This window comes from Symphodus melops, assembly GCF_947650265.1.
Source record: "Symphodus melops genome assembly, chromosome: 9".
Classification (NCBI taxonomy): domain Eukaryota; kingdom Metazoa; phylum Chordata; class Actinopteri; order Labriformes; family Labridae; genus Symphodus; species Symphodus melops.
The window spans coordinates 8,198,679-8,325,452 of record NC_136699.1 but is presented as its reverse complement, the minus strand read 5'-3'; the positions used below and the strand labels follow the sequence as shown (position 1 = coordinate 8,325,452).

Below are 126,774 nucleotides of genomic sequence, written 5' to 3'. Positions count from 1 at the left end.
ATGCATGATAAATGATGGAAGTTCACACTTTTGGAGTAAGTTAATATTCTATTAGCAATTGTTAAATCTATGAAACCTGAGACAGTTTTGCAGTTTGATGTTTGCAGGATAAATGTGCATCCATCTGTTCGACCTTTAAGTCAACACAAAGGTTGTCATGGTCTTCGATGTACAGTGTTTATGTGTTTATCATTTATTATCTTTAAGACAGATTCTTTGCTTTGAAAGGCGCCTTTAAATAAAATGCATTATTATTATTATTATGGAATAATGTGTCATAGAATCTGCTTTATATCAACAATTGTTATTATAGATTAATTGACAGATTTTTTAAAATAATCCACGAATTATGTAAGCAAGGGAAAATAAGAAAACTACAAGGAACCACAGCTAGGTTCAAGGCTCAAAATAAATGTTATTAGACCCAGAGGGGCAATTTGCTTTACAGCCAGCAGTGAATAGAAGAAGCTGAAAAACTAACCAGTTATTCAACTTCTTATTCAACAGCTCTTGTTGTGATGGCCTATAGAATTACAAAGGTGTGTAGAGTTTCAACATTTTAACTATTCTGTGTGTCACTCTATTGACTGAGGCTTAGAGGAGTTAGACTGAAGCGTCTGCCAAATAAATAAATAGTAAACACTCTCCACAGAGACTCACAGCTGTCCTCATGTAAAGATAAATACCTTAAGCAAAGGGAATAACCTCTAACACCTCCACGGCAGTCAAGCTATGACAGTTTAAAGATCTGAGATGAGACCTATAAACTATCGACAGCCTCAGATATAAAGCTAATACTAAACCACAATTTATCTGTGACTCAACAGTAAGAGAGAGGAATCTGGTTTAGTACACAGCACACATAGAGTGTGACGTGTTTAAACATTTAGCAACTTCTCATTAGGAGAAAGAATTTAAGAAATGCAGGCTTCACCCAGAAACATTTGAAAAAGCTCACAGTGTTTGTCTTGCAGCGAACATGAGGTTAAAGTAAAAGGTTCATCCTGAGGTGACTCAGCTGCAGTTTCCTGCTAAGAGTTTCCTTTTTCTCACAACTTCATAGAACTATGAATTTTCATGATTATCCCAATGACCACATAGATCTTGTAAACCTGCTTTTTGTCTTCTTTAATAACAGTAGACAAAAGCGTTTAACTTGGAATGTAACACACAAAATAATTCATGCTCTCTTTATTCAGAATGTACATAATTTAAGATGGCCATAGTATAGAACAAAAAACAAAAGACTTTCTTCTTTTTCCATCTGTGGAACCAAAAGGCCTCAATCAGAGGCCAATCTTCTGGGATGATTGATTCATTTTGTTATAGTGAAAAAAACACCCTTAAATCAATAAAAAATGGTAGATGCCAACTACACTGGTGACACTGAAAGAGGATGTAAAACACGCACACACACACATACACATACACATTATGCACACACCTATGCGCTTATACTGTATTCTGAATCATCAGTCAATTCCATCAAGCCAGAGGATGGAAATTGAGAAATATGAGCTGAGTGCTGCAGGGATGACGTGTATGTGAATCTCTGGTGTCTCTGGTCTGGTGTCCTCAAATTTTAGGTGTTGTTCCTGCAGCACTCATTGCGATCCCACCTCTGCAGAGGCTGAACAAGATACACTGTGTTTGCACCAAAATCCCTTTAAAGCATTAAAGACTCTCATTCAAATCCAAAGAACGCCATCAAGTTTACATTTCCTGTTAAAATCATGACTGACAAAAATGTTTGAGGAGGTTCATAATAGTTTGTTTTATTATACCTCCTTGAATATTGTGTTATACAACTAATTTTGTTAAAAGCCTGTTTGATATGTAGATTTTCTGTCTGTGCTTCAGCCCAAATGCAATGAAACAAAATAGAATGTCCCATCAGCTACATCAATAAGTAAAACTTTAATAAGATAATACAGCTGGGTGCAGTGTTATTCCATCATTTGATAACAGACACATGACACAAGACTAATTAAGTTATATCCAGCAGTTCTTGCAGAGTTGCTGTTTCTGTCAGCACATTTAATGCGTTTCCTCAGTTTTTACACCCTGCCTCTGTACTTTCTCTGCAGCATCTGTGCTGTCTCTGACTTCATGATGAAATCTCCTCAGCAGCCCTCTCTGCACCGCTGACAGACAGAAATAGCAACACACCAATGGTGAAGAAAATCATCGACAGGGTTTCACTTATCTGAGCTGGGAAATTTGCTGAACTCCTGCAATCGATGCCCTGATTCTGGACTCCGCTATCAACCTCCTGGGACATTTATGATAAGTGCTGAGCCAGAGTTGATTCCAGAGCGGAGAATGATCACAAACTTTTCTTTTTCATCAGTATTTGGATGACTTCAAATGCAGTGAAGAGAGCTGTGCAAAGAGGGCGATCAATACAGAAAATCATGGAAGGAAAAAGGACCATGTGTAATATCAAGAACAAATAAGTTCATAAAGAAAGTTAACAACGCCACAGCAAAAGGCGATTAGGTTAAGAATTATGAAAATGTTGTGGGACTGTAAGAATTAATATCAATTATATTGAATAGAAATTTACATTGGAACAGTTGGCAGATTAATGTTGGACCTAATCTTGAGCAACCCAAGTGTTAGAAAACACATGCAAATCAGAGAGCCAGAGAGCCTTGTGGTTGTGTTACGCCCCATCTGTATAGCTATATAGTCATCGTCACAGTGGTCTTGGGTTGGAATATAAACTCATCCCTTTGCTTGCCCCACTTTGTCTTCCGAGAATCTCTGCTGTCATATCCAATAAAGACAAAAATGCCCCCAAAATATCTTTCAAAAAATAATGATGTACATCAGCTCATTACTTAGTCAAGTCAATTTCTGACATATATTCTCACATATATTTTAGAGTTATCATTTCAAAACAAATTTAGGCCCCAAGTTAAGATAAAAGTTCAATAAATCCCAGTTGTTAAAAAATATATGGCCAGTTGTCATAGTTTTAGTTTGCAAAGGTGTTTGTATTTTTTAAAGTTGATGATATCTGAGATTTTGTCTCCCTCTACTGACAGTGCAGGTAATAACATATAATGTCAATGCTTAGCGTTCCCTTTTTTTAACCTTTTAGTTCTCACCAGCTTCATCTGTGAAAGCTTCATCTGTGGGTACATTTTCTTTGACTCTTTAGAATACAAAATCATTTTAGTTGTTACTTTTCTCAGTTCTAGTTATTTTTTAAAAACAAGTTGTCTGTTTTTTGAGGGTTGTATCCTATATCTTTTTGTGAATTCTTCGAGACAAAAAAGTGTTTACAAATTTGTACTTAAACTAAAACATTTAAGAAGGGCTGTGTTGTTGTCATTCCTGAAAATGTCCTCAAAAAAGTTTGTTCTGTTTACAAGTTGATCCACGGTTGTCAACCTTGGCGCTCCAGCTGACTCATGCTCACGTTGTAGACTTGAATACGTCACTCATTCCTTACAGTGCTAGATTTGGACGTTTGTGAAGTCCAGTTTTTTAAGTTCCTTAGACACTTTATACAGCATTCCCTCAGCATGCTGCCAACTGTACTGTATGGTATTTTTATTTATTTAATTTCATTATCTTTTCAATGGGAGATTCTGGTTTTACACTCTGCTATTGAGAGACATGTTGCTCACACACATTAAACACATGCACAAACAGGACCTGTGGATATGACACTTATTATATGGCATATTGAGATTTCTTTAATCATTAATGGCTTTCTTTACATTGTCTATGAAAGTGCTATTTAATTAAAATAACAACTCTGTTTTTAAGGAGACAAAATATAGCTCCAAATAAACCCTCAAAACTCGGTCTGTTTTTCAGAGTATATCATTTTTATGTGCAAATCCCTTCTCCCTTGATGACACCTAAATGTTCCGCTCGATAAATACCAAGCTTATTTGTTTCTGTGTGGAGACTTGTTAAATCCCATTAATATTCATAAATCAGTCAGTAGCATAGCACATTTTAATTACTTGGCATTTATTAGAATTCAGGTTTCCTTTTGTTTACATCATGCCACTGAAGAGACTGGGGCACATGTTTTGGGCTAAGGGTGAGCATAAACCAGGTCTCTCACAGGGAGAGACTTCAATTAATCATGCAGGAGCTCGTGTATCTGAAACTTCAACTCATCATCTGAAATGAAGGCGATGAGGGGGACCGAAAACTACTGACTGAGGCTCTTGAGTTATTTTTATATTTTGTTCACTTCAGACAAAAACTTTACTTCAAGATTCTTGTCCCTTCCTGTTCTCCTCTCTTCCACATATCATCAGTAAATGAGTTAACGTTAAGTGTCCAATGGTTTTACTCCACGTCCATTGAAAAACAACAACTTAGGGGCCCATTTAACTTAATGGTGATTATACGTAAAAGTTGTAATCTACTGTAGAATGCATTTGTAAAAACAAGCCAACCAAGACAAGCTATGAACAAGCAACAACCTCTAATGTTAAAAGCTGCAGCCAAAAAGAAAACCTGCAGTTTCATGAGTGTTCACTTGACGCTGAAAAAACTAAATATCAATATTTAAGGAGTTAGTAAAAATACTGATGAATTTTCAATCCACTCATCGTTTTTTTTTTTGGATAAGTAACATTGAACTGAAGTTGTTTTATCACAGACACACCTGGTCTGGAAAACTAAAAATGTCCCTTCCTCACACTCAACCTCCTGCCTCATAAAACATGTATGAGTAATGCACACAGCTTGTTTCAGTGCTCTTTTTACCTTTAGACTTTCTGTCTGCAGCTTGACTGGAGGATCCACAAAATCCCTGACAGTATCTCGGGGACCAGAGCTCACAAGTTGACAATCAATCAGGTTTAATAAGAGGTCAGTCATGCATTACGTGAAGGCTTTGGGGCTGTCACTGTGGATTAGACAGAATTGTGTCCCTGAGACCCTGATCAAACTGTGCAGCAAGCAAGAAATCAAAAGATATTAAGGGAAAACAGACATCATTTTAATGATACTGACCGATTCAAATTTGTTGTTCTTCCAGGATGACTGACGCCTTTTAATATCAGGAAATGACTTTTTTTTTTTTTTTTTACTATGTTGCAAATAATTCACGTAATATCCACAGAAAAGACATTCAATCTTGTTCCTGAGTAAAGTAATAGAACCTTCTTTGCTAGTTTGCTACATATTTGTTGTGCAAAGATGAAGGTTGTTAAGGCTGTGTTGATTTATTTATTTAGTTTCCCTAAAGGTGTCAGAAGAAGCGAACATGATGAGATCCACAGGTCCAACATGAATCTTGAGGTAGCTAAACACGTGAATAAGCTAAGCCATCTTTAGCTGAGATGGACAGATTGTTTGTTAAAGCATTTTAGGTGCAATATTCATGATTATTTTCCAGTCATAGTTTTTTACAGCTAGTGAGTCCCAGTGAAGATGTTTTGAACACACTCTTGTGTATTTAATTCATACTTTCAAACCTGTGTAGATACAGTTCCACTTCATACCGTTTAAACAGCAGTCAAAGATTAATACTCGGAGCAGTCAGGTTCTCTGACCTGCAACACACTGTTAGATCAGCTTATTGCTGTCAACAATGAAAACACTGTCTGCTCTCTCCCAGCATGTTGGAGCAGATTCAGTGCACTTCACCTGTCTCCCCTTTCCCCTCCAGATGATAATCAGATTCAAATTGATAGTGACTCAGGATCCAGTGAGCTCATCTCATATTCTGCCTCATGTGTCACCTGTCAATCCAGGAAGAGTCGTCATCAGATCCCAAGTCGTCAAAGTCGCCAGGACTTCTATTTCTACATCGGCTTCAAATAAAAAATCATTATTTCTGACTCTTTTTTTGGATATAAATATTGTTCATTGAACCATTCTAAAATCAAACGCATGACAGCTTTCTCGTATGACTTTACAGATACTAACATCAGAGGCACAATGTATCCATAGTTAAAACTATGTAACAATATGCTGAAGACTTTCTCTCGACTGTCAGAGATTTCCCCACTTCATTATAACTTCATTTTTTAATTACAGTGGCCAATCGTGGATGGTGCTTTTAAGTCAGTGACCACCAATGCATTACAACGGCTGCCAGACAAAGAACACAGAACTTTTTTTTTTCTCTAGAAAGTGAGAAAGAAGCGATGCCAACACAAACTCTAATCACTACATCTAAAAATAAACTTTCTTCAAGTTTTCCTCTGAGGAGGTAATTGATGTCGGTGCAGAGCAACTCTTCTTTGAAAAAGGTCACTCGATTCATAAGAGCATGAAGAGTGGCTATCGCTCATTAGGAGAGAGTTTCAGTCCAACCTGGCATTTCAGTTCAAACACAGTTATCAGGCCCACTGGTTCCATCAACTAATGGGCCTGAAATATCACTGCTGGACCTATAGGTGGGTTGACCTTTGACACTTTGGACATTTTCTCACCAGAGAAGAGTATTGAACAGATATTTTGAAGATTTTTTTTGCACGGCACACAATGTTTGTGCCCTGTAACCTGTTTCTCATCTGTTGGTTTTGGGTATTTGATGTGGCAGAGAATCCTGAGCAGGTGCAAATACCTTACAGGCACCCACCGCTGTGCTTAACAACTTGTATGATGATCAATGCAGAGGAGAGAGCAAGGACAGAGAGAGAGACGGCGGCAGAATGATTTGGTAGAAACAGTGAGATGCATTGTGTGTCATACTCCAATGAGCCCCGCAGCTTAATATCCTGCTCTCAGACACCCCGGAGAGCAGTGTAAAGCAATTATTCCAGCACTTGCCATTCATTCAGGCTAAAAGTGCGTACAATTCTCTGGGCATACCGGGACGCAGTATACAAAAAAACATTGTTGAAAACATGATTTGCTACCTGCCAAACTAATAATCCTACTTTTAATATCTCCATAGTTTTTGGTTCCTAAGATGTCTTTCCAAATGCCTGCAGGCGAGTGTTTCTGGAGATGTGCTGCAGCACTGACACGCTGGAAATAGAGTTAATTTAAGGAGCTTTTATGCAGACATAAATTAATGAGGACTGTGGAGCTTTCACTAAGAAAGAAACCTTCACAAACATGTCCCCCAGTGCTGTGGCTGTACACCCGCTGTCAATGCAAATCATCCCCAGAGCGGAAAAAAAAGCACAAAGTGTGAGGTGTAGCTGCTGTTGTGCTCAACAGGAGGAGCTGTTGACTCACCTGTTCCTTTCAAAGGGCAATTTTAGCTTCATGTGCAGCTTGAAGATCTGAAGATATTTAGTGCTTTACATGCTCTGAATGACCAAACTCCACACCTGTTATCTTCTTCTCAGCCACATATGCTGCACACACAGCCAGCCTCTTGCCTGCTCAGGGGAGGCCATAATCATAATGAAGCAGATGAGGAGGCCTTCAGGAAGCTAAATTAGAGGAGCAGGTAATTAAGGGTGTCTCGGACGTCATGATATCACCCAGAAGAACCCGGTTATCTCCTTGTGTCCAATTACGGACGTCTCCTAAACATGATGCGAGTGTATTAATGGATTTAAATACAAAATATCCGACAAGAATCACAATAATACATTTCAAGTTAATAATTCAGACTATGTTATTAGTGGAGCTTAACATCAAAAGATGCCTCAGGACATGTTCAAACATCTTCTCAGTAGAAGTGGTCCTGTGGCGGGGTCACTGCCTGGGAGGTAAATCACACCTTTGACTAGCTTTTACTTGCACAGACCTTGAATCAGCGTAATGAGCAAGTTGCTTGCTGTCGCATCATTGAGAGGCCAACAGTGAGTGGAGATCGGCATTCAAAGGCGGACTGCTGCGTTTAATAAGTTTACCTCATCATGAGATGCCCGAAAAACTGATGCACAATCACAAGCGTGCTGATTCACACCCAAACAGCTGTGAATGAGATGAATGTGAGCGCCTCCGGTCAATCAGTGTGCAAGAGCTGGACAGTCTGGACAGAAAGCGGTGTCTGACGGAGGAGTATGCGGCGCATTAGTGTTAAGTTTATGTCAGGGAGAGTGGGTGGGAGAACGAGCGAGCGAGCGCTTCAGTTTTTTTTTTTTTCCATCAGGGCTGTTCTACTGAGATCAAGTCTGAGGCAGGAGAGGAAACGCAGCGATGCATGACTCTGAACAGGCTCACAGTCCCGTGTGTGCTATCGAGCAGGGAGGAGCAGAAAAGTTACAGGGTGTGCAGTTCTTCCTCTCTTTGCAACATCATCTTTGTACGACAAATGGGGGAGAAATGCCTCCGAAGACAGACGCAGACCTGATCTTTTGCTCTTAGCCTCTGCTGTGACTTCATATGAAAAAATAATGCACCAGCATTTATTCTCCTATTCATGCTTGACAGAAGCCAACAACCTCTGTAGGCTGGAGGTTACTGGAGGCTGCATGTAACAACTCCACTCCCACGACGGACATTTGACATTTTACACATGAAACCCTCTTTTCTAGTCAAACCAATGCTTTTAATAATGGATGCATGTGCGAGGAAGGAAAGCCTTGTAGGAGCTTGTAGGCAGAACATTCTCATTCTCCATTATTAATTAAGGTACAAGGAACGGTAGCAACGCTAATTTTTCAAACGCAGCGCCTGCAGGAGACCGATGAGGGCAAATCATGTGTTATTATAAACCTTTGTTTCTGAGAGCGACAGGAGGGAGAGCAGCCCAGTGGAGGAACATTAAGGATGCTTGACTGGGCTTCTGGGAGGAACCTTCAGTCCTCACGACAAGAGCTCTCTATCTGGAGAGGATGGAAGAGAAAACTGTCCCTCTTTTGAGTGTTGTGTAACCGCTTCATATATGGATCCAGGCAAGTGGCACACAAACACACAAACACCTTGTGTATGGAGTACGCCAGCAGCAGCACACACACAAACACACACACACGCCGACAGCCTCACCAATTAAACATCATTAACATGATCCCTGAGGTGTGTTTCAAAGTTAAGCGTGATGCTGCTTCGCTGAGCCCTCAGCCAGGCTCCGAGCCAGACTTAACTGGCTTTGGAAAGACACTCACGCTTATGTAAGGTCTGAAATAACCGCCTGTTATAATATATGCAAAGGCATGAGGTATAAAAAGTGATATATCAGCTATATAGAAATCAAGTCAAACATTTTAATATACGAAAACTTTTTATCATCAAAAATATCAACCAAGAATTTACAGTGTATTACAAGAAATGATTCTATGCAACTGTTGAAAATGAAGAAATATATCCATTTTTGATCTTTGTTACAAACCACACATAGATATGGAGGTTTTATGTGTTCAGTTAGACCCTGATTAGCCTCCTTCAGTCAGTCCTGTAGTCCTGACTCACGCTGACACCATACAGAGGCCACTGTCGATGAGGGCTACATCATGGTCCAGTGACTGAAGGAGTCGCTGCACTTCTGTGACTCCAAGACAGAAGGTCGGTCTCAAAAACGATTTGCAGGCATTGAGAAACTCACTGAGAGTCCACGCTCAAGAAGCTTCTCTCGTCATGATTGGGTGACATTATTCCAGTAGCCATGGGAATGCTGCGTCTTTCAGTCTCTGCCACCTGCACAGAGTCCCTGAAATGCTCATGTAACATCCTTTGTGCTCAGTCTTCTGTGTGCTCGAACAGCCAGGTACAGTCCTCACTCTCTGATGTCTGTGGGCTTTATACTCTGTCCTTCACATCTCCACAGTGTCCCTTATGTTGAGCCTCGTCTTCCCGTCTTCTCCTCCACGTCCTGGGAGTGTAACCAGCAGACTCTACGTGCTCTTGATGCCCTGGAAGCCGCAGAATTTCCATCTTTTCTCCAGACTGGCTCCGACTCCACTCAGCTCCTGTACAAAGGTGCAAGGCAGCCGAGAGAGAAGAGCCTCCACCTCACTGGTGTTAATCTGAAGAGACACATACCAGAGCAGGGATGGACAAGGAATCAGGAGAAGTACACATGTTCTAACAGAGAAACCCACAGTGTACATGACACCAACAATAATTAACCATCCTTCTTCAGATTGCTGATCTATCTCTTATTAAAAATCCTCATTTACTTTGTTTGTTTGCAAAATGAAAATGAAAAAAAGATGTTCTTGCCCACAGTGTTGGTCCACATTTCTGTCCTATTCATGACACAATCAAAATAAAGGCAGGAGGGAGTGACGAGAGCAGAGTGGCTGCAGTGAGGCCTGATAAAGTGCTGTCATATTTAGCACTAAATGAAACGAGACCTCTGCTGTGGCTGCTGGAGCTCACCACCTGTTGGTAAACTATTTGTTGTGGCACAAGGTTCTACATCGGCTCTAATATCATGTTCTATAGTTTTGACACCTGTTCAGTAATCACTCGTCAATCCACACAGATATCACCGTCTTTGTAACTCCTCTTCATGGCTGCAGTGTTGCTAATGATCTCATGTAAAGGACTTCTGGTGCTCCGTGATCTGTGAGTCTGTGAGCTGCAGAACTAAGGATATTGTGTTGTAACCTTTTTACTGCGACATGTTTTTCAGAACTTCTACAGCACCAAGTCGACTGGGATGAGATGTGGGTGTGTTTAAATTAAAGTTGGTGCTTTTATCATTTTTTTCTAAATATAATTTAAAGCAAAAACAAACGAGCGTATGCTGCTTTAAAGAAAGCAAAATCATTTTCTTTGGAGAAAAATGTGGCCACTGATTCTGTCAAATTTAAAGGGAGACTGTGACGGCACAGCAGCCACCCGGCGGGCTGAGGGTCACGTGTGGATTGAAGTTCTGAGATGACGATGCTAAAATCCAGCGTAAATGCTGTCGTTGACAGCGTCTCACATTTATAAGTACAACAGTGTTGATGTCCTGATGCATTATGGTCCTTCATGGAGATAAGACGTGTGTGTCGGCGCACACAATGGAGCTGTGTGTGGAGCGTGTAGATAAGCAGAGAGGATCGGTTCTTGTCATTGGGAAGTCTCGTCTGTGTTATTGAACAAAACCAAACTCTGTGGGCTGTGTGGCCGGGAGACTCGCTGTCGGAGCAACACACAATGCATTAAAACACATACAGATACACACGTGTGGGCGTTTGCTCACGTACACAAACACACACTAGACAAAACGACCAAACCAAAAGGCCCGAAAGAATACAGTCACAATCTTTTCTTTTTGTGTGTGAGGATGAGTCACAGTGCTCATGAGCATATTGAAAGAGTTTCTACTGTCAAAAGATAATTCTGGCAGAAACGTTGCGTCGAGTTTTTGCAGATGACAAATCAAATCTAACAATGAGAAACACAAATGGTTATCTTGCAGAATAAATCCGCGGTGAGACCTCTGGTGTAAAAGATATCTTCATCTCATCCTCCTCATCGAGCTCTTTGTTCTGTCAAAAGACACTTTGACATTCTGACAGGGAGATAATGAGAATATCTATTCACCCTAAAGAATGTCCAAATGTTCATTTTAAACCCTTCAGCTTTTCCTATAGCTGTCTCCTCCAGAATCATCAATTTCAATTAAAAGAGGCGGAGAAGCATAGAGCAGCACACAGGCTCAACTTCACAGCAGGAAAACATACAGTCCATCTGTGGGCTCTGTAGGGGGACTGACACGGTGTCTGTCGGGCTGCTTGTAATCTAAACTCATACTGAAGGTGACTCTGCTGATCTCTCCCACAGTGAAGGTCTGTGTCAGTTACCTTTGTGTCCAGACGCTGCAGGTAGGAACTGATGTACTCGATGCTGGCTCCAAACGGATGGACGTGCAGGAACGTGGAGATGATCCCTGAGGAGGAACAAACCAGCCATGTAAAGATAAAGTTCATGAAGAGACGCGTCACATAACTCCTGTTTCTGTCACACAAAGACTAACTGCCAGACGATTAACCCTCTCCTCTCATGTCCTCCTCTCCTCCCCCTCCCTCTCCTCTCATGTCCTCCTCTCCTCCCCCTCCCTCTCCTCTCATGTCCTCCTCTCCTCTCCTCCCCCTCCTCTCCTCTGATGTCCTCCTCTCCTCTCCTCCCTCTCATGTCCTCCTCTCCTCTCCTCCCCCTCCTCTCCTCTGATGTCCTCCTCTCCTCTCCTCCCTCTCATGTCCTCCTCTCCTCTCCTGTATTGCGCATCCTGATTAGAGGAAGTGTTTAATGACTGCTTTTGATGCCGTTGTCTCTCGTCAAAGCTCAGACAAACCATCTGCTCTCAGCTCACAGGGACAGGAGAGAGATAACCCTCCTCCTCTGTTCACTACCTTTAGAGCATCCACAGATCAACAGTTAAATAATCTCACACTGTTAAGTCATAAAGTCCTGAAACCTAGAACAAGAATACCAGAATGTATAGTTTTTTTTAAGGGTAAATTCAAAGTCAAAGACCTTTTTTTTTTTAACTGCCTGTGTGAGGCTGGTCGGACATAAACAAGATGCTCGCCTGGAGCTGCTCCGACAGCAACAAATCAGAGACGAAGTTTACTGGTGCATGGAGATACAACACCAAGCACTGGATGCTGCTGATTTATTTTCATCAAACAGCCCACTGCAGTGGTTTTGCCGTCTGTGTTTATTTGCCTTGATGGGCCAATGAACATCTCCAGCTGACGTTCACTCTGACAATGCGCCCACTCAGTGAATATGCAGATTCAAGTGACTGACAGATCTAGTATGTGAGACTTAGAGGCAGCAGAGCAAATGTTTAACAGAATGGGAATAAAAAACAAAACTCCATCCCCTCAGGTCTTAGCACTTCACATCAATGCAAAGTTGTGGCTGAAATCTTAACTCTGCATCTGATGGGAATCCAAAGTTTGTTCTTTAAACTGAGTATCTCTTCCTAAACGGTTACAGATGAGATAACATCAAACATGCACGCTTCATGCTGTAATATAAAGGCACACATGCATGTTTGCTGGAGATTTTACAGCATTCAAACCTGCTACCAGATCTGCTAGACTAAACACAAACTGAGCAGTGAGACTCTGCTGACACCACTTCAAGTTAGAGCAAATAAAAGCTTCTTTTTTTGCGATGCAGAACATTTGTGTCAGCGTACCGACGAGCAGAGCTTCTCTTTCAGAGTGGACAGGACTCGATGGAGGCTTCTCTGTTGGACCTTCTTTCTCCTGACTGCAGCTCACCACTGCAGAGACTGTGGCTTCCTGCACACACACACACACACACACACACAGTTAGCTTAGACACATCTGCTACCAGCCACTGCTACTTCTTCTAAAGTAGTTAACAAGTCAAACTTAAGCACGATCAAAAACAATGAGGATAAAAATAGAAACAAGAAATACAACACACACACACACACACACACACACACACACACACACACACACACACACACACACACACACACACACACACACACACACACACACACACACACACACACACACACACACACACACACACACACACACACACACACACACACACACACACACACACACAAAAGATGAGTGTAGGAAGAATAAATATAAAGGAGAGAAGAAATGATCAAGCAGTTAGTTTCAGATCTGTGACAGGTGATGGAACATTTGTCAGAGGAGTCACAGAGGAGTTTGTGCTGTTTGTGCTCCTCCTCCATAACAGTGTGTATACTTTTTTCACTTGTGGTGTGGGATGCCTGTTGGCCTTTTTCTGTTTTTAATCTATCCATTACTCCCTGTCAGTGTGTGTCAGTGTGTGTGGGTGTGTAGACATACACACACTTGCGAGTCATCCTGTCCTATGACTCCTTTATTTCCTAGCCTAGTTGTGTCTGTGCTGATTTTCTCAATGAGAAATGTGGTGGCAGTGAATTGGATCGGCCTGTAATGATCTGTCATGTTGGAGGAAGAGGTTAGAGAGGAGAGTCAGAGGAGGAGAAATGAGGACACAAAACAAAATGTGAAGAGGACAATCGAGGGTTAGATCTCTTTTTTTTTTCTTTTCCTCCACTTACACTGACTTGATTCTCCTCGCCGCCTCCGTCGTCCTGCTTCGACATCTCCAGCTGCGGCACATCACAAACACAGGACGAGAAGAGGCAGAGAAACAACCTGAGTGCTGATGTAGACAGACTGGAGTGTGTGGATGCACACAGCTCAGGGTGCAAAAGCAGACAGCGACAGGAGGAGTGTATTTTTAGACTTATGTCAAGATCCGTTCTGATTTAGATCATAAATCTCGATATAATTAATTCTTATTGAGCAAAGCTCAGCAAAAGTGGTCAGATAGACATTTTTTTGAGATTTTCAGTGCGTGCATAATAATATAGTTTTATGTTTTTATGTTTCTACATATGGCCCTAAACCCTGTGCAGTGGTTTCTGAGCACTCCTTGACTGTACTGCTTCTCTAAACATAACGGCTTTATGAAAGCTTGCTCGCACTTCACCTCTGAAATCCCAGTGTCTGAGTACATGAATCCATGGGAGACTTACCGATCCTGGAATAGTAAATCTTTAATGTTTCTTTTTTCAAGGTGTTTGGACAAGTTACCTTGATATAAGTATCCCTTAGAGTATCAAATTATTCATGAAATATTTCATATCCAGAACTGTTGTGCTCTCTCGATCTACAGCTTCTCGACTCACACCGAGGCTGAAACTGAAATTCAACATCCTCCATCTAATCACGGACAAATAACGATGAAGACGACCTTTCTTAGAGCTCTGATTTACCTGACACCTATCTTCTAGTGCCTGACAATGATACAGCCTCTGGGATCAGTGCATAAAGGCGTGTTAGAGCCCGAAATGTCACAGCGACCCGATTTTTAATAACTGGTCAATAATGTAACAAAACGCTGAACCCAAGATGTCATAACTTTTTGCCCAAAATGTAACAATTTGGGCTTTAGATTGTAAAACATTTGAATAAACCTGGATAGTACATAGGTTTAAAGCACTTCTGATAAAAAATGATCAACAGACCACTTAATAATAAACAATCGATAACAGCCTCAATGACTTGCACTGGTGTAAATCCAGTAATGTGTGGAGACAGCAAATCAGTGAGTGGACCAGTGAAGGAGAAGTGATGGCACAAAGAGAAGTCGTCAACATGACAAATCCCCCCTTAATGAGCGCTAATCTTCAGAGGAACCAACACCCACACATCGATTTCTCTTTAATGAGACTGCCTCTCAGGATTCATGTGTGCTCACCTGCAGGGATTTCATTAGCTCCCAGTCACACGGACACATTTCTAATCAAACCGTCGCTGTGATACTTTATTGACAACGATGTAACTTCAATAGATCTAAGTGACAACTGTCGGCTCGTACATCTCGGAGCAAACAGACGACATGCTGAGCCCCTCGGAGAGCCTTTAGTTTGTATTATTATCCTATTAAAAAACTGAGACTCCTCCTAATGGAAACCCCTCCTCTCTGATCATTGTTGCCTTCATTCTAGTAGCAAACACTTTATTCATTTGTAGAATATTACCCTTACAACTATTTGTGCAATATTAAAGGATTCAAAATTTAAATACTCTGACTTATCATTCGTTCCCCTCAACCCTGCTTTTAACTGGCTTATAGTCATTTGCGGGGTAAGCTCATGGTGATCTCACTATTACTGCTCATTCAAACTGAAAGCAGTATGATCGCTCAGTTAAAGCACTTTTAGTCCATTAAAACGAAATGACGAGATGATCTCTCCGTATGAATCAAGTGCCAATTTAGCCAGAAGGAGCAACATGTTCAGGAATGACAGGATGTGGGTTTTTATTTTTTGTTCGATTTCTCATAAAATCTCAGCAGGAAAACAAACAAGGAAACAATTTGACTGTGGTGCCACATGCTCAATATGTTTCTAGTTTGGAGAGAATTGATTTCTTCTTGCTGCTTGTTATGTGGTTTATTGGAGATCACACAGTTATTGAGGAGTGGACAAACACAATATGCAATCTAGTAGAGGAGCACAGGCGGGAGGGACAGACATTGTGCATTGTGTGGAGTCCTGGAAGACTTTTAGAGATGATTTGACTTTATTATTTTTTGAGTGCATTACACTGTTAATGTGAGTATTTAACATTGGTTGTATGTATGTAGTTTGTTCTGTAGCCTTGAAAGAGATTCATAATAACTTAGTATAATAATAACTTAAAATGAGTTGTATCATACAAGTCAGTCTCGACGTAGACGAAAATAATCAGTCACAACATGGCAGCTTCACATGTTGAAGCAGACGCTGCAGAAGAATGAAGAAGTATCAGGCAGCAACGGATGATTATCTTCTCCAGAAAAGAAAAGTACTCGCGTTTATTTTCAAGCACTCAGTGTGACATCGTCGAGGTGTTCATTTATCTAGCCGTGCTTGATCTTGTGCTTCCTGTTTTATTGTTTGATATGTGCATCCTGTGTCGTTCCTTCTGTTTGATTTGTGAGCTGGGTTTGTTTTGAAAACCAAAGCTAACTCTGTTTACGATCATTTATGATAATCTAGTCACACAGCTTCATAGATCAATGTCAATCTTAGCGCCCCCTGTGGACAAAGTGGTGCATCTTATCCATTAACTGGGCTTGTCCTGTACATGACCAAAACAGTCATAAAACATCTTCACTGAATCTTTAATGTGGAAAACGTAAACAAAGACTGTTCCTTTCGTTAACAGGCATCAGTTTTATTTTCACTCTTTACATAACCAGCTCATTTCCTGTCAGGGGAGCTCTGAACATCATATGTTAGAAGCTTGACCTATCCAATGTTTACTCTTCACTTCTTTAAAACACTAGAAAATTGATACTGACTCATTACAGTTCAAAGTCAAAGCTCGTGAAGGCTGAATGACGGGCACATCACACAGCTGATCACTGACTGAGCTGCTTTTTGGAGGAGACATTGGAAATGACAGAGTGGATTATAATGTGAAGAAAGAGAATGAATTAAACTCCTTGAGAGAAAATGTGAGCAGCAGAACGCTGACTGAAGTCAGGAATGGTCTGCGTCACTGTGCTGGGCTCTTCTCTGCAGTGTTGGTGTTATAACAGACGCACACAAACTGCTACTTTGAGACATTTGAGGAGCTGAGAAAAAAAAATCTTACCACACTTCTGTCTTTGTTTACTGAAGAATTTTTTTTCTAAAATATATTTCCCACAATGAAACTCATCTTGAACTAATCTCTTTCTTATAAAAATGCAAATTAGAAACTTAGATTGTGACTCAGAAACTAATAAATACACCACAGAAACACCGCCCTCCTCCTTCCCTCCGTCACACTAACCTGCGTTGCTTGTGTGTTCTGCAGGTTCTGCAGTCCCTCCTTCAGGGACTGGACTTGGTTCTTCAGCTGCTGTTTGTCCTCCAAACTCTTCTCCAGCTCTGCCTCACGCTGTTTGATTTCTTCTCTCATTTGCAACAGTTGCTGCACAGAAAAGGGAGAACAAAAAGCCATCAATGCTACTGGGAACAATTTAACTGTGATGATATAAACCTTTTTTTAATCAAACGAAAAACTTGGAGCAGAAAACAATCAGACATGTAATCCATGTTTAGGGTTGAAATCCTCAATGATAATAAGTACAAGTTAGAAAATGATGTCAAGTATAATTCCAATAATTCCCTTTTCATAGGAAACATTGTTGTATTATCAATTTGGCAGTCATGTTCCTGTTTTATGTGTCCAAGAGAAGTAAAGTGCCGAGGAAGAACTCACAGTGGTGACCAAAGAACAGAACACTCTGACAGCTTAAAACAGTGTTCATCTTGTATTTGTCCTCTGAAGCGTTCTGCTGACACAGATAAAAAGATTTCCCTCCTGCTGTTTGAATTGGAACAAATTAAGGGTCCACTTCTAGTCTTCAAATGTGATCTGCAGAGCTGCACATTAAGCTCTTCCCTTCCTCCAGGCACTTCAATTCAAACCTCAGGAACACGGTAGATGCTTCATGCTGAGAATATTTCATTGTAATTTGTGGTTTTGCATGATACAACACTTGGACCTTTGCGGGGGTGGGGGGTGTTATCTAATTTCAGGGTCTTTTTATTGGTTTAATCCATCCACCTCATCTTTTCATAAACACATCATGAGACGTAAGCTGCAGAGGTAATTGGTGTCTGCAGGAATAAATGGACAGCAGGGACTTAATGGATTCATAATTTCACATTACCTATGACAGGCACCAGAGTGAGGACACTTTTCAAACACATGATGAGTCACTTCAGTCATTCTAAGATATTTATGGGGTATTACATTTATATTTGTTTGAGGTAAAATTCCTCCTGTAGCCTAAAGGTAAGGTGGGTAAGAAAACAATGTCACTCAAATCACATGACTCTGGTCAGCAGTTTGGGATCCTTTTGTTTAAGGTTTTTATTCATAAAAAATGACGCGTCCATCCATGTGCCTGCACACTGTCTTTCCACAGTAAATTTCCTTTACATTAAAATATCTAACTTTAATAAAAATGCACTAAACCCATGTTATATACATTCTCTACATAAGTACTTCCATTACCTCAAATATTTCCAAAAGTTATCAAAGCCAGAGAAATCTGTAACTTTATAGTTGTGTCTTTTAGGCAGCCGCCATGACGAGCCGCCACGTCATGTTAGTGACAATGCTGTTAGTGCTAGCTGCGACTGAAAGCTGCTGTACTGTCGCTATATGAGCTGCTGTGATACAAACATCATGTCAATTATACTCAGGTACATCGTGAGTACACATACTGTCTTTCTCAGGTCGGTTTCCCCGACAGAGAATCACTCCATGACACCCTGCAATGTCACCTTTTGTCATTGTTTTGATTGAGAGCCCTCGAGCTGTGGATTTTACGAACTGTACGTTTAACAAGAGAAAACATGCAAATCTATATTTCTGCATCTCTTCAGAAAAAAGCTGCTGCAGACACCTGCACTTGTACTTGTTGGCTCTCTTTAAGAGTAGTGAATCATGAATAAAAGACAGTCTAAGTGGAAAATGGAGTGTTTCAACCTGAACAACCGTGTTCTTAAAAAGAACCTTGAGCAGTACGGTAACAAAACAGGAGAGTCAACTTTTTGCTGTATGCAGGACAGGAAAAGAGTGACTGTATCATTCTTTGTTTGTGTGTGTGTGTGTGTGTGTGTGTGTGTGTGTGTGTAGGTGTGTGTGTGTGTGTGTGTAGTAAGTGTTACCTTCTGCATGCCCTGCAGAGCCTGCTGCAGGAAGCTCAGCTGCTGAGCGTGTGTGTTGTCCTCCTCACTCCTCATTGGTTGGTTCTTGCCCTGCTCCTGTTTGAGCAGCTCCACCTCGTTCCTGTAGGCGTCCAGCTGACAGCGCAGGGAGTCGTTCTCCTCCTTTAAGGCTTCCACTTGAGAAACACCTGCAGTGAACAACGATGCTTTTTAAACTGCTTTGACACAAGACTTTCTCTTCATGGTAGTTTGTCTCTGTCAAAATGATGAAAACAAAAAAACATTGATCAGAAGCAGTTGAACTATATCAGGCTTGTAATTACACAATAAACAGTAATCAGACGGTGTCCTCGAACACTCTTTGGCGAAGCATTAAAGAAATAATTCAAGTGGAAGTATGCGTCTTAATGAGAAAAGAGCTCTGTACTGGAGGGAGGCTCTCTTCTATTACTATTATTACTATTACTTCTATTACTGCACAAGCAGCAACATCAGCAAACAATCCCACACAGTCAGGTTTTGATTAAAATGTTTCTCAGGTTAACCAAAATCATCCTTTCTGGAGAGATCATGCTCAGAATCAGAATGACTGAAAACAGTTCATACACCTACTTAAAAAAATGGATGAAAAGGAACGGTGTTGTTAACTATCTACTTAACCCACATCCAATAATCTGGCACCTTCAGTTTAACAACAGAGAAGGCTTTGATAATCTCAAAGTGTTTCATCCATTAGCTTTCTTCTGGACATCTGAGCTGACCTATCGAGCACAGAGCGGAGACAGAGGGAGTTATTACTGTATGAGACGTATCCTCTGTTATCAGCTCTGTTCTCCCCCTGTGGGCCTCGAGGGGAAGCTCTTTGGGGAAAGTTCAACACACTGACTGGACGGCCAAGATAAGCTCCATCCTCTGCAGGTCTGTGTATCTGGCTCCTTTTTGTGTGTGTGTTCTCCAGGGCTGCCTGCAGTCTATCACAGAGGACCACTGGTTGTGTTAACGAACTCTTGCAGTGTGTGTGTGGTTGTGTGTGTGTGTTACATGCTGTGTTTGTGATGAGACGAATATTGATCTGAGGGCCTCATCAGCTCGGTGTGAGGACATGTCAACGACTTGGTCAGATTCTGAGTAACTCGCCCTCTCTTACATAACAGGTATCGACCTGCAGACATCCTTGAGCCTGCACACACACACACACACACACACACACACACACACAAACACACAAACACACACACACACACACACACACACACACACACACACACACACACACACACACACACACACACACACACACCTACAGGCATACAGTCATGCACACAGGCAGTTCTTTTGCTATTCTGTACATGAGTCAGATGCAGAGCATTGATTTACTTTTCTAAGAGGCTGCAGTCATAAAACGGGTTTTCAAGAGGAAAAGTTGATGTGTGAATATACTCGATTGTTTATAAGTTAGTGAGTAAAGATTGTGTTACAGTTAGTCTTTTAACACAAATACCAACAAGTATCTCATGAACACCTGTCGCCTGGGTCGACGATGCGGCATGGAGCGAAAAAAGACAGATCAATGACAGCCGTGCTAATAACTGATAGCTAAATAACAAGGGTGCCAAAGAGAAGGAGGCTGAGCTGACATACATCTGCATGCTGATGAGAGAAGCCGTCATATGAGCGAGAGGCAGAGATCAGAATACACTAAAGTAAAACAACATAACACAAGGATGACCCGACATGTGGTGGTCACGGTAACAGCGTGTTGCCCTGACAACCACTCAAGATGAATGCTTTATTGTGGTGGGGGTGAGGAGATTATCAGCTGTGAGTTTTTGTTGCTCGACAAACAAAACGATTGTCCTTCAGGGGACAAACAGGAGATCATGGTGCGAAGATATGAAATTATCTGGCAGCTCGGAGGTGTGGACACATTCACACATGCTCACACACAATTATGGAGTATTGTGTTCATCCAGTAGGGAGTGGGCCTGATGTCTTTTAGTAGTTATGTTGATCATTTACTCAGTGAAGCATGGATGTTGTCAGCATGTTGATGTGTTGTGCATGTGTTTCTCATTCATGTGGAGCTGTCGGGTGGTTGTCAGATCCTTAGAGGAAGATTACTGTCACTTCAGCTTTCTCCCTCTGTGATTTCAACGCTCTCGGAGTTCATCCTCTGGAGGCTCTGATCACTGAATCTCCTGTCATGTTGACAGAAGTGCTGATCTGTGAATACATGCATGTATATGAATACCTGAGTCCATTGAGTCAGCCATGTCCTCCATGTCGTCGTCCGACATCTCCATCTCCTCCTCTCGCCTGATGCCCATCAGCTGCTCGTTGTGCATGTTTCTGATCTCCTGAAAAATGCAAGGAGAGAGAGAGAGAGAGAGAGAGAGAGAGAGAGAGAGAGAGAGAGAGAGAGAGAGAGAGAGAGAGAGAGAGAGACAGAGACAGAGACAGAGAGAGAGAGAGAGAGAGAGAGAGAGAGGAGGGTCAGGAGAGCAGAGACTCATGGAAGCATGTTTTAGTTGGTGGTATCAGGAGGAAGAACAAGCTCGATGCACGTCTTTGATTAGCTGTAAGGAACCCTCAGAAGAGAACAGAATAAAGGTGGAGATGAATAAAGACGTAATCAAGGCTAAATTTGAACAGTAGAAGTCGTAGCTGCAGCCTAAATGAATAAAGCCCAAATAAAAACTTGTCTAAGACAGGTAGGGAAATGATCAGCATTGAAACATATTTTGACATGTTTTAATGCTTAATTTAGAATAAATTATTAACCACTCCATTAACCACTGCTGAAATCATCAAATGTGTGTTTTATAGTGTAATAAAAGAGCAATGAAAAATGTCACTTTACTTACCTTCTGCCACAATTAAATTGAACACAATTGGTTCTTTAGCAGGTGTTACAAACCTGCACCCACACGCAGCATGTACACAGAAGCTTCCAGAGCTTTAACTTAATGACTGAGGGCTGAAGTTAACAAGTCATAACAAAATCGAACCATCCAAGAAAACTAAATCTTCACCCAGTAGTTGTCTGTGATCAAAGCAAAGTTTTCTGGAAACTTCAGCAATAATTTACCAGGAACGTGACCCAATCAGGGAGCTCGTGTTATTCTACTATGTTTGGGTTGTGAACCGTTTGCCTTAAAATGAATAGTAAGTCAATAAAGCCTACAATATGATTTCAGGTCTTTTTCAGGTCATAAAGCTGAGCAAGTGAGCACCTAGGAGCGAGAACGAAAAAACGTTTTTTTGTTTGTTTGTTTTTTAAATTTTTAAGAGAAAAACCTACAAAGAATATGAAATGAACTCCTCATCCATTGAAAGGAAGGAGGATATATTCTGCAGATCAGTCCATCCACAGTGGTTTCTTTAACTCAATTAAAATCTATCCTCATGTTGTACTCTTTGGTGTATTTAGTGTCAGCAAAACAGTATAAAAGGAAGCATTGTGATGAACTGAAATGGCCCTGAGGCCTTTTGAAAACACTTAGTTATCCTTGTAATAGACACTACTGCTTGGGAGTGAAGCAAGTCGAGTGTTTCCCCAATAACAAGATCCTTAAGAGAGCATGGATCGTCTGGGTGAAGGAGACATCTAATCAAAAGTGGTCTTCACTTAAGTCACATGTAACCAAGCATCATCCTGCCTCCAATTACTCATGAATATGTGTTAAAACACTGATAGGATCCTGAATACCTGAAAGGATTGGAAAGATTCAGATGATTCACCTGTTATCAGTATTTTCATGTTTCTGCAGCATTTACTAAAATGAAAGCATACAGTTTTACTTTCCAACACCTACCTTTAACTAGAAGTTTTGGACAAGTTGATTGCTGCATTTGCTGTGAGATTTTAAGAGTATACGTGTGTGTGTGTGTGTGTGTGCGTGTCTCCATTAGAATTGACGTCATGCCTTAAACCCGTTTCATTTTGCACCGAGGTACAAAGAAACTTACCTATCATATCCCATCTCAGGACTGCAACACGCTCCAGACCCTCCATTATAAACAACCCATCATCATGTTAATTAATGCTAATCACTTGGTGAAAAGAGAACATTGTGAGCTAATAGTGGAGGATCTTGGTTTTTAAAAAAAAGAAGAAGAAAGGAATCTGCAACTACATGTCTCAACGGGTTCTCCTTCACTCAGAACGTAAAGATTCCTGAAATGTGTTTGAGCAGAGGGAGAAGGCATACATAGATTAAGATGCGTCTTGGATATCATTAGAAATGCAAAACTCACCCAGCAGCTTAAATCCAATTCACAGGGAAGAGCAGTAAGGGAGGGGGTGTGGGGGGTAAAGGTTTGGACCTGTGTGTGAGCGTGTGTGTGTGTCTCACACTGTCTGGAGAGAGAAGGCCTGTCTAATGTGTAAGTACTTACTGTACTGCGGCTTCTTGCTTTTACTCGTGATTACGACATTTTTTCTTCACTTGGTCACATTAGATTCCATGAGGTAATCATTACAACCAACAGTCAAAATAGAGATAAGAATTTAAAAAGATAAAAAAATGTTGGCAGGCGCTGAATAAAATTGGACAAAGTCTAATTCTTCAGAAATCACGTTGACATCAGACTGAAATCGAAGTGGACTAACCTCGACTTGTTTTCGCCACATGTCCAGGTTCTTGCGCTGAGCTTTGGAGAAATGGTCCCATGCCTTTTGTTTGGAAGCAGCTTGGAATACAGACACAATCTGTTCAACTGTGGTGGGATGCAGGGAGGGAGCAGAGACCATCCAGAGACAGAGAGAGAGAGAAAGACAGAGGGCAGGTGGGAGGGAGCAGAGCAGTAAGAAAGTCCAGTCAACTCGGGCTGTTATGAACTGTGTGTGCGTTTCATTGAGGATGTGTTTGGTGTGTGTGCGTGTGATTATAAAAGCATGTGCAACCAGGAGATGGACTTACCTGCTCATGCCAGAGCATCATACCTCGGATGTTTGGTCAGAGAGTTCTCACACGTAAAAATGTAATTAATCAAATAATTTCCCAACATCCATGATCTAAAGATCAAATCTTTGTTCATACAGAAAGGCTTTATTCTTTGTCTTTCACCAGATAGGGGAGCCCCTTACGACACAACAATAAAAGATACAATAAAAATTAAGCAGGGCTTAAAATGAAAAAAAAATCCTGAGTCTGAAAAATTTTGCTTCAAGGGCAATTGGCAAAAACAACTCTGAAATTCTTGTTTGGGTGATTTCCTTATATCATAGAACAAATCAGAGGATAATTCTTCAATTTCTGCCTTAAATGGGTGCAAAAGAACCGTGGCAGGATTTGACACCATGTGGACTGAGATGTCGAGGAGGTGAGGGTTTGTGTCTCTTGTCTTCTCGCCCCTCATCACAGCACAGTTATCCATTTAAACGCTGACTACCTGCTGCCACTCAAGCCCACAGGATAGCAGGACATCTTTCATTTCTTGAATGAGTACTGCAGCATTGGCAATATTTATAGATAGAAATAATGGGTTCTTTCCTGTTTATTGGGTTAATTATTTAATTATTTCGCGCCACATGCCTCACCCCTTCATGCCTGAGTTCAGACGCGGCGCCTGAAAAATGTAAGCCCTGATTAAGTATAAAAATATTGGCTGATATTCTGATTTGTCAAGTTGTTTTGTCTGTCACTGTAGGATCACACAAACTGCCAGCGTGGCTGCATCTCTGTCTTTATTATCACTTTAACAAGGAAGACAGTGTTTCTTGGTTGACTTAATGAATGCAGATTTAAGTGAACAGTTGAAAGGTACAAGCTGAAAAACAACAGTGTGGAAACTTAAAACTGAGTTTATCGTCTTCAAAAAGTCTCTCACGTTTTCAGTGTTCCTTTGTGTGATATCACATTTCATCTTCGATGCAGTGGACTGATAAAGTAAGACTCTCTCTAATCTCTAAACTGTTAGCATGTGCGCTGTCGTGGAGAAGTGTTTGGGTGGTCTGTGTATCCCAAAGGTCCTACTAAACACGGGGGGTGTATACAAACACACACACCAGTGTGTGTGTGGTGAGAGACAGCACAGTGCAGGGATCGATTGCTCCTTCCCAGCACCCTGCCATTTGTCGGAGTCGATCGATGAAGAAGTAAGAGAAGAGAGCAAAGGCTACAGACAGACCTTCAGGCTTCTCAGCTCCTATGTAAGTCCAGTCCATCCATCCATCAATTTATCCATCTATCAATGTATTTATCTACAGGCAAGAGGCCGTTTTGTGACATGAGCGAAGTGACCTTTAAGGCGACAGAGTCCATCAGGGACAGAGCTTTGTGGGCTTTAGGCTCGACAGGCTGATTTTATTTTCAAAGACAGAGAGTTGTTCCCAAGCTAAACTTTAAACCTCCACACAGGAAGACAGTCACAGTGGTGGGTCACACATATGATTAGCAGTGCAACAAGAGGAGAGCAGTTATAAATGGAAAAAGGTTTATATCGGCTGAGGTACCAGCAGCTGCACAGAAACGCCGTCAAAGGTGCAAATGAGCCGCATATTGCTTCAACTGCACGTGTCTGCCCTTTAGTGTATTCCTGCCATGGCTGAGTTGGACTACTTACACTTCAATGTGAAGGTAACCCGAGTTATTTTCCACTGTAGTTCCTGACCTCACCTTTTTGTTTCAGGTTAAAGATAAACGCATTTTAAAGAGTATAAAACTATCTCCTTTAGAAAAAACTAAGAACACTTACCTTTTTGTCTTTCTCCAGAAAAACAACCGGGCATCAAACATCCTCCTCCTTCTCACTCGAAAACATCCATCCAACCATGATGCATGCTTTACATGCTTTGTGTGTTTATACTTACTATGTTTTGCAGAAACAAGATCTTCAGGCACTAAAAGTCTTGACCATGGTCTAAACTTAAGCTGAGAACATTTGGCTACATGTTGCCTTGCTAACTTCTCTTAACTAATGTTGTGTCCTGTCTGTTGATCTGGAAACGTACATTGGACTTCAAACCAAGCACTCTCCTGTTCACATACAAATATATTCTAGAGAGCAACTTTAAACTAGTTACCCACTTTTCCCTCATTGTGAGTGATTCTCGACTTAACTTTGGTCTAAATACAAAAGTCAAAAAACGTAAATACATTTCAAAGTGTATTTCCCATCACAGTCTGTAGTGTGTTAGTGAGACTGTAGGACTCACATTGACCCAGTATGCCGGACAGAGCCGTCTTGAACTTGTCTTTGGCCTCCTCCATCTCCTTCTCGTGCTGACTCTTCTCGCTGGTCAGCCGGCGGATGTGGCCGTTGGACGACTGGATCATCGAATAGAAGTTGTTGGCGTTCCTGCGGTTGACTTCGCCACGTTCCAACCAGGTCAGGAGAACACGCACAGCTTCAGGAAACTTACCGTCCTCTGCCAAGGGTTGTGGGCACAGAGAAAAGAAGAGTCACGTTCCAGGACACTTAAGTCAAGAGGCAATAAATGTCCAAGCAGCCAAAAGGAAAATTAAATCTCAGAATCCATGTGACACAGGGCTGTTCATTTCATCTATCCCAGCTCTCTGCATTTCATATTTAAAACAGTAAAAAGGCAGAAACATGATGTCATTATGTAGGCAGCAACTGAAATCTTCACAGAGCACAAAGACACGTCAGAGACATGGAGAGATAAAGGGGATAAAAACCATTTGGCTCCTGTCAGGAAAAAGACGCAGTGCAGTAACAGAATATAACACTAAGAAAAGGGCTTAACCTCCGTTTTCCTCGGGGTGGAAGATTCAGGGATGAATGAATCTAAATTTGAATAGCCAGGATGTGTTTTTTAACCACAGAGGCCCAAAGTAATCAGAAAAAAAAATCCTAAAATATAATGACATGAAAGTGTTCTTTCTTTAAACACGGGCCAAGAAAGGAAAAGCTGGGAGACTTGAGTCGAGCTGATGGTAGAGAGGCAGAAAGTCACACCAGTTTGTCAATGGGCACCGGTGACCGAGACCAGAAAGGGTAATTTGTCATTAGTGAAACATGTTTATTCAGGCTGTAACTGGAGGAAAGCTGGAAAGAGACGGACAAGAGGAGCCAATGAAAAAAATTTGAAAGTTAAGCAAAAAAGGAAGGAGAGTGCAAAGAGGGAGAGTGGAGAAGAAAGGACGAGATGAGAGAGAGAGAGAGAGAGAGAGAGAGAGAGAGAGATAGAGAGAGAGATAGAGAGATAGAGAGAGAGATAGAGAGAGAGAGAGAGAGAGAGAGAGAGAGAGAGAGAGAGAGAGAGAGAGAGAGAGAGAGAGAGAGAGATAGATAGATAGATAGATAGATAGATAGATAGATAGATAGATAGATAGATAGATAGATAGATAGATAGATAGATAGATAGATAGATAGATAGATAGATAGATAGATAGATAGATAGATAGATAGATAGAGATAGAGAGAGAGAGAGAGAGAGAGAGAGAGAGAGAGAGAGAGAGAGAGAGAGAGAGAGTGAGAGTATTTTTAGGGATGAGCTTTTGTGTAACGTCCCTTGAAAACAAATCCCTGAATTTTTATGAACATCAGAAAAACTGTGTCTTCAGTTTCACCTGCTGCAGTTTAAGACCAATCCCATAATGCTCTATCCTCGGCCACCACAATAGAAGACAAAACTACACATCTACCTTTTACCTACCCTGTCTGTTTGTAGATTGAATATACTTCAATCTGCAAAAACTTTAATACTATGATGAATGTCCTTGGACGGATCAAAATAAATACTTTTCCACAAGTTGGGCTTCTTCTGTGTATGACATATTGTATTTCTTGTAGCTCTCCTCATGATCTTACCTTTGATCTTTTCTCCCAGCTGGCTGCACTCGTGCTCAGAGTAGTGGACGATGGGAGGAGGGGACGGCGGTCGGAGTCGGTCCTCCTCCATCTTTCGTCGGTGCCTCTCCTCTCTGGCGAACATGCGCTGTCGACACTCCCACTCGTAGAGGTCGTCTCTGGCCTGGGCGAAGTCCACGTGGAGACGACCCGAGTCTTTCTTGTCTGTGCTGGAGCCCAAGCGGATACGATAACCTATCGGAGAAATAAAAAGATATGTACAGCAATTTGCAGAAGCTGGAGACATCGGGCTGAAATGAGCTTGTCTAAGACTTTGATTTTAGTCTTTCTCTTTATCCTTGCTGTTAGCTTCTGTAGAATCTAATCTGGAGAATCTGTAGCCGAAGAGCTTTGAGGAGTCCAGAAGGCCAGCATCATCTCATCGATACGCTGGAGAGACTTACAGAGAGCAATTACTTCTCTAGTGGTGCCAACAGACCACAATATATCCCTCATTACCCCCTCTTCTCCTCACTGCTCCCTCTCAGACTCTGTTTTCACTAATGATTGGAATCAGGCCCTTTTTATTATTTAATTGATTTGAAATGATAACAGTGTGTTCAGTTCAAGTGTTGTGGTACACATGTTGAGTGTGTGCTCTGGGCGGTCATAATAATGATGCCCAGTGTGGTTCAATTGGAGACAAACACTCATCACAGTAGGTAACGCTTGTTCCAGTGAAAACAGGAAAAATAAATGAGCATGACTTTGTGGGGTTTCTACTTCAGTCTGCTCTCTCTGCTTCCAGCTTCGACTCCACCATCGTACTTCAATATTTTATTTGAGGATATCTCTCTGTGCTGCGCGGCGTGCGTCATCGGGTGTTATGTTTGTACATGGTGTGGATAAAAAAGTATGTGAGTATGGGGGTGGGGTATTATTTATGGGAAACTACACAGCTCTGTCATCCATCTAATAAACAGGCTTCCACATGTAACAGTAAGAAGAGAAGCTTCCTGACTCACAGCTGAATTCAACACGTCTGACTTCAAGAAGCAGCTTTGAGAAGAACAATTAGAGGAGAAACCCTGAGCTTGTTTCACATGGTGAGTGAAAGTCTGACATCGCTCTTGGTGACTTCAGTGACTCTTATTCATTTCAACAACAGATGAGGAGGGTCCCGTCCTTCTTACAAGGTCACCTGTGTTCACCTTGTCTGAAGTTTCCCAGCAATTTGTCTTCTATCTTTTCCCCTTAATGTAGAATTAAAAAAAACATCAGTCCCATAAATAATTATATCATTCTGTAGGTTTGTGATGCAGCCAACAGTTTCTATCTTTTCAGCCATGTGTGATTGGCATGTTAATCGTCTCCTGACAGTACAATGCCCATCATGAGCCTGAGGCAGGGTGTCTTTGGGAGGAAGCCATGAAACAGACATATTGCAAGTTAACTAAGTTTCATTACAGGACATGTTGTCAGAAGATGGCACATTAATGCAGCATTAAATCCACACCAACACGCCTGAAGTGAAGTAATTTACAGGCAGGCTAATACAATTCTTCTTCATTATGATGTTAGTTATTTTATGTAGTTATGTTTGGAAAAATGTCTCAAATTTGAAAAAGAGAAATCTTGGGGTTTTTTTTGCCCACAGGGGGTGAATGGTTTGATGCATTTATTCTTTAATGCTCTAACTGTGACTCAGGGTGAAAAATAAACTCTTTGTATCATTGATTGAAATGTATCCAAGTATCACTGGAACAGATGCACTGAAATGTCTGTACATTAGAGAGAGTGAGGTGTCTGAGATCTTACCTGACAGAAAGAGAGCCTTGTCCACAGTGAACTCTTCTGCAAATCGGATATGGCAGAAATTTTTCTTGCTTTTTCGTATTGCTGTGATGTCTCCACACTGACCAAAGATCTCCACGATCAGCTGCTCTGTGGCGTTTTCTGGCAGACCGCCGACAAACACCGTCTTACACCCTGGGGGGCGATCTCTCGTGGCTGGAGGCGGAAGGTCTGTTCAAAAGTAGGAACACAACAACTACTGAAAAGATTCAACTGTGCATGAAATGCGTGAAATGCCGTGGTTTGATTAAACCACTGTGGGAAGCAATAATGGCAGACATAAGTGACAGGTTTGATTATCTAACATATCTAAAATAAGTAAATACACTGCAAAGTGAAACTAAGAAGATGTACTAATACAATTCTTCTTCATTGGCTTTATTAATGCCACAATTAACAACGTATGTTATGTTTGGAAAAATGTCTCAAACAAGCAGAATCAGACCAAGTCTTCATGTGTACATCCATCAAATGATTTTCTTTGTTAGATAAATATTCAAATCTGGTGTTGCTGCTGTCACGTGGAAGCTCTCCTGCTCTGCAGAAATCACTTTTTCAAAACATGAGAGTTGACTGATCTTATTATGAGTGTCAAGAGCCGGACCTCCGAACAGTCCCAGCTAAAGGGTGTATGCTGAGGAGGCTGTATGTCAGTTCAATATTCATTATTACTGATACTATCGATACTCTGAAGAACTGATGATGATCTATGTTTGATACCTGAGCTGAAGCATTTCAAGACTGACCAAACAGTTAAGATCATAAACAGGGTGGGAAAAAGTTCTTCTATTGAAGAAAGAAGAGTCCACACACTCATAACTCCTCTAGATGTTCACTACTTGTCTCCCCTTTTTAGACTCCTATGATCCAAAACAAATACAAGTATTTAACTAATGTTACAGTATAATTTGTGCTTGAAGTGACCGCCTCACTCTTCACTGCAACCTTTAAAAGGTCTGCGTGACTTTTTGACTGGTAAAAGAAAAGACAATCAAACAGCTGACTTGTTTCTCAGCATGTTTAAAGCTCTCTTTTGATAGAAGTGACGAAGGAGTTCAGTAATTAAAAAAACCCCAAAAACAAATGAGGAAAAAAATACTTAATGAATGTCACGAAATAAAAATAATACTATCCAAACTCAGATTTTTCTGTCTGTTCGCTCAAAAGTTCTCTGTTGTCAGAACGGCTTACTCTCAAAAACAGATCTTTGAAGAGCTGCAACAAACTTTTCAAAGTCTGAGTCAGCCCTGTCGAGTTCTTTGAACTTTCTCACAAAGAGGCTGCCACTGTATAACCCCCCCTCTCCCCCCTCTGCCTCTAAATGTGCCTGCAAAAGCAAAAATATTGACCGTCGCTTCATTCTTTGACCTCCAGAGCGGGTGGATTAAACAGGTTTGGAGTCGAGATCGCCAGTCAGAAAGAAAAGGTGAGCGCAGAAACAGTCTGCGACAGCAAGAAGGAGCTTTGTTTGGCAGATGCGACAAAGAGTCCCAAATGATGTGACGTCTTCGGTCCATGAGTGGGTGATGCTGGTGAGGACAGAGAGAGATGCTCAGGTGCAGGGCCGCAGAAACATGGCTGACATGTGGTCAATCATGAAAAATAAAGTTTTTGTTCAAAAATTCTTTTGTTCTTTTTAGCTGCAGTTTGCTCATTTGTTTCAGTACAGTTTTCAGGAGGGATTTTTACCCGCCATGCTACTACTTAGCACAAAAGCACTATTTATGCAAAAACACTGTGCACATGAACTATGATCCAACTACTCTTGATTGACTGAATTACAATAAATTACCATAAATACATGAAATAATGTGAAAAATGAAAGTGATTGCATTACTTATGGAAATCAGAGCAGGTGTACCTGAGGCAGAGAGGACAGCAGGACTAACTCTCTGTACAACATGCTGGCGCTGCAGCCACACAGATTTTAAAGAGTACTTTGAAACATGTTCATTATTAATGTGTTATTTTTTTTCTGGATAACTAAAGCCTGAATATTCTCAAACACAGACAGAAAGTAAGTGAAGAGAGCGGAGCGTGGATGAAGGTACAGGGAAGAGTTGCAAATACATGACCAACCAAAAAAAAGCAGTAAATCTGTTCCATCAACACATCAGATTTTTGGATTACAGGTTTACGAGCTCCACGTCAGTATCATCATCAGCATAATGAATTCTCTAATCAACACCAACATCATCCACATCCTTAATATCCTCATCATCTAAATGATCAGCGGCATCAATATCACTGAGTGTGCGAGTCGGGTCTTTACTCTGCAGATCGAATGGAGTAACTCATCCTACTGAAGGACGACAGAGGGGAACAGTCTTCGGGTTTTAGGGTCCTGTTGTGAAAGAAGGAGCAGCTGATGTAGAGCACAGTGGGAGGGAGGGAGGGAGGGAGCGTGGTTCTGGTTGAGAGAGTTCAGGTAAACAAAAGCTGTTTTTTTTCTAAGCGAACGAGCGAGCCACACGGTTTAAGATTCAATTCTTCTCCGTCAATGCCGCGTGTCTTAAATGTCTAATGAATCATGAGCTGACTAATTACTTGGTTCATAAGCTCTCATTCTGACGTCTTAGTTGGATAAATACGGAGGCCTGTGTGCAGCAAACACACAGGCTTATTCTCGGTCTCACAGGAGAGCTGCCTGCGTGGCGACCCGCCGCTGTGCTACTGTAACACAAGTCATCACCATCCATCACCCTGACTCGCTAAAAACCTCTTTATGCTCCACGGGGACGCCACAAGGTAAAGGTTTGAATCTCAAAGGACTATTTTTCAGAAGACAAACTGCATTTGCACACTCGCAAGTAAACATGTTGGTTCCTTCATGTCACACAACCAAGTGATTTATGCTATGGAGAAGCAAACGCCATAGTCAGCATATTCTAATGTAGCACGGCTATAGCCTGTAGCATGTGAGGAGGCACAAGCCTTCAGTGCAGCGGCCGTGGGTTCAAATCCGACCTCAGCCCTTCGCTGCATGTCATTCCCCATTCTCTCCTCCCAACATGGCCTGCCTCTCTTCAGCTGTCCAAACTAATGAAGGCAAAATGACCAAATAAGATCAAAAAGAAAGAGTACAAGAGTTCCACAGCTTGCAGAATTAAGTAATGATTTACCTGGAGCATTAATGTTTCCTCTCACCCTCTACTCAGCTCCATCCTCCAGAGAGGCCGCCTCGCTTTCGTGGAATCATGATACAACCATCCTCAAATATTTCTTGTGATTTTACAGCCCATTTTTACCTTTTCAACTTGACAGAATGGGCTTTTTTTCCTGTCTCAGTAACTGGTATAACCACCAACTCACTCACTTCCAGATATTTCAAAAGACGCTTCAGCTTTGATTTGACAGAACTGAGCAGATGCCTTTAAAAAAAGAAGTGCAATACTTCTTTTCAAAGGGCATAAAACAGCCGTTAAAAGGTATTCTATTCATCCTCTGGATTTGTACTTTCTGCAGCCCCAGGTTACGGAGAGTAAAATGGTTCCTGAATTCATTCCAGATGTCCGTCCTTTCATCCATGTCCTCCAGCTCCTTGAGGGGGTTCCTGAGGCTTTTTTCAGACTTAGAGGGAAGTGTAACTCTGAAAGCATTTTCTAAGTCAGGAGGGTCTCCTGCCAGCTGAACATGCCTTGAATCCCACCACTTAGAGGTGTCCAGGAGGCATCTTGAGGAGATGCTAAATCCTTTATCCAACGCAAAGAGGATGACCTCCAGCAGTCCTCTTGGATGTTTAAAATCCTGACTCCGTCCCAGAGGAAGTCTGGGAAAGGCTTCTTGCAAGCCAGATTCCTATTGTTCGGGTTGACTGATCGGTGGGTGAATTGGTGCAGAAAATAGAGCCGAGAGCAAAGCGTCCTCTCTCGATGTAACTTTATTGTAAAGCTGAAGACAATTTGAAGCCCACTGATAGTCATGGTGCAGTACAACGGTAAATAGACTTGAGCTTGTATAGTGCTTTTCTAGTCTTCTGACAACTCAAAGCGCTTTTACACCGCAGGTCACACCTACCCATTCACAGTGATGGCAAATAACTCATTTCATTCACACACATGTCTCTGACGCGGTTAAGTGTCTTGCCCAAGGACACATCAGATAAGTTGCTCGCAGGAGCTGGGGATCGAACCCTCAACCTTCCGACTAAGAGACGACAACTATACCAACTGAGCTGCCCAATGAAACAGGGATGTGAACAAAGAAAAATGCCCCATTGTAAAGAGATTAAAAGTATTTCCATCATTTTTTATCCCTCGCCCCAACATGACTTCTGAGACTCCCAAAAAGCTGCTCTCACACAACTCTCACAGTTTGTGGACTAATTTGACTTTTAGGAGTATAAACAAGCTAAAGCAATTTTTATCAGATGGTTGCTTTTTTGAAATATCAAGAATTGAGAACTTTCGTGGTGACATTTTAAAAGGTGACAAGCAAAAAGATTCTTAGAAGAGATCGGGATGATCAAAGTGTGAATAGTAACTGTGACAGGAAAAAGGCAGAGCAGGTTAAGAGTGTTATGACAGAGTTTAAAAACTGTTCCATGTATCAGTGAAAATTAAAAACACTTCAGATTGCTGCACATTTCGTCTTAGAGAGGGAGACAGTGAGGTTACATTTTTCAAACCACGTATGCTTCACTGCGCCTCGTACATTCAGACCAACATTCGCGCTAGTGCCACAGAGTGATTGTGACAGGCTCTGAAGTTGGAGGGTAAAATCTTGACAAGCTGATCCCTCACACAGCCTCGGGGTTTATGTGTGCGCAGAGTACTGAGTTCATTTTGCTCAACTGACGCTGGGTTAGAGAGACTTTCTAGGTGAAGTTAAACTTTTAATCAGCTTTTCCCTCTGCACCATATTGTGACAGTGATGGTTTATAAGGAGCCACAGGGCAACAGCACAGCTCTACAGGAAACACTTCTGCACACTTTCGTAGGTGTGCTAAAATAATCACATTTGTCTAACAGAATGTAAAAGTGTGTATTTGTTCTAAAAGGACTGCAAACTCCTGAGTGCTGCTGCGGTGAGGAGCGTTTCTTTTATTCCAGCTTGAAAGTGACATGTGAGACTTGTGTGAAGAAAGTCCCCAGGCAGAAACTTTTCTGCAGCATGAAATCATGGAGGTGAGATCAATCAAAGTGCCCCCCACTAGCTCTCCTCTCACTCTGGATAATTGGATGTTGGAGGTGAGATAAACACAAACAGCGTGTGCAACACACCTACAGTCAGATGACACGATGTGACTCCCTGAATATTTACACTTTGATGTGAAGATTTCAATGTGGACAGAAGGGGATCAGGTCCATAGTTGGCTTTGGTGTTTTTCATCAACAGTTCCCAGTTTTCCTTTTTTTTTTTGTGTAAAGCACAGTTGTTTTTAAAATTGCTATATAAATAAAGTTGTTATAATTATATAACAAGAAGCCATGAATGAAGAAGAAACACTGACCTCTGACATTAGTAGAAGAAGCATCATCTCAAGATTTAAAGGGATAAAAAAATCTGAACTAATCTCACACGTTATCTGCCACGACACCACTGAATTGTCCCCTTTATTCTGCCTTTAATAAAGTGTCCTCACATCAGACTCCATGATGAAGACTCCTCCTCTGGGTGTGGGGGTGCAAAGCCGTCAAATACTGCTGAGAAGCTTCTCCATACACGGGTCATTGTTTAAAGTTCAAATACCAATTTAAGGTGCAAGAAGACGCCTTTTTAAACGTGACTGTTCATTGATGTCAATTCAATGATCATGCATAATGAAGAAATGGGTTTGTAGATATTATTGCAGGATGAGCATGAAGTTTGAACTTACTGGGGTTGGGTGGGAACAGGGTGCAGGTCTTGCAGTGGATGATCTCCTTCACTAGTGGGACCTCCTGAGAGTGGGGAGCTGGAACCATACCGAGGCCGGGCATCAGGGGGTTCAAGGGATTCAGGGGGGGAATTCCAGGCATCATACCAAGGTTAGCATCAAAATCTGGAAACCGTGAGGAAAGAATACACTGCATGAGATCACACAGATAAACCTTCCTAAGACTAAAGTAAGACTTCCACAGTAAAGACTTGCTGAACTTTCGTTATCCGTTTCATCATTTCACCCAGGCTATTTATTTACTGAGTGATTTCACCGTCATCAGAAGTAGTCTACACAAGATACAAAACAGGGTCATTCATGAATAAAACATTTGATAAACAACATGCAGATTTGAAGATGTCTTTAGTGAGCCTGTCTCTGTCACTGCTGCTGTTTGAATCGTGACCTTACAGATAATATACACAGCTGGATTCCACAGTACAGAGCAGCTTTATTTACAACACTGATTGAGGCTGCAGCACTCACATCCACACACACACATGGGCTTTTATGTGCACATGTGTTCCAGGAAGAAGCTTTTTGAAATGGAAATGACGACGCCCTCCAGTGTTTGCCTCAACGTCACCTGCAGAGGATTTGGAGTTGACAATTGTGCCGCAGGGTGTGTGATGTTTATGCACCTGTGTACGTGCTCACTAAAACATAGAGCTCAATAGAGATTATACACACACTGTTAAAGAGCAGACGTGTTACAAAATCAATCTGACAAGCCGGAGGAGTGTTTCACACGAGGAGAGATTTCTGACTGCAGACACAGTGGATGAAATTAGAATCATGAAATGCATGAACAAACAAGTCACATTAAGATGATGAGATTGCTCAACTATAAATCCTTCCATTACAAAAGATGTGCATGTTCAGCTTGTCTCTCTATGTTAACTCCTCAGGTTGCACTTGACAGTACCAATAGGCTAAATGTCACTGAGAGGATGTTCAATGATTTCAGTTACTGTATGTCGACACCTTTTACAAACATAAAGTGTAAGTTAATTAGAAAATTGTTTTCCAAATATCCAAGGAGTGTATTTTTTTTTATCTCCGTACACCAAAGTACTTTTCCAGTTGTCAGCGATGAAATGTTTCAGCTTTACATCATTCATCTCAATAGGGACAGCATTTTTCTCCGTTTCTTCAGTTGAACATTCGGTTGCTAGTGGCAACCATCTCTGTCAGAGACCAAAGGCAGTCTAAGCATGTGCCCGAAACCACAAAACAATATACTGCTTATATTTTAAACAGTAAACTGCCTCTTAACCCGACCGTTGTCGTCGTTAGCAACTTACTAAACTGAAGGTCTGGGACGTACTTCAGGTCTGAGCTCCGGTGGATGAACTAGCATCATGCTAGCACAACCGTCGGTCCATGAATAGAGTTTAACAACAATATATGCATTCATTACTAGAACAGCTACGTAGTCATTATAATATTATTTAACAAGATATAAAACATGTTACAGTATGGTCACTTTTGTTTGTTTTATAGACACAGAGCAGTGTGCTTCTGTATCATACTTATCTATATGGGCATTTCTCACATACACAACAATACACACTATGACTTCAGACTTTAACACGATCTTTAAACAAGTTGAGGCGGCTGGAATATATTAACACCCTGTTAAACATAGCGGAAATGATAGCAATGAGTACAACATAGTAATTGTACATTGGTTTATTGTTTGATACTTTTCCATTGACCGGATTAATATTCTTGCTATTGAAGTTAAACTTGAAATGAAACCTTATTATAATGTGGATTTTATACCTGTGATAAAATATCTACTCTAAAGGCACTGTAACATTCCCCTCCAACAGAGGAAAGCTCAGCAAACATTGTGTGTCTATATTCCATTCAGAATAAATAAATGTATTACATCAAGACAGTGAAGCAGAAAGAATATTTACTCTTCCAAAGCACAATGCGTTTACAGGTAATACCAAATACATTTTCCTGTACGGGATTTCCCCTGAATCTAATGCGAGAGGAAAAATGGATGAGTTGAGCGACACTAAGTGAACGGAAATCCAAAACATTGCACAGCATTAAAGATTCAGGATAGGCCTCGGGAGACAGAGGGTGCAATAAAGAGGCTGAGGGCTGAGAGGAAACAGGTGATGGGAGACGAAGTAGCCTAGTTGCCATGCGAGTGATGTTTCCCTCTGCACATAGGGCGAGGGAAAAGGAGAGAGAAGGAAGATAAGAAAGGAGGGATGTAAAATGGAAAACTGGAAACATTTAAATGCCAAAAACATAGTAAAGAAGATGAATGAAGGAACGAAACAGAGTCCACACATGGACATTAAATCCTTATTATTCATGGAGGAACCCATATATTAAAAATCATACTTAATTGTCTCTTCACTTCTCGAGATTGAAATTGGAAAACATGCTTGTGTGTTCCTATGTTGTATATTGATCCAAAGCAAATGGAGGAAACGATCTGGTGACATCGACTCATCTTGGCTGGTGTAATTTCACTGCAGCATTGCTCGTGTTCCCTTCTGAGCGTGTGTGTTGAGGTTGTGTGTGTATGCGTGTGTCTCTGCGCCTATATATCTATCGTCTTTCATTAAAGAGCCTCAGACCTGCAGCACGCCTGGAGCAGGGCTTGGTGTAATAAAGCAGATTATTTACTTCTCCTAAAGATTTTCCAGCTCCAGCAGACTGCTTGAGGATACGTTTCATCTCTGTCATTCTGTTTAATTCATCGCAGTATGTGCTGAAAGTACACGTATGAATATCAGACTGGCACATCCTTGACGCCCAACCACCGCCATCGGACTGTGACGTCCCCACAGCCGCCGCCGCCGCCCTCACTCAAGAACGACCTGCTTCCAACCTCCACCTCAGCGGCGAGGAACACAAAGGAGGAATCCTTATCTTATCCCATCTCCTCCCTCTGAATTAGAAAGACATTGTCTGCATTGAATACCCAAACGCTGAGGCTCTTTTTATTTGATCATCCTCGGCCTGAACGATGCGATGATCTCAGAACTGAAACTCTGACAGATAACAAATACTAAAATAATGAGGCTATGACTGGACACAGAATATGAGATCTATGAGATCATTTCAGTCAACAAGATGAATGCTAATCTAAGCACAACATGAGATGCAGAGGACAAAAAGGGATTCTTCTTTTTTTCAAAGGGGAGGTTAAAATGAGCAAAACTGATGAAGACAGCGAAACGTGAACCTGAGAGAAGAGCTCAAAGGACAGAGGCAATTCTGATGACTTCATAAATTCTATGGTGAGAACAACAGAACATTTACTGTTCTTTACTTTCTGAACAAACTAAACGAGCAACGAAAACACATTTTCTTGAGCTACTGCATGGCATCAGTCCTTGTGTGAGTTTTTTTTTTAATCAACTCAAATATTAAAAGATTAGAATTGAAAGGCTACAGGAATGTTTTCTGAAAAGCTCAGAATCTTTAGGCACAATGTTGATGTTTTCTGCATCACATCTTTGGCTCCTATAATTCTATTGGAGGATTCATTGGGGAAATTTTCACACAGTGATGTAGTCATGTCAAAACCTGTTCTTGTGTTTCTCTATGTGTTTAGTCCTGGAGAATAACTCTAATTGTAGCTTCATATACGTTTGTTCACTTTAGCTTTATTTATTGACTGGTTTCTTCTGTGACACTTCATAGTCAGACTGACTGAAATCTTAAGTTTAATTCATGGAGGGACTGACTGTTTGTCTGAGCTCCGCTTAGGATCACGTCTCTGAGGCTCGTGCAAAGGGTTCGAGGTGTCGCCGTCCTAAGTGCAGAACTTAACTGTGCACACTATGAAAATGACAATTTCCTGCTCCCTCTGTCGGTTTTGAAAAATGTCCAACAGTTCCATATGACTGAGACGGACTTCTTTTCACAGACTGCAGCCCCATACTATGATCTCTCTGCTGAGGGAGACCATCAAAGCAATCGAATTTTTCCCTGAGCTTTTTTCAGACCTGTTACTAATGAGGAGAGAGTGTGGTTAGAAGCAAGCTCTGCCCAGCATGTTTTTCATTGTGCTCAGAGTTTGGCACTACTAATAAAACTAAGAAAACGCTGCAGGCAACTAATTACAAACTAAATAGGGTGAGCTTCGTCAACCAGCTTACCAAGAAACTACGTCAACGCTCCAAGAAGAGGAAGAGACCATTTTATAAACTCTCCTTGATGGGAACAATACCGTTAAGGTAATGTATAATGAACATTTGAACAGTTTGAACAGGCATTCATCAGCATTGCCTTTATTAATGGTAGATAGAAGAAGAAACCTGCAGCTGAGTCCACCCACACATCTGCCTGATAGGAGGGAGCTGTTTGTGCTTTTCACACATCTGTGCACATGAGTAACACATGAGTTCACCTGAGCTCACACAAAAATGGCATTTAAAGTTATTTCATAACTTCTGTTATCATTGTATGCGATTTCTCCTTCTTCGAGTCCACTTTTGATCTTAAATGATCGATTTCCGAAAGTGCTCTCTTTGAAGTAATTACATCTGGAGCTGACCATTGATCAGAAGATGCAGAGAGAGAAAAAAATATATGAAAAAGAGATTTGAAACTTGAAACTACCACCTCTTAAAATCTTCCACTTCTCTGTTTGAGTAAATGTTCCTTCTAGCAGGGCAGGGTGATGTGTGTGTGTGTGTGTGTGTGTGTGTGTGTGTGTGTGTGTGTGTGTGTGGTGGGGGGTGGGGGGGGGCATGGATGGTTGGTGTAAGGCATGCTGGATAATTTTCTCTGATGAGGCGAGCTAGCAGCACCACCTGGAACCCTCCCAGTGGCTGAAATCTGCCTCTCTCTATCTCTGCCAGGAGTCACACACTTTGCATTTTCATATGAACATCTCAGCCTTGATTCATCCTGCAGGGACATTTTTTCCTTCCTGCACCCTGCAGGAGGGAAATGCAAAATAAACACCTTCCTGTCTATTAAAGTTATCCCATCTTCTTTTTCTATTACATCTAAATAGGAATCTGTTTCTTTAAACGGCCTTGTTTTATTTCTTCATCCGACACCTTTACAGTCAAATCACCATTACACATCTAATGCTTTCAATCCTTCAATCTAATAAAGCTGCCATAGAAAGGAAGAGCTATCCAAAAGTCCCATTACTGCAGCCCTGGAACTTCTGCTCTATTATTTCTCCCCTCAGACACTCTGTATATCCAAAGTAGATCCACTCTGTCCGCCTACACACAGCCAAAACTTTCTGGCATCAAACCAGTGGAACTCCCGAGCAGTCAGCAGAAAGGGACACTGTGTTCAGTCCAAGGATTGGAAAAGGCTCACGGCTAAGGAATGACTGTCAGCTAATATAATTCACCATGTGAATTCAGGTGAGCTAATGTGTCACAATGAGGAGACCCTGATTCATAACTTGAGGGGATCTCCAGTCCTTTCACTTCACATGATGAGCGCTGTTTAGATGGCTGGTTATGAGACATGACACAAAGTTTTCATATATACCAATGTGGGTTTGTATGAGTTTGTTTTTATGCACAGTTTGATTACTTTGGGGAGGGATGAGGATGAGGGGGATGATGCAGAAAAAGCAGACAACTTCATTCAGGGAAGAGTTGTTTGTCCCCACAGTGTGCTAATCTATTCTCCAGGCTGTTTCAGTTTTGGTTTGTGTGATCAGGACTGAAAATGTGCATCCAACATTCATCATGTTAACTGTGCAAACACATAGATGTGAAAAGCTAAATGTTTTTTTATGGAGCTATTATTATGGCAAAACTATTTGAAATATGTACAGAGACCCACAAATGTGTTAAATGATCCTGAGTACTTGATCTGCAAATATACCAACTGCAAAATGTTTACTGATTTAATAAGGGCAGATAAGTTAGCTTTTATTGCTAATACACACAAATCATCACTTACACTGAGACGAGCCTCTCCATTGGACGTCATTTTAAACATGACTTTTGAAACAATCCTGCTGTGCAAGATTCACAAATGCATAGACACCTCTTCAAATGTGTCTGACGATCTGCAAACATAGCTGTAGGGGTTTGTTGCCCTGAGTCAAGCTCACAGGCAAGGCTGCCAGGCTGCATATCGCTCATGCCCTCTTCTCTGGTTTGTTAAAACATCCATGTACGTAGTTTAGAGCATAATAATTGTCATTTTGAGGACACCAGTGATTTACGAATGCCATCTCGTCTGGTGAGTGTGTGTGTGTGTGTGTGTGTGTGTGTGTGTGTGTGTGTGTGTGTGTGTGTGTGTGTGTGTGTGTGTGTGTGAGAGAGAGAATGTGTGTGTGCGTGTGAGTGTGAGTGTTCTAACCATTTCACTGAGTCAAGTGTCTGGTGAGCAGCTTTGGCTCGATATAATAAAAGAGAAAATATATGGCAACATTTCTTCTCCTGCACAAGCTGAAGACGTGTGGGCACTGGGACTCTGTGGAGACAATAAACTATCAAGCTGAGACAAATGGACAATTCTTGTAACAAAACAAACCTTACTGCTTCGTTTCATAAAGCTTCATGGAGAGGTTGTTCAGTGTAGCTAAATGAGAGGAAGGACACGATCAAAGAGAAACAACACTGCTCACACATACACATGTACAGTCTCCCATGTATGACTGGTGTGCATGTTAATAACTATATTGTATTCTGATCTGTATTGATTTGTTGTATTTTATTTCTTAGGCTAACCTTTTTAAAGAAAAAAAACACAAACATCTAAAGTCAGTTTCGCCTTCTGACAGTAAATATTATCCCATGTCCAGTGTGCATTATTGCATTTTGCAGTTCCAATTGGATTACTGCAATAAAATCCCCGAAACTCCAAAAAGAAAAGCATGACAACCCCAGTATCTTTCCAACTGGTTCTGCTTATGTTCTGGGTGTGTTAGAGAACTAATGAAGGGTGTGGAGGCATCCCAAATCCTCCTGGAGAGGCTTTCCTCCGTCTCCGTCAGGATTTTTAAACTCGTTATTTCAATTCTGGCTGTGTTCTTACAGTCCACATAATAAAAAGGGAGAGTGCTTTACGCCTGACTCTTCCAGTCAAACATCTTTCATTTGTTATTGACACTTTGGAACCTATAGCTTTGGAAAGGACTGGGGTCTCACTTCTCTGGCTCTCCCTCTTTATGGTCCTTCTTTGTTTCAGACAGCTGTGTATGAGTCAGAATCTGCTGCAAACCTTGGGCTAAACAAGTCAAGTCCATTTTATATATAAATATTTATTTGCTTGAGAAGGCTTCACAATACATCCAAACGACAACACCCTCTATCCTTCAGCCAAAAGGCCAGAACTCCAAACCAGAAATGACGAGTGTGGGTAAATCCTTCCAGACTATACATTCTGTAGTCAGTCCATTCTGTAGTCAGAAATAGAGAAACAATACTTACAAACTACACTCAGGTGTATGGCCTGAGTCCAATCGTTCCCTCAATCAAACATGCAGGAATAACTTCCTAACACAGCCAGACCATCTATAGAAGTGAAGCTGTCGTCAGACATGGAGCAGACACGTGAGGCTGCAGAGGGGTGAATGCTCTGCTCACAAAGTTTATCCAGCTGTCATTCTGCACTAATCCACTTGACTGGAGGCAGGAAACACATTCACACACAGAGGATGACACAGAGACAAACTATAACATTTAATGACAACAGTCCAGCAGACAGTTTCTTCATGAATGATAGAAACTGATAACATATAACAACAGCTTAAACCTACAGGGAAACATATAACCAGTTATACCCATGTACCAGCAACCTCTTAGATAAGACCATGAGACACGGAGGCTATGGTCCAATCTGTGGCCTCTTTCCTGCATGTCATTCCACACTCACTCTGTCCGGTTTCCTATTCCATCCACTGCCCTGTCGGACGAAGGCTAAAAGCCCTAAAATTAATCTTTAAAGGGTAAAGGGGCAAAGAGAGTGGTGGGTAATTATCTGCTGCTGTCTGGAGGTGCAACAGAAGGCAGACAAAGACGATGTTGGGTCATGATGAAGAATCAATAACTCATCCACCAGCAGGTACGTTAAAGCCACAAGGTGCTCTGAGAACAAGAGCTGCGTGACAGAAACTATTTGACATCAAGTGTGCCTCAAGCTTTGTGCTCTGTGAATTTCTTGGGAAACTTAACTAAAAGAGAAGCAACAAATAAGAACAAAGATGATCTCTTACATAGCTGAATAAGAATAATAACAGCTGAATTTAGAAATATAAGCTGTTAACCTTGAGCGTCTTTGTCCTCATTATGCGCGGCAAACTGAGACAAAGCAGGAAGCAAAAAGAGAGTGCCTCAGTGGATACTCTCCAGGAGTTCAACGACTGAAGTTGTAATGGCCCAGGTGAGGTGAAATATGCACGTTGTAAAGTAGAGGCCTGTGAATAATGTAAAAATACTTTGCTTTGAGAGATTTTAACACAACAGCACATATTGAATGTGCATCATGTTGGAGAGGATCATTTTTTATAGCATTCATATGAACTTCATAGCTAACAGGCCTCACCATCAGTTTTTGTTCTGGTTGAGCCGAGATGATCATTTCCTGTGTGACTCAGAGGCGTCTGAGTGTGTGAAGGAGCTCAGAAAGTAACAGCGTGTGTTCAGTGCAGCTCTCACTCTCAGTTGCTGACTCAGCTGTTTTAAGATTCAAATGAAAGTCTGGGTAATTTAGGCTGGGGGGGGGGGGGAGGCAGGAAAGAGGGGAAGATGAGGGAAAGGTAGGACGCACCAGCTGTTAATCCAGGTGATCTGCTGGAGGAGACACAGCTGTCCTATTAACCCTCCTCTCCTTCCTCTCCATCACTGTCTCCTCCCTCGTCTCCTCTCTATAGCAGCCTCTACAAACGGCTTCCGAGACCTCATGACTTTCCACGACAGAGGCTGATCACTCATGGCAGGAAACGTACTCTGGACAGTTCATGTTTTTGTCTTTTAAGAGTTTTTTGATTGTATTTTATTTCATATTAACTTCGGTCATTTGAGTATCACTTGAATGCAAATAAATGTACTTTATGATCTTGACTTTTAAATTCATGATGAAGAGCTGCTGTGGTCTGACACCATGACTCTGAGGTCAGACACAGCTTTAAAGTGCTTATTCTGTAATGTTTAGTGTTTGTGTTTGTTTTTGAAAGGCTCACAGTGCAATTTGCAGGAGTGCCTCTACAAATGACTCACTGATGGCCAACGGTCCCCGGTTCATGAGATTTACATTTTTCAGGGGTTTCACTTTCGCTGTACAGTGTGAGCACACAGGTGGCGCTTGACAATCGAAGCGTGCAGTGTGCGCACAAAATGAGTGAGCTTCAGCTGTAGATTGTAAAACGCTTCGACCGCTCACACGATCTACAGTGTACGGCCGGCTCACGCCTGGAAGACGTGATGGAACTGAGCCATCATTAACACAAAGGGTTTGACTTGAGTGAATCTCCTGCTATGATGAATCAAAATGTCTCCTCTTTTTCCTCCAATTACACAAACACAGTCCCGAACCAATCAGTGTTTGCACCTGCTTTTATGTACGATTGCAGGCTACAGCTGGCAGAGGGCCTGATTCATTAGAAGAGCTGTTTGACTGACCTTTGTTACCTTTGGACTCAAACAGGTGCAGCTCTTTACTTCACTAATTGCTGCATTCTCCTCTTGTGGGCCACTTCGTCAGGCTCTGCTGTTTTTGTTAATGCTCTATCACTGCTGGCATGGTTTAATGACACACTTAAACTGGAACAGAGACATCATTAATGTCATAAGTTACACCTGCTCTTTCAGGAGAATAACACGTTATAGCATCTGCTGAAGGAACACTTCAACTAAAGTTTAAAACCAGGAAGTAGTCTCCTATGTCTCTCCTGAGCTGTAAGGTTTTAGTTTACTGTATTTGAAACATGACGAGCGTGTGTGTGTGTGTGTGTGTGTGTGTGTGTGTGTGTGTGTCTGAGAGAGAGGAGGAGCACATTTAGAAGCCTGTTCTTTTTAACGGTGTACACGCATGCCCGAGCCTGGCATACTTAAATTCTGAAAGTGCATGTCAGCTCAGAGGAGGGAAATAATTTATAATAGGCTTTAGGTAAAGACTTTCTCCTGAGGAGAGAGGAAAAGACAGAATAACCCTTCAGACAGAGAGCGGAAGGATGCTGTCAGAGATAACAAAGATATCAGAGCAGCCAGCACTCGGTTGCACCAGCTCTGTGTAAGCTCACATAACAGAACATTATTTCTAATTAAGGAAGGAGCATACGTAATGTAAGGCGTAGAACCAGCTGACATAGTTCCAAAGTATGAGCATGTTAAACCCTTAAATCTTACACCTAGCTCCAAGTAGGTGTAGTCCTCCGTTAAAGACATGGTGCATTTGTTTTGAAAGGCGGGATAACTTGGAGGATGAGGAGCAGCAGGGATGATGAGGGTTTTAATGGCTGTTTGTTTGCAGCTGTACGGATAAGGTCCTTCAGAACCATGTATGATTTATTAAACTCTATTTGACTTTGTTTTCTCAAAGCGGAGACAGTTTTGTCTGCCCTGATGATAAAATGCTGTATTGCCTTGTGTAGCTGTTGCAGATTTTACCACATGAGGAAAAACTGTTTAACAGTCTAAAGTGAAAAAAACAAGAACTTCACATTCTCTGACCTACATAAGGCATTAAGCGTATTTAATCAACATAACAATAATTACATTAGAATGCCTTCAAATATGTACAGAAAACCTTATTTCAATAACACAGAATCCCACAGTGCACTGCAACACAAAGTGTGTGCGTCAGGTGTCTGTGTTGAACAGTAGCGATTGTGTTACCTGGCATGAGTGGCTGTCCACTTATTCCCATTGGAGGCATCCCCAGGTTGTTCATGGCTGTAGCCCAGGCGTTAGGGTCAGACAGGGGCATCGTCATCGAGTTGGAGTCCATCGTCATGTTACAGATCCCTTCTGCAGAAAAGAACACAGAGAAGGCCGAGTATTAGACTTGAAGTTAATCACTGAAACGTTCAACAATGGAAGAACATCAATACACAGACCTCTGGACGGATCTCAATGTGCCACACACTGCTGACTGTTCACAGATTATTCTAGACTAAAGGGTCACTTGTCTGTAGCTTGTCTTTAAGCCTGAAGTGAGACTGTTTGGAGCAGCTGTGTGAGAGACAGCTCCCTTTTAAAATGCATCGTCTCTGGCTCCAACTTTATCTCATATAGCGTTTGAGAGCATTTCTTTTGGCAGAGATACAGACTGCTGTTCTGTAACCTCTTAGTCATCATGATTCAGGTCATGCTCAGTGGCACGCTGACGGCTTCTCTACCCTTCTTCTAAAAGCGCTCCTGTAAGTGTGTTTAGTGAGAGAGGAGAGGAGAGGAGAGTCTGCTGTGACCCTGCAGTCCCTCTCACACCACAGTGATTTAAACAAGACTGTCATTGAGACTCTGTTCAGCCTGATGCTGCTGTTTGTTCAGTTTCTGCAACGTGGTTGAAAACAGCCTGGCCTTATGACACTTCACAGGTCAGTGACCTGTTGGCTTAAAAAGCTACAGTGTGAATAAAAAAGCTGTCACATCAGTACGAGTCTGGCTGGATTCATGTACCTACACAAAACTAGATTATCATGGCATGAGGCACAAATCTTGATATTATCAGACATGTGCCGGGCGTTCCACTACCAGACCTGGGAAAACTCTCCAGCAAATCAGGACAACAAATACACACACGTCTTACTCACAGCCGCAGACTCATGCTTTCCTGCCAAATGTTGTGATTCCAAAATAAAAACCCTGAAGTAAAGTCAACATGAACGCATAATAATCCCAGCAGCAGCTCATTCTCAAGCCTGTCGGCGATCTCACAGCTCTAAACGCTCTTTCATTCTCTTCTCGAGTCGACCTCTTTCCCTGTAAAAAGCTGTGACTGCTGCTTGAGCCGGGCTGCTCTCTTCTCTCCTCGTGCCAACACGACTGTTCACGATCAGACACCCTGCACCCTCTTCACACCTCTCTGCAGAGCTCACTGTGGAGGTGCTCTGTGTGCACAACAACCGCTACCAGGCTATTCCTGCTGCTCACACACATCTGGCACAGAGTAATGATGATGTTTGACTCTTTGCCTCCTCTCTAATTTCAGAGCTGCCTGCCGTCACTGCCACAGAGAGGCCTGATAAAACCCTCGGTGTCCGTGTGGCGCTGTGATAATGCTGCTGACTTCACAGCCTCGTTAACTAACACAACCCCATTAACCTTTCCAGGACCAAACATGTCAGAGGGATAGTGGCGAGATGTTTACAGCCGTTTCTAAACATTTAACAGGACACTAACTGCTGTGAGCATGGCACTGACCGACAAGGATAAACCGAGTTCAATAACAGTGAAGCACTGTTGGTTATGTTGCGTGCCTCATTTACAGAAGCTATAGCCCCAGTTGTAGCTGCTGTTGGTTCGAACCCGACCTTGTTCCTTTGCTGCATCATCCTTGAATTCTCTCCCAGCACTTCCCGTCTCTCTTCAGCTGTTCTATCCAGTAAAGACAAAAATATTCCCCCTCATACATTTGTGTGTGGATTTAACCCATGGCGATTAAAGTCATAGTAATACATTTATAAAGCAGAGCTCCACATGAGTGAAAGTCTTTCCTCATCTTAACTCTCCGCAGGCTGTGACCAGCTTTTAGCTCCTCTAAAAGCCCCCCTCAGGAGGCAGATAGAAAATTAGGTCGTTTGCAGACCCATTGGCTGTAAGCTCCAACAGCAGGCGGGGAAGACGCTGGGGGCTATTTAGTGTAAAATGCACATGGTTTCAAGAGCTAACTACAGGTTCATTACAGCTCCTGCAGAGTGAGTACAAGAGGCAGCTCAAAGGATGACAGGCATTAAGACAATAAGGGGAGTAAAGGTCGTTTTTAATAGAGGGATGTGATGCTGAGGAGACAAAATTAAAGAGAGAGAGGTAATGCAGGAAACAAGATGAGATCGGATGATAGTCATTACAATGGAAGCCTGTAATTAGTGTGTAAATATAGCATCAACAGAGAGTGTTCGAGCAGAGCGAGCGGCATGATTTGGTTTCAATGTGTGAACTTTAAGCAAAGAAAAAGTACATCTGTAAATACTGGTGCTGATGTTTCTCATTCTTTGGTTTGAATCACAGTATTGTTGACGAGGTCAGCCATTTTCATCTGCAGGGACGTGTGAACTGTTCACACTTCAGCAGGGAAAGCACACAGTGAGGTAAAAAAGCCTCCGGTGCACAACAGCTCTGTGAGAGCGGCTGCCTCTCTGACCTTCATCTTCTCATGAATGCAGGTCTGTGTGTCTGTCCGTGTGTCTGTGAGCAGGGAGGAAGGTCAAAAGGTCAACTTCAGGGTCATCTGGTACAGAAAAGTCTAATCAGCATGTTAGAGGAGCCTGAGAACATCAAGATAGAATCACACCAGTAAAGAGCTGCTTTAGGGCAATTTGTACGACCCTCCATTTGATACATAAATATATTATACAGTATTTATCATTTACTAACCTGCTGTATAAAAGCATGCAAACACTGTACCAATAAAGAGCCTTTTATCTCTGCTTTATGAGCCTGTTTCTTTCAGGTTTTCTTTGTTGTGACAGTGGACAGAGGAGGAGTGAGGGGGGGGGGGGGGGGGGGTGCAGAGGCCTGTGGGTTGCATATCCTAACTGCTGGCATGACCAGAGCCAAAAGAACCTGTGTACACAAGAACATGCATTCAAAGACCTGGGGCACACATTTCCCTCGGGATCAATGAAGTAAGTATCTATCTATCTATCTATCTATCTATCTATCTATCTATCTATCTATCTATCTATCTATCTTGCCAATCTGATCTAAAAAAATGTTTGGAGGCACACGGTATGAAGACGAGTGAACAACACAGTTCTTCAACCTTCCCCCAAACGGCACGTTTTATTACAGGGGCTAAATATGTCAAACTTATTGACCTGCTTGTTTACTGAATGACTGAAGTTGTTAAAATTTAAAAAGGGATTTATTTATTTTTTTAACAACCACCTGGCAGCGTTTGAGAGACAACCTCAGGCGTTACACTGCAGAGACTTTAAATGAGACAAAGACTTGTTCAACTTCAGTGCTGCATCAGACATGTGGTCATAATACTGAGCCTCTACACAACCAGCTGAAAACAGGCTGAATGCAGAGCCGAGCATCCATTTCTAACCAATGTAATGTATTGCAGTTAAACAGCAGGGAGTGACTCTGTGTTTCCTTCATGTCTCACAGGTGGCTGTGGAGGTTATTCAATCACAGGAACCACAGAAAAACTAAGCTGAATCTAATCTTCAGAAGAGAGGGGAAAGACAGCTCCAAGCAAATACTTCAACAGCAAAGCAGTAATATCAGGTGTCTCATATAAATCTTAACCTGCATCTATTTACATCAAATCCTACTTTCTTCCCAGAACTGAAACATAAACATCACACACGTGAACAAATAAGAACCCTTTAACCCACTCACTCTTCCCACCTGATGAGTACAAACCAGAAAATTGCACACGGTTTAAAGGAGACATTAAAGTCACTACACTAATAAAAGCAGCACAGACAGAACACCTCATCCACCCGTCCTTCACCAAAAACAACAGGCAGTAACGTCTGTGTGTAATTATGGAAAAGGGCTGCCCGTGCTTTTAATAAAAACATTTCTGGTCTTGATTTCATGAAAGAATATGTCTGATCATGTCTCGAACCATTACATGTCAGAAAGTCAATGTTTGAATTCTGGCTCTGCAGCCACACAAACATATATTTAAGTCACACAGGTGATCAAAGCATCAACGTGTTCACTCGTACTGACAGATGGAACAAACACTCTAAAGTGCTCTTGAAATGGCCACATGCAGGCGACTCCTCATTTAAAAAAATATATTTTGATGATTAGACTCAGCTATGAAGCAAAGGCTGACGCAAGACTTGAGCTGAGTCACAAATCCCCTGTTCATGACAGTTGCTTTCAATATCGGTTAATTAAACGCCTCGACAGGAAATACTGGAGGAAAAGAAACCGATGCACGGTGGACTGCAGCTTACTGAAGACTTCCTCGGGCAGATTAGTGATGGTAAACAACCTCCCTTTTTATGGCCTTAACAGGAGCTATTTTTAGACAAAAGGAGCAGAGGCACTTTTGTTTGTGTCAATGTTGTCAAGGAGGAACATCCGTTCTCAGGAAGGAGCATGACTCGTAGCTTCCTTATCGGGCGGGCTGAGAGAGGTGACAGACAACAGATTACTCTGATATCTCGGGGTGAAGAGGGATGAGAGATAACGTGCAAGAAAGAGACAAAATGAAGAGCAATCTGGGCAGAGCTGCAGCCTCAGCACATTGTCAAAGTATTCAAGTGAATACGATCTGAGGTTGTCAATGAAATCTATCATGCAACAAACATGCTTATAAAAAGGCCACGTGTGCCAAACCAGAGTTCCTGAATCTGGAAGTAGTTTCCAGTTCATCAGCAGAACAGAGAGTCTGGCGACAACGCTCTTAAACCCACGCAGAAAACAGAATGTATATTTGGATGGCAATCTTTTGTTATCCATCTATTGTTAGCCATCTTCAAAATGTAAAATGCTCCATGGTTTCACTTCATCCAAGACTTTGATAAGTATGGAGCTCATATCACAGTCGGAGTTTGAAAAAGTTTCCTCCAGTGAAGCTATTAAAGTGCCCAAAAACGTTCAACTCAAAATGTAAAAAAACAAAACAAAACAAAAAAAACAAGTCAACTGTCCAAACTTCTGCTGAGGTCGATCGATTCAAAAAACATTTCATGTGTGGTCCATTTTACCCTCAGAGACAAACATATTCACCACTTATGTCTCCCTAATGTAATCATCAGTGGAGAGGAAAACATCCTAAACCAAAAGGACACTTGACATGTACCAGGAGGTGAATTAGCACATGACTGACAGAAAGCATTAGCACACTGACTGTGGCATAGATCTTAATGATGCAACAAAACGGCTGCTACTAATGTGTAACAATGAAGAGCGCTTATGGACAGAAAGTTAGTTTAATGAACACAACAGTAGATATATGCTGACAGCCTTCTGTCCACGATGACAACAGTGAAAGCTGGGCCTAATATGGAGAAGCTGGTAATCCTCCTGTGCGTTTGTCACCAGTGGGAGAAAGATGCCACACAGATGGGAAATCAGTGGACGCCCACATTAAGGATGGGGAGAAGTCTGCACACATCTGTTTCTAATTTTTTTTTTTCTCCAGATATTGAAGATGCACGATGAATGACTAAAGCATTTAGTAACATCGTCTCTGTCGTCATTTTCTGGCTGATTAATTCACACTTGCACAATGAACCCGTGAAGCTCTTCATAAAACTGCATGATTCTGATGTGAACGTCTTTTGATGTGCATTTCACTCTAAACAGCCGTCTCACATTGACACTGTTCATGTGAAAAGGGGCCTACAGATCTCATGACGGTGCAGGAGGAATGGCTTCTCATTTGAATGTACAAATGATTCACAGCATCTATTCCGAGGGGGGAGGAGCAAGAGCGACGGCAGGAACACATCGGAAATCTTTCTTGATGTCCAAGCTGTCACATCAGTTAATACTTACATGTGAGGATGCAACCTAATGCAGAGTGTAGCACAGACTGGGAGAGAGCGACTCAATTACTAAACCTACAATCTAAAGAGGAGAGCTGTAATTGGAATTTGGATCATTTAAAGTGAGTGCTGCAAAGAAAAAAAAGATGAATCCATGACTCAATACCTGCAGGACATGAGCTGAGAAATGATGTAACGCGCACACACACACACACACACACACACACACACACACACACACACACACACACACACACACACACACACACACACACACACACACACACACACACACACACACACACACACACACACACACACACACACACACACACACACACACACACACACACACACACACACACACACAGTGAAGAGAGTAAAAACAAACAGCTGCACCAGGATGAACTGTATCAAAGCTGTGTGCATTAACTGTGCTCTTAATATTTCCACCATATAGAAGTTCTGAGTATCTGTTATTAAGTGCTCTCTACTCTTACAAACTTATCATGGGATGCTTCCAGGATATATAGTCTGTAAGGACATCTGTACCTTACAAACACATGCTTCCAATGTAGAGATCTCCACTAAATGACAGAAGCTTCGGGCAAAGATTCAGCCAAGGATTGATAGAAAAAGCAGCTTTCTAAGGCTTTACAATCTAAAGATGTGAATGGATAAAAAAGAGATTTAAAACACAATTGCTTGCACCCGTCACAGACATACTGGACCGTATTGTCCCCGTGTTTTCAGGACTCATTATCGCGACAGCCTGTGTGGAGTTTGTCGCCCTTTCGGAGCTTCTTGTTTAACAAGTAGTCACAACAGCCAAACACTGGTTATAAACAAGAGACACAGATTGCGTGTGTGTACTGATGCCTGAAGGACAGCTTGACATCCTCCAGGAGGAAGAAAACAAACCGGAGAGCTTCTTTAAATCTGCTTTCTCTCTCATTTGAAGCTTAAACCATCAGAACAAGAGAGCCGTGTCTGAGGGGAAAAAAAGGATGGACTGTCATTCTTTGTTGTTTTTTGGTAAAAGAATAACAGTGCAGCATTGCTCATGGCTCGTTTGTCCTGCTATGCTTGAAGAGAAAATATCTTCCATGGCAATGGTTAATAATCAGCTGATGTAAAAACTTAATCAAGAGTCATGTGGTCTTGTACAAGCAGCTTGGATGCTGATTATCCTAAGAGCACTTCTTAGGCTTTCAAAAACACAAAAAACATTACAAGTCTAGAAGACTCAACATTGATGAGTCCGAAGTGCATACTGGCCTGACCAACAGTCCTAAACGTACTCCGCTTCCAAGAAAACGAACAAATATTCACATTTGGACATTTCTTGGTTGTGGACTATTTATTTCAATCAATCTCAATCAATCTTTCTTTGCATAGCGACAATTCAAAACTGGCGTTATCTCGAGACATTTAACAAAAAGCAGGTAGAGCACCTTACTGTTTGTCTGTTAACATTAACAAAAGAGCAGGTAAACAGACCATGCTCCTCATTATGTTTACAAAAGCAGGTAAAAGGACCTTACTTATACTTGTCTTTATCTTCCACCTCTAAGACAATTGAAGTACTTAATACCAGGTTGTTGTTTTTTTAAACCATTGTCTTCAAGGTTTTGGATGACCTTTAAGTGAATTAGTAAGTATCTAAGGACACTAAACAACATGAACATGTACATTTACATTGACTCTTTAAATGGCTCACTATAGTCCTGTTTCCACCAAGCGGTTCAGTTCGTTTCGGTACAGTACGCGTTTTGTGGCGTTTCCATAATCAAAGGCGGGTAAGATTCCCAAATTACAGACCCGTAACGTCCAACTTTTTGGGACCCTTCTGTTGACCAGGAATATTGATCTGACACTAAATGTCGGAGCTAAACACTGCAGTCTGTTGATTGGTCCCGTATGACAGCGATATTAAAAGACAAACACAAGCCCGCTGTGTGGGTTAAATACACAGTCGACGGTTGTTTTTTTCCTCTGTATTTCTCCTCGCGGCACACAGCGTTCTCTGAAACAAAGCTTGATTGGAACAAAGAGCCACATGCCAATGCACTGATTCTCAGAGGTGTGCATTCATTGTCCTGATATCAAGCGTCCGCAGTGCAAAATGCTATGAAGTGGTGGAAATGGGGGTTATGCAGCTGAAAGCCTGCACACTCAATGCTGTGGATAATCTTCGATCACTAAATCAGAAGGATGTTCACTTCCTTCAGATCAATAAATGACTGAATGCTAACGCGTAAGGTACAAGCTATAATGAATAATGGCCTGGAGTTTAAGGAAGATGACAAGTTATGGGAGAAATGGGGGCTTCAAGCATATTCATTAAATAGAGATCTAGGCTAAAGACACAAAAGCTCAAACTATATTCCTCAACAGTTTCAGCCCAAACCCAAGAGACTCAGAGCGACTTCTGCCAGCGAAAACATCTGCCGTCTCTGTGAGTGTGACCTCAAACACGAATATCTGGTCTGATATCTTCACCGAAAACAGACGCTACGTTCAGTAGAGTCAGTAGTTAATAAAAAACCATTAGTATACCCCCCCCCCCCCCCGGACCTTCTACTTAGCAGGGGTCTGATCAACAGGCCTGTTTCTATGGCTACGATTCAGCCCTACACCATTACCAATGCATTTTAATGATGGCTAACAAAAGGCTGAATTAATAAGATGTATTGGAGGCAGGTTGATTCTTCCTAGAAGCCAACAATAAAAGCAGAGTCAAACCTCAGTGCTCACTCAGTACATTCAGTAGCTTCACACCATCCATTTAAAATCTCCGTATTATTACAAACCATAGAAGTAGCAGAGGTTTGAATGCCTGTTTTTTTTATTTTCCATTTCTATTGTAGAAAGGAATTGTTGCCACGAACTTCCTTTCTTTGAATTTTATTTCAATACATCCCATGACATGCAGCCCCTTAAAGGGTGTTTTCACGATGTTTCACAGCACAATAAGAATGACTTCTATGGAAACTAAACTGCTGCTCATTTAAAAGTCCTCGACTTCGCTGTTTTGCACTTAGCTTTTGCTCGACATGCTCTCGTTTGGTTTTCAGTCACAGTCGGTAGATGCTTTTAGGAAAAGAAAAAAAAGAAAAAATGTACCCAACTCTTCCCGACTTGCTGTTCACGAAAAAAGACATTTAAAAAACTGACTGGAACCAGAAGCTGTTAAAGATTTATTATTTTATTTCCACCAGCCAGTGTTTGAGACCAACGATTTGACAATGTCCATTAGCCAAAGAAAAACAGCCTTTGCTGTTGGAACATCAAAAATGTCAATTCATTGGCCATCCCTGACAATGCATCAAGTGGTTCACCAGTTCCACTATGAATGTCAAGGTGAATTCATCTGCATTGCTATAGTGTGCCTGCTTTACTATGATAGTGGAGTAAAGAAATACAATGTTGTGTATTTTCTTGTCTCAAAGTTTGTGAAACCTGTATGCACAGCAGGTTTGTCTGGAGAACAAGGTTCAGGGCCTGGATGCCCACAAACTCCTGAGCTGTTGTGCCCTGACTGCTGCAGCAGCTGACACCTTCTTATCAGCAGCAGCCAATTACAACACAGGAATCTTATCAGCAGCAGCCAATTAGAAGCACAGGAGTTTACGTGAGGAAATGTCAACAGCTGAGTGAAGCTGTCGGGCCTCTTATCTGACCACCACGCCTCTCCATCCAGGCAGCTTTCTCTGAGTCTGCCGTCACGGTAACAACATTCTTGTGCAATGTTGTGACAAGAAGGGCTGGAGGAACAGCAAGTAAGAAAAAAAAGAGAGAAAAGAATAACACTCCCAGAAAGACTTCATGTTTCCTGACAAACTTTCATACTTTAGAGAGTTTTTGACAGCTGGAGATGATGAGTTACAAAATTATTCAATCGTTGTCTTTGTCCCAGCTGGGTGTTCAGCCTGAATACAGAAGCTGTGATTCGATCTCAAAACCAAATCCAACTTAACTGAAGATGATGAAACATAATAATGTGACTTTTTAGAAGACAGGCTTTTCAGATCCAATCAAATATCAAGGAAGGAGACGTTCATTTCTCCTTCTCACAATTAAATGACAGGTAAGGTGTATTATTTCTGCTTATTGGCATCTCACACATCTCCTCAGAGGAATCAAAGACATGACTGTGCATCCTTTATCTAAAGCTTCTGAACATAAGACACCAATAAACAAAAGAACAATTTATGGTTGTAGTCTATTTACAGAACATTGATGTGATGATTTTGTCTTTTTAAGACTCTCCCATGCACCGTTTGAAGCGCCCCAAAGGTAGTTTGCTTCTCTCCTTTATCTTACCACTGCATGAAGGAGTAGAGTTTTCTTTCCGTCTCACCATGTGTTAACGATTATTATATTTCATCAAACTAACCCTGACCCTACCCTGTTTTATGTTCATTAATCAGCTGATTGTTGGGTTATTTATTCAGTTGCTAAGATGTCAAAAATACTGAAATAAAACCCCAAAAATGACCCTAATTCAGTTTACATTGATGTACTGTGTGTGCAGACGGGGAGCAGAACATAACATTTGAAGGGCCTTTAGCATTCTTCATTCACGTTAAATCTCTAAACACTAAATGTTCCTTGCTCTTTTTTTTTTTCCTCTGACCTTTTAAGTTGTTACCTCCTGTGTCTGCATATTCAATGGGTGTAAAATCCGTTAGGGTGCTTTTACTGTGTACTTGTACTGTAATAAAAATTCAACATGAAGAGCATTTAGCGAGCAGTGGGAACACAGAGAGGAGGACATGGTGCTTGTGTGGCACATTTCTGTCAAATGTGATCATTCATTGCATCATCGCTCGTGAAACTTAACGGAGACGCGTTGAAGAATGGAGCTGGCTTTTAAGAGTCTGAGATTGTATGGCAGACCGTGACCTCCACTGAGTCTTTGAGTGTTGAATAAATCATGGTCTGATGATTTCTCTCGTAAAGCTTTCAGGATGGAAGGTGATTGCAGCGGTAGATGCAATGACCGGATATTTATCCCTTTTTTTTGTTGCGGTTAAAGAAGAAAATGTATAAAACTACTATTTAAATACATATATAAGAAAGAATTGCCCAGAACATCAGTTAAATAAGCAAAATACCACTTGTTTGTTTTGGGAAGTGGTAGCTCAAATGAAAAGCCTGTTATGTGAATAGTGTCATGGTGCAGGTCACACAGCTGTTCAGAATGAAGGACGGAGAGTGTCAAAGAAAAATCAAAGAGAGCAGTTGTTAATTTTTTTATTTTTTTTTTAAAAAGAGCTTTTCTTTCCAAGGTTCTGACAAATTGTCTGATCTCTGTTCTGATCAATGTGATTATAAAGAACTTTGACATCCCTGATCATTTCCTGCACTGACTTGATTAAACCTCTTAGCTCTCCTTCTACAATACACATCACCTGAGAGGGAAGCCAGGGGGGGAGTCAGAAGACTGCTAACAAAGCCTCTGCTGTGTTGATCCGAACACCATCACACTAGAATCCCCTGCAGACCCTGAATACATGAGCAGTGACACTTCAAAGACAGACTGAATTTCAGTCACATCCTCTGCATTCCTCATTTCATCAGTGTAATGAGAATTGATATTAAAATGCTGCTGCGTTAAATAATTAATCATCATGCTCCACTTGGATTGTGTCACAATTCTCTTTATTGATGCCAGTCTACGTTTCCCACAGCTACAGCATCATTATTGACTTCTCCATTCTTCTTCTTTATGACCACATTCATCACGACACGCTGAGCTAATCAGCTCATCGAGATAGATAGAAGATTTAGGCCCCGTTTCAAAAGTCTGCTCACAGGTCGAAGCCTGCCTCTGTGTTCAAAGTGTGAGCAGGTACACATCCTGTCATGAAGCTGAAACGGTCAGCCTGCTGCTTTGACCCCACAGCAACATCCTCCATCAGAAAACAACAGGGCGAGAAAGAGGAAGGCAGAGACACGACGTGGAGCAGAGCTGTCAGAACATGGGCTTCCTTTGCTTCAAATAAAACTTTGGCAGCATACAGTGTATCCGTTTACACACAGAGAAGACAAATACGACTACAGTAGAAATAGATGAACTAGATTTGGATTCTTTTGACTTCTCAAACAGACAAAAATGACACAAGAGACTTTTATAGAATTAAAAAAAAAAAAAATCATGTAATGTCATGAGCTGACGAACATCAAATGAACGATTGAATTTATTTTTTTCGGCTGAATTCTTTTCATGCAGCTGTAGTAAAATGCTAAAACTAAATTTTGACTGCTTCATAGTCTTAATATGGAAGTTTAAGCATCAATGTATAACAAATGAAAGCCACTAGAAAGGATCCTTCAGGAGACAAAAAAAAGCACAGCTGATCTTCACACAGGCGACAGTCATTATAACGACTTCAACACAATATGAGAACATTCTTTAAAAAGCCAAGCCTGCATCCTTCACACAAACCTCGAACAGACCTCCACTTTCTGTATGCGCTTGTTTTCTATACTATCCTTGAAGCATTCAGCATTTCCCTGGACAACAGCAGTGGTGTATATACACATACGTTTGCTTGCTTTCTTACATGCTGAGTGAGTCAGAGCCCATGGTCAGACACACAGCAGCTCTCCCATGACATCTTGGAGTTTATAGCCAAAAAAAACAACAAAAACAAAATAAAACAGTCAAGTGTGTGCAGCCTGTCAGAATCTAACCCCACTTTCTGCACCCTTCCACTGAAGTGTTGTGTAACTCAGTACACTTTTCTGACAGACTCGTATACTGAGAAGCCCTGATACTAACAAACACTCCCTTATATATCTGCTGCTACAATCATGCATTTATAATGGCTGGATGGCTCCCGAACCAAGCCGCCTGACATCCACAGAGTTGCAAGGATAATATAGTGCACTACTATATACCTTACAAACAGAGAAACTGTTCTTTCTAGATGTTGGAAAAGTACGTGTTTTGTTTTGTAAACCTAAATCAGTGAGCGCTCTGCAGATAAAACCACTCACAGCATCGGCATGATTGCCCCGCAATGCTAGTTAAATGTTGTTTCAAAGCTGTAATGCAGATGCCTGCCATTAGCCAGGAGTCGGCCTGACGTCATGTTCTTATTGTTTGGGCTATTACCTGCATGTAAACAAGCACAGTGGACGGATGGAATCTCAGAGTTCAGAGTATCTTCATGTAGAAAATGAAGATTCATTTGTATGTGGGCTGTGTCAGGTTAAACTCCAGGTTTGACCCCTCGACAATGACGAACCACATTTAGCACAGGCGTGTGAACATTTACCTGCAAACAGGACCAAAGTCTGGCAGTGCTAGCAATGGTAGCATTTGCCACACTTAACAAACCCATATGACATTGTTGAACTGCACACTGTGAACCTGAGTGCTTTCTTACCTTTAAACGTGTCAACTAGACTAAATATACATTTGGGTTTAATCAACGAGAGGTCAGCTGTGAGAATGAGGATGGTATAAACGCACCTCCTCTGCATTATTTGTGCAGCGTCCTCTCTCAGAGCACACTGGAAGGAGGCTGCTGCAAAAAAAGGTGTCGGAATGAAGAGGAGGAGATGGGGCAGAGGAAATGCTCAGCACACTGATGTCAGGCAGCAAGAGGCAGCTGGTGAGGATCAGATAACCCGGCTGAAAGAGCAGGACAGAGGAGGAGAGGATGGAGGATGTGGTGATACAGGAGCTGCAGGGTCTGTATGAGGAACACGCTGCTTTGTGCAGAGTGCAGGAAAACATAACAGGGACTTCTCCATAAGGACGGATGTGAAGGAACAACAGGCTATCAGAACTATCTTTTAAGTGATTTTAAGAGCTGTGCGTGTCGCATCCTGTATAATCTGAAATCATGTTATATCATCTCCAAATATAGCAGAGGTAAGATATATAGTAATGCAATCTTTCCAACAGTTTACTTGTCCAATTCTGAATGACTTTAAAATAACACCAGAGGTTAGTTGAAACAACATTTAGCTTCATTTGTGGTAGAAACAAAGCTCGCCCACCTAGAAGCCATGAATAATTCATCAGGTAACCCGAACAATCAGAGACAGCAGTTATTCTCTGGGGTTTCCACGACTTCTCAGACGTGCAGAAACGCATGCAGCTTTAGGTACCTATTAGGGTTGGCCAATGTTGAATTCTTTTTTTTGTTAATTAGTTATTTGTAAATGATTTCCAGATGAATGTGTTCACATTAAAAATATCACCTCCACGTCACTGACACACTCAAAAGACCCTTTACTGTTAAACAGATCTGTGTACTTTAAAAATGTTTTTATACTTGGAACGTTTGGAGAGATTTCGACGGTTAACGTTGCTAACGGACTTCAAGTTTCCCCACAACTTCTGTCAATGTTGTATAAAAGCATCATCCAGCCAATTCTCCTATACTGTTCTCCCTGTTTCATGACAATGCTCACAGTCAAAAACCGGAACATGTTCACTAAAATAACCTCCATAGCAGCTAAAATCATTGGTCTCCCCACTCCCAACCTCACACAGCTAAACACTAAGGCCATTACGCGCATCGCACAGGCAATAACACAGGACCACACCCACCCACTGCACCATTGCTTCTCCCTGTTACCCTCTGGTCGTCAATACAGATCCGTCAGATACAACAGAGTACGATTTAAAAACAGTCTAATTCCCACAGCCATCAACACCTTGAACAATATGTAATCATGAACGGAAATAGATATTTGTACTTTCTTGTGTCACCCTGCCTGTACAGCTGTGAAAATGAATTTCCCCACAGGGACAATAAAGTAACTAACTGTTAGGTGAAGTTAGAATGACAGATGGGATGTTTCAAAGTTTGATTGGAAAACTGAATGACAAGTTTCACTTTTATTGAAGCATGAAAGAGAAAAGAATCATGAGAACATCTCATTTAGTGTAGTGGTTTGTTGAAACAACAACAGTTTTAATACTCTAGCCCAGAAGCAGTATGCTGATTAAAAAGTAGCAGAGATAATAACGACAAGTAAGCTGAGAAAAATCTATTTAAAAGCCCCTGACAGAAGATGATGAGTCTGGCTGTAGCTTTCCTGGAGCAGGTTTGTCCCAGAGGCTGCAGAGAAACGCTCATCTAAAGGCTAATAGTTTCTGTTCCTACACTGATCATGGTCACAGGTAATAATAAACCAGGGCCGGCTGCTTAACAAGCCGGCCCTGTTTGTTTTGATGAGGTTCAAAACTGACTGAGAATATTTTTTTTTGGATTTTCTGTTTTGAACATTTCAGGCCTCTTTGCTTGAGGCCGAGCCATTAACCTCAGTGTGAGTCTACAGACAGAGCAGAGTAGAGAGCCTTCTGGCACCCTGAATTATTTAGAGCTCACATGATTGTGGGCTTTGCAAGATGGGGTGAAGTGGCACTAAATCCCTGACCAGCACAGCACACAGAGGAGTGACTGGGAGCAAAAGAGCGTCGGGGAAAATAAGGAGAGAGGAAGAAATGGGGAAAGCGTCGGGGATGGAGAAGATGATTGTTTAGCTTTGATCATCCGGTATGATTAAGATAAAGTAGTCTTTTTTACACACCCAATATATCATCGTACATATTTGATTGTTTCTGGAATGTTTGGTTAATGGGAAATGAATTTACAATTTTGGATTAATTAATCTATGAAGTACTTATGTATGATTAGGAGAGTTTACCAGACAAATACATTCATTAATTACCGTAATACATGAACTCGATATGATGATGAACCCCCCCCCACCCCCCAGATTGTGTTCGCCATTAAACCAGGAAAATAATCCACAGATTGATACAAATCACATCCGTTGCAGCCATCCTTTTTTCCTCAGTCTAAAACATGCTGGATATTCGGGCTGTGTTGGAGTCTTCGTCTCTCCCTGAGCTGCAGGAGAAACAAGTGGACTGTTATGTTCTGACTGAAGCAGAGGAATCCCAGATGAATGAGGAGAGGCGAGTCCCCGTCGTGCATTTCAATCCCTCTTCTCTCCCCCATTTGTAACAGAGAAACTGTGCAGACGTACAGTAGTGAAGAAACATGCAGTTACCCCTTTCAGACTAAATACTTATCTCTGTCTCTCCTCCTAAAACATGTGTGCATTCTCCCTGTTTGAGAGCTGGTATGGTCATTTGTAATTTTAACTTGCATCCTAAGCACTACTCTAACAGACTGACATCCAGCATGTGTGATTGGGAGAGTTTATGCAAAACTAACAAAAAAAAAAAAAAAAGAAGAAGAAGAGAACATTAATTGAAGGGTCCATTCAGGGATCTGCACAGGAAACAACTGCCCAACTGAAATCTCTTCATCATAAACAGAGTGAAGACATGGTGAGGATTGAAACCCTGTACAGATCCCTGATCACATGCTAGAGACCTCTCAGACCTCTCCTGTAGAAGTGAAGCAGCTAACAAACTTATCGAAGCAACTTTTTCATTTCTTTTTTTCCATCGCTCGAGAGGTAAAAATAAGAGACGGAACATTTAAGTTACAGCGAAAGAAACGTGTGGTCGATGTAGAGTTGTTATGGAGCAACACATTTCCCCTTGAGCTGCTTCATCACACCTGAATAAACGTTAAAGTCAAACTTGGACACACAGACCTGTTGATTCAGATGCAAACAGATCTGTTCACTGGTGCAGAAAACAGAGGCAGGGAAAGAGAAGACTGCAGAGCTCACAGGAAGACAATTTCAAAAATCCTAGAATGAATGTCAATAAATCTGCTCTGGTAATGTTAAGTGAGGAAATGCTGCTGAAAATAAACACACAGCAACATTTCAAAATCACACGGTCTTCAGCAGACGCAGTTTCAACACAGCAGGGCGTGAGGGGAAATGTTCTCTCTGACTGCGTCGTGAAAAGATTGAACTGCTGGGTCATTTTACTGCATCCGTGACAGAGAAGCACCACAGTGAAAGTTTTTTTTAGAATTTCTTCTGAAGATGAGTCACAATAAAATGAAAATTTCCTTCCAAGTGGACTCGATTTTTTATGAATTGGATTTCTCTGAAGCTGTTTAACTCACGATAAATAAAAGAGATGGAGTGTGTCTGAGTGTGCAGTGAGCGGACTCTGATGAATAGTGTCTGTTTTGACGAGACTGAACAGAATATCAATTGAACTTCAAAGGTTTCCTGTTACTGTTGACGGGGGATGGGGCTCTTAATATTGGATCTGTCTGCTTGTTGTTTGGGTTTTGCTTTGGCACTTTAAAGATCATTATTAAATCATGTGTCAGCAGCAGGGTGGCATTAAGTATGAAGTGACTCGCGGGCGACATCCAACAGACTGCTTGTTTGTTTCCTTCAAAAATTCTTTTTCAATAAATGAAATAAAAGGTGTGAGTAGAGTTTCTGCACACATGCATGATGGATTAAAGAGAGTTACATCAATACTAATGAGACTGATGTATCCATCAGGGTGTCTTCATGAGACTCAGTCAACATGGCTCTGAATGAGTCGGGCTGCATTGAAAGGCTGGAGGACGTGACAGAGACAGGAGACCATCATGAGTCACAACAATACTTTTCAGCTGTGGAAATTCTGTATGATTCAGTCGATTCTTCAGACATTCGTAAAGTAACTGTTTCTGTGCGCTGAAATAAATCAGATAACGTTCACTTTTGTTTAACATCGCTTCAACATGAAACCTGTTTTTCTGTAAGTGAGCTTCAGGAGTAAGAACAGGATTCTGCTGTACCTTTAGGGCTGCAACATTAATCCCACCCTTATCCCATAATAACACATCTCAAAGTCTGAATTAATGATAAATCTGTACAACAAGTGGATTAAAAAATCTAATCTTATTTCTCTTTAAGAGGACATATTATCCTTTTTTCCACCTTTTCAAACAGTCCCCTGTGGTGTTAATAAAACATCTGTGCTGAGGAGGTTTGTGACCGAGCTCTCTCAGAAAGCTTCGTTTTGGCGCGTATGTCTCTTTAAATGCTTTAAATGAGTCCCCCTAAGTTTTCCCGGTAGCAAGAATAAAAATGGAAGACATTATCAAAAGTGTTGCTCTAGGCTGGGGGTGGAGTACATAGATGGGAAAAAACAAGGGAGAGGAGGGTTTTCCCACTGTGATGTCACAAACTGAGAAAATTTGAAACGGAGCATGTTTCTCTGTTGTAAGCGTTATAGAGATTATAAACAAAAGACAGCTTACTGAAACAAACACGTTCAATGTACATTTTTGATAATACAGTATGTCCCTTTGAAACAAAATGACATCAACATGTTCTAGTGTTCTTTCATGTCCTCTTAATTTAAGGTCCTGTTCTCACATATACCTATTCAAAACTAAATGTAATTTTATCAAGACATGACTTGTTGTGTGTGAAGATGTGTCAATTTGGCTGTGTTACTGCGGTGCATTAATCCAGTCCAATTAGCTTCACAGTGAAGGCAGAAAACATGAAAACAACATCTCTCTGTCTGAAGTGCTCTTCTCTTTCTATCACTCAAAGTCATTAATCAGTCAGCCCCTTTTAATTATTTAATTCATTCTTTGATTTGACTCATTACCAGCACAAGCATTCACTCAAATGACAAACAAATCAACACACCCATGAGCAAAAACATTTCTCTCAGAGTGTCCATCTTTGTGAGACGAAGTAAGTGTTTGTGTGTCAGGAAGCTGATGCAGGTTTGATTGGCAGTTGCTGTTGGCACGGTAACAGACAGTCGTCTGTTGCAGCTGCCTGACCTCCAAACAAGACAGACAAGCAGAGCTCCAGGACATGGCAAGCTAATCTAAAACAACAAAGACTGAACCAAGCTAGGTTTTTTCTCCATATTGATGGTAGAGGAAGAGGAAGAGGTCACTCAGCGTGTCTGTTAGCATTACGGGCGCGTGCATTTAGAATTGGACACAACTGAGGGCAAAACGCTGAAGATCTGGGACCCTGAGTAATCCTGCAGCAGCTGTGAAATACTTGTGTTTGTTGTCAGTACCTGGAGGCAGGCTGGCTCTCTTCCTCTTCTTGCTGTTCTCTGCAGCGTTTTCCAGAGGAGGACACTCGGTCATCAGAGGCCCGCTGGAGCCGTTGAACTGGAGAGGGTCGTTGTTGGTTGCTGCATCAAAGGGCAGGGGGTTGAGTCCTGGAAGACACAAACACAGAAGGCCTGATTAAAGTGAACCAAGTGATGGCTGCTGACCAGAGAGGGAGAAACACTGAAACATCCAAAAGAGAAACAACATGAGCTGTGAGTGCGACAGTGCCTTTAAGGTCCAAACACTGCAGGCTTTCCTAAGTGAACACTTAGTGAGTACCTCAGGAATGATTGGATTTCTTCAATATTCCTGAAAAATGTTACATCAGAAGATCACGCAAATCTAATTCTAATTCCAAAACTATTCTGATGTAGATCCGGTGCTAAGATAGAAAAACAAACAATAAAAAGCGTAATTGTTTAAAGAAATTGTAATTGATCTTTTCTTTTTAAATTACAATAAAAAATCACAGATAGAAATAATATTACAATGTTAATTTTTACCATTCAGCTCATCATGCATACAAGAAAACAACAACGATTACATATAGCATAATAAAAAGTTTTGTGAGTCCTCAGTAAATGATAAACAAATCTTGTGTCGGATTTGTTTTCTCCTTCGTTGCACAGAACAGATTTGAAGCTGCACATTAACGTGGCTCTATCAGAGGAACACAGGGTCAGTGCTCTGAAAATCTACTCTACAGGTTTAAACTGTTTTAAAAGCCACTTAAAACAGTCAAGAGTCTTTCTTCATGTCTGACACGGCCGCTTAAGAAAACAACTTTTTCAAGGTGTGTATTGCACTTTTATGTTTTCATGCAAAACTGCATGGAAAGGCGTGACAGATTCCGATGTCAACTTGTTTTTGGTTTAAAGGAAAGCAAAAACTGAGGTTTAGTTTCAAAGAGGATAATAACTTCACCAAACAAGTAAAAATAGTAATGTAAGAGAGTAAGTGAATGAAGACAGAGTACTGAAATCTACTCTGTCACAGAAGTTTAAGGAAATGACATTATAATGTCATGACATAAGATATGACATTCAAGCAGATACTGATGTTTGTAGAAACGTTCCTTTTCCATCTCTCTCAGACTCACGCACTCTCTCTCCTCCTGCCTTTAGGTAGGTTCCTCCGTATGTCCTCACTTATCAGGGATTTTCTACATTTAAAGAGAAACTGGATAAACATGTCTAAAAGGAGAAGAAACAGCCTAAGAGCAGAGGCAAAGGTCACACAACACAGTCTGAAAATAAAGCCTGAAAATACATTTAAAAGAGAGAGAGAGAGAGATGTGATTTATGCAGAGCAGAGTGCATATTTACTATTTAAAGAGGAGTTCTGTCTTCTGCCGATCGAAACTCTGCACCCATCCGTCTCACTTCTATAAAGATGACTGTCAATACTCTGCAGAGTGAAATAAATGGATCACTTTTGTAAGGCCAACTCTGTCACTAATACACAGCTGCAGAGTAAAGTGTAGTGAGTGTTCCCATGACACAAAGTCGAGAGAAAACAGAAAGAGTTAAACCCATGGAACAGCTGACAGGGAAATACCTCTCAGCTTCAGCAACTGTTGGCCTTTCAAATTCAAGGCCAAAAGTTTTATAAGCCGAAAAGTGCTGATGTTTTTCAAAAACATATTTTAACTCTATCAACTAAAAAAACACACAGACAGAGGAAATGGGTGGTAGTGAAATAAATGTGATTTAAACTTGGTGTAGAGCAACATGAGCGACTGCATTTCATTCATAAAGTGGTTTTAGCATGAGCTGGAGGGAAAGAGTTCAAGTCTAAAGCTCAGGGACAGAAGTGGAAAAAAGCAGTTTACACATTCACGCTCAATGTGTGTGTGTGTGTGTGTGTGTGTGTGTGTGTGTGTGTGTGTGTGTGTGTGTGTGTGTGTGTGTGTGTGTGTGTGTGTGTGTGTGTGTGTGTGTGTGTGTGTGTGAGGGCTGTCTTTGCTGGGTCATCGCCCCTGTCTGCTGTACTATTCCTCTTTCTCTAGGCTGATGGATGGAGTGTTTAAGTTTTCAACATCTGGCCAGAGGAAGGAGTGATGTCATCCAATATTGCTCCCTGGAGAAGGGAAGGGGGGGGGAGGGGGGAATAAATACCACAAGGCTGGGTGGAGACAGGAGGAGGCTGCAGAGTACACAAGAGGAAATAAAAATGCTGAACTAAGAAACAAACTTGACTGCAGCCTCAGGAAGCTAAATAAGAAAGATCCCAATAAAAGTGAGCTGATATAACGTGGAGGATGCTTTAGCAGCTCGCAGCCATAAGAAACTAATGCCTTTACAAATATGCGCTGTGATTCAGTGAGATAGTGCACTCACACAATGCTGCTGCTGCTACATGTCACCTAAAATGTCAAAGCGGGTCAGATAATATTATACACAGAGGTCACCAAGCTTGCTGTCACACTGTAGCATGAAATATGAGAGAAATGACATCATGAGTGTATTATTATTCTTTAATAATGGCGTTAAGGCAGACCTGCAGCTGTGGGGATCAAACCTGGGATCTTCATTTAATCACGGCTGGGTTCAGTTTCAATGACTCCATCGTGGACACGTTCTCCTGATGACATTCATCTAGTCTTCTAGTCTCTATTCTTGAATTTCCCTCGGGATCAATAAAGTATCTATCTATCTATCTATCTATCTATCTATCTATCTATCTATCTATCTAGATTACTCGAGGCTGCTTTCACCCACTTACACTTTGACGGCAGAGGCTGGTATAAAAAGTGCACATGGGTAGGAAGTTTCACATTCACACGCGGCGAGGGATGGTATCTTCAGGATTCCATCAATACTCGAATCAACACTGCTCTTTATTATTTGGTGCAAAAGCTAAACACATGACAAAAAAAGAGGTTGAAATGTGAGACAAATAAAACTTGACCAAGATAAGGGGGTTAAGTTTATGTTCACGTGTCAAGGAAGAATTTGTTTAATATGACTGTATTTTAAAGTGAAACACTATCCAGTATATGTAATTTACAATCCTCTCTGCAGACATTTAAATAACCTCTGAAACTCTCACAGTAGCATATGGCCTCTTATGTTACATTTAATGTACATTTAGTGTTCTGACTTTTCTTTTTCTTTTTCAGTCTTGTTGCGGTCGAGCAGCTGAAACGTTGTGTACTTTCGAGTGTGCTCCTTTGTTGCTGTTTTTCTACATTTAGTTTTTACCATTTAATTAGACCATCCATGTGTAATTGTTTACGCTGGTGTGATGCGTCTCACAGAACATAAGAGCTCTTCTGTCACACAGGAAAACGCTGATATGTTCAAATAAGATCATTACTTCCCTGAGGCCTAACTCGTCAGGGTGCTTAATAAAAGGATATCGAGACACAGTGCTCCGCCATAGGCTGGGTGGGTGAGGCTTAACGGTACTCGTTGTTATCGACCAATCGTGTACCAGTATTCAGTACCCATCCCGACACATCGCTGATGAGTGGATGGGAGATTTAAATACATGACAACATGAGCATTCTCCCACCTCTGACACAGGCATGTGTTTGCCTGACTTCCAGCGTTAAAAAAACAAATCTGTCTGCAAGTTGTCTTTCAGCTCGTTTCATTCATTAATGTCACTAAATTACTTGATTTAAGACATTTAAATGTCTTTATTCACTTCAAAATACATACAATGTTTATTTGATCAACATGTTGTTGATGGGAGGACAGGTGGTTGGGCTCTAAAAGCATTTTCTCCTAATGAATTTAAAGGACTTTAAACTGTCACATTATCCATGTTAGCAATGCGAGTCACAAGGCACATTAAGAGACCATTTAAATTCATGCTGCATTGTGATTACTGGAAAGTTGGCTGCTGTGTGTCTCAGTACAGCCACAGAGACGATAACTCTGAGTCCTGTTGGCCGGCAGCTGGTGAGTCCACAAACAGGATCCTAAATTAGGCCTTAGTCTCCTGAAAGGTTACTGAGGAAACAAAGTCACAGGACCTCCATTAAGTCTTTGCTAAAAAAGTTTCTCCACAGATGAGTGAGCACAATAAAATGAGACATGACTCTATTCATAGGCAGCAGAGTCCATCAGAACAACGCCACATGTTCTGGCCGAGGCTGCGACCACGAGCTCCCAGCCTCCTAAAAAGGGATGCACACTGTCAGGTTGTGAGTGTCCTTAACAGATGTATCAACAAGGTGTCGGACTGATACGGCTTAGCAGAGGACGGTGAAGCATGTCAAACAGCTGAGCTATTCTCATGAGGTCTATTAACCAAGCTTTTCACTTCCTGTGTATTTATAGAAAAGACAAAGAGCCGTTAAAAACAACAGACAGTTCAGACAAACTGTGGTCACGCCCAGCTGCTCTATCCTGCACACTTTCTTCATATGAACAAAGAAAAGTCATGTCTGAGAGTGTCCTGCTTTGTTTCAGGGACAAAAAGGGAAAACCTTCTCAACACTGCACAACAGGCTGTCGCACATACGAGCTGTTTGCAGCGAAGGTTCAAACTTCACATTAAAGATGAAACCACGTGACAGAAAGCCTCAGAGGAAAGTCTCTTTTTAATGCCATGAAAGAAAACACCAGGTGGCTTCATTAATAAGGTTTAAGGTTTTATAACAGGCCAAATTTCTGTTCAGCTCTCGTGTGTTAGTGTCTCCTAATACATGAAAAAAAGAATATTCAGCAACTTGCATCTAAAACAAAGACCATTGAGTCACTATATGTGTACAGATCAGAGGCACCAAACAGGATTAATATCAGTCTGTAGAAAATGTATATTTCTACAGTTTGGAGTTCGGTAAAGGTTAATCTAGTCCTCCTTGTTGACGAGACATTTCGAATGATGCTAGCATAGAAATAAAGCATGCTGCAATTATAAATGTCCTGATATCTGCATGAGACACAAACTCGAAACACTAAGCAAACACTAAGGCTTTCATGTTGAACGGTGGGCTGCTCATCTCTTCTATATCTAAGAACAACAACTTTTGTCTGTAAATGAATTTCGTCTTAAGCTCCGCTTTCAAACTTGGCCACGGATGTTGACATGCACTCACTCACTAAAACGATGTCATGACTATTCCTAACATCAGTGACATGAAGTAAATTCCTCCTCAGACCCCCTCTGTCGTTCTTCCAAACCTCGGGGGATTCACTGAAAGTTAATGTATTTAAATCTTCCATCCACTCATCTCTCTTCCATTAAACTCACTAAGAATCTTTGGTCTGCACTTTAATCCGCTTTCTACTGTCAAAGGCCCGTGCCCTTTTATTGACTGAGCGAGTGTGTTTGAGTAAACAAGACAACACAAAACTTGATAAGGTCATGTTAGCTTACACACATGCATGTGCACCTCTGGGGGCAATTCTTAACTCTGGACTAATAACTGGGAGGCGCTCACTGTAGGAGGTAATAAAAATGGAGGTTCACTCAGGAAAACTGTTCTTCTCTTCTGTCGTCAAGGACACAGAAAATCTAAGCTCTACCATCTGGTCTCCTCTTTAAAGACAGGAGACTGTAATGCCTGCAGTGTATGGTCGGATCAAGATATCAACAATTAGGCTGTGGCACAAAGGAGAGCTTGGCTGTGTGGGACCAAAGCTGCTGTATCATTAGAACAGCATGGCATGTGGTATGGTTGGCACGGACGCTCTGATGTTAATGACTTTGGGATTGCTCTACCTTCCATTCAATAGTTGGTGAGGCTATAGTAGCAGTCTGTTAAAAACAAACATCCAGCCTATGAGGATGTGTGTTTTTGGGCTCCAGAGGAACGGCTAATGAGACGCTGTCTGGCTCCAACACGCTTCAACAATGACACGATGGGAGAGATGTGTGCGTCTGTGCGAGGCCGTGACCGGCTGGGAATGGTCATCTCGAAATCACACTTGGCTCCACAGCGGACCTCTACTGTCGGCCCATTATGAGCACGTCAGGAAATTTACTTTCAAACTTTCTGACACACAGTGGCTCAAACTTCTGCCAGTCTCACTGAGATGGAACATGAAGTCTTTGGCTTATCAAGAAGCTCTCAATTGTGCAAGAGTTTAAAAAAAACAGCGCTCCTGAAGAGTAAGGTCGAAGTCACTTCTACTAATTAAAATGGAATTATGTCAGAGAGGGAACCGACTGTTCTTTTAGGCCTTCAGATGTATATCACGACCCTTTGGCACCGTCTGCCTGTCCATGAAGCTCTTCTTTACTTCATGCCACCTTTTGTTCTCTCCCATCGGTCTCCTCAAACAAAAGCCTCTAAATGATGCCTCTGTCTTCACTCTGCTGCTTTCACTCTTATTTTCTGCTCTGAAATCCTAACTGCTCTGAATTTGCTTCACATTACCTACAGTATATTTTATCCTTGTGAGGGAATGGACTGGAACAGAAGACTCAAGAGATTTATGATGAGCAGCTGTCATCAGTGACAACGTCTTTTTAGAGCAGAGAGATGTACTCTGAACGTTTGCCTTCCATTGCAGGAGTCTCATGTTAGTCTTTCAACGGCAGCAGTTTCCTATGTGTCTACAGCCTGCGAGGTACAGGACATATCCAACATCTTGGTGTTTTAATATTTCTAATTAAAGGAGAAAAGCAAGATTTAAAAAGAAGAGGGCTGGAAAAAGAAACCATTTCTTTAGTTAGGTAGTGTTAATGCTGTTTCCTAAAACGTCATGTCAAGTATTTGTTTTGCGAATGCATCTTTTAAATCTGAACAAGCAGCTCCTGTTATAATGCTAAAAGTATAAAGTCATTATTTAGATATAAAATGTGACTCAAAGCATCAGGCCTTTCATTTTTTACATTTCATTCATTTTCCGCCTCAGAGGTCTCGACTTGTGCGTTCAGTGACTGTCACTCTCTCTTTGAAAGTTAGACCCAAAAGTGGACACACACGTGGTCGCAGCCTTCTGTTCATTCACCTTCCTCAGCAGGATTCAGCCTTTTGAGACAAGCTAAAGTCTGCAATAATCCCTAAATGTTAAGAGTATTAGGGTACAGGGAAAGACGTTCATGAAATAAAAAACAAGTTTATTGCTTTATTGCTGGTTTCATAAAACAAGTGGCTCACAGTGCTCTAGATGCAGATTTCCTATAGACCAGTCTCTCTGCCTTTGATGCTATTTGGTGATGTAGCTATTTTTCAGGTTTGAAGAGAAGAATTAGCAGATGGCTACTTGTCACTCTCCTCAGATACAGACACTGTGAAGTCTGACATTGACCAGCATGTATATTGTTCAGGGGACAAGCTGCTTCGGTAAAAGAAAAGTCGAAGGAACATTTACGCAAACAAAACTATTGGTAAACAGTGAATGCAGACAAAGATCAGACGTTCTGACTTTTAATCCTAGTCATGTGTTTTTTGTTGTGTAAAATAAATGTCATATTATTAATTTACTTAGATTGAATACAAATGATAAAAGTGTTATTTTCTCTCCATGTGGCAACACTGTAAGGGCTTCCTCTTAACACAAATGTTAAAGATACATTTCTTTGAAGTGACATTACTCAGAAAAAGCTGCAACCTTTTTCAAGAACTAAAATCTCCATAATGACATTTTGGTCTCTTTTGTCGCTCGCTTAGTGCACACATGCCAACATTTGGAGCTGTGTGTGCAAAAAACCCAACAATATTTAGTCACACATGAGAGTGCTAATGGACCCTGTGGCACTAAATGTCAGCACTCTTTGTTTGAAGTCTTTTGTTGTTTTGTCACTGGGAAATGGGAGGGAGCATGTTTTTTGTGGTAAAGAGGGGTTTAAGTGTGCCAGAAGGAATAAGTCAGTGAAGCAGGAGAAACGTCCTCCTGCAATGACCGAGGGACAAGTCAGGGAAAATCAGTCCCTGAAGATGTCATACTGAAATGTAAGGCATGAATAAAGACAATGGTTTAAGAGCTGCACTCTTTGTTTTTTAGGGAGGCTGGGAGCAGCTGGGGTCACAACCGGTTGCTCTCAGTCAAGTAAACAGCCACTTAGGAACACAATGATTTATTTAATTGATTCAGACGCCCGGGGTTTACACTGATGCATGCTAAAGCTCAGCTCTGACTCATTTTAAAGACAGAAACATGGTGACAAAGGGTAAAGTGAATCATCTTCTTAATGGGATCTCTGGTGCAAACTTCCACAGCCAAGTATAACACTGGAGGAAGAATAGTAATGAAGAAATTCTGAATAATAAATAGAAACAGTCAGACAGAGTCGCAGGTCAGAAACTATTCTTGGAATATCTATTGTTTTATTAATGACAACAAGTGTGTAATTAATACCCTAATAATTGTGTGGAGCTTGATTACTCTAACAGGAAACAACAGAAACAAGAGGATTTCAACGCTGGGACAGGCTGCAACACATGCAGCATCATTCCAGCAGGAAAGACTAAAATTAGGCTAAATATGGACATGACCTTTTTAGTGGGACTACTCCCTGAAAGTGTGTGGTTTAAATCAAGAATCCCAGGAACCTGGAAACTTTTTTTTTTTTCCCAGCCAAGTCAGTGTACTCAAAGATAAAAGAGCGACAGGAGCAGTATGGCAGGAAGTCAACTTCACAATCCAGTCTTTAAAAATGACCAATTAAAGGGAGGCTGGGGGTGGAAACAAAGCAGAACACAACACTAGCAAACAGTATGACTGGTCGCTGTGTGCAGACGGCGTCTAAAGTCAGTTCACTCAGTGGTGGGACAGCCTCCTCTCCTGCTGCGGAGTGTGACTGATGGTTTAGCTGACAGCGCTGTCGTCAGTACAGGACAGATACTCCACGGTGTCCTGGGACTAAGCTATGAGCAGGACCAGACTTTGACTTGCTCTGAGCATGAATAATGTGTCTCCCAGAAGTGAAGACAAGCAATCTGAAGAGGTTGTATTGTAGCAGAGGAAATTATGATTCACTATCTGACATCGTACAAAGATGAATTGATCACAATTAAACTAAGAAGTTAGTTCAAGCTCTATTGTGTGTCTGACTAAATGCATGAATAAAAAATACAGTTATTTCATACTCTCCTTACAGCATTAGTTAGAAAATCTAGTTCAGATACTGGTATTACAGATTCATGATCTGCAGGCTGCTACTTAAAAAAACTGTCTTCACATCTACCCACTCAAGTTCAATCACAGTTTTACTAAATCTGTCCTCTTCCTGCTCTTCATCTCCTGTGCCAACAAGCAACCGCATGAAGCAGATTTAAGACTCTCTTTCTTTCTCTTTAAGACGTTTCTTTTTGTACAGAAATCAAACACTGTTTTTGAAATATTAAGATCTGAAGTGTGAACACTGGTTGTAAATAAACCAAGATACCCTTTCATGTTCTTTTTAATTGCCTCTGCTTCCTGGTAAAATAGGGTCTCTACTTGTATCTGTCAACCAGAAACCAGCAAAGGAAGAGTCTCGGCTGTGAGAATAATCTGCTTCCTCATTGTTTGTGGCCAAAATGACAGCCACATCGAGTTAGACTGAGTGCACAGTCATCACTGCTCCTGTCATATATTATGCACTAGGAAACAACTGCAGGGGGAACAATAATATGTCCACTCTTTATTCATGTCATTTGTTGTGTCAGTCTCACAGTTTGTTCTGACAGCAGCTTCAGGATTGAACTGCGTCATCAAAAATACATGACATCTAAAAAGACCCTGCTCCTTTAATTCCCAAACTTTAACAGGGCTAAGTGAATGAACGCTTCCTGTGCTTATCTTTTTGATTTCTCTTCTCATCCTGACTTCATACTGGAGCAGTTAGCACACATGTAGCATGTTAGCTTTGAGTGATCAAATCACCATCTGCTGACCTATTCTGAATTCAGAGATGCATTCCCAGCTGTTCTCAGATTCCTCGGTCTCTCGTCAGTGGATTAGCTTCAGTAAATTGACAAACTAACTCTACAATCATACTGCAATAATATCGTCTGTGCTGTGAAGCACTTTCTCTGATGGATTCCACAGAAACAGGACAGGAAATGACCTTTCCAGACAGTAAATGGCTTGGTCATGGAGGCGATCAGGACAAAGGCAATTAGCCAGTCCATAGATCACACTTATCCGGCTATAGAGAAGGCAACCAAGCCAAGCAGTGGCCACTCAACCAACATAACGAATAAAGAGTCCCACTTCCAAACAGCCATTAAGAAATCTAATGCAGTGGTGGGAGAATGCTTTCTAATATCTGAGACAAGGTTAACAGCACTGCACTTCCTTGATTTGGTTTTATGTCATATATAGTCACTTGATAGCTTGAACTGAGATAATGTAACTTGAGTTTGGTTTGATATCGGGATATAACACTAAGTTATACATAAAGAGTAAGTGTTGAAGACAAAAATACTGATTTCACTCATGAACTGTGGGAAGTCAAAGCCTTTGAAATGGAGCTTCAGTTCAGGGAGAGTTTCTGCATGAAGGCACGTCAGTGACCAGATTTCATACATTCACAGCCTCTGCTAACTTTATCACCGAGGTTTCACATTTCTCCATCTTATAGTATAGATATTCAGCTATCAGTCTTGTTCAGTTACTTTTTGACAATTTCCAAAATAAAAAAAAAGGAGGATGCCAGTGAATAATTAATTATATTCCATCACAATCATCGTCTATATAAAAGTGATACAACACTAGTGTTCCTTTGCTCTACTAAATAGAGTGCAATACACTTATGCATCATCATGTCACACACGACCTGCATCTTAAAGACTGGGAAAGGATTCCTGCATATTTCCTGCTTTGAATTAAGAAACATTTACAGTCGCGGTCTTTAACAAAAACATTTTCTATAATTTGAAGGCCGGGGAAAAAAACACGATCCCAGAATTAGTATTTTTCTTCCTCTCAGAAACAGAACATAACATTACCTATGCATCGTTTCAAATGGAAGACATGACCTGTAACATCACGACTGGATACTACTCGTGGATTTAAGGTATAGACTATCTAATCTCCTGATTCACTAGTGAGCTTGTCGAAGAATTAAATGCAGATTACCAGAGACTTTTCATTGTAAAAGGACCAGCCTTTGTGGAGCGTAATCACGGTCACACCTCTAAATACCTCGAAGCCCTCTGGTAACGACTCAGTCCCAGAGCAGTTAGCAGACAGCTTGTACTTTTTCTGGATGATGGACCACAGCAGAACATTAACCCTGTCTTTACTACACAATCCAGCTTTCATTCATTGTTGTTAAAAACCTCAGAGATCACTAGGAAATCATTTTTATGTGTTATGATTGTCAATGCAAATAAATGTGAAACTTAATTATGATGTTTCTCAGCATCGACAGCCTTTGTTAATGAACCACAGTCTTCATTTATGACACTTTAGCATTGTGAGAGCAGAAGGAGGCATGAACTTCTGTGGCTCATGCAAGGAGGGAAATATCAAAATCTATTCAAGAGAGACTTCAAACGGCCCCTATATGATCTTTTAGACTTACTAGCAGCCAAAAAATGAGTGAACTTGTCACATACTGGTTCCATCACCATCTTCAGGCACACGCTGAGGTGAGCTCTAGATTAAGTTTTATCCAACATTTTCACTGAGCCTCCACATTAAAATGATGAGATTTAGGTTGAAAACGGGGAGTCGTTCAACTATACAATTTAAAAAAAAAAAAAAGTTTGCACAACTCATACACCACCTCAGTTATGTCTGAACTTCAGGTTCTACACTCAGATCTGAGTCATACAGTCACATTATGACAAATCAAAAAGCAACCACTTTGATTCCCTGCCAGCTTGACGCACAGACACATCAGCAGATCAAGAGCCCCCTGTTGAGAAATCTTTCAAAAGTCAGTCACTGTTTTGGAGAAAGCTTTCTCGGTAGTTGCTGAAATGTGTCTCCTGACTTTATAATACAACAAAAATAGCTGACGAGCCGTCGACAGAAGGTCACTTGTAAAAGCTTGTTGTCTGAAGGCAGTAAAATAAACAACTAGTGTACCGTGAGAATACCTCTCATACCACACTGCTCCGTTTACAATTAAGCAGCTCCAGGATTAAGTTCTTCCTTTGGTCCACATCAATGAGGCAGAGTGAGAGAAATCCACTTCAGCCAAAAATACTCTCCACACCTCGTTCTTTACCTCTGAAACCCTTCCACGTGATTTTGCAGTTAGAAAGCCATTTTCTCAAGAGTGTTGAAGAGGCTGCTTGTTTCTCAGTTTTGTGAAATGAGGCTCTAGTCCGGAGGCTGACAGCTCAGACCTAAAAAAAAAAACATGTCAAAACGATGCCCTCGGGGAGATTTGAGCAGCTATCTGCCCACAGGAACAGTTCTAGGATGTCTATGTATCTAATTGTCCCACTTGGCTGTTTTCCTGCAGGCTACATGTCAAACTAAAGTTACAGAGAACACGCAAACTTAAATCAGGGTTTTGGTCTTAAATGATCAGTCTTGTTTTATTCTTCAGTCAATGAATCTAATTTAAAAAAAGGCAAGAATCAACAATGAATACAGATGAACCAACACTTGATTTTCTAGGCGGATAGTGATGTTTGAACCAGGAAAACACGCTATCTTGTACATTGAAGGTCAATCGCAATTTTCTTAATCTCTCCCCCCCCCCCACCCCCCCCCCCCCCCCACACACACACACACACAGTTGTTCATCACTCTTGGCCGCCAATGAAACATGCGTGATAAATCCAGCTCACTCCCAAATTCTGACCATTCACCTTCAACATTCAGATTAATAAAGACTGAATTCAGTTCAAGGAATGATAATATTAATGTGTTCACTTAAGTTAAGCACCAAACACGACCAATCACCTTTTCATCCATGCAGACTAAGTCTCCTCTCTGAATGGACTCTTGTGTGTAACGACTCCAGAGCGTTTTCACACATGTGGATGACGCGTTGAGCCAGGATTCACTTAACCCCTTCTGCTTATTAATTAATGAAGTAATTAATGATTTATTTACACATATTAATTTAGTTCCAGGTAAGTTATTTTTAAGTCTTACAGAGGTGGGATTGTTTTCCTCATTACCAGAAGGTGTGTGTGTGTGACATTTCTTGTAAATACAGTAGTGTGTGTGCTGGTGCGTTAACAGAGATGCTATTTGCTCTGTGGCGCCGCAAGAGCTGCCTTTAACCCTTTGCGTGTGTTTTGTGAATCAGACTGTGTCGTTGGACTCATTTGAGCAGGTTTAGTGGCCACATCACACTGTTTGTCTGCAAAGCTGGGTATGCCTTGCTGTATATCATATTTACAGTCATTACAACGAGCAGTAGCAACGTAGTTTCTATTGTGTTAATTACACACACAAAAGCAAACACACACACACAAACATGATCCTTCTGTGGTGAATACTCACTCGTGCATCAAAATTATGGCTAAAATGAAATCCTAACAAGTCCTCCTGTTTGAGAAACGTTTGGTAAAGAGTTACACGATTTGTTTTAGGACACCATGGTATGAATATGGAACATTTCCAGCCAAATCTTTGAATGCACACAGTTATTAAATATGTTTTAATGAGCACTTCTATAAACTGAAAGGGAAGATGTGGTGACAAAGTGGGATTGTAATGCTTGAGCTCTCAGCAGTCCCATAATCCATTTAATACTTGCCTAAAACAAACAGTAATGATGTCCAACAATTAGGATGAGGGATAAATCCTAGCTGAGAATATTCCTGTCTGCTCCAGGACTTGTCACGATATCATCTGCCATTAGACGTCTGGACAGACGCCACATCTAAATATCTGTGACCACCACAGTGATAACTTCCTGGCCGAGCTCCCTTTAAAGAAACAACGAGTAAGTTGAGTAAACAAAATGATTCCCTTCCATTAACAGAGGGACTGTGGTCTCTCCTGCCTTTCTGTCATTAATTATCAGGTCTTATGAGAAGATTAGAGGAGAGAAACGAAGCCAACAGCATGACTCCACTGAGCAGGCCTCCCCTGTTTAATTACCAAAACAGCACAAACAAATGAAAGCTCATGGATCATGTAAAAGGACAGCACAGGAGGCTACGATCTGGCTCAGACTGGCTCTGCTCTCCCTCTCTGCTCTCGCCCAATGCCGTTCACCCATCAGTCATCTCAGCAGACAGACTGGGGACTGTTGTCACACTGATGTTAATGGCCAATGTGACTTCCTTTTTCCATAGTCAAGAAAAGCTGCATGTTTCTTCGCTTTTAGGTTGTGTTTACTAGTTTGGAGCTTCCTGTTTGGTGCCAGTGGGGCCGCTCTTGTTGGTTGTTGAAAAGGGTCACACATCATTGAAAAACACAATTTGCACATAACAAGACTAAAGACCTGCGTTGGTATCATGATTTTATTGTAATGCCAAGACGATAAAAAGCCTGCCTTCAAACAGCTACGATTGAGTTTTAAAACACCTTCCACAAAACAACAGAAGCAGGAGCGCACGGAAACTCAGAATCTCATTCAGACTTTAGAAATGTTGTCTTGTGACTTTGAAGTCGCTTGAAAAGTCTGTACAGTAGGTGTAAGGCCAGCATGAGCTTAGTGGGTTATCACTGGAGCCTGGACCATTTTCTCTCAAGCTAAACTCAACACGTAGAAGACAGGGAAGCATTGTAGATGCTCACTAGAGGCCTGAAAAAAGGCCTGTTGTTGGTGCAACAGTAAATCAGACACAACAATTAATCTTCCTCCCTGACTTCTAATGAGACACTCACAGAAAGAATGGCTGAGAACCAGAAGTACTTTTCCGACCAAGGAAGATTTTCTGCTTCATCTGCATCAACAAGGGAGAAAAAAACTGCAAGAGTGGAATTGATATAGAATAAATCTTCACATAAAGCACTGAAATAGAACGAGGTAAATAAAGGGAGTGTTCATAAGATGGCAAGGTGAAGACGACGAGGAGGACAATGAAAGGGAAAGAAAAGATATGAAAAAAAAAAAATTATGCTTGTGTTTTAGTCAATATCCCCCCAAGTCAAGTCAAGTCAACTAGCAAATTTAAAAATAAGACGCTCAACAATAGAACAAATTCTTGTGGATACTGCTGTTGGGATGAAACACTCAACTAGAGGTAAGAGGTTTTTAGAAATGACTTCAACTGTTCAGTCGTGGCAGCAGATCTTACATTAGAAGGTAGTTTATTCCAAAGTGTTGGAGTAGCCACAGAAAAGGTCCCATCGATAAGCCCTTGTAGTAGAAATGCAGGTTACAGGATACTGTGTATGTTCTCTCCCTGTGTTTCTCTTGAGACCAAAGGACAGCTCAACATCTCCTCTGACTCGCTCTCCTGCACCAGTTTCACGTTACAACCATGCCCCACTCTGACAGCCTGCCCACCAGTCTCCAGTCTGAAATATTACCCATAAAGCCCAGTGCCACAATAAACCCAGAGCCATGGCTGATTTGTGAATCCAATTACCTCCCTGTCTGTAATGGCTGTGTTCAGTGCCATGATATTAAGTCAGCTGTTGTCAGCATATGTCCTGAAGGCCACAAATAACCGTCTTAATGGATTACAGAACAGGAAGGTTGGCTGCAAGAAGCCTAAAAACATAAAACAAGGTACAATATTATTATTTTATTAAATACACTTTATTAATACCAGAGGGGACAATTCTGGTTCCCACACTGTTATTGTAAAGACATGCTTCTCACATACACACAGGCCTGAATCACACACATGCACAAGCAGGACCTGTGCATTCATGGAGAGATGTCAGAGTGCAGCGGTGCCCCCTGAGCTGCTGGGGGCACCTGCAGATATTATTTTATTTTAAATAAATCTCTGTGTTGATAGGCTGATGAGAAACAAGACATTTTAAAAATGCCAAAGATATGGTTGATGCATTGTCACTACTGCATACTCATACCGCATACAGTAGCTCTTTCTTGTCTTACAGAGGGGCTGGTTGGCCACAGGTATGTGCCATCCAGGCACAAGTATTTTGGTTTTGGTTTGATCTTTTTTCTGTCATAGTTTTCAACTTTTCGTTTGAAACACTTTTCATATAAGACATATAAACCAAATGACAGCCACAGAGATGATGCTTTCAAAGTTTTCTCTGTGCGCCTGTTTTACATTATCCCCCAGAGTTTCCTGACACTTGCCTGAGGGCTGACAAGGTAATTTGAGCTTGCGCTACAACTACTAACGCTGGTTTCCTAAACATGGGATGATGAAAAGCAAGAATGTTGTAGTACTATTAAAGAAAACAGGACTAATGATACGCTGAATGGTCCAATTCAGGCACAGCCACTCAAGGATAGTTGAGGAAATGTTATTCTTAATAACCTTGAAGGTTCATCTAGAAAGTCGTGGCTGGCTTTTAGAATAATAACGTTTAAATTTGTGGACATTTCACTTCACAGCTGCTGTCTGGCTCTTATCTAATAGAAGTGTTAGCATATTACATATGTCACTTATGTTATTCTTTGAACAAACAACTTTGCTCAAACTTCCATTCTCTTATCCACACACGCACCACGCGTACCTGACACGCTCTTAATTCACCTTCTACTTTGGCTCGTCCTAATTCTGCATTCTTCATTTGTTGAGTGTTTTGACCATATTCACCAGCAGTACATTAGAGATGCTTTTAATGATAATTCAATAATAATTAACAATAAATGTAATGGGGCAGCCCTAAAATGATTCACTTATAGAACACATTAGGGATGTTAATAATTGTGTTACTTGAGTAATCGCTGTTCAGAATTTAACCAATTAAAAATGTAGCAACACACCATTAATCAATTATTAATCGTAATGGTTAAGAGATTCGTCGAAAAAAATGCCTGAATTTGGCAACCCATCTAACACATCTATTGTTTTTAAAAGTGTATTTCGAACAAACATCCTGCCGGACATGGAAAGAGTCTATTATCCGGTTTTGAACTTATGCCCTCAATGTGGATGTTCCCAATTCATGGTGTGACCATGTCGCTGAGCGGGGTCTAAAGATCACCTGAAGCCTGGCCTCAGCTGGCATTCTCATGCTCCAAAATAGAACGAGCTATAATTCAAAGAACATGAGTGAAAACTAAACCCACTGCCTGGCCAAAGTGTTATTATAGTGTTGTATCATCCTCTAATAAATGCTGACCTCTCGATTTCTTAAAAAAGACCGAGTAGAAAACAAAAAGCTCCAGAATAAAGAATGGCCAGTTGTATGTACTGAGTGCAGAAATGTCTTATATTTATTCAGCAGCTGGGACATGACTGCACCAGACTTTACGTAGTAAACATGCACATACAGGGCTTCCTTTGAGCTCAAACACAGAACCTTTCAGAACAGTCCCATTGACATTTGAGATATGGAAGACTCTGCACAGTGGGGATCTTTGAGCGTGAGTTTGTTGGTGCAAAATGGGGAAAAAAACACCACAAAACAACATTGACCACAAAAAACATGTTAGCAATGGAAAATTATTTGGTGACTGAAATTCTTCCAACTTTCACTCCACTGAGAGAACACTGAAAGATTCAACACGGTTCAGAACATGGACTTATAGATCTTGCAAAACATGTTCCTAAAGAAAACCTTTTCTTTAATTCCCATACATTCATGGTCACATTATCTTTATCCATTCTGGTAACTTATTTTTCATGGTCCTTCTAACCCAGACTTAAGATTTTTCTTTTCCCCAAAGTAAGAGCCCCATAAATCTCAGCTCTCAGTCTCTGTTACAGAGGAGCAATAGCTGCAGGACAGACAGGCAATCTCTGTGGACACCCCCACTCTCTGGTCAGACCCACTGAACCACCGTCTCAGCTTTCTCCATTTCCTCCACGGGGAAGTGTTCGACACGTTTGGGAGAACAGCTTTCAGCCAAGAAGGCCAACTCCAGCACAGTCGTATATATTCATACGACAGCAGCAAAGGTGTTAGACATGTCTGGAAGTTTCCTGTATTAAACTCATGTTCCTCCCTAACAAATCCACTAAAATACAAAAGCTGATTCTTATAAAACATAAAAACGTAGACACAGTGCAACTCCTAAATAAAAGTTAGATTTAGTGGCTCCATTTATCATCCAATGCTAAGGCAGAATATTTATTGTAATACAATCCCAGAAGCAGCAGTGGTCTCAGGTAACTCCAGAGATGTACAGCAGTAGTGTCCAACATCCCACTGGTGATCCATCACATTGCATGCTGCGCTACTTCCAATTGCTTCTCTTGGCATGAGTAGTGAGGGGAAGAAATGCCACCATAAAAAAAAAATACATATATATATTTTTCAGGTTCACTCAGGGAATCCAGATTGCTGGGCAGGTGCAATGCTGTCATGAATGTTTTAGAGATGTTTCAACTAAGTAGGACAGACAAGGAGATACAGCTATGCTTACGTCTGCACAGTAAAGTGACAGCTGTGGTGTCCCTCATTACAAAAATACAAACACAAGCACAAGTCCAGAAGGTTTGTCTGGACGTTGCTCTTTCATATTTCAGATGCAAAGTTCTGACAGTCAGATTTCCTTTTCAAGGCTGACATTGTGGCAGTCATGCTGTAATAAGTGACAGTCACCCAGCTATAATGATATCTATAAGAAGCGAAAAGTTCCTGAAGTTTATCATCCAAAACTTTGATCGTTTACTTTTCTAATTAAACACTGCAGATTAAGTGGTAAAGCCTGACAATGTAAGGCAGGCATTAAGGAGTTCAGTTCTTGGACAAGATAAGTCAGACTTTTCTTCTGAACCCTGTAAGCCACATTCATCTGAGAAGTCTAGATCCACATCTTATAACACATAAAAGCACAAAAATAATGTCTGTGTTGCTTGTAATGAGAATAAAAAAAACAGACTGTAACTAAGTTATTACACCTGATTTTGAAACAGTAAGTAGCTGTGTTAGTTTTACAGATTACTAATAATAACTAATGTCTGGGGTCTTTGAAGGTTTAGAGAAAGGTTGTGCAACTCTCCAATGAGCAGTTTAATCCATGTTCATCAAACTCGTCTCCATGCGTCCATGAGGGACTCTCAGAAGGGTTTGACACTGTAGCACTGCAGACTGAATCCTGTCTCACACAGCTAATGCATAACAAATCTGAGGGCTAACTTCATCCTTCATGGAGCGCTTCAACGGTTCAACATATCTTTATTGCAACCCAAATTGTTTAGCAAACGGGAGGGTCAGTATTTCAAACATGCTGTTGCTGAGTCCTAAGCTCCTTCTTCAGAGTTTTCTGCGTGGTTGTGTCAAATAAGTGATTAGCAATGAAGAGCTCCGACAGTGATGTGGTTCAGGCTATGGTTAGTTGACCCCTCTCTTACTCCATAGACGGCTGCAGATAAACACTGTTGATCCTCACAGGGATCCGTCAAACCACCTGATATGCTGTTCTTCAACATGAACTCTCCAGGCTCACTTTCATGCTGCTGATTTTCAAAAGCTGAACAATTAGACCAAGTCAAAATGGGTTTCTGCAGGGCATATACAAGTGAGCATTAAACACAGGACTAAACAACAATCATGACATTACATTAAGGCTGCCACACAGACTTAGGATGAGTGGTGAGGCACTGAAACAATCAAACTATTGCATCAACAGTCTTAAAAACCAGCCTGACAGATGGTGTACCAGCATGATGGCACCACATGAAGGGAAATAACTTGACAATAGAAGCCAAGCATCTTGTGAAGTGTTTTGAAAATGCATCTTTTCTTCGCTTTCCACCAGGAGTTGTTTGTAATGAATGGCTGTTTTTTTTTTTTGTTTTTTTTTTTAATGAACAGGAGCTACAGATTTAATTTAGTTTTTTCATCGTGTAATCTATAAATGAGGATCACTTAGTACTTTCCAGCATGGCATCCAGTTTGTTAGCATCTACTGCAACATTGTTGATCAAGTTAGAGAGCTGTGAAGTAAGGAGATACATATCGCCACTTTCACAGACAGATATGTGATGAAACTATTTCCAAAGAAAAATGTTAATAGACTTGATACATTTGAATGCATGTGCTAAACTTGCCTCGTCAGTGAGCTTAAGCGCTCACAGGTGTCCGTCAGCTCAACTTTGAGTAGTCAGATGTTGGCAGCAACGCAGCTTAGCGATATGGGGACTGAGTCATTAAAAAGCGTGGGAAGTTTTGTCCCAAGTACAGATTAAACACCTCCAGCTTTTCTTTCAGGTAAAGGGCTTGAGCTTGTTTAGGTTTCTTGTGATGATGGATCGCCCCTCCGTAAAAGCTGCGGTCTATCGCCCCAATAAATGTCCACTTAATTGGGCTCTCAAAGAGGCAGCTAGTTCCACAAGAACTGTTCCAATGACTCAAACTATCACTTGGTTTCTGATTTTTTTCTTTCGTCTTAGTCGTTTTTCTTGACAGCGACTGCCTTTAAAAGCTCCAATTAGTAACTAATATTGTCATGAATTCGGCAATTACATTTGAGTTTCAAAACTGCCATATCTCCCAGAAGTTATTTCTGTGTTTGGTATTAATTTATTCCATGGCACTCCCATTCTACACCAAAGAAAGCTGAATTATTTAAGCTTATTTTCAAGCACTCTATGCACAACCTTTAAATCTTTCCTCTCTGACACATCAGAGTAAAGAGCTTCCTCCCTTGCACCATTTAAAGCAATCTGAGGAGGCTCTGTCGATTGATCTGAGAGGAGTGCAGTGAAGAGGTAAATGGCTGTCACAAGGCCAGATGGAACTTTTCCCTCTCCCAGAGGTTGATCAATCAGGTGACCGGAATCAGATGATTTTCAGCCTGACCTGCAGTGATCGGTGACTGTGTGGTCTTTAAAAGTATAGCCATTAGCTGATCCGGTCTATTTTATTCTATACTGTCAGGAAAAGCCAGAGTACCACACAGCTGCTAATCTAGCCTCAACATTCTACAGAATATTGCAATAGTGGGCTAAAGACACTCAAAATATAGATAAAAGCCCCAGAGTAAAGTATCTTTGTACATTTTTTATTACTCTTTCTATTTGACATTTTTTAAATTCTATTTTATACATTGGTAATTGCTTCTCACATTTTATTTAAATACTATTTGGGCCTTGTTTTTTTCTTTCACACCAATACACCAAGAAAAATTCCTCTTATGTGTAAATGTACTTGATAATAAAGCCATTTCTAAATCTTTATGAGTTTGTTCTGCATGGCACACTATAAGTTTACTTTTGTTTACTCACCACTGTGGCCCAAACCTTTTCAGCATCAACTATGTCTTGTTCTTGCTGCATTAATCCATTAATCATCCTGGTATCTTAAACATGTGATCTAAACATCTTTTTCTTTGCAAAAAGGTCAACATATCAGTACTTCACAGCAGAGCTCAAGGATCAAGAGACAGATGCTTTGGGCTATGCAGGAGATGGAGACCAGACCCAGATGTGAACAATAAGTTGTTTGATTCAAGTGTTCACACATAAAGAAAATGTTTATAAGAAAGCAACTATATTAATTGCAGAAACAAATATCATTTAAATAGGCTACAATAAAAATAAAAACAAGAACATTTCCCACAGAAGTGCCAGATTAAATAAATAAATAAATAAGCAGGATAATCTAAGAGTTCAGACACTATTCCAGTTTAATCACATCCTGTGAGCCCAGAGAAAATGTGCCATGCTGTTTTTGCGTTCTGGTGACTCTTGAGTAAATGAAAAGGAAATCGCATGTTGAAGCCAAACACACAACTTAGAGGTTATGGCCGATATATAGACATTAGCACCCGCATGATAGGCCTATCGAATGATTCTGACTCATTAATGTCTTTTGTTCTGGCTAAACACGACAGATTTTAAAAGCAGAGACACGGCGTTACACAGTGAATAATTTGAAAACTTCATCCATCCAGAGCTGCAGTGAAGGAGGCTGTCGGTCAACATAAAAGCAACTCGCTCGCGCCTATAGCAGCCTACTTTATGTTCGCGTGAAATGCGCACATTTCATAGTTGTAATATAACCATAAAGCGCATGGTTACACAGCAAATAGTGAGGGAAAGGCTATATGAACAACCCTTCCATGGAGAAAGGCAGCAAAGGTCCCTTTATGCGGTTTTAAAGCTGGTGAATTATACGCCCGTCAATTAACGGACTAAACACGTTGAGAATATTTCAAATAGCCTCCTCTTATTTAACTTCTACCACTGAATAGATAACGTATAGCCTACATAAGTATGACAACAATACTCCTTGGGGTTCAGTGATATATTTTAGCTTGCGGCAACACAAAACGAACAGTCGGTGGGTTGTGTGCACCCAAAAAAACGTTGTTGCCTTTATAAAGCAAACCGTTTAAAGAAACAGCGCGTGAATGACACAACTTGAAACACGTACCGGTGTACTGCAAGAGAAACATTGTCCACAGATGATGAGTTTCGGGTGTACGAATAACAAATATATCCTTGACTGGAGCACCGGGTCTTGTCCCTTTGACAGCCCGCTCCGCTCTGCAGACAGGACTGCAATGAGAGCAGCCGAGAGAAGCGGGACCTTGTAGATTCAGCAGGAGAGCCCGCCCTCGCGATGACGTGCCCGCGCTTAACGACAGTAGGAGTTCGCCTCGCGTGCACGCAGCGCACAGGCGAACTATTTCGGCTGGCTGTGTTAAAGGGCGGTGCAACATCTTATGACTAAATAAGAAAAAAAAAACTCCTGCTTCTTTCTTTGACAGCGACTGCGGAATAAAGCACACGGGCAGAGAGTCAAAGTAGGACGTCAAAGCAGACTCACTACAGCTGAGCCAGTGGGTTTAGCGTGTTTCTTCAAGCGAACAAGAGAACCAAGCATATGTAAATTTCCTAAAATATTACATGAAAACAATTCTTTTTAGTCAACTTCTAAGATGCTGCAAATCCATAAATAGCCTAGCCTATATACAAAACTGTGAGATATTTTAATGGAAAGAAAACTTTGACGGCTGTGCTTTTATGGTGGTGTCATTCTTTAGTTTCTATCAATGAAGGAAGAGGGTTTCAGCCAAATTGACTTAATGCTGTGCAGTGTGCATTACAATTATGTTAAAAATAATTGAGAGCATGAATAGATTTGGTTTGATCAACAAAGAGCCAACATATTAATTATAGAACACAAACAGTAGAGCAAACTTAACAATGCTTATGTTAATTAGACTGTGTACAGAGACATAAACAAAATCGTCTGAAATGTATCACTGCAGTGGTCAGCTCACTCTTCTAATCGTGGTCAATTAAACCCTCTTTAAGGGTGCTTCACACTGGCACTGAGGAGACACTGACAACACCTGTTTCAATGTTATACTCGGTCCAACCTTTTAAAAACTTAAAAAAATAAGGTTACATTTCATACAAGATAGTTATGCAGTGTCCTTTAACAGAGTCAAATCAGTCTTTTTCTGAGTTACTGTTTTTGGCATTAGGAGGGTGCTACTTGCATTGTCACCGTGTTGGCAATGTACTTTTGTCCCTTGACTTTTTTACTGTCACTCGTCTGCTGTCATTGCCCTGACTTGCCACACAACAAATCGCTCTCCGGGGACACAATAAGTTAAAATATAGTTGATACAGTAACTGAAACCTGTTTCTTCAAGACAGTCTAATGTAAGAGCCCTACAAAAAGTCCAAAAGAATCATCCAGGTATCAAACATTGAGAAAGTCATAAATATTTAGTCATACATAATTTATAAGTGATGGACAAAGCATATATTGTATGTTAGAAAATAAGCTTCTTAGTATCACACAATACACTTTAACAGCACCAAATACGACAGACTTAAAACAACCAACAAAAAACATCTCTCCTTTGGCAGACGGTCAACATATTCTGCTCCTTCACAATCTAAAATCATTTCAGCACACACACCTCTACCATGAAAGTGGTAAACAATGTAACAAACACCAGTGGAATGGTACATACACTTCATGTATTAAGAGCCGTAACATTACAGTATTCTCATTGATCCTCACAGGTTATATGAAGCTTTCATCTGTTTCAAATACCTAATAAAGGGAATGAAGTCTAAGTCTATAGTCTAAGTTATGGACCCTTAATATGGAAACTCACTGTGTGTAATTTAAAAACAGGGCCAGTTCAAACACACACAAACAGGAGCTAAAACTGAGGTCCCCTTGTGCTGGGTAAGAGGCCCTGGACCATGTCGAGAAAATATCTGCTCGGTCAGATTATTTTCTCTTTTTCCAAAAGGTCTGCTTTCACTGCCATCCCAAATAATTTCCAAAGTAAATAAATGGATTTACCAAAGGTCAAAGTAATGTTCCCTTTTCCCAAATTGTCGAAAATAGTTTTCAGTCTTAAGTCTACTCTGAGGCCAAAAGAGCTCTTTTTTTTTTTTTACAAACTGTGTTTTGGAATGATTCAAAGTCAGGTCATGACATGAACTTACTTTACTGTGTCTTTCATCCTCTGTCCAGAAATGTCTACAGTCACTGAAATATAGTGATACAAAAACTAACAAATCAAATACGTTTCAGTACATTTTAGAATTACACGCTTATAAAATCAAACTAATTGTAGCACATTGACCTGAAGATTAATAAAGGATGCATCTCTTTTTAGGCACCAACACATGTTATAACCTCTGTAAAGAAATCATGTTTATATGTCAGAAGGATTACAAAAAACCACTCGCATGTTGACTTTAAACCTTGGAGGACTGATGCATGGGACCAAAGAGACTCTATTTAATGTTGGAGGAGGTTCAGAAAGACTTAAAACAAATCAGTTAATAGCAGACGTGTCTCATGATGAATAAACAATAATAATAACCAATTTCTAACATTTGTAGCCAAAGCAAAGTGAAGGTTGTAATGAAACTACCCAACAGTTAAACATGACAGCCACTTCAAACATGACTGTAGATAGAAATGCAGCAGTTATGTCAAATATGCAGGTCCTCCAAGTGAAAAGGAGTCTGGATTGTTGTCCTTGATGGAGGCCAGAGCTGTTAGAGTGCCGTCTATGTTACGAAGGGGATTCTTGGAGAGGTGTGAGAAACACGACACAACTAGAAAGGCACCCGAAGATTAGAGACCGCCACCAGGATCTTCATTCAAGGGTTCTATGAAATGTAAATGTACAAGCACAACATTGTTTTCTATATTATACACCTTATTTCCTTTTTCTGTCAGTCTACACAGTTGAGTTGTGAGGGCCAGTAGGAGCCATGTGGTTGGCTGCTGTTGGAGCTATCTCTGTCTAGAGCTTGCATGTACATAGGCTGGGTTTATTGAAGGTGGCAGAGCTATTTGGGCTGTGATGGCCATGTAAGTAAGATATAGAAGTTCTGCTCAGGGGTATGGTGGGTGCTGAGAACTCACATACTGGGGGGTTTCTCTGGGATGTTGGAGCCAGCTGTGTTGCCTTCCCGAGGGGTCGTGAGACTAATTGATTGCTGCCCATTGGTGTACATAGTTGGGTTAGGTTGAGGGGACCTGTGGTAGGGTTGGTAGGGTTGGTAGTATTGGCGTTGTCACTACTTTGAGCTTGGGTCTGTTGAAAATGGAAATGCTGTTTGGGTTGAGGTGTTAACAAAGGGCCATATGGTAAATTGTGTAATTTATCAGTGAGGCATGGGGGCCAAATATGGATTAGGGGTCCCTTTTTGAGCTCTTATCATTTAATAAGGTCACAATTGTCTTGTGTTTATTTAAAAAATACTGAATCTTGTTTGATTGATTTAAAACCAGACAGTTGTTCAACAGACACTGACCAAACGAGTCAGTGTCCAACCTAAACTAGTCTCTGGATTAACACTTTGAAATTTAAAACCTAAAGGTGGAGGTGATGAAATAGGGCTCAATATGAGTCTACCTGCAAAACATCGGAGATTAATTATATTCACATGAAGCTACTTGGTTTGAAAATGCATACAGTCCACATACAGGTGACATTTAGAGACAGTTACATATTGAGAGAGACAGTATTTTCAGCCTGATGTTCCTTATTATCTACTTGAATTTCCCTCGGGATCAATAAAGTATCTATCTATCTATCTATCTATCTATCTTTCAAGGTTACACACGACAAAAACAAAGCAACCCACTGATTGTTTGTTATTTTGCTGTCCATGTTTCTCGAGAAGACGCTTAATGATAAATAAACAGCTATTTTTCTCAGCAGAAGTCAATTACCCCTGTCAGCCAGTAGTAATGAGTTACAGCCAATGCATGCTCTCATTCAATTTCAGAGTCCATCGGGAATAATGTTGGTCTGATGTCTTGATTTTTTCCTTTTATAACAATGGTGTTCTTTCAGCAGCCTGGTTAGTGTAGCAAATCATTCCAATCGAACCCAAGTTTGACTCTATGCCTCAGCAGATGAAAACAGCCTTTGTTTGCTATTAGGGTTTTCATATAAGAATAAAATGGTTATGTGACTTCACAGCCTTCTTACATATATAATCTTACCCTTCTTGACTTGAGAGGACAGAAGTCATTCTAAGACTGACTCACTCACACTTGTTTAGTTGACACTGAAATCTTTAGCGCATGCAATGAATTATTCATCTTCAATTAGTGCTTTCTAAATGGAAGCTGGGCCTCGTATACAACTATCATATTAAAATTTTAACAAGACCTTTAAGAGACTGTCTTCCTCTTCACTATTGTTTCAGACTTTCTGCAAATAACATTTATGACTATTTGTCCTGTGAGATGTTGGCACTGTTTATCTGCCTCTATGCGGCACCACTCACTCCTGTTTTCACACTATAAGAGTGCAGCTCCACGTCATATCAAAATGCCCTATTCAGACAAACGACAGGGTTCAGGTAGGTGCTCAGAAAAGAAGAGAGATGGTATTTAAAAGAGTCGGCTCAGCAGAATGTTTAAAGTCTGTATTTGGTGTCTTCAGTTTTTTAAATCTTTAAATGGAGTGTTTGTAGCTCATGCATGAGCAGAATATGTCATTAACTCCAATGACCTCTGTGACGAAAGCCAGCAAAGAAATGTGTCCTGAGGTTGGGGGACATCCCTGTCTTTTGCTTGTCACTGATTATCTTTGACCTCTATCTTTCTTAATCCTTTCCTTTCTAATTACCTCTCCCATTTGTCCCTCCTCTCTCCTTACCCTCAGCCCTGCCCCTGACTGATGGTTAGCAGATGATCATCTGGACAGGTAAGGTTGCAGTGACTCCCCAGCTCATTATGACACCTCATTAAGAGAGCCGCACACTGTCCCAGTTCACGTACTGGTGTGTTCCTACTTGAAGGAATTTAATGAGTTGAGGGGGAGTGATAAGACACCATAAAAAAGCTGGATTTGGATCCAAAGTGTTTTGAGATTCAGAACCATGTTTGCCACCGTTTTCAGGACGATCTGACAGGAGAGAGCTACTGAAGACGGCAGCATCTGTCCTGGAAACCAGAACTAAGCTCAAAAGGAGGACAGGCCTGTGACTAGAGAATTCCCCCTCAGCATGAATATTGATGGAAATGGGTCTCAAACAAAGTGCAAAACAACTGTTAACCCTCCTGCACTGCTCCAATGTTGTTAACAGCCCTCGCTGCCCCGCCATCATTCACAGACAGAGATTTACTCCACTCAAACCCCGCTCATGCATTTCAGCTCGTACGGCCACAAGGAGAGGTGATGACGGATTGTGTTTGTTTGTTTTACAACATTAGTTCACTGTGTTTAATCGCTGAAAGACCTCCGATGCCAATAGCAGCATGTTTATGACAGAGAGTGGGCACTGTGGTGCATTATGGCAGCTGAGGTGTGTAGCTCGCTGGTTGGGTTTCCTCCTGCCATCAAATGTGTCATAATTTTCTCACAGGTATCAAACTCTGCAGAAAGTCAATCACCACAAACCCCTGTTCAGCCACGGTCTGTCAGTAACACACTTTTACTCTGTCAGACGGCACGCCCCCTTGCCCCATTGGTCCCCCTTAAATATAGGATTTCTTTCCGTTATCTGCTGAGTTACATGCTAAACTATGGTCAACAATGTAAAAGCTTTAAATCCTAAAAGTAGGAGAGCCTTTCTTAAAACTAAAACATGTCAAACAATATTCTTTTTTTATAAACCAGCATTAATTAAAAATGTATATTTTCTTTCCTGGTATTAGTCACACCATTGTCTTGTTTTGCTGTATTAGTCAGTCATCAGACATATATATATATACATATAGCACTTTTTTCTCTTCTTCACAATAGAAGTGCTTTGAATATTCACCTCATGTGATAGTTCAGTGAATGTGATTGGTGGCCAACTGATAGATCACTCCTCACAGGAGGAGGGTTTAAAATGAAAAGCATTACAAAACTCTTCAAAGCCATTTAAAATGGTTTGAAGGTACCAAGGAAATGGCTTGACATAAACGCCATCATTTAGTTTACATTCTGTTTCTTTGTTTTCTGCTAAAGCATAAAATGGAAAGTTACTTTTCAGCTGACTTCATTCATATTTCATTGATATGTCATCAGATCCAACCTTGAACCTACATCTGGGGTTTCAGTGAAATGTTGGCTGAATGCATTATTACATCTCTTCCTGTTGCAGACGGCTGTGCAGTGGGGGTTGGTGTGCTCAGAATTTAATGTGTTCTTCCGATGATGTGTGCTCGCTGGAGACTAAAGCAAAATGATCCAGCAACAAAGGTGCTCTTGTTTTTTTCTTCATACAAACCTGTAAATAAATCAGTTCCACCTCAAGTCAGAGTTTAATTAATGAAGAAAGAATCAGAAAAAGTCGACAACTTTATCATCTTGTACTTTTATACTGCGCAACAATCCTGAAGGAGGAGAGGGGGGAGATTGTGAGAGAGTCAAACCCACCAGAGGAAATGTACTCGATGGTGTAGAGATCTCTGCAGTATGTGAGAACGAAGAAAGAGCGAGAAACAACAGAGAGAGCAGAGCAGACAAGCAGGAGGAGGAGAAAAGGCCAAGTATCAGACAGAGCATTCATTATCACCTGACTGACCTGCATATTGCTCTGTGTGAGAGTAATGGGAAAGGACACACTCATCGGCTGAGAGCCCAGCAAGAACGGCGCTTTTTATCCTCCTCTCTCTCTCCACCCTCTTCACTTATCTGTCACCTTCTTACTCTGTTCAATGTTTATCCTCAGACCGTGTGCTGTAGAAGCTTCTGTACTAAATACAATAACAGCTCAGTAATTGAACGCATTATGAAATGAATGTTAAACAGCCTTTAAACTGCAGTTGTTATTTAGTGGCTAATTGTTCGTGAAAATGAATATTTTACCCTTATTTAAAAGAACTGACCTTTTTTTGTCCTGTGCACATCAAGTTATACGTTTGCTAAGCTAAGGTATTTCTGCAGCAGCACTTTATGCAGTGAGCGCGACAACTCGTCCTTTTTTATGATAGCACTCCTCGCTGAAAAGACAGTTCAAAGTGACAACTCTAATTACTTTTTTTATCATCATATTGACCTCTTACTTTCATAACAAACACAATTTGAATATATGCCAATATGTATCAAAAAGATGTATTAAAAAAATGTCATGTTATTGTTTTTCAAATGTTCCCCCTTCTCCTCCAAAATGACCTGCTCAGTCCTCCGACACACGTATAGTCTCCCTAGGAGCCTCATTGTCTCCAATGTAGCTCAAAACTGGAACATTGTATCTGCGACTGATGGAAATAAGTGTCAGAAACTCAAAGCTGTCCATCAGTATTTAGAGAGGGAAACTAATACAATCTATAAATAAATGCAACACTGTGTGAGTGACATGTACAAGAATACAAACTCTGACTGAAGTAAACATGCATTCTGTCTGACCTGCTTTCTAAAACGTTGGCAGAAAAGGATCCACAGAACATTTGCCAATGATCCTCATCAACATCAGTTATGCTGCTTGGCACACTAATCGAATGCCCATTGGGAAAGTATATAGTTTACCATGTGCACACTAAAGTCTAAGTGGGGTAAATATCTCACATGGCAAAACAGAGTTTGGATTTTTGTAGGTATAAAGAAAAACATGTGTTAAAACTTTCTGTGGGTGCAACTAGAGATGCAGTTTGTTTTGGGGAGCCGGACAATTACTCACTGCCTTCAGGATCTGACTTCCAAAGAAGACTACTGTATTAGTTTAAGGAAAGTGAATGCCGACAATCAGTTGCGACTACTTCTACCAAATGTCAATGATTGTGATGTAATATTTTTGTTATTGAGCTTGACAAATAAAACGATGAGCTGCTTCTGACCCTTGTGACAGCGTGCATCACCATGTGTGCTCCGTTTTCAGAGTCCTGAATGAATCACATGTGTGAGCCTGAATGAGATCAACACGTTGACTCAAAGGACTTGACACTCATAGCCGAGGATGCAGCAGATTGTGATGTCTGCACAAAACAAGGCAGAGGCCAGCCTGGCACTATTATGTAAAAAATAATTGAAATCCAGGAAAGAGTGAAGCAGGTTTAAAGGTCAAGGATAGTAAGAGGATAAAGATCTGATGAGATAGATTCAAAATAAAAGCTTTAGAAGGAGCACTGACTGTGTGCTGTTTGTGTGTGTATAAAACTTCTTTGTCAAATGAAAAGCCAGCATTTACATGACCGGCTATTTTTGCTGCCCTAGAATAAACCCTGAAAGGCTGGAATTTAAAAAAACACACACACACACACACCTTACCGTTGACTCGGCTTGATCTGTAGTCATTGTACATCCTACTCTTGCGGTGTTGTTGTGTGAAATCTCAGCTTCTCAAGGAATCTGTTTTGAAAACAAAACCAACAAGAAAAAAGTCAGCACACTGTTTGTTCATTCAGCACATTAAAACACCAAAAAATAGCATGATTTACCCCACCATTTTGCGGGCTGACAATTTTCACATTTTAGTCACACAAGCAGGCTGAGCCTGGTTAAGAAGGGCTAAAATAAAGGGGCTTTGTCTTGAAAAGAGAAAGAAGAAAAACAGCAGAGAATGTAATTCATCCGCTTCTCTTTGTGAAGCCGAAGCTCATCAGAGCCGGAGACGGCTCGGAGGCGAGGGAGCGTCCCATCGACTGCCCTATTAACACTTAAACTGGCTGGATCAGCTAAGAGGAAACACAAAATCCTGCCAGGATGTACGGAGAATTTTATAGAACATTTCATTCCACCAAGAGGAGCCCTGAGGGCGCCATGATGACCAGAGTCATTGGCTTTCTCCAGCTATGATAATCTGCATCAGTCATGCCATGCCAACAGTCTCTCAGGCCCCTCAGAAGGTCACAGCGCTCCACAAACCTCACTCTTCTCAGCTGAGTGGAGAACCTGAGTTCCTACTAAAGGAAACACAAGCAACACATTTATTCTGCTTTAGGAACTGTAGGCGCGGATTTGTCCTTTAAGAACCAGCAGTAATATTACCGTAAATTCCGGACTATAAGCCGCTACTTTTTTCTCACACTTCGAGCACTGCGGCTTCTACTACGGTGCGGCTAATGCATGGATTTTTTATGGGGGACAATGAGCTTGTGCCGCAAAAACATTTGACTTCGTCACGTCGGATCTTAATATCAGTCATTTTGCGCTTCATGCACGCACCCTCATGATGGAAAACACACGGAGAAATACATATGATGCAGCTTTCAAGTTAAAGGCGATCGACCTGGCTGTCAAAGAAGCTAACAGAGCTGCTGCACGTTAAGATGACACTGACAGCAACAACAGAGACTGAGGAAGTGAGTAATGAAGTCATTCTGAGGCAGTGAATGGATGGACTTTTTCTTGTGAAATATATTACGGTCATCTTTTTCATCAGCCGTGTTACAGACACCGTCGGCTAGGCTTCGTATTGTAACGGTTCATGTTGTAAAGTCAGTAGTTGATAATGTGTTCATAATTCCGATTATGTGGAGAGTCAGTGAATGCACCAGCGAGAACGTGTTGAGTGGCTGTATGAGAGAACGCTGGGGGAGAGAGTTGGATTGTTACGGCAAGTTATGTGTTGCTCTCGGCTGTAAACGGCGTGGTCACGGCCGACAGTGATCGGGTTATTAAGTTATTATTTGAACGCTCTCGTCGTCCTTTAACGTCCGTACGGACGCTACAGTATTTGCGGATGTTACCGGTAGCCTACGTCTGTTATAGCGTGGACACCTGCGGCTTATAATCAAGTGCGGCTTATATATGTACAAATACATTTATTTACTTATTTTTAGCCGGTGCGGCTTATATCCAGGTGCGCTCAATAGTACGGAATTTACGGTAAATGTAAGTTTTTCAGATGATGGCTCAGTGCTGCCTCGCTTGTTTCAGATGTTTACAACAAGCCATCATGTGTGAAACAATGGACATTACACTACTGAAACTTATATTATAAAGCAGTATCAAATAATAATAACACATTATTTATGGCTCTATTTATCAATGTGTTGTTTTATGATAATCTGCTACATGTGTTCCTCTTGAATTTCCCTCGGGATCAATAAAGTATCTATCTATCTATCTATCTATCTATCTATCTATCATGTGCTTCATATTTCAAGTCTGGCAACGCTCATGTTGAAAACAGCCGTCTTGTCCTCCACAGAAGCAGCAGCCCGAGGATTTATTTGATCACTGTAACAGAAATAAAGTAGTGTTACAAAGTCCCCCAAGTTTGAGCATGCTGCAATACCATGTTGATTCTCTTTGTTTTATTTCACCTCCAGTGTAATCAGTTTAATGACTGAGGGGTCTCTGTTTACACTGCTGACCTCCAACCACATCCTGACTTATCAACGTGGACGATGGATGTAGCGACGGTGTGATAACACTGGCTTAACCCCGAGAACACAAAGAATGTTTGAGACGAAATGTAGAAGTTGTTTTCCTCTTCTCCACATGGTTTGAATAGAGCTAACAATGCAGAGCGGAGAACAATGCTTTTGAAATGGGGGAAAAGCGGACAAGTGATTAAAACACTGGCTTGCGTTCACATTGGAGCTCTCGAAGCATGAATAATCTAAAAAGAGCTGCATGCATTTTTTAAGAGGTAAAAAAAAATAAAAGTCCATACTAGACTACATTTTGAACAAAGAGGTGCTTACAGCTCTTGTTTCACACATGTTAGAAAAATGTTGATAAAAATCTGAAACAAGCGAGACAGCGTTGACCCGTCATCTGAAAAACTTGAATACATAATAAATTCTGCTGCTTCTTAAAGGACAAACCCCAAAAACCACAACAGAGAACAGCAATAAAAGTCTGGCCTCTTTTCTTTTAGTCCGTAAGAAATTCACACGAGGAGGAAATGAGTGTCAGGGTAGCAGAGGACAGATGCATGACAGGCTGGTAGATGTTACTGAAACGCCTCATCGCAGTGAGAGGTCTGAAATGACAGATAAAGTGTGTACTGTCCTTACACAAGGGTATAAACAGGTCACGCGTGTTCTATTCTACATGTGTAAGATCCATCACAAGGGTCCTTTGTTGTTCTTCAGTCACCCATGCTCTCCATCACATTTGTGATCACCAAATTTCCTAACACTGGGCTCCGAATAAATGCAAGCAGTTCAGGAAAAGTGAGTTGATGACTTGAGGGAGTGTGTTGGAGAAGCTGTGAAGAGATCGATCCCACTGGTCTTTGAAATCACATTGTGTACTCTGGATTCAGATCAGCCTGTTGAACAATATGCCACACACAGCGCAGGCGCTGTAGAGACGGGTTCAAGACAGATTTATGGACCAGGGAAGTTACTAAACAAAAACATTGAGCTTCTTTCAAGCACAATGCTCATTAAACTTGCTTCTCAAAACAGAGTAGGAGGGTTTAAACAATGAGTCAGGTAGCTACAACAGATGTCGATTTGGACTACAAAAGAGTTTCAGATGAGTAAAAAGGAAAAGAAAAGAAAAAAACAGCCCGCATCTTGTGAGACGTTTGTTTTTACGACAGTTCACGTTGAAACAGAAAAACAATGTCAGTTCTTACTGCATCAAAATACCATGAGATGTTAGTGGTACATTCCCTCCCACAGTTATCCATCAATCATTCAGCGTGTCTCGCCTGGTGTTAGAGTGCATATGCATTATCATATGTATGCTCACACACAGCTCAGTGCATTAGTCATCCTGACGAACACACAAGGCCAGACACCTGACTCTAGGAGGGATTAGAGGATCCCCTCAGTGAGGAGAGATACCCCATAATATCCCCGATGGGCCCATTCATCTTTTGTCTCCACAGCAGGAAAGTGCAGCCGGGAGACACTCAAACCAAATCACCCTCTGAAAGTATTTGCAGTGTTGGATAAATCACACAAACTTTACAAAAACTGATGGCTACTTGAAAAGCAACTCTCGTGTTGCTTTTCTCTTCCTGTAGCCGTCCATCAGCCTGGCTGTTTATCTTTGTGATGAAGCACCTCGGAATAAAACCTCCCACCGCATGTAGTGGAAAAAGCATACCCTTAGAAACAATCAAACAAAAAGAAGCAGAAAAATGAGATGGTTTGATCAGTGTGTGTGAAGATTTGAACCCTGGTCGCCCTTTTAGAGTACTACAGCCTTTGTACATGGGGCCTGCACACTTACCACTAGGCCAACGGCCCCCAAATGTTTATTAATGTATTTAAGCATAATAAGACAAAGCTTCAGCCTGCACCTTTTTGTTCAAAATGTTCTTCTTGTCTTTTCTTAAAAGCAAATGCAACTTTTATTTCCCACTAATGGAAAATGATGTTGACCAAAATAAATAACTACTACTGCATTATTTCTCGTGCGGACCAAAATATGCAAATGATAGAAGCTGAAGAGGTGCCAGGGCCATAATGTGTGTGTCATAATGAGGTGCATATTTCCGTCATCGCTCCTGCAAAAACTGTCAGGGTAATTCATATTTTGACAAAATGTAAAAAAAGACTGTATGATTGAAATAAATACGGTCAGAACTCTTCCCACGACATTACAAACAGGCATTCCTCTTCAGTGTTTGTTTGTTAATGAGCCCCTGTTGACGTGCTGACGAGATGACAGTCTGACAAGCCGTCCTACACTCAAGAGGAACAACATGTCAGACAGATGGAGGCAGCACTACTCTGAAATCTGGGAGGCAAACCAGTATAAATACACTTTCATAAGAACATATAGTATACAAGCAGTCACGTGTTCTCTGGGTGCATTTCTCCCAAAACTGACCTGATCCACCAGAACAAACACAGTGACAGTCAACCAATCGTATCGTAACATTCAGACCTGCTGATGGGTTTCTTGTATAGTCATGTTGAAGAAATTAAAATAAATGAACTTGATATCACACAAATACACTTTGGAGGGAAACAGTTTGCATTGTCTATTTTTCCCCCACAAAACAATCAAAGAGGAAGAATCTCAGTTTGGCTGCATCTGTTTTTTTGTTTGGACTCATCTCTTCAAACTGTGATGCTGAGCAGGAAAAACACTTTTCCACAACGTTTAACACCACAGCCAGAGGACTGACCAACACAGCACTATTCTCCATCAGCACGAGACAGCAAACAAGTGTGAGGAAGGCGATACAATGTGTGCATCCACAAATAAAACTGAATGAAAACTGCACCAAAGGTTTTATGGACAGATTTACACTGCTTTAAAGAAAAGAGAAACACAATACAACATGAATACACACACGCGTGTAGAGTGTTCTACACTCTCAAGAATTTTTCATTGAAGCATTCAACTAATTATCATGATTTTTTCACAACTAATCTACATGGTCCATTAAATAGTAACTGCAGCTCTAGATGCTATAACACATTATCACCTAAATGTATGGTAGAGCCTCTGGAGTCTCTTTGGCGAGAGTACAATAAAGAAAAAAACGTCTACATGTAAGAAAACATGAGCAGTAAAGAAACTAATGAACCTTGAAAAGCAGCTTTTCATAATTCTTAAACACACTCATGATCTCTGAGGCCCTAAACGCTTCAACGATCGCCGTGCTGCTGGTTATAGAAATCCAGCTTTCTGACTGCACTCTGGACACTCCATAATATACGAGTGTGCCAGGAGCCAGAGGGTTTTGTTTAACAGCTGTAGACATGTGCTGCCTTTACATGCTCAGCCAACGAGAAGGATTGGGAAATTAGCTTCTCCCTCTGGCTCACAGACACAGCAAACTCACTTCATTGAGCGGTGCCCAAATAAAAACAAACATTATCTCACCTGAAGGATTTGATTAGATTGCCAAACGTTAGCAGTGTTGATAACTTCCACGGCAAGAAAAAAAATCTCCAATGAAATCAGAAGTGTGCGTCTTTATTCCGTAATAATAATCAGAGAAAGGCTTGAGAAAGAGGAAACTTATAATGAAAATCAAGTCTGATTACTAGACATGGCAACAAAGAACTACTATAGATTATGATGTCTTAAAGGTCTCTGTTATTAACTCCAGTACGAAAGTTGAGGTTTTATAGCTCGGAAAGAAAAAAAAAAGCTCCAATGATCTGGTTTGACAGAGAACAGTAAATATTGTCCAAAGTTTGACAAAGTCGTACAACCAAACTGTTACCAACAGACATGCTACGTTCCTGATTTGTAAAAGTGCAACTGTGTGAGTGTGTAGCAAGGCGTAGAGTGTCAAAAGACCGTTTGATAGTGAAGGCTTAAAAAGCAGTCTTGCATGTAAAGGGTAGATGAGGCTCGGCTCTCGCTGTCACAAGTGTTTAAGTCAGAGGAGAAAGAAAGAAGATCAGCTCAAGCATGTGGGACCATTCTACTGACCCCCAGTCTTTTCATCCTAGGACACACTTCCACCTACAACAGGGGTCGTCAAATATTCAAGGCACATACTAAACAGGCTATATGGTCATTGCAGTTGTCGTCACTTCATCATTCAGTGTTCCCATTATCAGTATACCTCTCTGGATTAATGGATCCATGATTCAAAGAGGGACTGAACATTTAACCTTGATTACGATTAATGAAAAATTATTTTGTTTTAGTTTTTTGCCCTCATAGTTCACTGACATGGTCTCTACTGTAAAAATGTTCAACTATTAAAGTTGGGACATTTTTCCTGATGAAAGAGAGCACGTGTGATGAACTGATTTGAGGATATTTATCAAAGCATCACTTGAAATGAAAATGAGACATTTTAGTTTTATAGAAATGATTTCCTCGAAAACCGTACAAAATAAATAACTTGCAGCTCTTGCAAACAGTTTTTTTCCGCAGTGTTTACATTTGACTTCTGCTGATGTGATTTTTTTTTTTTTTTCAAATATACAAATAATCAAAATTTAAAAGGAAATCTGATTTAGCTGTCAGTGTGATTCGACTATCTGTTCTCCTCGTGTAAAAGGTATCCTCATCTATCTGTGCTCTGTGCAGCCCGGACCACAGTGCAGAGAGCACAGAGCTTGATAAGCAGATGAGTGTGTTCTGCTCCTCGTCTCAACGCTGAAGCTGCTGCTGATAAAATGTTCGAGAGGCTTGAAAGAAAAGAAAAGCTGTGCAGCCCACTGACCCAATTAAAACTAAGAACAGAGACATTTTTCATATGCAGGGCGGCTTCCTGCCATTACACAACATTCACTGGGAATGCAAGTTACAACTTCTTCCCAAAGTAGCAGCATACGCCTCTTATGTGGTAACAGATTGCCAAAAACAATTTTTTAAGCAGCCTGTCGTTCTGCTTCTTGTGATGCTTGATGTCAAGTAGGGTCAAAATCCGATTGGCTGGCAGTATGGAATTGCCTCAGGAAGTATTAAAATGACTGGATCACATAATGAGAGGTTCTCCATTGTCCTGCGAGCTGCCTCCTCTCACACTTAGCACACTGACTCTCAGTAGACTGCTCTCTGTCTGCCCAAATTGACTAATGCATTTCAAAACTCTGCATCAGCCAAAGCTATTAAGTGCTCTGCAGAATGACTTTACAGTTGCCATCGAAATGGCTCAGCAGTTTCTGCCTGCTATTGTGCAGAGGCCCTGTGACAAAGTTAATTTACTGCCAGACAAGCACAAACACTTCTGCCGACACACACAATAAATAACAATAAATAAATAAACGGAAACATCCGAATGAAGAGATTGAACAACTCAATCCTGAGTTTTTTCAATCCCTTGCTTATGGAAAAATCTATTATTATCATCACACTATAAGTGAATCGCCTCAGTTTTTTTTTTCATGAAAATGACTAATGAGATGCAAACACGACCCTCCCCTGCATTATTCTTGGTCATTGTGTGTCTGAGTGTAAGGAGAAGGAGATTAATCCTACCCTGATCTTCATGCTGAAGGTTTAGAAGAACAGGCTTCTAGTTTCACTGGGATTTAACTGGCTGCCATGGTGAGTGAAACAAAGAGCTGGTTCTTACAGAGATCTGGCTGGGACTCTATCCCCGAAGTGCTCGGGGAGGTGCACTACATATCCATTGAATGTATTTGGAGTCCTTGGAAAGTGCAAAGAGAAAAGGGAGAAATACAGACTCATCCAGCTTTAGACCGTGTTAAAAGACGAAACCCCCTGTCCTCAACGTTGTTTCTCTCTATTTATGTTCCATTCATGTAAGTCACCTGCAGTTGTTGCCAATGATGTGCCCCGGTTTATATTCCAGCATCAGCTCGATCATTTGATGTAGATGGTGGCCAAGATGCTGCAGGTTCTTTCAGCAGGATTATAATGAATTACAAATAAGCTTTCACCAAGACAGAAAAACCCTGCAAATGTTAAAGAAATGACCGAAGTTAGAGAGAAGTTAACTTAACCATATTTGGCTGAATTTCTTCTAGCCAGGATATACAGACCAATAAATGCATAGTTTCACTGTAGACTGTAGACACAATGCATTCTGGTACTTGAAAGCACAACAGACAAGGCTCCCTGAGGAAAAACAGTGTTGTCATTAGCTTTAACGCCTGAAACATTACCTTTCTATTAACACATGTAACTTACTCAGAGTTAAAAAGTTAAGTATTCAACTAGAGCAAACTGCCGAGGGTCATTAGTCTCATATCTTGTTCCCCTCCCCTCCATTGTAGTGAGTAAGCTCTGGCTTCAGCGCCTCTTTGTCTCGGGGTCTTATCTGGCTGTGGAGCACCGGGCTCTGTGCGGCGTGGTGATGGAGGGAAGGCCTGCCGTCCCAGATAAATCTCCCTCTGTTCACCCTGCAGCACAGCAGGCGTCATGTTTGCTTCAGGTGTCACAGAAAATGTCCACATAGATATCAGAGCTTAGCGCTGCAAGTGACATGTTGGCACCTCCGATGGGACACGACTAAAGATGGAGAGAAGTGACAACAGGAAGTGGAAACAGACACCTTTGGGACCGAACAGAATGAGAAGGGGAAGTTGAAAGTTTTGTACTCAAATAATTACAAATATCTTCCCTTGCATCATCATCATTATCGCTGTATGTACCAAGGAACCAAACATGTTTAAAGCAATAATTCCATAAAGTGCATGTACTCCATGAAGATAGACTGGAATTGTGGGGACATGTTGTAGTAACATCACAGTAATGATGCTCGTTGCTGCTGCTGCTGCTCTAAAACTGTCACCAGGGGAGAACCTTGTTATGCTGAATATTCAGCAGCCAAACGGTTTCCAGGTGGGCTGAGATTTCATACAAGGACACCAAATGCACCAGTAGTGTCTACAATCCACAACAGCGACACACACAAAAAAAAAAAAAAGGAGATGTTTTTACCTTCATGTAAAAGGAAATCTGGACTGATGATGTTGTTTATGATCATAATATTTTTCAATAAATAAATTATTTTATCAAATGAAATTGAAATCTGTTTACTACATGCTAAGACCCCTTTTTCACAAAGTTACATTCAAAGTAAATTTACAGTTAGTTGACATGAGCTCTTTGTCAAGACCAAGGTAAGTCATGTCCATTTCAATACAAAATATAGTGCATTTGATATCATTCCTTCATTTAATAAGAGATCAGGTGTCTCTTCATTTCCACCGTGTCATCAGTATACAAGAACAGGTCCATCTGTGGTCACTGAGGCCAATGTTAATGTGGGGACAAACAGCCGTCTCTGCCACCTTGCCAGGCACGGAGCAGCACACTGAACTGGCAGATTAGACCACCTGGCCCTGCCAGACTGTCAGCTTATTTATACACAGAGCCAGAATTTACACCAGGAGCAGAGAAACACAGATCCAGACAGAGGCAGCTCACTGTGACACTCCCATGGTGGAGAAAAAAAAAACACACTATGATGACCTTCTGCCTTCTTTTTCCACTGAAAGGTTCTCTCAACAGGATTGTACCGACTAGATCTTCCTGCATTACAACTGTATGCTCCTTCACACAGTAATGAAAACTCCCTAGAGTCGTTGTGAATGCAGGTTGCCACGTTGTGAACACGGTAGCTTCAGTGTTTAACCAGCTTGGCGTCACTATTGAAACCTTTCTGCGTTCTAACCTCTCTGCATTTTCAAAAGCATCTCTAATATTCATCCTAGTTTTATCATGATTTTGGTCATCAAACACAGAGGATTGTTTTTTTGGGTCGAGTAGAATCAGTCGTATCTGAACCAGTTCGCTTGCCCGCTTCAACACTGCAACACCTGTTGGTTAGCCATGATAACTGGTCTCATATCAAATCTGCCTTCCTTCTCTGGCCTAAATACAATCATTTTGAAATGGAGCGTCACTTCTGGCTTTGAGTAATTGTTGGTATAATACAACAACATTTTTAGTTTTATTTCTGCTCTGTTAACTCTGCCAGATTCTAAAAGTAGTGATTTTACAGTTATGCAGTAAACCCGACTGCAATTAAACCAAACATGGAGCCGTTTGAACTTTAAATCCACAAAGAGCTCCAATTTTTGCTCATTATGAAGCTGACATTTTCTCATAAGTTGCACAGGCGAGTAGGTGGTGGGAGAAGTATTTCATTTCAGAGAGCTTTCCACACAGCGATAAACATAAACATGTCACTGAGTGAATTAATGGGTCACTGTGTTTAACCACTTCTAAAGACAAAAAAAAGAATTTGGATCACTTAGAAATGATGAATCAGTTCAAAGCCATTATCAGAGTTCATGCAACTCAAGTGACAGATTATGTTTTCTCTTATTTCACTTTAAAACTATGCTTTAAACTTTTCAAATCATCCTCGAACACAAACACATTTTGTTCTCACCGACCGACCGTCGCGATTATTCTCATGGGAGTGGAGTGATTTTGTTATTCGAGAGGAAAGTACAATGGACAGATTGCAATTAACATGTTTAATAAGAAAGAATAAAAGAAACTCTAACAGCTTGTCAAGCCACCAGCACTTCTATCTGTCAAGAATCCAAATTGTTGTTTTTAATTTGTTTACGCCAGATGAAATCCTAGCTACCAGTCCAGAAAGGGCCAGTCATAGCTTAAAGGGAGAATGTTTGCATTTAAGTTCATTGAACAGGTAGATGTCATGTTGTTGGTTTAGAGTTGAACATTGTTGAGGGAAGCAGCTCCATAAACTGTAAATTAAAACATCATCATCAAATCAATCAATAGAGTTTGACTTTTAGGTCAGTGTCGCTAACTTTCACTTTCACGACATATCAAACAAATCAAATCCTCACTGTATGAGCTGTGAAATGTGTTGTTGTGGAAGAGAGAGCTGGAGTGTGTGTCGGTGCTTTAACATCTGTTCCACACTAGAAGTCCACATTTTGGAAAGAGGCCTGAGATCAAGATGTTCCCAAGCTATCTGAATCAGCTACTGCCATCAGAAAAGTGCTGCTGTGGAAAATGCTAGGATGTCAGTGAGATTTACTGCGGCAGTAGCTCGGAACTTGTGTTGGGAACAGGAGGATCACCGGGTCAAGTCCCATGTGCGGACCAATTCTGGAAATTGGTCTGGTAGCTGGAGAGGTGCCAGTCCACTTCTTGAGTACAGCCGAGGTGCCCTTAAGCAAGGCACCGAACCCCTGTGGGCAGCCCCCTCACTCTGACACCTCCCCATTAAAGCATGTCTGTAAGATCATGTTTGTGCAGAAGCGTTTTCTTTAGATATTCGATTCAAATGTTCTAATGCTTGGAGTTGAATCAGGGTTCAAGTTGGATTAGCGGAGTTTATTAGTCAGTTTTGAGTGACAGTCATAAAATCTGTTGGTTAGTTGATGTGAAAATGTGGAGACTGTTCAAACATTCATATCTCTTCTGCTCCGTATAAGCTGGGAGGTGACTTCTGAGCGTGGAAAACAGCTGTAACTAAGCTGAGTTATTCACTGAGCGGGTGTACCGAGTGTTTGGATCACAAGTTGTGTGAGATAAAGACAGAGCGAGAGCGCCTCGCACACAGAGCAAAGGTGACTTCTAATATTAGTCTGCTGCTGTGAGTGACTTGTTGGTTTAGATGAGAGGTTAACAATATGCACCCCCAATCTGAAAACGTACTTTTCTTCTGACTGTCAATCGTTTTCTCAAACTGAAATACGTGGTTTGACTTTTACTTTGTTTTTACTTCCCCTCAGACACCTCCGAAATGTTCCACCTGACTGGACTATTGCTTCAATAAAGTACCGTAAATTCCGTACTATTGAGCGCACCTGGATATAAGCCGCACCGGCTAAAAATAAGTAAATAAATGTATTTGTACATATATAAGCCGCACTTGATTATAAGCCGCAGGTGTCCACGCTATAACAAGAGCTATTTACACAGACGTAGGCTACCGGTAACATCCGCAAATACTGTAGCGTCCGTACGGACGTTAAAGGACGACGAGAGCGTTCAAATAATAATTTTTAATAACCCGATCACTGTCGGCCGTGACCACGCCGTTTACAGCAGAGAGCAACACATAACTTGCCGTAACAATCCAACTCTCTCCCCCAGCGTTCTCTCATACAGCCACTCAACACGTTCTCGCTGGTGCATTCACTGACTCTCCACATAATCGGAATTATGAACACATTATCAACTACTGACTTTACAACATGAACCGTTACAATACGAAGCCTAGCCGACGGTGTCTGTAACACGGCTGATGAAAAAGATGACCGTAATATATTTCACAAGAAAAAGTCCATCCATTCACTGCCTCAGAATGACTTCATTACTCACTTCCTCAGTCTCTGTTGTCGCTGTCAGTGTCATCTTAACGTGCGTGCATGAAGCGCAAAATGACTGATATTAAGATCCGACGTGACGAAGTCAAATGTTTTTGCGGCAGAAGCTCATTGTCCCCCATAAAAAAATCCATGCATTAGCCGCACCGGAGTAGAAGCCGCAGTGCTCGAAGTGTGAGAAAAAAGTAGCGGCTTATAGTCCGGAATTTACGGTATGTTAGTTGGAATTTAAATAATGGTACAATGTCGTTCCTCTCAACTGGGACAGTGAAACAATAGCAGAAGTACTTTGGATGTGATATTGATGGAGGAGAAAAAATCATCTAAAGCTGCTTTTAAGTGGGAATTTGAAAATATCACCCAGTTACAGAAAGATTCTTTGTATGACAGAAACTCTGTAGAAATGTGTGACTAAATCCACTCGTTGTTAAGCAGACTTTGGTTGATTTGAGAGTTGTCCCCGTCTAACAGAGACAGGCAGCGACAAGAAGAGGAGTTGACCATTATCACTGGATGTGTGATCGTCCACTTTATAAAGCTGCCACAATATGTTCCCCTTAAAGCTCGATTGTCTTTTAGTTCACAAAACACACACGAAAGGTGTTTTTCCTTTTCAAAAGGGAGTTGCTTAATGCTTGAAAAAAATGTCTGAAATGTGCTGGGGTTTTTTGTTTGTTTGGTTTTTTTGTTCATTGATGCTTGATTTACTTTAAACGTTTTCAAAAAGTTAAATAGGTAGGAAAAAAGCAAAGGATCAGAGGAAGATCATCCACATGGCACATGGTCCTCATTAAAGTGAAGCCACAGTAGTCCAGTCTGAACAGTCAATATGCAAATGAAACCCTTATGGTCTTCACTGCATGTGCCATGAGACTGTAGCTCAGGTGGAGAAGGTTTGGAGAAAACTGTGCTGCGTGTGCTACAACTACAAAAACAAACCACAAAAATTGCAGGAGATTATTAAACTAAACGACTTGAGTTTGTATAGCGCTAGTCTTAATCTAGAGTACAGAAGAAACAGACAGGCCTCTCATTTGTGAATGTGCCCACAGCACAGTTCGAGGATCTGCTCTACTCTGGGGAAACTATTTGACATGCAGCCCGCATTTTCCAGTAGTTAGTAGTTCTGAAGCAACTCGGTCATTAGAGGAGGTAGCACTGCTGTTATCTGCTTTTAAAGCTGAAGGCAGAATCCAGTAATACAAGCCTGAGAGGCAAACAGCAGCTGAACCTCGGGGACAAGACAGAACTGGAAGCAAACTACTTTAAGCACTTCTCAAGTACATCTCAATTTGTGTTGCACTGATCATAAAGACATCAAACCAAATGTAATAGGTGATTGCGAAGGCACTCTTGAATGACAGGATTAAGCATGCGTTTGCCTCGTGAACTGGTTCCTGCTAAATCCCCAAAAAATAATTAAATGTGTTTTAAAAACGGAACTGAACTGAACATTTTCACTAACGACAAGCTCTTTCCCTCTCCTCGTCATTAAACCTTAAGAGTCGAGTGATGAATAAACTACGAGCGAGTTGAAGTTCAATGTTTAGTTCAAGTTTGAAGAGGATGGATTGAACACGGCGGGGAGATTTTACCTTTCGAACAGTTGCGATCGTCAAACGGACTCTTCTCAGCATCAGGACACTTGGATCTGGCAGAGAGGATGTTGCAACCCTTTGGCTTCATCTTTAAATCTGAAGAACAAAAAGGCAAGTTTATTTATATAGCGCTGTTCATACACAAGGCAATTCACAGTGCTTTACAGACATAAAGACAGAAATACATAAAAACAAAGCTCGAGGACAGAATGCAACAGAAATCAAGAAAACAAAGCAGAAGAAAGATTGGACATCATTAAATTAACAGAAAAGAACGTGAAGGTACTTCTTAAAGGAAGAAAATAAAGTCACCACCATGAATCCTCAACTGCCATGATACTCAAAAAGATGTGGATACTTCACTAAGTGTTTGGATTATAATTTAATTTCAAACTTTAAATTGCAGCCCCCAGCCTGATACATTTGATTGTATTACGTTGACACTCCAGCTACACTGCCAGTCTCTATATTCATCAACACATTGTGTGTGATTATGCTCTGCGTTGCATTGTTTCTGTTGGAGTAAGACATAAATTATACTCATCATACATACATAAATAATCAGCTCATTCTCAGTCATCAATGATTGGAGTAGCCTGACTGGCCAGCACTGAAACACAGTGCAGAGTTCTTGAATTTCCCCTCGAGGGATCAATAAAGGATTACCTGATCGGATTACTTTCTACAGCTGTACAATTAAAGCTCAGAAGGGTGCGTTGGACAAAACCTGCAGTGTTCACATTCACAGATTTTAACCATCATGCCTACACTATGCACCCTTTTTTTTTCCCATTGGGCCGTTGTTGGAGTGACGGCCTCTACTGCTAAACTGAAAGCTGACATGATGAGCAGACAATGTCTCTGTAATCCCAGAACATTTGAGCGAGGCAGGAAAACTAAGTGGTGCCTCCCAAAGAAAAAGAAAAAAAAAAGGACTGTATATCAGTAAAACCAAAGAATGAAAAACACAAAGCACTAAAAAAAGGTTATGTATGCGGCTGCACACCTTGCAGGTAAGTGATTTATTCAGAGGATTCAAAACACAGCAATTTATTATTCATGTTCCTCCTCGGTGTCCCATTACAACATGGCCAAAGAACAAAGGCTCAAGTTGATTTGATTGTGTTTTGAAAAATCAAACAATAAAGCGGCCTCTCCAGACGTGGATCAAGTCCTTAAAGGCTGCATACATCATTTGTGTTGTGTTAAAATGTTGTGTTGTTATTGAGTCATAAACGATTGACTCGTTTTAACTGTAGTAGAGATGGGACAAATACAGCAAGATATTGTTGTCCTGACTTGTGTGAATACCAACATCCATTGATGGGGCCAAAAAGCTAAGAAGGATTATTATTTGAAATGTTTTCGGCTTCCTGTTTGGTTTCAGAGGCTTTTGTGATCAGCTCAATGACTGCAATTTCACTTAAAACCACCAATATTGAAAAGGTAATTGTTGGCAACACTTCAGCAATTCCACTGAACAGGGTCATATAAAGACTTTGGTCCTTTGCAAAATCTCTGACCCCCATTCTCAACCTCATCCTCCTCAGCATCCGGCTCCCACCAGAAAAGAAAGCATGAACAGTAATGACAATCGATATGAGTCTTCAGAGTATTGGCGGTCCAGGAGCTGCTTTCTGTGCTTCTCTTTATTAGTCTGGAAAAAGAGTGCTGGTCTCTAACCTGCCAGTGCATTGATTAGAAGATCAGACGGAGCTCAGTGTAGCTCTTTAATTGTTTGTGTCGCTCCCATTTCTTGGTCCGACTGTCATTGGTCTCTCAGGTAAACCAAGGCCACCATTACATTGAGGAGGGTTTAAGGCCCAGACAGAAAAAAGAACTCGGACAGCATCAGAGCAGACAGGATGTTTTGATATCACAGTGTGTGTGGCTTAAATGGTAACTAAACCCAGTTGAAGTGGGTTGCAGATGACATAGCGGTTTGATTAACTCCATGTACGGGAGGCTGCAGTCCTCCGAGTAGGCGGCCCGGGTTTCAGTCACACCTGTTGCTCCTTGAGAAGCAGCAATGTCACTCTCGGGACATAAATGATGCTTGAAGTAGGAGGCCTCTGTCGTCAGGGGTCTCCTGTCGGCCATGACCACGGTGGCCCAGAGCCGTATGGGTTTGAACCGTTAGCAAAGGCAGCGGGTGCTAGTACATAGTATTAATAGGGTTTGGTGATGAAGTTGGCAACACATACTAGCCTGCCTCCAGATCAGCCAACATCATAATTAAATTGCAGTAGCTGGATCTTAACCTTTAGAGGACAGTTGCTATACATGCATCTAACACAATATGGAGGTTTGGACCTAAGCTGATCGACACAACTACTAGAATCCAGATGTTTTACTTTTGACCAAAAACAACCGTTATCAAGCACTGGTTAATTTTCATTCACGCTGTACATACAGTATGTAAGACTAAAGTGTTGCACTCAGACTACGAGCGAGTCCACTCATCTATTCTTTCAGCCTCTTGGGAAGCGTGCAGAGTACGCTCCCATACTGTCAATTAGGCTCATTTCATTTTGTACCAGCAAGGTAGGTGGTGTTAAAACGTACTCATTAAATGTATTTTTAACAACTGTTTGAGTGAAGTGGAACAGGAGGTAACATGAGACCTGTGCTTCACTTCATCATGAAGTGTATATGCCAGCTAAATGTCTTCAACTGCACATTCTCTCTGTCCGGGTTTCTGACCTGGGATATCACAAATGAGAGATGAAAAATATCTTTACGACGCCTGCACTACAGTGACGTGAGGCGTGTGGGACTTGTGAAGGAAAGGCCGGTTAGCTTGTTCAGTCTGAGAGTGATTTATAGCTTTATTTTTAACCGGAAACACTCCGAGGTCTGCTGAGAAAACTTGTGAGCGTTGTCCGCTCCTTCACACTTTCAGCTGTAACGGATATGACGGCTCACGATGATCAATCGCAGCAGAAGAAATATTTTATTTCTTTTAATCACCCAATAAAATTCGAGATACTTTAGTGAATCAATTTAATTGGGTGTCTGTCTAATCGACAGACAAAACCATCCGTGAAAAGAAAAGAACGAAACTTCCTCTAGATTTGATGTGAGCATGACACTATGACACTATTATATATCACTAGAATCAGAGAATAGGACACTGCACGACTACATTTTCTGAATGCAATTATCATATCGAAGATCCTTTTCATTTTGAAGTACTCCTAATCAAGGCCTCATTGAGGTTAAGTATGCACTACAAGAAAAATGAAACATCAGGTGGAATTCAGTTTTGCATGACACTACAAGAAAATCATTCAATTAAATGTAATTTAATAAACTCAAACGGGACATTATCTCATTAATATAATGACTGAAAGATGTATACTTTTTCTTCTTTAGTCGAGTGACAGCAACAAAGTAAAACTTAATTTGATGAAGGTCTTCGTTAAAGCAGCACAAAAGAGTGACAGGTAAGCACCACTCTAAAAAGTTTTTTCAAAAGCAAGACATTTCCAACATTTTGATTCATTCCCTTTGGTGTTTTAAATTAAGCATATTGATTTGCTGCTATGACATCCCCTCACGGCCTCTTCTTATCAGAGTACAAAAATCCCTCGAGGGGCCGATAAGACATCTCATATTAAAAAATGTCACCTTTCCTCACCTGAAGTGGGACAAAAACAATTTGGTTCAGAACATGGGAAATGTTCTCAACGTGATGCCATCTGCCGAGCTATGTTTAGTAAGATGGCCTCTGGCTGGTAAGTCCAGTCAGACAGCGCTGAGGTAATTTTAAGCAGCAGACACGACAAAACATTAAGGACACAGAATTTACCAGAAAAAGAAAACAACACTAACAGTCAAGAAGTTACACTCTCTCTGGTAGTAAATATTTAAACCCAATTACAGCCGTATAGATCTGTGGTCAAAATATATATCTTGTTTACAGTTGATATGTGCTTTTTATAAAATAGTCATTCACATGTTATTTTGAATACCATTGTAGATCCAGCCTCTGTCTATCTCCATCTGTTTTGCTCATTAATATTCCTGAATGACTCTGACATAGCTCTCTGAAGATCAAGGACACACACTGTTTATGAGACAGACTGCTCACCACTCACAGTAATGAATATGTTGACCATATGGTGGAGGAAAGTAGTTATTTCTGTTACTCAAATGTGTTTTAATAAACTGACTCAGCATCGCAGAAGGAAATGTCATGGTTCTCCCTAATGTATGGAGACGTATAATAATTAATAATTTGTTTAACAGACTAATGATGGGTGCAACTAGCAAGAATTATGGTGTTTAACCATTTAAAGTACTCCCTAATTCTAACACATTAAGGATACACTTCTAATAGATATTTTTTACCATTATCAAATCTATGGGGTTGAATAAATAGATTGCAATGTCAATATGAAAACTTACTACAAACAATAAGCTTCTTTATTTCCTCAGCAGGGCACTGCTGTCCATTCGTCTCTGTCCCGAGCCTTCAATAAGTCAAGCACTGATCCATCAACCAGGAAGTCAATCAGGTAACACTGGCATGACTGCAGTTCTTATTTGTGCAAAGCAAGGTCACAGAACTACTAACTGAATGCTGGATCAATCAGACAGATTAATGAAGCACAACCTGCTGACGTGACGAATATGGACACCCCTATTACATCCTGGTCCTGCAGTCCTCAGCACCACTTCCATAAATCAGGTCCAAGTAGAACGAGGCAGGTACACTTCTGAACCGAATCCTTCACAGCGTAAGCAGAAAACAAGAGGATGCTGCTTCCCTGAGCATTACATACAATTTAAATGGTCATTATTGTCCCATGGTGCTTACACTGTGGTCATACTGCACAGGTACTGCACTGTTTTTGACTATAACAACAATAAGTGGTTCAGATCAGGAAGTTTCCTGACCACTAAAAGGTCATGATTTCAAGTAAGCCTCGTTGTTATCACAGGAGGAGCTGAAATGAGGTTCAGCACTGCTTTCAACCTCAAGAATATTAACCAAACCCACTTTGCCCAAAGTCAAAGGACCTAAATAACAACACATCCAAAGCATTAAATCCTGTATTTTTCTAATAGCAAAGGTTGTATAACCTTACTAAGGTGTATAACATCTGTAACTGCAGACGCTAACTTGTTATGATGCTCGTTTAAAGTAAAGAGGATTAGCCTCATGTTTAAACGTATGTGGTCCGTTACCAACACATATTTAAACAAAAGTCAGCTAACTAAAATCGTTGTGATACAACATTTCACATTTACAAATCTTGTATGAATGTGTCTTATCCTGCTAACTTTGACCATACTGTGTCTCACTTTAAACTTCCTGATGCTACATCACGAGGCTAACGCTAACTATCGTTGTCGAAAGTTAACGCAGCAAATGTGAAATAAAAGACAAGAGGAAATATAAAAGTACCTCTCTTAGGTGCCTGTGTTCTTTTAAGCTCCCAGTGTTTCTAAAACAAGTCATAAAATCCATCAGAAACTCGGTGTTTCTCTGTCTGGTGTTCTTGCTGAGCGGGTAACCAGGAAAGCTTCTGGTTAGCAACGACTCCTGTCAATTAATGGCGAAGCTGAGTACGGCAAGTCGCAGGCCAACACGTGCCTTTTGTTTACGTTTTTTTAGCGATTCAATATTGTTCAGATTTGGGGCGCCGATAGCTCAGCGGCAGCGACAGCGCGCGTACCATGTTGCGAGGCCTCGCTCCTCGCGCGGGCGGCCCGGGTTCGCGTCCGGCCTGTGGCCACTTTCCCGCATGTCTCTCCCCACTCTCTCCCCCTTTCCAACTCTATCCACTGTCCTCTATCAATAAAGGCAAAAAGGCCAAAAACAAATCTTTAAAAAAAAAATATTGTTCAGATTTGAGGTTCCAGAAAGACACTCTTAGAAGTAGAACCATTTCCAGGTTAAAAAAAAATCATTACTCACTGTGCATTTTCCAATGTATATAGGAAGTAAAGTAAGATGTAAGCTTTACACTGTAAGCAATTGCTGTTAAATTACTGTCAATATTCAATTGATTTATATATACCAAACTGAAGTGAAGTAATTAGAATGAGGTGGGAAGACAGGATGCCTTAAAGTAAATTTTCCAATGTGTATCCATACAGTGAAATATGTATAATATACCATAATATTAGCTGCCCTATTACTGAACACCAACTTTAAGTTTATGTAGCTTCTCTTTAAAATTAAGAGGACCTTCATACAGCGATACAAAACAATGAATTAACTAGATTATCATATGGCTCTGGGATTTAACAACATCACATCCTTGAATAGGTACAGTATAAAAATTAAGACTTAAAGAGTTAGAGACTGACTATGCTTGGAGCGATGAATTATAACAAATTAATATAACTGATGTGCTTAAGTGGAGAAGTAAAGCCTATTGTACAGTCCTCACTACGTGTTTAATGTACTGAGTTTGACAATCAGCCAAACTCCATTTAATGATGAGTGAGTCAGGGAGTTACTCTTTGATTTATTCACCAGATTGAACGAGGAGTGAAAACAAATACACAGATTACTGTCATACCGAAGATATAAAGAAATAAGAACAATTAACTTAATAATCCATGCTGATGTACTGTAAATAGAACAAAAATAATATTTCGTTGTCGCTAATGCTAAGTTACATGTTAATGCTAAGCTACATGTTAATGCTATGCTATCAGAAGCTCAGAAGAAGTCCTTGACATGTAATACCAAGGCTAATGCTAACGCAACAGAGTCACTAAAGTACATACTCACACTTTTTGATTTTTGACTCTTTGATGGTAACATTTCCCTGCAGCAACATGAAAAAAGAGATTACCCCTGCAATGTAAGTTGCTGTTGACCAGAGAAAACATGTAGTTTTTCTTCATAGTATATGTGAGAGCATTCAATATCAGCCCTCCTGCAGGCATCCAATCTCCTTCCAAGCTGCTTTCTGTGGTCCCAACGCCATTCTGTTCAACTTTTCCCATTAGATTTCCCCTCTTATGCATCCACAGTATTTTTCAAGTGTATTGTGTGTGGAATGACGCAATGAATTCAAGTGTTGAGCACGCACAAATCTCATCACATCCATGGTGATTCAGAAATGAAACGTTTGGTATCCTAGCAACAGCCAATTACAAATGGCTCTGAGTAGGGCCGTCCAAACTTAGGAGTCCTCATGGCAGCCTCTCAGCTTATGGGAAGATGTTTACAAGCAATCACAGGTTGTTTTAATCATCCACAGAAGTGTGTGTTAAAGCAGGCAATAATGTGTTTTTCTTGTCTGGAGTGAGAGTGTGTAATCCTTTCTTACAACACAGTTGAATTTTACATGAGCGCTGACAAAACGACCCAATCAGGTGTTTGAGCAGGGAGGTGATTGCTGAATTAAAATGTATGAATATTATTCACACATTTGAGGGTCACACTCTCGAAGCATGTGCGTCTGATTGGACCATAGCAGTGTTCAGTGCGAGTGTTTTTATAACGAAATTTGAGTGTCATTTTGAATTTAACATTCTCTCCAGAAAACTGCACTAAACCCCAAAGACTCTTTTATGATTCACATTTTACCTATTCAGTTTCTCTTTAGAAGTGGTGAAATTTAAAATGTGTTGGATGCTTAATTTAGCTTGTGTGTACAAGGAAAAGCCACAAAGAGTTAATGCCTCAGAGACAAAACCTGAGAATAACGGTTCTATATGGTGAGGTTGGCTCTGAATTGTACGTAGTTTTGTTTCTTGAAACTGCCCCAGGTGTTCTTCCTCAAATAACATTCAAACGTGTTTTCATAGTGTAACCAGGAGTTTGGGATGTCAAGAGTTTATTTAGTTTAGCTAGAGCCCAAGGTAAGCTAACAGGTTAAGTGTAAAGCTGTATCAGCAGTGCGCTAGCTCAGCAAGCTCATCGCATCAAATTTATTGAGGCAAAATTTTGCACGTCTGAACCAGAAGCAACAAGCCGAGCGGGAGGGGCTTGTCACCTCGATACCAATGTTTATTTTCGTCTTCTTCTCCTATAATCAGCCACTGTGGATACTGTTATTGCTGGCTGAAATGTTAATTTCTTTGATTATTTTGGATTGTACACACACAATATCTGTGTAAATGGCATTAATTTACAGTCCAGTCCATCAGAGGTGTCGTGTATGTATAAGAAGTTAGTGATACAGACAGATGCAGTTATAAAATCAGTGATAAGAAACTCACTGTTATACAAAATCACCAGAGCACAGATGTATAAATCCATGTGGGTTCTTAAGCAGTGTGACGAATTGAGGATAATGTGCTGAAGCTAAGCATGGGAATATGAGAATCTGAGAGCAGAGAGCTTTCAACATGTAACTTCCACAAATGCCTGGAGGAAAAGTCTTTGATGAGGACACCAAAGACGAGAGCTCACACCTAGACAAAAACATGACAGATCATTACCTGTGCAGCCCCCGCTTTCATTCACAAATGGGCTCATGATGAGGTGGGTTCCACCCACAGCAGGCTCACTTTAAAGTGACTGGTGCTGAAACAGTTTTATTAAATTCTGGTGGAATATTCAACGTCTTGCATGTCTGTAAAAAAGGAAGTCAGTAGTGTAGAAACACGTTCGCCCAGGTTAAACTGTGAACCTTGATAATCAGTCAAGCAATCAGAAACTGGAACAACCATCACTGAAGATGTCACTGTTGCAAGACGAGGGTAAGGATGAGGCTGCACATAACCAATTCCTCCCAGAAAACAATGTAAGCGATGTTTTCATTCCCTCATAGCAGCAGTAGGAGGATCTTAGAGAAAGCATTGATTTTGAGAGAAAATGGGACGTGCTGTTAAAATGTATTGTATTGTTTATTTGTGTTAACAGGCCTAAAACAGTTTCTGAAAAGCATGAGTTGTTTAGTTACAGAAGCAGTCATGTGCACTATGAATAATTGGATGTGGACACAGAATGGTGATGTAGCAGTGGTGTCCAAATCTGTCACGTCAGCATGCTGAGGCTCATTCATCTCTCTGATTGATCTGTGTATGTGCTGCCATGACCTTCAACTGCACTGAGCCCTGGATCCATGTTTCTGTCAGCTGATCAGCTTCTTTAGAGACTTATGATTCGTGTCTTTGTTCGAGTGAAGACCTCAAAGTGTTTAACGTGGGCTGATCAAAATGTACAATAATCATCAAGAATGATAAGCATTCTGATTTTTGACTATTTTATTAGTTAAAAAGTATGTGTATGGGTTTAAAAGTTCACTGCTTATTGACATACGACACACTGGCAGAAATATATTGGATATGCTTCACTTTTTATTTAACTGTTTAAAAAATCTCCAGTAGGGCTGATAACTTATTTTATCCATAAAATTCCTTCCATGGCACATTTAAAAAAACACTCTCACAGCAAAACCAGAATACAAGCTGTCACTGCAACACTGAATAAACAATCTACTCTCACAGTCGTTGCCTCTGGATTACAGATAAACCCCTCATTTAGTAAGCCCTATGATCTCGTACCGCTGATAATAAATCAGGAGACACATTCAGCTCTGTGATAACTTTGTTAGTTTTCAGTATAGATTTTAGAGGCTGTTGAAGAGCAGGCTTTTACCTGAACATGTCATATTGTTTGTATAACTATAAAACAGGTTGTTGTTGTTGATCTGCATTTTCCTGTAGAGGAGGCTCAGCTGAGGCTGCAGACTGGAGCTGTGAGGAGACATTAAGAACAGTTAATAAAGTTTATCTAGAAACACCACAGTGACTCATATAAAGTCATATTGACTCTTTCATGCTTTGTTCCAGTAATTAAGTTATGTATGTGATTCATTTGATGTTATCATTTCGTTTTTACTTTGTCACTAACCCTTCTTCCTGTGTATGAAGCTTTACTTCCTGCTTTTTTCCTTTATGTGTCTGATCTGTCTCACCAGTGATTGATAAGCCATACCTTCCTGTTTCGAGGCCAGTTTGACTTCAAACCATGTTAACAGTGTTGATGTCTTCTTTGTGGTACTCCTAGTGCTTTTTCAAATTAATTGGATATTGATGGTTTCTTTCTCCCCATGGGCTCAATAACAGTAAGCCCTTTCTTGTCTTTTACTCTAACAGTTTGTGTTTATGCAAACCAGATATTGTAATACACAAAATCTTTCCACCCATAAATGACTCTTTGGCATGAAATTAATATTTAGTTTAATTCTGTGAGACAAACCATACCCTTCTCATGTCTGTGTGATACATGTGACACTACAGCTGTTAGCCTCCCAACAGGGAAAAGCAAGCGGGATCTGTTCAGAAAGAATCAGGAAAAACCTAGCAGCGCCCATAAAGCTTGATTTTTAGATATGTTGCAAATCATTTTTTAATTCAAACAAATTTGATTTGCTATATATTAGGCCTCATCATTATTGTCCATGGTAACATGCAGCATCAGTGTATTTCTCAGCCAGGCAGGTATTCTCACTTCCTGAAATCACGTCACCAGAACCACCAATAGTTTGGGGCCCAAGCCTCAATAAAACAAAAGTAATCATTTTTACATTGCTTTAACATAGTATGATGCTTTAATAAGTGAATTTCTTCAGAAACATCCAGGTTACAATCTAACAGGTTGTTTGCTATTCCCTCACATGGTGCCGTTTTATTGAGCTTTTCTTTAAACTTTCTGCAGAAGAGTGTTACATAATTTCTAAAATGTCAGCTTATTGCCTGTTAAAGCGACATGTTGGCTTTTTAAGGTTGATGATTGTGTTGTAAGTGTAAGCTTGGACGCAAAGCAATCACGTAGGCTTTGCACTGCATCATCAGGTAGCACCATCGGGTGCATTTTGGAGCTGTGTACACACTGCACAAAACAAGAAAGGCTCCAAGGTAGTTCAGACACCTGATTAGGATCCCCCAACTCCCCTGAGCGTCTATCCTTGGATGCATTTCAAGCTCAGATTAATGGGAGGAGAGCAGGAGCAGACTGGGACATGCTGCAGGGGTTACATCTCCATTTGAGGTCCTCTAAAGACAGATGGAGGGAGCTCAGTGGGGCAGAGGAGGCGTGATCTGCTGTTTAGCGCCCTGCTGATACTGCCATTCTGACATGGATAATAAGTACCTGGAAGATGGACTGATGAAATTGAGGAGTGTCTGTTCATTGTTGTTTTTCAGCAACGCCTCTGTGGAGTACTGGATCTTTTCATCTTCTGAAGTTTGTGTGTTGGATTTTATTTGAAAAATGTATTGTCAGCAAAACCAGGTGAACTATGCAGAGTTTTAAATCTCACACCAACATGACACCTGAAGTTAAAATTTCTTTGATACCCCTTCAACAACAAGAACTTAAAGGATCGGGCTGACAAAGGAATAACATAATAACGTTTGTCAATAGTAAATGTAAAATAACAGAAGCATGAGTGCATTCATCAGTCTCTGAATTATTCACATACTCTGCCAGTTTCAGACTCAAGGTCTTTTATTTTTACTAAAGATATAAATCTTTAAAAACAGGTCATGAATTTAATGTTATGAAAAGGCTCAACACTGTGGATTTAAGTAAAGTAACTTAAACAGAAGTAAATAGTCTAATTGTTTCAACTGAGTATTTTTAGATCAAAACTGAACACAAACCGCACACAAAGGGTCGACAGCAGCAGGAAAACCTAAAAATAAACTACAGTGTTTTTATGCTAATGAAGGCATGTCATTTTCATTTGGTGTCACTCACTGATATGTCTTTAGGACTCTCTTTAAAAAAATCTTGATACAATTTACAAAGTTATAATTTTCATCTGTTCATTTTTAGACGTTTTAGAAAAATTGAAATTTAGTTTTTACAGTATAGTACAGGTGTAAATGCAATTAAATATAGAAACACATTCACTGCCACTCATCGTGTCTAAAGTGTTTCTGCTATAATCCATCCAGCTGAGCAGTGATGTTCATGTTGTGTTTTTTTTGGAGAAGTAAACTGTATCACAGACACAGATGATATTTTTGAGGATGTACATTTTGTGTGTATTCATGTCTCAGTCGATGTTATTGATATTTGCTGCACATCGTTTCATTTTGCCTCCAGCTCTTACAGCTTTTAGAGATTTGTCAGGGCTGAACTTAGGAAGGCAACACTTCCGTAGCTAAACAAAACTCAGCCCTGCAGACGGCGTCTGAACAGCACAGACATTAGTCTCATTTGTTTCCCATCCTGACTGAAATTGTTTTTGTCCTTCAAAGTGAGGGTTTGCCTGCATTTCCAATTTCCAAAAACACTGTGTTGACCCTCAAAGGCACAGGAGAAATGAGAAAAGTTGTAGATGTGAGGAGGTTCCATACTTTTAGATCAATATGCTTTTTTATAGGTTGTGCTTGTCCATCAGAGGAACAGCAGCGTCTTTATCTTCACCAAAACATCACTGAATCACATGGCTGAATCCTAATGTAAGCGACGTGGGTGTATAAAGAAATAAATCAGTCCAAACACACTCTGGGTCTTTCACATAACTTTTTAGTCAGCTTTTCTGACGCACAATACATTCAACCCCTTTTTTCCCTCTCTTCTTCCCCTCCCACTATCTCTCTGCCTCACTACCCAGCTCGCATGTTTTTAAGTTGTTTCCATATCCTATTTTCACTCTTACAATAACATGATGCAGTGGATCAAAGTACGGGCACTTGCTTCATCCCTGAAATACATTTCCAGATTCACAGCAGAGTTTTCCATTTTTATCCATATCTGCCATGATTACAGTCTGTTAAGGGATTAACATAGATGTGCCTAAACTCCAGCACAGCCAGGGAAAAAAACAACTCTGGGGAGAGAGTGTTTTCCCCCTCTTGTCATTTATTAAGACACGTTAAACTGAAGGATCCATTCACCCAAAGAAAATTATTCAACAATGCCCACTTGTGTCTTATTTTTAAAACAGACCCATAACTCAATCTAAGTCTAAAAAACACATTTGCACATACAATATAATGACATAGCTGAATCCTTGTCCTTTTCCTTTGACTTTAGATCAAGGCACATTTCTCTTCCTGTGTTGCAGCTCAGTAAGTCAATTTCATTGGAAAAGGTCAGAACTATTGAATGAGATGTTTGTGGTAATGGTTAATAAAAAAACCCAACAGTGACTGACAGAAGGGAAATGGAAAATCTATGACCGAATGTAAGACTCCCATGTCTAATTGAAATGTTTATTTGACCCAACTCCCCTCTGCCCTAGAGATCAGTTCAATTTCAGAGTTGTTAGAGGGCACCCACTGCAATGACAGCACTTTAACAATGGACAGCACAATGATGTGTATTTCCAAGCACACAGGAAAAGGAACAATGACAATCAAGGTTCAAGGTTCAAGGTTGTTTATTTGTCAAATATGCTCCATGTTAAACATACAGCAATGTGAAACAATGTAATGAATCTTAAACAAAAGAAGCGATGAAATTAAAATACAGTCAAAATACAAGTGTTTCTCTATTGCAGAAACATGAGGCATGAACATATTCCTGACAAGGCTGAAATCAGAGTTTTTCTTATCATCATTTTCTCTCTGCATCTGTTGCTGCCATCAGCACAACACGCTCGTATTCCAAAGATGACACAGCAGACACATCTGATTCTCTTAACCTTTCATTGAGCTCCCCCATTTCATTATTTCCTCTCTGGCGTTCAAAGGTCTTTCCTGCAGGCAGCCACATGCTATAAGTCCTCCCATCAGAGCTGAATGGTCGCTGATTTAAGATGAAGTCTGAGAAGAGGTGTAAAGTAAATGAATTTCATACACCAGTAAGCCTGAAAACTCAGTTCTGACTGGGCAGTCCCTCTGATTGAGGCTGACATGTGGGTAACTGTGCTTTATGCTAATCCTGCACAGCTAAAAGGCCTATTGTAGCGATATGCACAACCATACATGTTAGAATTCACTGCACACATTTGTTCACGGGTTGATGGGTTTTTTTCCCTCCTTTTCATAAGTTGACTTTAAAGGTATGAGCTATTTCACTTTAAGACTGAACTTACAGGCCTCACTCTCATAAACAGCATATTCGTCACACAGACAGCTGGTCCATACTAGAGCTGATTGTATTTCTGCTGCTGAACTCGAGACATTAGTTGTCGTGTTGATGAAGGGTAAGCTATTTGAAATAACCAAGGGCACGTGACGAGATCATTGCTGGATCTCACCTTGGTCCATCTTAACACTAATAAATAATGGGAAGGGTGGAAGGGCTTTGCTCAGACTAGTGGGGATGATAAGTCTGACACGACGTGAGAGAGATCTGACTATATTTTGGTTACAGGATGACTCTGGTGACACATAAAAGTGATTTTGGAGAGTTGTCTTTTACTGGTTGTTTTATTTTCTGATGTATAACCACATAAAGGCTGCAGTTGCCTGAAGGCTCTGCCATAGTAAATTGATATAGATGGTGCCCGTTGGCCATTTCATCAGCTGGTTTCTAAACAGTTTTTTCAATGACTAAATTAAGCCTGTCCTTTTATCATCACTCTACTGACACTTACCTCTGTTTTTCCCCTGCTTGTAGATATGGTGGGTGGGGAGAGCTTTCATGGAGCAGGGCAACGCTGAGAGAACAGAGTTGTCTTGCCTTCCCAAGTGTGTTTGGACTTACTTGACCAAAAATCATAGGAAGTTCCCACAACAACCCTGGTGGGTGTAGTCCTGGCTCTTGCTTTCCCATGGTCTACAAGGTTGAGTTATGAGGGGCATTAAGGTTGTGTGTTAGGATAGGTTGTATCTGCCATGTCACTATCGGTGCTATTTGGTGAAATATAATCAGTCCTGAGTCGCGACCCTGCATCTATTAGTAATGATGACAAATGTAAATTGAATGATGCTCAACTACTGTTAGCTATGCCTTGGTTCACATTTCTTATATGTTAACATTTGACACACAATCTGAGCCTTTAAAATCAATCAGGACAGAAAACATCTTGAGTTTGTGCTGATCATCAGTGAGGCATCTGAATTTTATACTTCTCTGAATTTTATACTTCATTGCAGTCTGCATGACTCAGATAAGCAAAAACTCGGAGAGGCGGTTGTGAATGACAATGTAGCTTTTGAAATTTTAGCAAGCCATCTCTTTGTCCTAGTGAGAAATGTTGAGCAGCTGAGACATATACACATAACACTGACAGTCATCACCTGAGAAAAGGTCAAGCAGTACAATGTTCACCTCTGTCTCTAAACACTGTAGCACCAGATACAAGTTGGGAGCACATTAGCCACAGCTGAATGTCTCTCTGGCCTGAGAATCAACACGGTGAGTGGCCCCTGCAGAGAGGAGAAACATGAGATGCAACATTGGAATGCGAATAGAAGATCAATAAGACACAAGCTTTCTAAATTATGAACTTAGGTTTTTAACCCCATAAATTCAAAATAGATAGATAGATAGATAGATAGATAGATAGATAGATAGATAGATAGATAAGCAGACACAAGTTCACTCCACGAGTTGACAGAACACATGGTCGTAAAGTGACTTTTAGGCTATTCTTTGAATAATGTTAAACATTTTAAAGAGGTCTTGTCATATGCATTTGTGGACAACGATAAACTTGCGCTGAAAGAGGGAAGTCAAGGCTACATGTTAAGCCAAAAATTCAGCTTAGAATACAAACAACATCATGTCTTAAATCTACATCTTTAGACGTTTAGCATTATAACAAAGACAGAGTGCAGAATTACCCTGTTTAAAACATGTTTCTGACGGTATGGGCTTGGACATATTTTTAAACAAAGTGATTTTTTTTTATAGATAAGCCAATGTGATTCTTTTTAAATGTTTTAATCAGACAAAGGGATTCTGTTTTGACACGTTTGCTTTCTAAATCTCTTGAGCTACAAACTCAAAATTAGCCTGCCACGATTGCCCCTTTCTTTGTGATTGGCCCCTACTTCAGTTCAGAACAAGTCAGAACATAGAGAAACATGGTGACTGTTCGAAAAGTTAAATCCTGTCTGATCTGACCTTCTTACCAATGACATTTAGAGTTGGCAGCATCCAGACCTGTGCTCCTTAACAGGCGCCGACTGAGAGCACATGGAGGTGCATTTGAGCCGGACTATCAATACATTACACACCCACATCAATTCTCTGCCCTGCTCACGTCAAAGCTGCAGTAAAGGTTGCAAACTGAGATTTAGAAAGCTACATTTGCAAAGTATGGCCTAGATTGACCTTCAAGTCATACTGTAAAGCTTATTGCAACAAACTATATAGGATATTGTGCTAATAGGCAAAGAATTGGCCAGTTCAATCAATCATGAAGCAGCCTAGATTATCTTGATGTAATTCTCCTCAGAATTGTTGCCAGCATTAAATGCTAATTACAAGTGAAAGAAAAAAGAAAAATGAGTAGCACCCTTATAAAAAAAATTCTCCCCACAGTGATTTGTGATTTTCTGTTGTTCTCACTGTCAATGTAATAAATAGCTCTGCATATTTTAACTGAGCTGTGAAGCTGTGAGTGTTAGAGCATTCTTGTTGTCTGTAATAAGTGACAGTACTTAAATTAATGGCTACTATTCTTGTTTCTTCTGTTGAGTTTAGGGAGCATAAATCAAGTGTCTGTATCACTGCTGGTCATGCAGAGGCCTTGGGTCACAGCCTCATTGCTTATTCAGGGTTAAATCTGCAGCTCTTCTCAGTGAGGACACAGGTGTACAGTACTGATGAGTGATATGTTTGTAGAAGGGATTTATATGATGGATGGGTGTTGAGCTTTTTTGTGTTTGCAACAGGGTCCTGATGTTTGATGGGAGGAAATGGGTTTTTAAAGAAGCAGATCCATCTATTCTAATGTTTCATGCTGCAGCTGTCTCTGTCTAGATTTGAATCTGTCAGCCTAGACTTTTTTTGCATTGTAGTATTCAAAAATGTATCAGTAAAAGTTCAACATGAATTTATAATAACATATAAGATTTTTCACAAGGCACCTCTCTGTACTTTTTATTTGTCAGCATGTTTTTCTTATCATACGAATTGGTGCACTTGGTTTTAATTTTTCTAATTTCTTGTGTGACTGCAAAGAGAGCAGTCTAAACTCTTACTAGAGTTATCTCAGCAAACAATAATTACTAACAAAATAAATTACAAACAACCGCATCAAGGTTGAGACATCGGGGCATTGAACAATCTGATTTTGCTGCAATTATAAAAAAAACAAGTATTCTCAAGGATTCTCTGGAGCTTAATTTAGATTGTTCTATCATTTAAAATCTCTGCCGCTGCACTTGTTTCAGTACTAACACACCTCTCTCCATTAT

At 40.8% G+C, this 126,774-nt stretch overlaps 1 protein-coding gene and 1 long non-coding RNA gene across 6 annotated transcripts; both read right to left on the bottom strand.

Moving 5' to 3' along the window:
• Positions 1 to 9,078: 9,078 nt before the first annotated feature.
• On the bottom strand, positions 9,079 to 115,094 carry LOC306829129 (ecto-NOX disulfide-thiol exchanger 2-like). Of its 5 annotated transcripts, XM_079352023.1 has the most exons (18): positions 114,941 to 115,094; positions 109,525 to 109,623; positions 97,439 to 97,496; positions 95,583 to 95,663; positions 65,045 to 65,191; positions 46,304 to 46,435; positions 35,463 to 35,627; positions 29,609 to 29,815; positions 27,812 to 28,045; positions 26,193 to 26,405; positions 23,646 to 23,752; positions 21,285 to 21,390; positions 19,034 to 19,221; positions 17,142 to 17,282; positions 13,871 to 13,921; positions 12,971 to 13,076; positions 11,625 to 11,710; positions 9,079 to 9,851 (listed from the first exon to the last, which is right to left on the bottom strand). In XM_079352023.1, exons 4-18 carry the CDS (start codon positions 95,614 to 95,616, stop codon positions 9,720 to 9,722), a joined length of 2,049 nt encoding a protein of 682 aa, XP_079208149.1. In that variant the 5' UTR covers positions 95,617 to 95,663; positions 97,439 to 97,496; positions 109,525 to 109,623; positions 114,941 to 115,094; the 3' UTR covers positions 9,079 to 9,719. The 5 variants fall into 5 exon arrangements, with proteins under 5 accessions (XP_079208149.1, XP_079208148.1, XP_079208150.1 ...); XM_079352022.1 differs by lacking the exon at positions 97,439 to 97,496; XM_079352024.1 differs by lacking the exons at positions 109,525 to 109,623; positions 114,941 to 115,094 and adding an exon at positions 97,634 to 97,693.
• LOC306829133 lies at positions 60,244 to 62,427 on the bottom strand. The gene is made up of 2 exons (XR_013779835.1): positions 60,883 to 62,427; positions 60,244 to 60,422 (listed from the first exon to the last, which is right to left on the bottom strand). It is a non-coding gene; the product is annotated as an uncharacterized lncRNA (long non-coding RNA).
• Positions 115,095 to 126,774: the final 11,680 nt, after the last annotated feature.

What these genes read in the sequence shown, in the direction of transcription:
- LOC306829129 (XM_079352023.1), bottom strand. Translation starts at nt 95,616, where the DNA reads ATGTACAATGACTACAGATCAAGCCGAGTCAACG. An exon ending in GAGAGCCAGCCTGCCTCCAG is followed by an intron (nt 46,436 to 65,044) that starts GTACTGACAACA and finishes TCTTTTCTGCAG; the next exon opens with AAGGGATCTGTAACATGACG. An exon ending in GTCCGGCATACTGGGTCAAT is followed by an intron (nt 23,753 to 26,192) that starts GTGAGTCCTACA and finishes ATCCCACCACAG; the next exon opens with TTGAACAGATTGTGTCTGTA.